The sequence below is a fragment of the Pinus tabuliformis genome, chromosome Q, assembly GCF_031772625.1.
Source record: "Pinus tabuliformis cultivar Carrire ecotype Pingquan chromosome Q, CPIR1, whole genome shotgun sequence".
Lineage (NCBI taxonomy): Eukaryota > Viridiplantae > Streptophyta > Pinopsida > Pinales > Pinaceae > Pinus > Pinus tabuliformis.
Window position 1 is genome coordinate 209,693,841 of NC_142296.1, and position 144,179 is coordinate 209,838,019.

At 39.9% G+C, this 144,179-nt stretch overlaps 1 protein-coding gene across 1 annotated transcript; it reads right to left on the bottom strand.

Moving 5' to 3' along the window:
• Positions 1 to 1,754: 1,754 nt before the first annotated feature.
• On the bottom strand, positions 1,755 to 106,682 carry SMU2 (RED family protein). The gene is made up of 13 exons (XM_089384181.1): positions 106,233 to 106,682; positions 106,035 to 106,112; positions 77,255 to 77,395; positions 77,108 to 77,157; positions 36,294 to 36,408; positions 36,041 to 36,089; positions 35,764 to 35,853; positions 4,155 to 4,220; positions 3,973 to 4,059; positions 3,821 to 3,860; positions 3,352 to 3,722; positions 2,657 to 3,070; positions 1,755 to 2,488 (listed from the first exon to the last, which is right to left on the bottom strand). Exons 1-13 carry the CDS (start codon positions 106,442 to 106,444, stop codon positions 2,210 to 2,212), a joined length of 1,992 nt encoding a protein of 663 aa, XP_089240307.1. The 5' UTR covers positions 106,445 to 106,682; the 3' UTR covers positions 1,755 to 2,209.
• Between the last annotated feature and the right edge of the window lie 37,497 nt (positions 106,683 to 144,179).

Sequence of the window (144,179 nt, forward strand, 5' to 3'; positions counted from 1 at the left end):
ACACCCGATTGGTCCATGAGTTCTATTTAAAGCGCATGGAGGGTCATTGTTCGGGTAATCCGTCTATGAGAGAAAGCTTATGTAAATTTTCATTCTTTGATTAATAAATTGCCTGAAGTGGCCACGTTGGCTCAGGCCGTGGACTGTTTCCCTCTTTGAGGGTTTTAACCACGTCAAAAATACTGGTGTATTGATTTGAGATCTGGTTGTGAGCGGTGTCCTTTTGGTGTTCTTTCTGAGGAACTTACCCTGTAAATTCCTACAGCATCAAAATCAAAACACCATCGTTGAAGGGTTAGGCCTGAATACCCCCATGACCAGTCTTGCGCTAACACCATTTCAACTTCCTTTGAGGAATTCAGGATTGTGCAAAATCAGCCATGAACCAAGACATGGAATTGAGGTGAGAAACCCAAAATAGGAAGCCAACGTTGGTCTATCCAGTGCCCAAGGGAGAGGGGGCTTACCATCTTTTTCCAACAAATCATCCAACCAAAGATCTTTTTTGACAAATGGGGATGTCGGAGAGATGATTATTGTTCCCTTCCACCATTTTTGTTGTCTTAACAAAGTTTTGGAAAATATCTGCGACTAAGGTTAGCTCAAGCAGGAGCAGGGAGAGAAACAAGCTGGGAAAGTGCATAAGGGTCCAAAACTGGTGAATGAATGGAGCCATCTTTCGCTTGGGGGGGAATGAATGTTTCCTTGTGTGAACAAGGTGGCGAGGATGTTTGATCACGAGGAGGGAGGATCGACAATGGAATACTCTTGCTATTAATTTCTTCTTGAGATGTAAAAATGCGTCCACCACGTGGATTTCCTCGCAGAAATACAAAGGCTCCTCGTCCATGACTAGGGAGGAAGGATCTCGAAACAATCGCATGACGAATTATCGCAGGTGCTAAGAATCATGAGATGGAAAGTCGAGAAAAAATTGACATAGGGAAAAAAAGAAGAAAAACTACAAACGGCTGAAAAAAATGACCTTCGACAAACTACAAAACACTAAACCTCAGAAAAAGAAAAGCTCCCCCCACCCAAGAAAGGCCACAAATCCAAGAAATGCTATTGACATACTTATATATGAAATTCAAATCCACATGACAATGACATCCACATATTTATGTCCCTTCACACTCGTCCTCTAGCTGGTTTTTTCCCATATGTTTTGCTTTGGACCATACTAAAACATTATTGACGAAAAAAATATAAGAAGCATTTCACTTATTTTTTTATTTAAACATATTATTCTTTTAATTTTTGTTTGCTAGGTTATGTGAGTCCTGAGATGATTGGCATGCCTAATAAAGGCCACACCAACCCTTATTAGCATGGCTAGAATTTTACTCACAGAGCTTCGAACTGGTAGCCTTTACACCACGGAGTACCTTAACAGAACACCCTGTCACTTTCTGCTCTACATCCCATGGGCTAAACATATTATTTTTATAAACAACTATTTTCTTCCTATTATACATCTTTGAAATACCACATTTGCACCATATACTTAAATCGAAACTGTAGCATGGCACAAAAATCTTAAAAAGAAAAAAATGAATAAGACAAGTCTTTATAAGTTTAATTTTTACCGTGCAACCTTCGGATGAGTCAAACGAGCATATTTGCACTGCATACAAAGCAGAAAAGAAATTTAAGCGATACAAGCAAAATGAAAATAGGAAGAGGAGAACTAACAGAACTAAATTCCGTAAGAGGAATATGCCACAAGCTCGCAATTATGTGCATCAAAGAAGTGGAATAAAAAGGCTTCATTATGTTCTACATGTTATATTTGAAATTCAATCAGAAGCAAACATGCTTCGTGATGTTTTACATGTTATTTGAAATATCAGAAGCAAACAAGCTTCGTGATGTTTTACATGTTATATTTCAAATAGAAGCAAACAAGATATCCTAGAAAAACACACAAGATGCAATAACAACATTCGAATACTATCTTTTTACATACATGTGTCAGAGGCTTCCATGGCACGTTTGTTCTACAAGTTATATTTCAAATAGAAGCAAACAAGATATCCTAGAAAAACATACAAGATACAATAATAACATTCGAATACTATCTTTTTACATATATGTGTCAGAGGCTTCCATGGCACGTTTGTCTTACAATTCCCAGCTAAGAGGGAAGCTTTACATGTAAGCACTCATAAGAACAAATTTTGGCAGAAGCACTGGATGAGAAATTCCCTCATACACGAAGCCGCTTCCCTGGTTGAATTTCATCATCATAATGACCACCTTCATCATAGGCATCTGTCTTCTCCTTTTTCTTTCTATCCAAAATTTTGTTGATTTTATGTAACTCGTTATTTAGCTTCTGGTCTTTATTTTGCTTCCTCGTTTTACGACCATCTTGCATCTTCACCCCAAACTGAAAGGCAGCTTTAGGCATTGCTTCCTTTTGTTCATTATATTTTGCCCATTCTTCTTCCGTCTCAAAGTCCCAACGATGGAGACGGCCCTTGGCCTGCAAAATAGGTTTTGTTGGGCATATCATTCACCGCGTCTTCTTTTGAGAGACCAATTGCAGGCAAAAACTTTATAAAATAGTTTCAAACAAAAGCATCAATTAATAAGAAAAAATTTGATCAAGACTTAATAGTTATCCCTACCAAAACATGGATAAATTTCTTACCCTGCCACCCATATCCATTTTTGTTAGGTCGTCCTCATCATCACTGTCTACAATCTCCCGATTATACTCCTGATAACCTGGATAACACTCAGAGTAACTTTCGGAAATGAAGTTTGGATCCTTTTCCCGAGCATCCTTCTCCCTCAGCTGCTGAAGCCTGTGATTGTCACGTTTGAATACAGACCCAAGACCACGGTCCTTCTCCTCCTGAGTCATAAATCGAGGATCCTTATGTAAAGTTATTCCTGCCTCCACACTATAATCCGGTATCTGACTATGAATATACTGATCAGTATAATTTAATTGTTCTGGAGCCCACTGTCCAGCAACTTGCTCAGGTGGTGGTGGAGGATATTCCTGCCATTCCTGGTAAGCTTCTGGTAATGCTGGTCCTTGAATAGTATCATAACCACCCTGCAAAGAGGTTTAAATAATAAGATTAAGGATTACCAACGGTTGAAAAAGGACTCCAGAAGCACTGAGAAAGAACAATCAACTTAGCCATCTATGAGATTTAAAAAACAATTCATAGCTACATTCAATTTAGCATCCTGCAGATAGAATGACATGCCCAAAATAAGTTAAAATTTTCACATGTAGGGCAGGAAGAATCACTAAGAAAAACAGTATGGTAGTTGAGCACAACATTTCCGATATTTATTTATCATGCATTGAACATTGCTCCATCGACTCACTTGTTGCTGCCAATCCTGACCCGTCATGTCTGTAGGTGGTGCTGGACCATACACGGGATCATTGAAAAATGGTTGGCTCTCCCCGTCCCTGGGTGATTCTTCCATATCTTCTGAGAAGGGACTCTGGCTTTCATTTCTACCACGAACAACGTAATCAGTGCCAACACCTTCAAATATGTCATCTTCCTCATTATGGGCATTCACAGAAAGTTGCTGCTGCTCCTTTGCTTCTGTGTGACCTTTGCGAGGAAGAGGAGGAGGAGGAGGCAGCATTTCTTTATTCAGGTGCCTCTTAGAATGCCCATCTGCAGTATTTGGTTGCTTCTCATAATCATTTCCATCTTCACCGGCCAAGGATTGAAGTGCCTTACCTGCATAAAGTTCATACAAAGAGAAATCATAAATGCATATGAATACAAAGAAAACTCAAAAGAATAGGAGTCAATGACTCCAGTTACAAGAACCTCACTTCTGCCTTCCAGTTTTTCCTTCCTTTTCTTCTTCAAAACCTGCAGAAAAAATGGCATGGACTCAATTTCTAACCTTCTGTATGTTGATAAATTTTATTAGTTCATCACGAATTTGAGATCGAAAGAAGAAAACAACACAGTAGAGCCATACCTTTCCAGAGGAGCCCAAGCGAAGATAAGACATGATCTTAGCAATACGCTCAAGCACGGATGCATCCACTCCAACTGTGACAGATTCCTGCATCAGAAGTCGAATTTAAACTGTTTGCTAAAATAATTGTACAGCAGAAAAGTGAAATCCAAAATTAAATGTAAACAATAGAACTAATCAACCTGTGGAGGTGGGCAATCAGCTTTACTTCTATGCACTGTTGTCGGAATGTCTTGATAAAACTCCTCCTGTAGGTAGCACCATACGTTAATGCAGTTATAGTTAATTTGATTCTTTGAAAAATGAAAATTCAATCAGTCACAAGCAATGCCAATATCACGCCTCATACATATGTGACAAAAATACAATAAATAAAATATTTCCCGATGAGGTTACACTATACTTTAACTTGCATAAGTATCAGATAATGGCAGAACTCAATAAGTTTAAATATAGGAGCACTAGGTACAGCAGGAATACCTAGTACAGTGTAGGAAAATAAAACTAATCACATAATGTTTGTGCAAAGAATTCATAGAGTACAGGATCGGAAGATAAATAAATAACAAAATGGTACTGCAACATAAACATGATAAATAGAGAGAAGGTGGATACTGGATATTTGAAATCACTCTTTAATGGGTAGCTTTATATTATTAAGTATTTAAGCGATGAGAAATCTTCAAGCATGGTTCAAAGAATTAAATGCCAATCCCATACCCTCATACATGCGAGAATTCAATGAAAATGTTGCAATCCTACCAATCCTAAAATCCTGAACACTGATAAGTCTGCTGAATTTTTAGTGCAATATGCAATTCTAGTTTCTCCATATAAGTACAATAAGGTTGTGAATTTTACTTTAAGAATTTAACTGTAACATCATCATTGATTGCCAGTCTTGTTAGAGTTTAGGAGTTTGGTTTTTTGTTTAGGGTTTAGGAGTTAGGTTTTTACAGTGTGACCGGTTTAGGACAAAACTGGCTGGTTTGGATCAGTTTGTACAGGATTGGTAACAAATCGGTACAAATCAATCCACTGATGCAGGTTGGTGGCCAGTTTGACTCCTGCCCTATCCAACTTGTTGGTTTGACCAGTTCCAATTTGAACCGGGCTGGTTTTTAAAACTGTGTCACAAACTTGGGTTGATTTTAGTCCTCCATCAACAAGAGAATCAGGAGATAAGAGCAGCGCTTCCTGGGGTCAAATATGTCACTTTATTGAGATCACATCAGCACTATGAGAAATCAATATCAGAGCTTCTTTCATGCTAAGAAATCTAAATTTAGCCCAATCTAGAAGGGAAGGATGCACTAGCTTGAAGGAAAAAAAAGGAAGGCTAAGGTAACTGAGGTCTCCAAATCAGGTTCAAAACTGGAGTTCAATGCTAAGTTTTGAGTCATTTTTATTATACCATGTTTAGCCTTGACTGCTGCACTTCAAGTAGGGCAGATATGACACTTGCATAAAGACAAAAATATAGTGCTTTCCAGTGTTCCACAGCGATGTGTCCCCCAGGGTGGGGTGCATGCACCTCACGCCTCCCATGCACCTGGGACGGGGGAACGCCTGGGGAAACATTTCCCCACGTCCCCCTTTTATGGAGATGCAGGGGAAATGTTTGCCCAGTGTGGGTGACACGTTTCAGATCACTGTTTGGACAGCAAATTAAATCTGTGGAGAGGTCAACTTCGGACCTGTAATTCAGCCCTGTAACTGTGAGCTCGGATATGTTCAGAATTTTGAATTATCCTCAGATTAGAAGCAGATCCTCCCTCGGTGAAGTAAGGCCTTGAATTTATAAACCAGATTTCCTCTTGTAGAAGTACAGATCTCAGATTAGTAGCAGATTTGAAGACACCACTGAGAAGCAGTTCTTGAACATTTAAAGAGGTGTTGAAGACATTGTGTTTTGAGAATAGCTGAACTTGGTGAAATTGTCGAGTAGTCTATTTAAATGAACCTTGAAGGACTTAAAGACATTTGTTAATCAGAAGAGATCCTGTGGTATTCCTTGGGGGAGTTCTTGGGGCAGTTTATTGTAGAAACCTTGTTGAAGCATTCATGTTGAACCAGTATTGAAGAATCCTTGAAGTGTCGAAGACTTGTTTGAAGATAAATCTTGAAGGAGATTTGGAGTTGTCTTGAGATATCCTTCAGCATACTTTGGAGCTGACATTGAAGATCCCTTCAAGGGAATTGGAAGCATAATAGAAGCTGATCTAGGAATCTTGTAGATGTTGAAGAGAAGTTGGGGCTGATCTTGGGCATACCTTAGAGTCATCTAGAAGCCTATCTCGAACTGTTGATTTGGGGTAGCATCGGATGTGCTCTAGCCACGAAAATTGGTGGAGAGGCTACAACACATGAGATCTCCAATACCCAGAAATGGTTTGGGCAGATTCTAAACAGTTTGGGAGATATTAAAATAATTAATATTTTTAATGGAGTCCCTAAGTCTAAACTTAGGGAAAATAAAATATTAATGTGAATTAATATAAAATTGAGTTAGAATGGTCAAAAAGTCATGGATCAACCCAGATATAATCTTAGTTGTTGATTAGGGACTTAATCTTGGCCGTTGAATTGTCAACGAGAAAAGTATAAGAGGTGGCTTGAGGGTCACTTGGAGAACACACTAAGTTGATCAAAAATTCGATTTTCTGGGGCAAGGCTTGCTGAGGAAATCGAAGGAGTGATCAGAGTTGCAATTGAGGGGTAGTGAATACAGAAGCAGAGAGGTAGAGAGGGTATCGGGAGCATTAGTGCAGACGCCAGGAGAGAGGAACGCAGAGCCAGCTAGAGGCCACACAGAGCCAGTCAGGGCCCACACAGAGGTAGCCAGGAGTTGCGCAATGCCAGAGAGAGACAGCGTGGGTAACACCGAGGCTCTAGAGGCTGACGCATGGCGAGTTGGGGTGACGCTGGGCCAGAGAGGCTGATGCAGTCCCTAGAGGCAGACACTAGAGATTTACGTGGGGCAGATTGAAGCCAAGATCTGTGGCATTGTTCATCCAGGTTTTAGTCGGAATATCTGTCTCCTACTGAGAGGTACTACTGCCGAGATCATTCTCTGTTGGGTGAGCCGGTTTGGCACCCAAATTGTATTCTGAAACTGCTTAATAACAAAACCTTCAGATAGTTGCATTGGTTTTCCTGCATTGGGTTTTTCCAGGGACATTGGTCCAAAAACAATGGTGTCATTTGTGTGCTTGTTTTTCCTTCAGTTGATGATCCATAATCTAAGTTGCACCAAACGGGGAAACGGGTACGAGTTTCCAAAATGGGCACGGGTACGAAACATGACCCCCCCCCCAAATTTTGGAAACGGGGAAACGCATATATATATATATATATATATATATATTAGGACATTTAAGAAATATGTGCAATCATAAAGCATATATGATACATTCTAATTTATTACATTATAATTAAATTGTCAATTGTCAATGCATAAACTATAAGTCTCTAAATTTACATAACATTTACTCATGAATGATCACGTAATGAAAATAGCAATATCCAAAATCAGCCACGAGAAATTTCGAATTTCTTGTCCCGTGATCTTGATTAAATACAAGTTCCATACCCTAGTATCCTACATGCTCTTGATTATTGGGAGTCTGCCTTGCACAGAGGGCTTGGTTCTCTTGATTAAATACAAGTTCCATACCCTAGTACATGACAAAAGCCAATGGAAACATTGCAATCTCCCCAATCCTGAAATCCTGAAAAACAGATAAGTCTGTTGGATTTTGAGTGAGATCTAAAATTCTACTTTCTCCATATGAAATCCAATGAGGGCAAAACCACTCTCAAACATCCTAAATCATTTCATGGTAATGTTAAAAATTTAAGTAAAATGATGAAAATGAAAAATAAATGAGAATGTCACTTTTACTTTAAGAATTTAACATTACCATGAACTACATATCAACACTAGGGCCATAGGCTTGAACATTAGGCTAACCCACTCAAAAAAATCCTCTTTTTTGTAACTCGAGAGGCATCCAAAAGATATTTTAGTTGCCCAATAAAAAAAGAGAAGCGAAAAAATAAAAATAAAAATACAAGAAAAAGTCAAATTACAAGAGGAAACTCCATCAAACGGCCTGGAAACGCGTTTCCAGCCTTACTGGCCACATTTCCTCCTCAAGAAACGGGCCAGTATGTCCGGAAACGTGTTTCCAGGCCGTACGGTACGAGTTTCCTCGTTTCCGTTTCATTTCCGGCTGGAAACGGACCCTTCTCCAACGTTTCCTACAACTTAGTTTGTAATGTGTTGAGCATGTACTTGTAGTTATTTTCAGTATTTACATGGTAAATAACTTGTTAATTAAACAGAACAAGTAGGCAGAAATAAATCAGAAAGTACATGACGGATTTCCAACAGTTAAACTTAGAAATTATAACATGGTATTAGAGCGTGGTTGCAGATCATAGGAGAACTGAGGCCATCAGTCGAGCAGAGTAGCAGCAGCAGAAACAGTTGTCCCGAGTGACAGAAATTGTTCCTAGCAGCAAGGAAGGGGTGACGCAGTGCCTGCGTCATCAAGTTTGAGCCGAGATGAGGATCAACGTAGTGGCAGAAGGGAGCAAAGCTGACCTACACAGTGCCCGATCATCTTTCTCAGTCAGGAAGGATTGACGCCCATGGCCACAAGGTGCGGATTTTGCTGGTGTCAAGATTGCACAGAGCCTAGAAGCTCTAACCTTCAGTTTGCTGAGAAAAAGGAGGTTGGGGTAAGTTGCAGAGTTAAGCTGGTGGGGTATTGTGGTCAAAACAATACCTAACAGGGCAAGACCAAGGAGGAGGGAGTTGTTGCAGAGGATTTCTAGCCAAGAAATCTGGATCAGTGGTGTAGCTGCACTAACGATCGAAGTGGGGGCATCTCGACATTGTCAGAGGGGTTTCCAGGAGGGAATCGAGGTTCAGAGGGAGTCACACCAAGAACTTCCAAGAGGGAAGTAGAGGAGCAGCGAAATCATAGTGAATGGGGTAAGAGACCAGGACAAACTGGACGGAGCCTCAAACTTCGTAGTCTGGAACGCCATAATCTTGTCCGTTCTAGACAGAAATCGTCTCAAGCACTTTGCCATGAAGACGATAGCGATCCCAGTTGACCCAGCTGAGAACGATAAGTACGAGGAGGCAATGGCGAGGGCCAAGAGGGTCAAGGACCATGTAGTACCACATATTGCCAAAAATGACATGACAAATGCGATGTGGGAAGCCCTGACAAAATTGTATCAGCGTACTTCCGTGCAGAGGAAGATGCTCCTAGCAAATCAGTACGGTCATACCAGATGCAAAAGGGAGAACAGATTGACACCTTCCTCGGTCGATTGAAGGAGATCCAAGATCATCTGATTTCCATAGGGACCATGTCGGATCAAGAATTGATGGTGAGGACAGCCCTGAACACAGTCTCAGAAGACTGGAAGGTGTTTGTCCAGAGCATACTAGGCAGGTCGACCCTTCAGATTGGGAGGAACTGTGGGCGACTCTTCGTCAAAAAGAGATCAGAACGCTGACCAAGGCGGGAAGCAATGGCAAAGGGGTCAGAATCAAGGAGGAAGAGGAGGATGTTGCCCTAGCGTCCGAGGGAACGCAGGAGAAACGAAAGGACCTCTCCAAGGTCAAATGCTTCCATTGTGGGGAACTGGGTCACTATGCGAGCCAGTGTTCGAGGAAGAAGAGCAAGGGAGAGGCTTCCAAGACCAAGGTTGTGCCAGCAAGGGCGGAGAAGGAAGTGGAGACAGATGACGACTGTGCCATGAGTGCTCACACGCCACTTGAGAGGAAGTGGGGAGACATCGAGCTGTAGTTAGACGGACTACAGGCGATGAGGGGCAGGATCCTTGAGATACCCAACGTCTTGGATTATACCTTGCTACGGGAGCCCCAAAGAGGAGTAGCAATATTGGCGGATGTCAATAGAGACAGAAGCAGATGGAGCAACAGAGGGAGCTACAGTGCAGGATTCCCATGACAACGTGAGGCAGCAGTGCGAGATGCATGGAGTCGTTGTAGCAGCGCAGAGGTCAGAGAAGGGGCACTTGTCAACGACAGAGGGAGTTTTAGCATTATGGGTGTCTCCGGCCTGACAGAGATGTTAGAGTTGGGAGATCAGTTACTTACTTCTCAGTAACTGAGTTGCAGTGCAACAGTTAGCAGTGGCAGTGCTATCGGCAGCACGATGCAGCATGAAGAGAGGGGCTGTCGTACGGATGCAGCAGTGGCAATGGCAAAGCCATGGGCAGCAGTACATGATGCAATAGTGCACAGGATGTGGGGCAACAAGCCTAGTATCAACACAATGACCGATGTCAGATGATCAGGGTGATACTCAGTGAGGAGTATTACTAGAGCACGGTCCTCGCTAAGAGAAACTGTTGATTTGGGGTAGCATTAGATGTGCTCTAGCCACGAAAATTGGTGGAGAGGCTAAAGCACATGAGATCTCCAATACCCAGAAATGGTTTGGGCAGATTCTAAACAGTTTGGGAGATAGTAAAATAATTAATATTTTTAATGGAGTCCCTAAGTCTAAACTTAGGGAAAATAAAATATTAATGTGAATTAATATAAAACTGAGTTAGAATGGTCCAAAAGTCATGGATCAACCCAGATATAATCTTAGTTGTTGATTAGGGACTTAATCTCGGCCGTTGAATTGTCAACGAGAAAAGTATAAGAGGTGGCTTGAGGATCACTTGGAGAACACATCGAGTTGATCAAGAATTCGATTTTCTGGGGCAGGGCTTGCTGAGGAAATTGAAGGACTGATCAGAGTTGCAATTGAGGGGTAGTGAATATAGAAGCAGAGAGGCAGAGAGGGTACCGGGAGCATTAGTGCAGAAGCCGGGAGGGAGGAACGCTAGAGGCCACACAGAGCCAGTGAGGGCCCACGCAGAGGCAGCCAAGAGCTGCGCAGTGCCAAAGAGAGCCAATGTGGGTGACATCGAGGCTCTAGAGGCTGACGCATGGCGAGTTGGGGTGACGCTAGGCCAGAGAGGCTGACGCAGTCCACAGAGGCAGACGTTAGAGATTTACGTGGGGCAGATTGGAGCTAAGATTTGTGGCATTGTTCATCCGGGTTTTAGCCGAAATATCTGTCTCTGACTGAGAGGTACTACTGTCGAGATCATTCTCTGTTGGGTGAGCCGGTTTGGCACTTAGATTGTATTCTGAAACTGCTTAATAATAAAACCCTCAGATAGCTGCATCGGTTTTCTAGCATTGGGTTTTTCCGGGGACATTGGTCCAAAAAAATGGTCTCATTTGTGTGCTTGTTTTTCCTTCAGCTGATGATTTGTAATGTGTTGAGCATGTACTTGTAGTTATTTTTAGTATTTACATGGTAAATAACTTGTTAATTAAACAGAACAAGTAGGCAGAAATAAATCAGAAAGTACATGACGGATTTCTTACAATTAGACTTAGAAATTCCAACATGGTATCAGAGCGAGGTTGCAGATCACAAGAGAACTGAGGGCATCAGCCAAGCAAAGTAGCAGCAGCAGAAACAGTTGTCCCGAGTGACAGACGTTGTTCCTAGCAGCAAGGAAGGGGTGACGCAGTGCCTGCGTCATCAAGTTTGAGCCGAGAGGAGGATTAGCGTAGTGGCAGAAGCTAGCAGACCTGACCTACGCAGTGCCCGGTCATCTTTCTCAGTCAGGAAGGATTGACGACCGTAGCCAGGAGGTGCGGATTTTGCTGGTGCCAGGATTGCGCAGAGCCTAGAAGCTCTAACCTTCAGTTTGCTGAGAAATACGAGGTTGTGGGTAAGTTGCGGAGTGAAGCTGGGGGGGTACTGTGGTCAGAACATTACCTAACAGGGCAAGACCAAGGAGGAGGGAGTTGTTGCAGAGGATTTCTAGCCAAGAAATCCGGATCAGTGGTGCAGCTGCAGTAACAATCGAAGTGGGGGCATCTCGACATTGTCAGAGGGGTTTCTAGGAGGGAATTGAGGCTCAAAGGGAGTCACACCAAGAACTTCCAAGAGGGAAGTAGAGGAGCAGCGAAATGGCAGTGAATGGGGTAAGAGACCAGGACAGACTGGACGGAGCCTCAAACTTCGTAGTCTGGAAGGCCATAATCTTGTCCGTTCTAGACAGAAATCGTCTCAAGCACTTCGCCATGAAGACGATAGAGATCCCAGTTGACCCAGCTGAGAACAATAAGTACAAGGAGGCAATGGCGAGGGCCAAGAGCATCATCCTTCACAGGGTCAAGGACCATGTAGTACCACATATTGTCAAAAAGGACATGACAAATGCGATGTGGGAAGCCCTGACAAAATTGTATCAGCATACTTCCGTGCAAAGGAAGATGCTCCTAGAAAATCAACTACGATCATACCAGATGCAGAAGGGAGAACAGATCGACACCTTCCTCGGTTGATTGAAGGAGATCTAAGATCAACTGATTTCCATAGGGGCCACGCCAGATCAAGAATTGATGGTGAGGGCAGCCCTAAACGCAGTCTCAGAAGACTGGGAGGTGTTTGTCCAGAGCATACTGGGCAGGTCGACCCTTCCAGATTGGGAGGAACTGTGGACGACTCTTTGTCAAGAAGAGATCAGAAGGCTGACCAAAGCGGGAAGCAATGACAAGGGGGTCAGAATCAAGGAGGAAGAGGAGCATGCTGCCCTAGCATCCGAGGGAAAGTAGGAGAAACGAAAGGACCTCTCCAAGGTCAAATGCTTCCACTGTGGGGAACTGGGTCACTATGCGAGCCAGTGTTCGAGGAAAAAGAGCAAGGGAGAGGCTTCCGAGACCAAGGTTGTGCCAGCAATGGGCGGAGAAGGAAGTGGAGACAGATGATGACTGTGCCATGAGTGCTCACACGCCACTTGAGAGGAAGTGGGTAGACATCGAGCTGTAGTTAGATGGACTACAGGGGATGAGGGGCAGGATCCTCGAGGTACCCAGCCTCTTGGATTATACCTTGCTACGACAACCCTGAAGAGGAGTAGCAGTATTGGAAGATGTCAATAGAGACAAAAGCGATGGAGCGACAGAGGGAGCTACAGTGCAGGATTCCCATGACAACGTAAGGCAGCAGTGTGAGATGCATGGAGTTGTTGTAGCAGCACAGAGGTCAAAGAAGGGGCACTTGTCAACGATAGAGGGAGTTTTAGCATTATGGGTGTCTCCAGCCTGACAGAGATGTTAGAGTTGGGAGATCAGTTACTTACTTCTCAGTAACTGAGTTGCAGTGCAACAGCAATGGCAGTGCTATGGGCAGCACGATGCAGCATGAAGAGAGGAGTTGTCGTACGGATACAGCAATGGCAGTGGCAGGGCCATGGGCAGCAGTACATGATGCAACAGTGCACAGGATGTTGGGCAGCAAGCCTAGTATCAGCACAAGGACCGATGTCGGATGATCAGGGTGATGCTCAATGAGGAGTATTACTAGAGCACGGTCCTTGCTAAGAGGAAGTGTTGATTTGGGGTAGCATCAGATGTGCTCTGGCCACGAAAATTGGGGGACAAGCTAAAGCACATGAGATCTCCAATACCCAGAAATGGTTTCGACAGATTCTAAACGGTTTGGGAGATATTAAAATAATTAATATTTTTAATGGAGTCCCTAAGTCTAAACTTAGGGAAAATAAAATATTAATGTGAATTATATAAAACTAAGTTAGAATGGTCCAAAAGTCATGGATCAAGCCAGATCAATCTTAGTTGATGATTAGGGACTTAATCCCGGCCGTTGAATTGTCAACGAGAAAAGTATAAGAAGAGGCTTGTGGGTCACTTGGAGAACACATCGAGTTGATCAAGAATTCGATTTTCTGGGGCAAGGCTTGCTGAGGAAATCGAAGGAGTGATTAGAGTTGCAATTTTGGGGCAGTGAATACAGAGGCAGAGAGGGTACTGGGAGAATCAGGGCAAAAGTGAGAGAGAGGGACGCAGAGCCAGCTAGAGGCCACGCAGAACCAGTCAGGGCCCATGCAGAGGCAGCGAGGAGCTGTGCAGTACCAAAGAGAGCCAGTGTGGGTGACGCAGAGGCTCTAGAGGCTGACGCAGTGCCTCCAGAGGTTGGCGCAGGGCGAGTTGGGGTGACACTGGGCCAGAGAGGCTGACGCAATCCCTAGAGGCAGACGCTGGAGATTTACGTGGGGTAGATTGGAGTTGAGAGCTATGGGATTGTTCATCTAGGTTTTAGCCAGAATATCTATCTCCGATTGAGAGGTACTACTGCAGAGATCATTCTCTATTGGGTGAGTCGGTTTGGCACCCAGATTGTATTCTGAAACTGCTTAATAATAAAACCCTCAGATCGCTGCACCGATTTTCCCGCATTGGGTTTTTTGGGGGACATTGGTCCAAAAACAACAGTGTCACTTGTGTGCTTGTTTTTCCTTCAGTTGATGATCTGTAATTTGTTCAGCATATACTTATATTTATTTTCAGTATTTACATGGTAAATAACTTGTTAATTAAACATAACAAGTAGGCAGAAATAAATCAAAAAGTACATGAAGGATTTCTAATAGTTAGACTTAGAAATTCCAACACGAACCTCTGACTTCAGATCATAAATATAATGAACAAAACTTGAACCTATGACTTCAAATCACAAGAATAGTGAGCAGATCTCGAATCATTGATTTCAAATCATAAATGTAACAAGCAAATCTACAGATCTCAGATCACTTAACATAGGAGAGCAGATGAGTAAGGTATGTGTGTTCGACTTGCATCCCAGGGAGAGTGAATTATCCTCTCAATATAGCCATCATGTGATATGAATGAGTGAGTTTCTAGGCAAGCCAACTAGACATCATGTGATCTGAATGAGAGAGTTTCAAGGCAAGCCAACTAGCCATCATGTGAGTTTCTAGGCAAGTCAACTTGATCATCTAGAAGAGCCAGCCTAGCACTTGTGGAGCCACTTGAAATTATAAATAAAAATAACAATTTTGTTTTTCTCAAATACAATGAAAATAAATAATTTTATGAAGACCGACCATAGCTACAATTTCAACATAAAAAACCTATCAAACTCCACAATGTTGGTTTATTGCTTCAGTCATTCGAGTAATTCTCCCAAGTAATTCAACCTTATTAATTCCTAGATCTACTCTTTGAATTTGCAAAAGAATATTTTCCTTAATGAAATTTCTAATTTTTTTAGAGGTCAAAGTGTTAGCACACTCTAAAATAGAGACTAATGCTCAAAGTAGTTAGTGCAATCTAGAATAGAGATTACCATGAGCATCATTTCATTTATATGTTACACATATACATAGGTTGTAGACTATTCACTAGGTCAATGCTCACTGCGATAGACTACCATGCACTAGTGACAGGGTTGAGTCCATGGTTTGAGACTTAAATCCTACCTGCTTGGGAGACTGGAGTACTTTGGAGTCTATCCAAATAAAATCTAGTAAATGCACTTTGAATGTTTGAAGACAAACATGCATCGCAACATCAAGTTTAGTGACTGGTCTTGTCACTTAGTTTACCATTGTGAGTTGTGACTCATGAGAGCTTTAGCTTAGAGGGGAGGAAATGTTGACAACCATTGAGCCAGTATTAGAATCAAGCTTGCAACTCTAGCATTGCAAGGCTTCAACTTAGATGACAGACTTTGTTGTAGGCTCAGGCTTTTTGCTTCAGCAATATGAGGGTTGGCCTAGGACAACAAATTCTCGAAGAAGAAACAATGAAGGTGGCACAACTTGCAAGGAATGAATGGAACCAATCCATAAAAAGTGGAGATAAGGAACACAGAGGAATGAATGGAATGCATTGTTGCAAGTTTCGGTTAGGTTTTAGAATTTTATTTTATTATTTTATTTATTTTATTTTTTTTTTTATTTTAAAACTCAAAAAAGGCAAACCCAAATGAACATAAGGAAAATATAAACAAATTTAAATGTCTTTTTTGGCAATTAAATTCAAAATTGAATTCCCAAAAAAATTAGCAAACTTTAACAAACTTGTTCAAATTCATTTGAAGTTAGGTGAATTTTGACATTATTGTTGAAATTCACCAAACCCAGTGACTTAGCCCACATAGCACATCCACTCATAAAATTATTATTAATGTAGCCATGAAGCCATAATTGGTGGGGCAACTTGCTTAAGAAGACTCTAGAATACAATCTTTAATGATTTTGAGTTGGCGATGCAATGGCATTGTTTAAAGTTTTTCACTAATTCTAGGCATCAATGTGGTTGACTGAAATGTCAAGTTCGGATGATGCCAAAGAGATAATACCTCATAACCACGTACTAGACCACAAAACCTTCACATTGTTCCACAAAGAGTATATGCCACAGTTACATGTCTAGATCAAGGTTGCGGGGGGGTTGGGGGGGGGGGTCTCAAATCCGCTCCCAAAGTGTGCTCCCTAAAAATAATTTCACTCACTAGATATTTTTGCAATTTTTTTTCAAAGAAGCCTGAATTTTTTAGTGGGACAACATAATGATCAAACCTATGTCCCTAGTATTGATATGCAATTCATCGTAATGTTAAATTCTTAAAGTAAAAGTGACATTCTCCTTTATCTCTCATTTCATCCTTTTACTTAAATTTTTAACATTAACATGAAATGACTCGGGATGTTTGAGAGTGGTTCTGACCTCATTAGATTTCATATGGAGAGTAAAATTTTAAATCTCACTAAAAATCCAACAAACTTATCAGTTTTTCAGGATTGGGGGGATTGCAATGTTTCCATTGAATTTTGTCATGTACAAGGGTATGGAAATCATATTGATCAAGAACACCAATCCTTCAATGTACTTTGATGTTAGTGACATTGGTTGTCAAACTCCTCTATCATGACCTTAATAAAAATGTACCCATCACTCAAAAAAATCTTGACTTGACATGCTATGTTTTTTTCTACTTGTGTTAATGCTTAGAGGGTGATATCAATAAACAAAGATCCCAAGATATGCAATGATTTTGATAATATGTAGGCATTGTTGTCGCATGATTTTTTTGGATGCTAGAGGCCATCTAGAGCCTATTTGTTGATGTATTTTCAGTTCAAAGATGGATTGCACTCGATGCTATTTAGGTTATAAGCATCGTTACATGCTATATAAATGAAAACTTGTAAATTGTGGACCTGTGGTTGATGAAGATTGTAACTACTAGATGATTGATGTTATATGGTTTAATCCACGTTTTTATGCTTTTTATAACTAATTCATCTTTCTACATGCTTTTGTTGACATATATGCATCAAAATAGATAAAAATATATTATATAAAATTCACTCCCGACCCAAGCGCTTTTGAAAATGTCGCTCCTCACTCCCGCTCCCAAGCAACCTTGGTCTAGATCTCGACCTCTTTGATTGCTAGAGTGAGCAAGTATCTTCCTCTGATTTTGATCCTTATGATCCTTGTCTTCTTCGCATCAAAACAAAGATATAATGTGTGTTCCAAATCTGCCTTTCGGAGGAGAGCGAATAGGCTCAATTTATAGTGTTTCGTCCACGTGAAAGGGTGTGCCTCATGCACAAGCTGACTTGTCACTTGGAGGGCCAACTTGGTCACTTGTGGTGGCAAAATACAAACTCAAAACTTTATTTTTCCCACTCTTGATGAACCTTATAATATTTTTCTTTTTAATACAAAATAAATATTTTCCTTTTCTTGCAAGCATGAAGAACATGCCTCAGATAAATTTTCTTGTACAAATATAATTCATAATTCACAATTACAAATACAAGTGAGATATTATGAATACCGACCATAGCTACAAAATTTAACACTCCCTGTTAGCTAGGGAGGTATTCATAATGACTATCTAGATGTTCTCTCTATACGTGATCTCTCTAAGAAAAGGTTCAATTCATTGATAACATCATCATCTAGGCCAAAACTCAACACCCTTCACATACATTGGCATCATCATCAATATGTACCACAAGCAATGGTACTCACTCAACTAGTCATCATTAGCTGGTGGGTGCCTCACCTCATGGTACTCTGACTAGTTCAGGGTTTCCATCACTCATGGTCAAACCCTAGGGAAACCCATGTCCCAAATCCAAAAGGCCTCTCTTTAGGCCATGATGTTGAAGAAGCATCCACTAAATTGCGTGTTTGGGCCTTTGGGACCATTTCTCTCGGACCATTCTCTCAAGAATGTTCGTCTCTCACCAACAATCTGAGCCATGCCACTATTGTCCACCCATCAACAATCCGAGCCATGCTCCCGTTGTCATCGACAGTCTAAGCCATGCCCTTGTTGATGTCATATCAAGTGATCCCTCTCACTAATAGAGGGGTTCTCCACAAGTCCAAGCTGGTCCCTGAAGTATACAAACTTCGCCCGAGATAGAGGCTTTGTAAGAATGTCAATTCTTTGCTCATTAGTGGAGATATATTGGAGCTTCACTTCTCCCTTTTCCACCATATCACAAATGAAGTGGTACTTAATATCAATATGCTTCGACCTGTCATGAAACAACTTCAAACAACTTTGATTGTCACAAAACAACGCGATTGGTTCCAACACCTGGTCGAACAATCCAGAGAGTAGCTTATGAAGCCATACTCCCTCATAACATGTGAAACAAGCTGCAATATACTCTGATTCTGCAGTATTGAGTGGAATAGAGGTCTCCTTCTTGCTCATCCAGAGTATCATAGCAGAACCAAAACTGAAACATATACTAGAAGTACTCTTCCTGTCATCCACACTCCCTACCTAGTCAGAGTTTGTATATCCCTGCAGTTGTACATCACCATTCGAAGCACATCTCAAACAATAGTCAGCAGTACCACGCAAATATCTCAATATATGCTTTGCTGCAATCCAATGCTCATGCCTCGGTTCCATCTAAAACTTGGTCAAGGTGTTCACCGCAAAGCAAATATTTGACTTGGTATTTACCAAATACATCAATGATCCAATCAACTTCTAATAAATGGACGAATCCACTAAGTAAGACTCAAAATCTCTCAACTTTCTTAGGTTCGTCACCATAGGAGTTGCCATAGACTTGCATTCCATCATGCCAAACTTCTGAAGGATCTTGATGACATATTTTCCTTGCCCAAGAAGGATTTCACTAGATTCTTGATAGACTTCCGGTCCCAAATAGTAATGAATCAAGCCAAGATCCTTCATGTCAGATTCAGAGACCAACTCCCTCTTACACTGAACAATAAGATGCTCTACACTTGTCATGAACAAATCATCAACATATACCACCAACATCACGAAGTCACTCTTCACGACCTTGATATAAAGATTTGGATCAACAACATTCTTCGAGAAACCAAGTCTTGTCATATATCCATCAATTCTAGAATACCAAGCTCTTAGACCTTGCTTGAGTACACACAAGGCCTCCTTTAATCTGCACACGTGAGATTCTCTATCCTGAACCTCAAAACATTGAGGTTGCTCTAGGTACACCTCTTCCTCAATCACACCATTGAGAAAGCGGTCTTCACATCCATTTGATGTAGCTTCCATCCCATAGACAAAGCAAGAGAGATAAGAGATCTAATCGTGGTGTACCTGGAAACTAGTGGAAGTCTTCATCATAGTCTTCTCCCTCTTCCTGAGAGAAACCTCTAGCCACGAATCTTGCCTTGTATTTTTCAATGCACCTGTCAGTTGCATGCTTGATTTTATAAATCCACTTTGAGGTTACCACAGATTTTCCTTTAGGTCCTAGAACAATTTCCCAAACATCATTCTTCATAATAGATTAGTATTCTTCCATCATTGTATCCTTCCACACTTGTTGAGTAGCTGCTTTCTTGAAGTTGGAAGGTTCTGAGTCAATCATATTAGTCATTAAAGTTGCATAACCAAAATACCTCTTGGGTCTCTTGGATTCCCTGAAGGTGCCTCATGGAGCTGCATGCCCTTCTGTACCCTGTAAGTATATTTGAGCCAAGCTGGTGTTTTTCTATTTTCTGAAACAATCACAGGATCCACAAGTTCACAAGGCCCTTTTGGCATTTCTTCATGGTCTTCAAAATGACTTGAGGATGTGGGAGGACTTGTAACCTCTTCTTTGGGAGCCACATGCTTCTTCTCTTCAACTTCAGTGTCTGAGTGTTCTTTTGTAGATTTCCAATAAGCTACATCTTCATCAAAATCATGTCTCTGCTTACTTCAACATGTCGTTGTCTTGGAATATCGATTCTTTAGGCTTTTGATGAATCATTGTAGCCAACAAATGTCCCCTTCTTACCAGAAGGCTCTAACTTATTTCTCTTATCCTTGGGTACATGTATGAACACTGGACAACCAAAGATTCTCATGTGATCAACCTATGGTTTTTGACCTGTGAATGCTTCTTCAGTTGTCTTATCTTCCAGAAGTAAATGAGGACTTCTATTTAGAATGTATACGACTGTCCTGGCAGCTTCTCGCCACAAGAACATTGGTGCATCTTGATCATGTATCATAGCCTTTATAGAATCTTCAATAGATTTGTTCTTTCATTCATCTACTCCATTTTGTTGAGGATTATAGGGAACTATCTGTTAGGAAATCATAAAGGCAGAAGAATTTCTTTATTTTGATAATTACTTGTGATATTTATTTATGTTCTTTTAGCTCTTCTTCAATTTCTTTGTGTCTTCTTTTATCTTCTTATCATCAAGCAACTACCAAAACATAAACATGAAGATCAAGGACACAGGATGTAGGCTCTCAGCCACAGCAAAACCCCTCCTCTTAGGAAAAACCCAAAAATTATCTTCTCTTCTATGGAACCAAATCAAATGAGACAACCAAGACCTTTTGACCAAGATAAAGACCTCCAATCCACCAAGCCAGCCTCCCAAGATGATTAGCCAAACTCCAAAATTCAACTCAAGTCAATCTACGTCAATATTGCAACAAACTAATATTTTGGTCCTCCTGTAATAAGAATTTCAACCCTACTACAGACTTGCAACTTCGGCCTTCATGAAACACCTGAAATTTCACACGTGTGGGAATAAACAAGAGAAAAACGAGCTCCTTACCTTCGCTGGGGTTCATTTCCTTCTTCGCTAGGGATTCTTCTCCTTCTCCAAGCCTTTGACACCTCTTTTCTTGCATTCACACTCTTCTATTGCAGATCAAACTTCTTGAGTGAATGCTCCAATAGGTCGATTTGCACTGATATTTATAGTGGTTGTCGCTCCCTTAATGAGGCTGACTTGATGAAGGGCAAGGTGACTTGGTGGAGGAGAGTTTACATGACCAATTACATAAAAATAAATTTTCTTTTTTGACATAAGAAGCCCAAGAAGGGTCTATTACAAAATGATAAGGACAATGACACATGACACAAATCTTAGAAGCACTGAATGGGTGCTTTGACCTAAATACAAGATAAACAAAACATGAAACCATGCTCATAAATAATTTTTCTATTACAAATAATTTTCTTTTTTCTTTTCTTTTGACAAAATCATGACTCTACAATTATGAACACTGATACTCTCAACACTCCCTCCCTCTTAACTAGGGAAGTATTCATAATTGTTTAAGAAGTACAAGGTTGACCTCAATTTGAAATGTTTTAATAATAGTACAACAACATACACTGTTATGAATATAATTTATATAAAAAATACAATAAATATAAATAATAAAAATCATAGTAATGGTTATTAAATAGTCATTAGTTAAATAATAAGGCATGTCTAAAAAGACATGACCATTCATGAAAGGGTATCTGCCTAGGTATATAAGGAGGGCCTCAACATGTGTATTTTACATATTTAAAGCACAAACAATTCTGAGTTTTGTTGCTTCAGTGGTATTAGAGCCCTTCGAGCCTTAAGACATTATTTGTTGCACAAATCTACCATTAAGTTTAGGTCCTGAAATCATGGAATTAAGTGAATATCATAAATCTAAACTGTTGAATGAGATTGGAGAAGCATTACAACAACTAAAACAAATAAAAAGATCATTTGCAAAATCAACAAAATATCTTGAAGCATATGCAACATGTCTAACAAAAGAGAACATTGACATGAAAGAGACTAATGATAAAGAATGCTCTAACCAAGAAAATGATGTTGAACATGTTGAATCAAGATCTCAAGATGACATGAATGAGGTTGATGATCCAAGTGGGTATATGAAAACTAAAGAAGAAGAAGACCACTCAAACTCTGAATCCAATTGGGAATATGAAGAAAAAGAAGAAGAAAATGCTTTTGATGAAGAAACTAATATGGATATGGAAAATTTTGAAGATGATGACGTGAAATTCGGTGTATGGAGACTGGAGTCTCAATTAGGGTAGGCAATGATGGAAGCCCATAAAAAAGAGGCCAAAATAATAGCACATCACACATGTCCCCCCAAAACCCTAGCAGAAAAACTTCAAAACAATGATATTCAATGGTCCGCCAGGGTGACTAAATTTTTTTAACATGGTTATATTGTGGAAATGGCAAGAATCTAAAGAAAGAGTGGAATAAGTTTACATCCAACTTCCAAGGGTTGCTCTTCTCCAGTGCCAGAATAGAGCGCAACTTGTTTTTAAAACTTTTCAATTCAAATTCTATTTAGAATTTCCAGTTACCAACAAACGAGGATGATCCCATCAATCATACTAATAGTTGTATTGGAAACAAAGGTTTTGGAGCAATGATTGAACATGAAAATGAAAGCAACGTTGAGAGGCCATCAAGTTTACCATCACTAGTAACATTAAAGAGAAAGAGAAGCACGAATGTGTAATATTCCTAATGGAAGATTTGCAGTGATAATAAAGACATGTAATAAAATTCACAATAAAATTTTACTCAGTAATGAACACACGAACAAAAATTTCTCATCAAACACCCAACTGGCTAATTTTTCATTAAACAAATATGTTGGAGTACAATGGAAGTTGGATGAGATGCACCTGGGCTTGCACAAGGCAAGCTACAAGCTGATCAATACAAAAGTGTCCAACTACAGTGAATTCACTGCTCCCCAGAGAACTACGTTGTCCCCTCAAATCTGCACTGTTGGCTGACTTCAAGCTCTCTGATTTAACCCCTCAAAACAACCTAGAAATTTCTGCAATTTTGGGGATGTACTCTCCAAAACCCAAAAAAACCCAGAAAGGGTTTTCCTTGGTTTTGACCTGCCAGTTTTGACCCCTTGGAGATTGTTCCTCCTCCAATACTAGAAATCGATGCCTGTGACTGGAACTGTTGTAACTTGTTGCCAAAATGTCAGGAAACCTCCCAAATCAGCCTCCCAACCAATGTTACTTCGAAGCGGAAGCGAAAGCAGGGAGCGGGAGCGAAAGCAGGGAGCAGGAGCGACATTTTCAGAAGCTCCCGGTTTGGGAGCGAATCCCAGAGCGTTTTTTTTTATATATATATATATATTCTATATTTTGATACATAGATGTCAACAAAAACATGTAGAATAGTGAATTAGATATAAATAAATAAATAAACAAATAAAAAATAAAACAAAAAAACAAAAACAAAAAAAACAAACAAACAAACAAAACAAAAAACAAAAAACAAAAACAAAAAACAAAACAAAACAAAAAACATAGATTGAACCATATAACAACAATCATCTAGAAGTTATAATCTCCACCAACCACGTCCACAAGTTAGTAACATAGTAACATACAACATATTGAGTCTCATGATTCATCAATCTTAGAGTTTGAAGCTAAGTGTAACCATTACAACAAATAATATCTAACATGAAATGAAATGTTATAAAATGAAATGAAATGAAACAACTTTCGACTTTCATGAAGCATCATATTCATAATTCATTACTAATGAGTTATAATTGCCAACTTCAAACTTAAATTGTCATATATTGTTTAAAAAATATCATAATAAATATGAAAGAGTCAATAGTTATAAAAACTACTAGAAACTAGAAAAGAGAAGAGAATCTATTATCTATTTCTTATGCTTGGCCTCTTGCCACCACGAGAAATGTCTAATTTTTTAGTCTTGTTGGAAAATCAGGATCTTTGTCATTAATATCACCCTCTAAGCATTAATATCCAGAGGTATCTTTGTCATTACCTCTGTATCTATATAGGGATCTTTGTCATTAATATCACCCTCTAAGCATTAACATAAGATAGAAAAAGCATAGCATGTCAAGTCACGATTTTGTTTGAGTGATGCGTACATTTTTAGGAGGGTCATGATAGAGGAGTTCGACAACCAATGTCAGTAACATCAAGGTACACAGAGGGATTGGTGCTCTTGATTAAATACGAGTTCCATACCCTAGAACATGACAAAATTCAATAGAAACATTGCAATCCCCCAATCCTGAAATCCTGAAAAACTTATAAGTCTGCTGGATTTTGAATGAAATCTAAAATTCTACTTTCTCCATATGAAATCCAATGAGGCCGAAACCACTCTCAAACATCCTGAGTCATTTCATGGTAATGTTAAAAATTTAAGTAAAAGGATGAAAATGAAGATTAAGGAGAATGTCACTTTTACTTTAAGAATTTAACATTACCATGAACAGCATATCAATACTAGGGACATATACTTGATCATTAAGCTGCCCCACTCAAAAATTATTTGTTTCTTTCAAAAAAATTGCATTTCGAACATTACTACAAAAAAAAATTGCAAAAAATGCAAAACGCTCCCGAAAAGGCAGGGAACGAAAAATTTTGTAGGGAGCGCGCTCCCGAAATTGCTCCCTCGGGAGCGCACTCCCAACCCACTCCCGAGTCACTCCCGCCCGGAGCGCGGATTGGGAGCGAGATCCGGGGGGGCACTCCCCCGCAACACTGCTCCTAACAAATTCCCCACAACCCAACTCCCCAATCCTCCTATTAAGCTTCCCTCCAAGTGACCCCCACTAGTGACTGCGCAGTCCTGGGTGAGGATGACGCAATCCCTTCGACCAACAGCTCGACCTGAGTATTTGGCTTGCCTTCCTGCTGTAATTTCTCCTTTCTGAAGTGGAAACTCGATGAGAATACCTCCAACAATCTTCACATCCGAATTCTCCAGCTCTACTGCTCCACCCAACATGCAGTCTCTCCCACTGTGTCCCTACTGCTCCCAAAACTGCGTCCTTGCTGACCAAGGCAGCATACTCCTTTGCTTGGTGATATTTCTCTCTATCTCCAATGGCAAAGAAAGCCCTCCTAGGGTGAAAATCAAAATCCACCGAAGAGAGGGATGAGCTTCACTCCTTGGGAAGCTCTTGTGCTGAACAACACTTGTAGCTTAGCTAAACAACCAAAGCAACAATGAATTCTCAAATCATCAAAAGGCCCCAAATGTTGCTCACTTCCTTCTATTTATGCTTGCTCCCTTGGGCCCCACGTGGGTCCCATCAAATATTTTGATCCTCGACTTACGAAAATCGAGTTGCCTCCAAGGGTTGCGTATTTTGGGTGGGTGAGTGGCCCCTACAATCCACTACAAATCACATTGACCCCCTTTCTCCCAAGTTCTTCCACCAAAAATGCATTAAGCCAAAAATAACAAAATTGTCAAAAATGGTTTCTCCCCTCCTTGGGAAAACAATTAGGAACAGGTATTACAGTCCTCCCCTCCCAGATGTTGCTTGTCCCCAAGCAACTGCAAAACTGGATGCTGCAAGATTTTTTCACTCTCCCATGTGGCATCCTCTCCTGGCAGATCCTTCCATTTGACTAGGTACTCCTTGATCACCCTATTTCTCAACCTCCTCTCCCGGGTCTCCAATATGATCTCAGGTGTCAAAACTAAGTGCCCCTCATCATCCAAGGGAGGCAACTCAACTGCTGTTGTAATATGCTGCTCCAATGCCTTTTTTAGGCATGAGACATGGAACACATTGTGAATCAACTCTCCTTAGGTGGCTCTAACTCGTAGGCCACCTCTCCCACCTTCTGTACCACCTTATCCAACCCATAAAACCGTGGGCAAAGCTTCTCTGCTCCCTTCTGCTTGAGCGAAGATTGCATGTATGGCTGCAAGTGTAGGTAGACCATGTCCCCTACCTCAAAGTGTCTCTCCACCCTGTGTTTATCAGCATATACCTTTTGTTGATTCTGGGCCACCTGTAAGTTGTTCTTGAGAGCTCGGAGAATCTCCTGGCTCTCTTGAACCCAATCCTTTGCCCTTGGGGCCCTGCTATCTCCAAACACCATGTCAGAAAAAGAAAGTGCATCATACCCATAAAGTGCTTGGAAAGGAGTCATACCGATGGACATGTGATAAGTCGTGTTGTAGCAGAACTCCCCGAGGTGTAGCCACTTGACCCACGCTCTCTGTTGTCCAGTCACATAGTTGCGCAGGTACCCTTCCAGCCATTTGTTCACAATCTCTGTCTGCCCATCAGTTTGGGGATGATAGTTGGTGTTGGGTGTAAGTTTTGTACCCACTAGCCAGAACAACTCCTGCCAAAAATCCCCCATAAATCTATTGTCCCTGTCACTCACAATGGTCTTGGGGAGACCATGCAACCGAAAAAACTCCCAAAAGAATAACTCGGCCACCTGGCAAACTGAAGATCTCAATGAAATAGCAAAGAAGTGGGTGAACTTGGTCAGTCTATCAACCACCACATAGATGCAGTCTCACCCTTGCGCTGTCGGAAATCTGGTTATGAAATCCATGGATACACTCTCCCACTTCCACTCCGGAATGGGGAGCGGTTGTAGCAAATCGGCCGGGTGACCAACTCCACCTTGTTTTTTTGGCATTCCACGTACTCCCTCACGTGTTTCAGCACATCTCCTTTAAGTCCCCACCAAGAGAACCTCTCCTTGATGGCACGGTATGTCTTGAGGAAACCTGTGTACCCTGCTAGTGGAGAATCATGGGTTGCCTGCATGATCCTCTCCTTTAGCCGAGATCCTGTCACTAAATAGATTCGGTCCTTGTAGTAAATCACATCGTCCATCACCCGGAATCAATCATCTCAGTGCATGCCATCCAAAATGTCGCAAGCCTACATATCCTTGGAGTACTCAACCAATAGTTGAGCCTTCCAATCTTGTGTGACATCCATCAAAGACAGCGCTACTGGTCTCCTAGAGAGGGCATCTGCTACCACGTTGTGTTTGCCCTTCACATACTCTATCTCAAAGTCGTAATCTTAGAGCTTACTCACCCATTTCTGCGGCCTCTCCTCTAAGGACTGTTGCTCAAGGAGGAAGCGAAGACTGTTGTGATTTGTCTTCACTTTGAATTGGTTGCCCACTAAATACTATCTGGATTTGGCTAGTGCCTGCATCACTGCCAACATATCCTTGTCGTACACAAAGTACAATCGCTCGTAAGGCTGCAATTTCCTGCTCTCAAACGCAATAGGATGGCCCCTCGTGTCAAAATGGCCCCAACACCTTCACCGGACGCATCGCACTCTAGCACAAATGGCCGCGTGAAATCCGGCAAGGCTAAGACCAGACAGTTGCTCATGACGCTCTTGAGGCGCGTGAAGGCCTCCTCTACCATCTGCATCCACTCATAAGCTCCCCTCTTCATCAAATCTGTAAGAGGTGCTGTGAGTTGTGAGAATCCCCTCACAAATCTCCTGTAATAAGTACAAATGCCCAAGAAACCCCTCATCTCCATCACATTCCTGGGTGTGGGCCAATCCAAAATTGCCCGAATTTTCTCTTAATGCACCTTCACTTTATCCTCCCCAATCACATGCCCTAGGTACAACATCTCTATTAGCCCAAACTCACATTTGGACAACTTCACATACAACTGTTGCTCCTCAAGTATGTGAAGCACCTCCTCCAAATGTTGAAGATGCTTCTCCCATGTTTTGTTGTAAATGAGTATGTCATCAAAGAAAACTAGGACAAAGCTTCTTAGCTATCTACGGAACACGTGATTCATACAGGACTGGAATGTGGCTAGAGCATTGGTTAGCCCAAAGGGCATCACCAAGAACTCAAAGTGTCCATAATGGCAGCGAAAAGCAATCTTTCGAATATCTTTCTCCCTCATGTGAATATGGTGGTATCCCGAACGCAGATCTATCTTAGAGAAGTATTTAGCTCCCATAAGCTCGTCCATCAACTCATATATGCATGGAATGGGGTATCCATTCTTCAAGGTCTTCTTATTGAGAGCTCGGTAGTTTATGCACATGCGCAACGTCCCATATTTCTTCTTCACTAGCACCACGGAAGAAGCAAATGGGCTCGAACTAGGCTTGATGTGTCCCAATCTCAACAACTCCTGAATGACCCACTCTATCTCATCCTTATAGGCCTTCGAGTGCCTATAAGGGATGGTGATGATTGCATTCACCCCCTCCTCCAACTCAATGGTGTGCTCAAATCAACGGTCTGGCGGTTTACTTGGTGGAACATCCTCGAAAACCCCCTGGTGCTTCTCCAACAAGGCTAGTATGTCTGGATGTATACCCTGCATCTTTGTACCCGACTCAAAAATCAGTAGCTCAATTGCCCACTCCACATCTCCATGTCACAGATTTGCCTCCATCTGGTGGGTTGAAAGTTGAAACTGTCTGAGGGAGATAAGAGTGCATTCCCTCGGCATTACCGGCATCTCATTTGGACCCATGAACTCCATCTCCAGCTTCTGCCAATCAGTAGTGACCTTCCCCAATGCATACAACCACTGGACACCCAACACCACATTGGTGTTTGGGACATCAACCACGAAGAAATGGTCAGTGAGTGAGTAGTTCCCCATCTTCAAGGTCAACCCGGGTACATACTTAGTACACTGCATGGTCCGGTCTCCGGGTACCAAAACTGAGAACCCCTCAAATGTAGTTGTTTAGATGCCCCTACACTCCACCATCTGGGCATCAATGAAATTGTGGGTGGCCCCATTGTCAACCAAGACTGACACATGCTGTCCCTGTATAGTCCCCCTGATCCTGAGTGTCAAATACTTCAGCACACCCTGAAGTGAAGCAAGGACTCCCCCGGTTGGGGCAAACGACCCTCCTCTAGGTGGTGGTGGTGGTGGTGGCCCTCTTAATGATGGTCCTCCCTCATCTCCCGACTTTTCTACTGCCTCGGCCTCCTCCTCCTCAAACTCGCTATCTGAGAACACCTTGATGTGTGCCTCAGTGCCCAAGACTCCTGGCACGAGAAACACAACCTCCTCCTCCTGAGGTCCCTCTGGGTGCCATCATCCAACTGGCTACGTCCTCCATCTCTCTGTCATGGCCTCGCATATTTGTTCCCCTGTGGGGTTGTGGGTCTTGTGGGAACCAAGGCCCGGTTCTTCGGCACTACATCGATCATGTCTCGAGTCCTAGAAATAACATCCTGTAGTGATGTGGGCTTATAAGCCCTCACCCATCCACGCAAAGGCTCAACAAGCGCCTCTACAAACAACATGATCAGTCGTGCCTCCGAAATATCTATCGCCGTCACTGCAAGTCTCTAGAACTCCGTGATGTAGGCCTCTGCACTGCTGGTCTGTCTAAGGTGGGCCAGCTCTCAAAAGTGTAGCTCTGGATCCTTCCTCTCAAACCTCTCCAACAATCTCCTGGTGAACTCTGTATAAGTGGTGATGTGAAGGTGCCCCAACATGATCAGCCCATGATACCACCACTCCTAGGCATCCCCTTCCAAGTGAAGGGTGGCGAAATGTATGGCATCAACTTCCCTCATGGGATTCAAGTGAAAATATGTATCAAGTTTTTGGATCCATGCCCTAGCTGAGCTCTTCGCTGACCCATCGAAATTTGGGTGTAATCTTCCTCGATAGCTTCTGCACATCTTTGTTGGATGCTCCTCCCCTATAGTGGCCTCCAACCCCAGTAGTGCGCCTCTCCTTGAGGTGGATGTACTCTCCAAAGGACATCACCCTCTTGATCCAGCCATCCAACCCCTCATACTCATCAATGCTTGATGCAACAAAATGTACCAAGTCTACAATCGGGCCTGACTCTCTCTCTGGCTCAGCCTCCTCCATGAAATGAGGCATTGTGGGGCGGTCAGCTTGCCCATATTGTCGGGTGTGTGGAGGCTGATAGGTACGACTGCCTCCTCCCACTCTGGAACCCTCATCACCTTGAGGTTCTCCCTCTAGTCTTCCACCCATTTGCAGGCCCATCACCTGCTGCATCATGTCCATCATCAGCTTCCCTTGCCTCATCATTTGTTGGTTTGTCCTTAGCAGCTCTTCTAAGACCTAGTCTGTGTTCCTCTGCATGCGTTGCTCATTCTCTTCTTGGTTCTCCATCCTGCCTCTGATATTTTCCACTTCAGTGTCTGAAAATGGGTCTAGCCCCTCTTCTCTACCTCGACCCCTGCCTCTGCCTCTACTACAGCCTCTCTAGAAAACCATTTCTTGGTATCTCGATGGCATCACCCACTCTTGTTCCCCACCCTGGCCAAGAACATGCTCTGATACCACTGTAATATTCCTAATGGAAGATTTGCAGTGATAACAAAGACATGTAATAAAATTCACAATAAAATTTTACTCGGTAATGAACACATGAACAAAAGTTTCTCATCAAACACCCAATTGGCTCATTTTTCATTAAACAAATATGTTGGAGTACAATAGAAGTTGGGTGAGGTGCACCTGGGCTTGCACAAGGCAAGCTACAAGCCTCAGGTGATCAATACAAAAGTTCCCAGCAGCTGTGATTTCGCTGCGCCCTAGAGAACTGCGTTGTCCCCTCAAATTTGCACTGTTGGCTAACTTCAAGCTTTGATTTACCCCCTCAAAACAACCCATAAATTTCTTCAATTTTGGGGATGTACTCGTCTCCAAAACCCAGAAAGGGTTTTCTCTGGTTTTGACTTGCCAATTTCGACCCCTTGGAGATTGGCCCTCCTCCAATACTAGAAATTGATGCTTGAAACTGGAACTACTATAACTCGCTGCCAAAATGTCAGAAAACCTCCCAAATCAACCTCCCAACAAATTCCCCACAACCCAACTCCCTAATCGTCTTGTTAAGCTTCCCTCCAAGTGACGCCCACTAGTGGCTGCACAATCCTAGGTGACGATGACGCAATCCCTTTGACCAACAGCTCAACCTGAGTATTTGGCTTGCCTTCCTGCTGTAATTCCTCCTTTTTGAAGTGGAAACTCGATGAGAATACCTCCAACAACCTTCACATCCGAATTCCCCAGCTCTACTGCTCCAACCAACACGCAGTCTCTCCCACTGCATCCCTACTACTCCCAAAACTGCGTCCTTGGTGGCCAAGGCATCGTATTCCTCTACCGGGTGATATTTCTCTCTGTCTCCAATGGCAAAGAAAGCCCTCCTAGGGTGGCACTCAAAGTCCACCGAAGAGAGGGATGAGCTTCACTCCTTGGGAAGCTCTTGTGCTGAACAAGACTTGTATGATAGCTAAAAAGCAAAAGCAACAATGAATTCTCAAATCCTTAAAGGCCCTAAATGTTGCTCACTTCCTTTTATTTATGCTTGCTCACTTGGGCCCCACGTGGGTCCCATCAAATATTTCAATCTCCCACTTAGGAAAATCAAGTTGCCTCCAAGGGGTACGTATTTTGGGAGGGTGAGTGGTCACCACAATCCACTAAAAAGCACATCGTCACCCTTTCTCCCAAGTTCTTCCACCAAAAATGCATTAAGCCAAAAATAACAAAATTACCAAAAATGGTTTCTCCCCTCCTTGGGAAAACAATTAGCAAGTGACATTACATAATGAAGCAGAGGTTTGTTATGATGCATCTAAATACCATGATGATGATGGTGATCTTGAAATATCTGAAGAATATTACACGATCAGGCTTGAAAACCATGCAATGATGTACTAGTACAAGAGAGTTAGGCTGGGAGAAGTCACTTCTTCAAGAAGTCTGCCCGTAGGTGATGCTTCCCATGAACTGAGGATTATTTGCAATCATGATGTTGCTATTGATTTCATTCCAGATAAATTTCCTTTATCAACAACTGGAATCCATAGTGCGTCGAATCAACCTATTTAAAATCCTGCAATTTATGGCCAATTGACACCATCGCAGAACTTAGAATGCTTTTCCAATGCTCAAACAAATAATTCCCATCCCTCTGCGATTTCCTATAAGCAACTTTTCCATTGCCATACATACTCCCAACTGCTAAATTATCACACAGTACACACCCTCTCACCGTGCCCAGTCCTTGCCTCATCCCCGTCTCTCCTTCCCCGACCGTGTCTATTGTTTCTGCCAGACAATCCGTGCAGTCAATATTCTGCCCACTCGTCTTCCTTCCGTCCCTGACCACCATGTTGCTGCTGCAGCATATCCTTCGGCCACCGCAGTCAACATTTCCGCTGCAACCCAATCCAATATTTTTGTCACCAATCAATACTCCTTCAACCCCGAGCCACCGATTCAACCGTCGAATGTGGCAACTCCTACTCCCCCAACCGGTTCTCTTCACGCTTCCCAAGGGTCAATGCCACCTCCCCTATCCCCTTTTAACCGTCGCAACCTTGCCCACGTTCCGTCGTTCGACATCACTTATCGTTGCCCAAGTCATAACATATATATTATATAGTTATATTTAGTTATATAAACTGAGTAATTTATATATTAAAAAGATTATAAATTAATTAATAAATTATATAAATAGTTAATTAAAAGAATTAATTATTTATATAAAAATTGATTAAAAGGGGAATTATTATTAAAATATATCCATATATATATATAATTCAATTAAAATAAATTATTATTATTTAATATATATATATAGTATTATTATTATTTAATCCAAAAAAAAATTGAAGGAGAAATGGAAAATCCCTGATCCTATGATAGTACTTTCGATGAATTACACATGCCGAAATGACGTAGATGAATGAAGAAATTAATAGCGGATTAAGATTTGAGGACAAAGCTTTTTGAAGAAAGGGGCAATGTTATGAATAAAAATACAATAAATAAAAATAATAAAAATCATAGTAATGGTTATTAAATAGTCATTAGTTAAATAGAAAGGCATGTATAAAAACACATGACCATTCATGAAAGGGTACCTGCCTAGGTATATTAGCAAGCCCTCATTGTAACATTCAACCACTCTTGTACATTTCATCTTATTAATAAAAATATTACTACAATACATTGTGTATTTTAAATATTTAAAACACATGACCATTCATGAAAGGGTACCTGCCTAGGTATATTAGCAAGCCCTCATTGTAACATTCAACCACTCTTGTACATTTCATCTTATTAATAAAAATATTACTACAATACATTGTGTATTTTAAATATTTAAAGCACAAACAATTCTGAGTTTTGTCGCTTCATACACAATGCTAGGGATACCCTTACTGCCAAGGTGTCCTTCCAACATGGACTAAGGTGTCATCAAGGCAACTGCCTCTATAGGTACCATCGGACTATATCCCTAGTATCAATCCAATAGGATATAGATACCATCTAGGCCTCCATGCTCCAACACCAACCCTCACAGGGATCCAGGTATCAACACTAAACCGAAGCTCCACAAGACCAAGATACCCTCCCACACCGGGATCCAGACATCAGAACATGAGATCTCAATATTAACTAGGCCAAGATGCACTCCCAAGTACCATCGTTTGGGCAGTTTTATGGTACTCATCTCTCGCTCTCAACCAAATTAGAGATATCCACCAGCGCAAGCATGCTTCTAAAATAGATAAACTTCTTGTTGGGAATAGATTTTGTCAACACATCAGCTACTTGCTCATCTGTCGGAACGTACTATAGCTTCACGACCCTAATCACTTTCAATATATTGTTTCTTATTATTGATATGCTAGCACAATTTCCAGGGTCTTTAACCATTCTGATCATAGTATTCAAACAAATCTTGACGGGAGCTTTCTTCTCCAATCTTCTTCAGCAGTACCAAACTCAGCTTCAGCACTTCTTCAAAACATCCAAGCTTGTTCACGACACATCAATATCATCTACCATCAGTGCTCCCCTTTCTCCGATCTCAATCATCCTCATGGCCTTCCCAAAAATTCCAAAGCATACTTTCTCTGTGAGATGAAAATCGTGTTTTGTCATTACCAAACTTTCAATACCCAAACAATAACGTAACAATCCCGAGTCACTTTCCCAAAAAAAATCCAAAGCATACTTTGTCTGTGAGATGAAAATCGTGTTTAGCCACTACCAAACTTTCAATGCCCAAACAATAATGTAACAATCCCAAATCACTCATATCAAATGATTTGCAAAGACTATATTTTTTTCAATTAAGTCATTACTGCTAGTTGTAATTGTCGAGTCATTGACATATACAACCATGATGAAAAATTCTTCACCTCCTTCGCTAAACAAGTTAGGACTAGAATCAATTCTGATTTAAGATACTTATTGATCTTTTCATACCATGTTTGAGGGTCTTGTTTTAGTCCATACAAAACGTTCATCAACTTACTAATTTTTTCTTTATTTCAATTGCAAATCCTTCAAACTGCTCCATGTACACTTTTTCCTGTAAGTCCCCTTTTAGGAATGCACTTTTAACATCCATTTGGTGTACTTGCCATCCAAACTATGCTACAAGAGCTAGCATTTTGAATGTGATTAATTTTGTAGTAGGAGCTAATGTTTCCTCATAATTGATATATTTCTTTTGTGCACATCCTTCTGCAACTAACTTGGCTTTATATTTATCAATTGAACCATCCAATTTGAATTGTTGCGCCATTGTACGCTTTAAGTAGCCTTTAACTGGTCAAGCCATCATTCATACAAATTAGCTGCTCAAGTTTTCGCACAAGAAAGAATTTTAATTAACAATCAGCCACTATTATATGAATACAGGCTACACAGATTCAATTCAAACTCTAATCACTGGTTAGCCACTGTTGAAAGGATACACACTGTACAGATTCAATTCAGGCTTATATCGTAAAATTTCACTGGATGATGCATCCATTACATGATTTGAACCTGGTCTCTCTTCTCGTCTGTCTCCAAGGATGTGTAAAACCTTGTCTTGGCACAGATCTTTGAGGTTACCCTAGGCCACAATCACAGTGGCCCTGATACCATATTAAAATTTAACCTATGTTATGGAGAATATACATTAGACAAGCAAGAGAGCTTGAATGATAGCAATGTATTATATAAATGTGTGTAAGATTACATGAGGTGGTGTTGTACATATAGCAATGTTCCGTTATTCCTGTTAGGAACCGTTCACCTAATTACATAATTACATTTCTACTTATGACTTATTTCTAATTACATTTCTACTTATGACTACTATTCCATATATTAATGGAATCAAAATTAAATACCATACCAAAGAGAGAGAGCTAAAAGTGAGGGAAGTCATCATTGAGGTGACAGTGGATGGCCTTCTAAGTTGTCCTAGGTTTTGTACTTGGACGATTTAGATTTATCTTGTGTGCAAATCCAGAAGATAACATGAATGATAATTTAAACACTAAAGCTTTGTTAATGCAAATCAGATAAGTGCACTTTTGTAGTGGAGGTCATTTCCTACACACTTTATGATTTGCCGGTTAAGACAGTATTTGGGATGAAAGATGTGAGTTTTTTCCTTCCAGTTTAAATACCAGTGAACTGAGTATGATAGTCCAAGGTCAGCAATGAAAGGCCATCTTTCAATTGAAATCACTTCCATCCAGCTCTTGTACTCCAATATTTCAAAAAGCATTATGCCCATCTTGAGTACAAACCAAATATCAGAACAAGCAATATCTTCAAATTTTCTCCACAGTAATAGTAGAACAGGTGTCACACTTCCTGGAAATTCGTTAGCATGCCCAATGGAAATTCAAATTGGTGGATATTTAGCAAGCAAAAATTTTGAATGTCTGCAGAGCAGCCATTTCATTAAAATTCTATCCTTCAAAAAGTAAATTATCAGCAAGCCTTACAATGTTGTAGACAAAAGCTGTTCGGCCTGGAAGAAACATTTCATTAGTCTTGTTCATGCTCTGAGGCTTTATCATCCATTGATAAATCAGCTGCCAAAAGCATAATTTCATTGACATAAGTGAATATATAATCTGATTATAATAACAGAAGAGTTTAGTAACTGCTTCTACGAAATAGTAAACCAGTCTGTTTTTTCAAGTCAATAGAACCCATTGTATCATGATACCTAGTCTAATAGACAATCTAAATTATTCATTTATAGAAATTGCAGTGCACCTTTGCTGTAGCAGTGCGGAATGATACTGGTTGGTCTTCCTTCTGTACTCTGTTAAAAAATATACAGGAAATAAGGAAATAAAAGTATAAAGTGAAACAGCACCATTGCCTAACCCTTGAAACAAACAGTATTCTGCATGCCGATCATCCCTTTTCAATCAAATCCTGAACTTAAGTAACTGGCAAAAAGATTCAGATGAAAACTATATTTCCCAGCTAGTTAGCATGTATTTAATTCTTATATTTTTGTTACCTTGACTTCCCATCTGCAATATCCTCATTCTCTGGTTTTTTGTCAATCTCACTCCTCACTTTGTGCAGCAATGCATAATCTAAACCTTTCACCAGATGTGTATGTTCAACATCACCTGCAAACAAACAGTTGACATCAGTTTCCAGTGTGCAAAGCATATAGCATGCCCAATTATAATATTAAAACAGATGTAAGTCAAACATTGATTTCCAAAACATGGAAAATGCCAAATAAAACTCAACATTAGAGGCTAAAAGAAATGCCCCAGCACAGACAAGAAAGCTGGATGTTAGTTCCAAAGCAACTATCTTGTGAACTGTTCATTTGTAGTAGAGAAGTAAGGGCTCTGCTTGCCTAGGTGCTACAGCTAGCAGAGGGACCCACAAGATGGTCACATTAGCAGAATATAAATTTATTTAACTATTTCCTAAAGTTGGACTTAGGAAAAATTTAAAAATCCTAAGTTAACTTATGATTTAATCTCAGCCCTTCATCAAGATCTAATCTCAGCTGTGGAGAGTGAAGATGGGGCTTAGGTTGAAATTATAAGAGGAGATGAGCGATTGAGTGGCCAGTCAGTTGAGCACAAGAAGTGTGTCAGATCAGCGAAGGGAGAGACTAGGGTTTCAGCAGATCGCAGAGCTTCATAGACTAATAAGGAGATCAAGTGAGGGTCGAGCTGCTCTTACAGCCTCAGCGCAGTTATTCCACTCGCACTTGTGCACAGAAAGAGAGATCTTCAACTCACACGTGTGCACAGATAGGTAGATATGCACGGCCATTTGGCAGATCAAGTGCGCAGTAGGGAGATCAATTTATCTTGGAAGCAAATCAGTTGTTTTCCTGTGGTGAAAGGGAAGTTTTCCCTTGCTGTAAATTTTCTGAAGATTACCCTTTTGCTGAAGATAATAAAAGACACACAAAGTTTGCAGGTTTTCCCTGAAGTTGGGGTTTCCTAGGTATATCTTGTGTTCTATGTGTTGAATGTGTTTGTCTTCTGATTTATTATTAATTTCCGGTTGTGCATGCTAAGTTAGAAAACTCAGTGTATTTGCAATTTAAGTTTCCAGAACAACTGTTGTTTGTATTTCTGGTTTTACACTTAGAAAATTGCAAATCAGTTACTAGGTTTTAAGGAAATCTAACATGGTATCAAAGCATAGCCTCTAATTGAAGACCAAACACAATTTCAATCTTCAGGAGCAGGTGGTGCAATTTAGAGGGAGTGAGTTCACCAAGTCAATTTGACCGCTAGGGTTTCTGGGCAGTGTGATTTGGCAGTATGACATATCAGGGTCTCATATTTGAGGACAGATTGGACAGTGCGTCCAAATTCTGTTCATGGTGTGAGAGGATAGCAGTGGTGCTGGAGGAGCAAGGGGTATGGGAGTTTGTTGATAATGTCCCAACTGCACCCATTGACCCTCAACAGTTGGCTCAACATAACAAGAAAGATGCCAAGGCAAGAAGAATCATCTCGGAGGGAGTCAAAGACCACATTATTCCTCGCCTAACAGGGAAGAAGACAGCCAAATCCATGTGGGCAGCCATCATTGGTCTTTATCAGGCTTCGAGTGAGGCCAAGAAGTTGGTATTGAAGGACAAGCTCAGGAACATTAAAATGTCCAAGTCAGATTTTGTGGCGTCTTACCTCACCAAATTTCCCCAAGGGAAGAATTGGCTGGTGTGGGTGAGACAATTCCAAATAGGGATCTAATGAATTTTGCCCTGTCAGGTTTCACCAAATCTTGGCAAGCCTTCACGGATGGGATTTGTGCCAGAAAAAAGCTTGCAGATTCTGTGTCCAAGAAAAGATCCACAGACAAGTTCAATTTGGGTCTCATGTTAACAATGAGGAAGATGAAGAAAAGGTTTCCCTAGCCAACAAAGGGGACAATTCAAAGGGAAAAAGAGCAATGGTGGTGGAGAGTTGAGCTCCAAGGGCGAGAAGAAGAAAAAGGATCTCAGCAAGATCAAGTGCTTTTCGTGCCACCAGTTTGGGCATTATGCTACTAAATGCCCTAACAAGAAGAAAGGGTCCAAGAAGAACCAAGTAGCAACCTCTGCAAAGAGATATGAGTTCTCTTCTCATTTTGAGAAGGAATTTTCACCCATTACTTGCACGGCAAGCTCGGTGGCTACTAGTTTATGGTATGTGGACAACAGTGCATCCTATCATATGATGGAAAACAAATAGTAGTTTAGCAAACTATCAGAAAAGGACATGCAGTTAAATATTGAGATGGGAGATGATGGGAAGTACCGGGTTGAGAGCATTGGTACAGTTCGATTTTAGATGGAGTCTGGAAACCCTCTACCTCTCAGAGGCATACTTTACGTACCTAGGCTCAAGAAGAACCTTGTTTTAGTTTCAGCATTGGAGGATAAGGGGTAAGAGGTGACCTTCAGACAAGGTAGGGGTTTTATAAAACCTTTGGACTCCAAAGTGGCTAAGCATATTGGGGTTAGGTACAAGAGCCTGTATAGATTGTAGTTTGAGACAACTGCAGCATTAACCAGCAGAGGTAGACGTGACTCAAACAAGGAGATCATGGACTACACCATCTAATCCTCAACAGAATGGGGTGGTAGAGCGCAAGAACAGGGCCATAGTTGGAGCAGCCAAAAGCAATGTTGCATGACCATGGGCTTCCCAAGTTTCTTTTTGCTAAGGCATGCAATATAGCAGCTTTCTTGCAGAACCGGAGCCCACACAGAGTGTTGAGGCGAGTTACACCAGAGGAGGCTTTTACCAGGAAGAAACCGAATGTCACATTTTCGAATATTTGGTAGCCTAGTGTACTACCATGTACCATAGGAGAAAAGAAAGAAGTTGGAGCCCAAAACAAACATGGGAATCTTCGAGGGCTATAGCAAGACATCCAAAGCATAAAGGGTGAATATACCAGCACTCAAGAAAACAATCATCAATAGAGATGTGAAGTTTGAGGAGGAAAGGGCTTTCAAAAGTCCTTAGAGCATGAGTTGACTACAATGCAGGAGGAGGAGGAGGAGGCTTGGCCAGCACCTCAGACTACAACTAAGCGTGATGATGGGCTAGCCGAGCAGCATAAGGACGAGAAGGACACGCAATTGGAGGAGAGAAAGTAGAGCCCATTAAAGCCGTGACTCCCAACACAAGGAGAAGGAGAGCAAGATGGGCAAATGAATTGATCCAAGAGGCATAAGAGCAAGTTGGTACTCCTAGTACAACAGTTCGACAAAGCAAACAACCATAGAGGTACACAAGGCATATGACACTTATGACCGAGTTGTTGGATACTGAGCCTTCCAACTACCAAGAGGTAGCCACTCAGCAGGTGTGGAGAGATGCCAAGGTGGAGTATGCCTCCATCATGAAGAATGATGTCTGGGAAGTGATACCGAGACCAGAGGGTGAATCCGTGGTGGGATCTCGTTGCGTCTATAAGATTAAGCATGGGGCTGATGGGAGCATCGAGAAATATATGTCAAGATTTGTGGCAAAATGGTTCTCAAAAGTAGAATGGATCAACTATGACAAGACCTTTGCCCCAATGGCTAGGTATTCGTCTATCAAGGCAATTGCAACTATTGCAACTCAAACGGGGTGGAGGATCCACTAGATGGATGTTAAAACATCGCTCCTCAATGGGGTTGTTGAGGAAGAGATTTATATTGAGCAGTTAGAGGGATATGAGACATGCAATAGGGATACTCACGTTTGGAGACTCAAGAGAGCCTTGTATGGGCTAAAACAAGCTCCAAGGGCATGGTATGCTCGGATTGGCAGTTATCTTCAGGGATTGGGCTTAACCAAGAGTGAAGCAAACCCCAACCTTTACTACATTGTTGTTGAAGGTGAGCCACTCAATGTTACTTGGGAGTGGGAGCGAAAGCGGGGAGCGGGAGCGAAAACGGGTGCGGGAGCGACATTTTCAAAAGCAACCGGTTTGGGAGCGAATCCCGAAGTGCTTTTTATATAATATATATATTTTTTATATTTTTATATTTTGATACATATATGTCAACAAAAACATGTAGAATGATGAATTAGATATAAAAAACAAAAAAAAACATAGATTGAACCATATAACAACAATCATCTAGAAGTTATAATCTTCATCAACCATGTCCACAAGTTAGTAACATACAACATATTGAGTCATGATTCATCAATCTTAAAGTTTCAAGCTTTCAAAATTCAATATATAACATTTATCATCATTGATCACCAAAATTGTACTTGTAAGCTAAGTGTAACCATTACAACAAATAATATCTAACATGAAATGAAATGTTATAAAATGAAATGAAACAACTTTCAACTTTCATGAAGCATCATATTCATAATTCATTACTACTGAGTTATAGTTGCCAACTTCAAACTTAAATTGTCATAAATTGTTTAAAAAAATATCATAATAAATATGAAAGAGTCAATAGTTATAAAAACTACTAGAAACTAGAAAAGACAAGTAAATCTATTATCTATTGCTTATGCTTGGGCCTCTTGCCACAACGAGAAATGTCTAATTTTTTAGTCTTGTTGGAAAATCAGGATCTTTATCATTAATATCACCCTCTAAGCATTAATATCCAGAGGTATCTTTGTCAGTACCTTTGTATCTGCATAGGGATCTTTGTCATTAATATCACCCTCTAAGCATTAACATAAGATAGAAAAAGCATAGCATGTCAAGTCAAGATTTTGTTTGAGTGATGCGTACATTTTTAGGAGGGTCATGATAGAGGAGTTCGACAACCAATGTCACTAACATCAAGGTACATAGAGGGATTGGTGCTCTTGATTAAATACAAGTTCCATACCCTAATACATGACAAAATTCAATGGAAACAATGCAATCCTGAAATCCTGAAAAACTGATAAGTCTGCTAGATTTTGAATGAAATCTAAAATTCTACTTTTTGCATATGAAATCCAATGAGGTTGAAACCACTCTCAAACATCCTGAGTCATTTCATGGTAATGTTAAAAATTTAAGTAAAAGGATGAAAATGAAGATTACTTTAAGAATTTAACATTACCATGAATCGCATATCAATACTAGGGCCATAGTCTTGATCATTAAGTTGCCCCAATAAACACTTATTTGTTTCTTTGAAAAACAATTGCATTTGAAACATCATTGCAAAAACAAAATTGCAAAAAAGGCAAAACGCTCCCAAAAAGGCAGGGAGCAATTTTTTTTTAGGGAGCGCACTCCCGAGTCGATCCCGCCCGGAGCACGGATTGGGAGCGAGATCAAGGGGGGGAGGCGCTCCCCCGCAACTATGGAGCCACTTATTCAGGTGTTATATGTGGACAATCCGATTTTGATAAGCACAGATAAGTTCATCTAAGAGTGCAAGAGAGATCTTCTAGGCGAGTTTGAGATGAAGGATATGGGGTTGATACACTATTTCCTTGGACTTGAGATTTGGCAAGGTAATGGGGAGATCCCTGGGGCATGGCAAGTACACCTTGAAGATTCTGAAGAGATTTAACATGTAGGATTGCAAACCCATGACCACGCCTCTAGTCACAGATTGGAGGAAGGTGGATACATCCAAATTAGAGCGAGTAGATCCCTCACTTTACCGATAGTTGATTGGGTCACTAATGTATTTGGTGAACACATGGCCAGATTTGTGTTTTGCAGTAAACTCTTTGAAGCAGTTCATGGTAGAGCCTACCGGAGCGCATTGAGTTGTTGCCAAGTATGTATTGAGATATCTCAGGGGTGGCAGTAGAGTACGGATTGTGGTATAGACAAGTTGATCAAGTGAAGCTTGACAGCATCATTGATGCGAATTCGAAAGGGGGCTTCACAGACAAGAAGAGCACATCAAGATGCACATTTAGTGTTGGATAAGCAACTGTTTCTTGGTTTACACGAAAGAAAATATCAGTTGCATTATGCTCAATTGAGGTCGAGTACATGGCTATCAGTTTGGAAGGGTGCGAAGCTTTTTGGTTGAGGAAGCTTCTCGTGGGCTTGTTGGGCCAGAGTTGGAGCCCACTATGATCCATTGTGACAACCAAAACTACATCAAGCTCTCTAAAAATCCATTGTTTCATCATCACTCAAAGCACATCAACATACGTTATCATCAAATCAGGGATATTGTTAAGAGAGGTATAGTTACATTCCAAAACGTGTTGAAATTTGTAACTAGGTTCGGTCGTCATAAATATGAAATGTACTCTTGATTCTTGTATATTGTATGAAGAACAAAAAAAAAAAATATTATTGTTATTTTTGAAGCATGCGTTTCATGCTCAAGGTCTTTTATTTAGAGGTCAAACACCCATTGTGTGCTTCTAGGGTTTGTCTTAGTGTCAAGAAGTTAATAGAGTCATTGTCATATGAAGAAGACCCCATTGGGCACATTGTAACACGACAAAAGAAAAAATTTTGTATTTAAAAGTGTCAAAATACCCTCCAAGACCAAGTTGGACTGGCAGCTAAGAAATCGGCCTCATTAGGGCATGTTGTCCTCCTTGGAAGCCTATATAGAGGGAACTCGACCTCCTATGGACACACACTCACTTCTCATCATCTACACGAAGGAGAAGCAGAAGAAAGGCTAGCGAAGAAGGATAGAAGGACGACGGACGAATTGTTTGGGTTATTTCTCCCTCTCTCTCTCTCACGTGTGAAAGGAAGGCTAGGGTTTTGTAGCTATAAGATCGAACTTGAGGAAATTGCAGAAAGAAGGTTGAAGGAAGGACTATTAGGTCACCTACAAGCCCTAGAAGAAGGAGGAACTCAAGCGAAGGTCAAAGGAAGCCTTGAAAGCCCTGAAATTGCTCACACATGTGGAAGCAGTAACTATTGCAAGGGCCAAAAATTTCAAACCTGCAATGGAGGCCAAAATTTTGTAGCTGGGGGTTGAAATTGTGCAGATGGAAGAGATTTGACTGGGTTTTGTTGGAAATGTGCTCTGATACCAATTGTTGGAAACCTTTCAGCACTACTAAGAGGGGGGTGAATCAGTAGTGTGATCTATATACGATTTTTGCCTTTTATTAACTTCACTTATTGAATCACACATACATGCACCAACAACTCATTAGATTATCCATGCATATAACATATAAGCAACTAAATCATAAACCATGTGAGCAACATAAACAATAATCAACACATCAAAAGCACATCCACACAAGTGACACAAGATTTCTAGAGGAAACCCTTTTGAGAGAAAAACCACCCTTATTGTTGTTGCTCTGCTTTGAATTTCTATTAGTCAAGCAATTGATCTTTTACATGGTTGGCTGACTACCATCAATATGGATACTCAACCTCAAATACAAAATGCCAACACTGATCGGCTAGGAGACTTGATACTACTGATTAACTCGAAAGACTTTGTTCTCTATGGATCTCTACGGACTACCATCCATTGAAGGCCACTACAATCAGTCAATCCTCGCCCAACTACCATTGAAGTATCCAACCACCATTGGATTGAGAAACGTGTTCCTTTCATTGAAGCTTTGCCCTCATTGCTCCTCTCTCATGAAGTCATTTCTCCTCTCCACTATGCAGACCTCCTTTCATCTATTTTCAAACTGGATCCCAAGACACTATGCTCAACAAGAAATTATTTTTGCATACTTGCTCTCAGCAGCAAGATCTCATCATCAAATAGAAGATAAACAAGTGCACAAAATATGTGCTCTCCAATAGAAAATTGTGGCCACACAAATCTGATATCAAACCCTCACATCAGAATGTAACTGTTGCATACTACAATTAGCAACATACAACACTAAGGCTATGCACCAAAAGTAATAGCATCTCCTACAAAAACAAGTGTGAGAGTCTCCACAAAAAATCTATCCAGCAGCATACAACACTCTCCAATCAATCTCTACTCCAACAGCTCCAAATCTGATCTATATTGAATCATGCTTCAAATTTGCACATTATTCAGTCACTGACACTCATGGACTGAAGCATCCAGGCTCTACTCAAGGTCTGAAGCATAAACTCCTTTGATACCTTCTCACTCTCATACATACATCCTCAACTCAATCAACTCACAATCAACCATCACATAGCTCCAAGATCAAGTATATAAAACATGTAGGGTGAAATTGAGCTTGGGGCTAGGATCAAAGGTGCACAAATTGGACCAAATCAATCCACTAAGGTCACTACTAGTGCACTAAATGCATTCACATCATGAGAGGACCTTTTCAAACCATTTCGACCTTTTTCACTTTTTTTGGAAGCCTCTAGGAATTTCCAAGCTAATTTCCTTCCGAACAGTGCGAGGAATGTGGAGAAAATCTCGTGAAAACCCTTGATCGCTCCCTTGACACTGTCTGAACTTTACTGGGGCTATAACCGCTCCCACGGGTTGGCTTCCATGCAACTGGAGCATCCCAACCGCTCACATAGGCCTTTGTGCATGCAATTGGGGCTTAGGCTCAGTAAAAACATTAGTTCTTCAGCTCCGGACCTCTGCCATCAGTTGCATCCTCTTCCTCTGTACTTGTACATGCCTCCAGACCTCTAACATGGCCTCTAGCACCTCTGCAAAAGGATCAAACAAGCCTCCAAAGTGTCACTAGAAGTTGACCTAGAAGGGCCATCAAACAAGGTTGGCAAGTGTGCCAACAAGTCCTCCAATCTCCATCAAACCTCTAAACAAGCTGCAACACATCTGAACTTTGAAGCACCTTCATAGCACCATGATCAAGCCATCACATCACTAAAACAAGTCTCCTCATAGGCATAGGCATCAAGACCTAATGAAGACTTAGTTGACAACTCAACTAGTGTGCCATGAACCATCTCCATCACATGGATCTCTGATCATCACCTGTAGTAGCCTCCTCTACCTGTAGCAGCATCAACAAACCATCATGACATGTCCATCAATGCACATGCCAACACATGCCAACTCCTCCAAGACCATCATGCTACCATCAAGCTCCATCAATGCCAACACATACCGACACACACCATGGTCCATCAATCTACATCATCATGAGGTTGACATAAGTGCATGACCTCTAGAGTTGACATCAATGCCAACACAACCATCTCATTGTCAATACATCATGCCAACCAATAGGACCACCAAGTCAACATCCATCACACATGCATATGACAAGTATGACCATGACCATGACCTTCTTGACATCAATGCCATTGCCAACACAACAACGCCATGACCTTCTTGACATCAATGCCATTGCCAACACAACAACGCCAGCAGGTTTGAATTCGACAAAGGAAGCACACCATCAAGAAAGTCTGACTTGGTCTTGGAATGGTATTGGTCTTGGTCTAGAGGTATTGGAATTCGTCATTTGAAGAATCTATAAGAAGATATTTGTGGGTTTTCCTCTCAAGTGGAGACGTTTTGGCCTTGGTTTGAAGCCTACATCCTGTGTTCTTGTGTATTGATCTTCTTGTTTTGGTAGTTGTTTGATGATAAGAACAACATAATAATAAAAGGAGAAGCTAATAATCAAGAAAAATAAAAATACATCACAAGCAGTGATCAAGTTTGACTATTTAAGAGAAAACATCCTAGTTGAAGCCATTTAGATTTCTCAACATGGTATCAGAGCTAAGGTTGGGCATGATGAAGATCACTACATCCTTGAAGAAATCATTGAAGCAATGTTTTATGGTGGCAAGTCATCCCAAGCAAGGTGTCAAGGCATTATGAAATCTCCTATTATCCATCAATAATAATATGACCAAGACTTCTACAAAGGACAAAGAGTTATTCTCAGCGCTTACAGGTACGTTTGAAGATAAAAATATATGGGTAATCAGCAGTGGAACATCTAGACATATGGCAGGTGAGCACAAACAACTAAAGACCTTATCAAGAGAAAAATATTCCTACTCGGTTGAACTTAGTGACAAGAAGAGCTATCTTGTAAGAGGAATTGGATCAACAACATTTTATTCGTACTAGGTTGGCAAAATAATTTACTTTCTATTTCATGTCTAGACGATAAGGGAGATAGAGTCGCTTTCATAGATGGAAAGGTTATCATATGGGATAAAGACTCTAGCATCAACAATGCAAAAGTCATCGGGATTCGTGAAGGAAAACTCAACAAGTTGTTGACACCTCTCTCTCAAGCATTGGTTAACATTGAAGTAAGTCCATGTGAACTTTGGCATCGAAGGTTTGGACACCTTCACTACAAAACCTTACCAACTCTAAATTCAATGGTGAATGACATCCTTGAACTTAAGGAGGATCATGAAGGAGTATGCAAGGGATGTGCATTACATAAAAGAATTTAAAAAACCATTTGGAAGCAACGCTTCAAGATCAAAAGAAACCGTGGATCTCATTCACTTTGATGTTTGTGGTCCTGTGTCTACAAAGTCTCTTGGAGGTCATCTATATTATGTGACGTTTATTGATGACCACTCAAGAAAAACTTGGATTTATTCGCTAAAGTCTAAGGATGAAGTCATCAAAAAATTTCAAGAATTCAATGCTAAAGTAGAGAATCTTACAGAAAGGAGGATAAAGGTACTAAGATCTGACAACGAAAGAGCATACACATCAAAGGAACTCATAGCTTTCTATAAGGAGGATGGAATTAAGAGGGAGTTGATAATCCCATATAATCCAAAACAAAATGGAGTTGTTGAACGAAAGAATCACTCAATTGAGGAAAGTGTTAGAGCCATGTTACATGATCAAGACTTGCCTAAATTTCTATGGGGTGAAGCAACAAAAACTATTGTCTACATTCAAAATTGAAGTCCTCACAAATCACTAGACAACATGACTCCTGAAGAAGCATTCACTGGGAAGAAACCAAGTGTAGACCATCTCTGAATATTTGGTTGTCCTATCTACATTCACATTCTGAAAGATAAGAGAAAGAAGTTAGATCCTACAAGCATGAAGGGAATATTTGTTGGCTATAGTAACACTTCAAAGGCATATAGGATCTACATAAAGGAAGGGCATTGAATAGAAGTAAGCCGAGATGTGATCTTTGATGAAAGTATTGCATTCAAGAAATCAAAGGACCTCCCAATTGACTCTGATGATGAAGAACTTCCAATATTTGAAGAAGAATGCACTAGGGAGGAAGAGGATTCAAATCATGAAGAAGAAGGTCCCAGTGAACCTGTGCAACAAGTCATCATCCTTGAAAGCAGAAAGAGACCTAATTGGTTGAAGTCTACTCTTCTAGATGCAGAAGGACATGGAGCAGCCAAGGGTACGTTCAAGGAAAGTAAGAAGCCCAAAAGATATTCAGGGTATGCAGCCTATATGACAAAGTTAATCGAAGCAGAACCATCCACCTTTGAAGATGTTGTCAAACATCAAGAATGGAAAGATGTTATGAATGAAGAATATCAATCAATAATGAAGAATGGAGTTTGGGAAATCGTTCCTAGGCTTGAAGACAAATCTATGGTAACTTCCAAGTGGCTCTACAAGATCAAACATGCAATAGATGGAAATACTGACAATTATAAGGTAATATTTGTGGCTAGGGGTTTCTCCCAACAAGAAGGCATCGATTATGAAGAGACATTTGCACCTACAACTAGGTCCACGATCGTTGGTCTCTTTGGCAACATCGATGGGATGGAACATCCATCAAATGGATGTCAAGACAACATTCCTGAATGGCATTATCGATAAAGAAGTCTATATAGAACAACCCTTGGGATTTGAAGTGAATGATAAAGAGACTCATGTCTACAGGCTGAAGAAGACACTTTATGGCCTTAAGCAAACACCAAGGGCTTGGTATGCAAGGATGGACACATATCTACAAAGATTGGGCTTCTCAAAGAGTTCTGTTGATCCAAATCTCTATATCAAGGTTGTGAAGGATGAGCCCGTAATCATTCTTCTATATGTGGATGATCTTCTCATGACAGGTGTGGAAGGTTGTATTCAAGAGTGCAAAAAGCAATTGGCAGTAAAATTCGATATGAAGGATCTAGGGTTGATGCACTATTATTTGGGGTTGGAAGTTTGGCAAGGACCTGATGAGATATATCTAGGTCAAGGAAAATATGTGATCGAGATGCTGAAAAGGTTTGACATGATGGATTGCAAACCTATGACAACCCCTATGATCACAAATTTGAAGAGGCTAAGAAGTTTTGATTCAAGCCATGTGGATCTAACTAGGTATAGACAATTGGTTGGCTCTCTGATGTATTTAGTAAATACTCGACCAGACATTTGTTTTGCAATGAATATTCTCAGTCAGTTCCAGGTAGAGCCCAAGCATGACCATTGGATAGCAACCAAGCATATACTGAGATATCTATGAGGAACAATCCACTATTGCCTAAAGTATGATCAAAAGAATGATGTCCACTTGATTGGATATACAGATTCTGACTGGGGAGGTAGTGAGATGGATGGGAGAAGCACTACTGGAGGATGTTTTAGTTTGAAATCCTCCATGATATCTTGATGAATAGAAAGCAAAAATCGATTGCTTTGAGTAGTGTCGAGGCTGAATACATTGCAGCTTGTGAAGTAAGTAGGGAAGTTGTATAGTTGAGGAAGTTGTTGTCCAATTTGTTTGAAGGACTGATGTACCCTATAATGATACATTGTGACAACACCAACTGCATAAGGTTGTTTGAAGACCTAGTGTTCCATGGAAAGACAAAGCACATAAATAACAAGTATCACTACATACGAAAGTTGGTGCAAGATGGAGTGTTGCAGCTACAGTATATCTCCACCGATGAGTAGAAAGCTGACATTTTGACAAAATCTCTTCCTAATAAGAAGCTTCTGTGTCTAAGAGACAAGCTTGGATTGGTTGATATATCCTCCCCAGTTAAGAGGGAGAGATAGACACACCATTCTTGTCTTCACTTCGTGAAGAAAGAATGGAGAATTGGGTAAGCATCTGGTTTCCAATACTCCTTAAGGATGGGGTGGGGCATCCAAGAGGTAAGAGTAGTCGAAGAGGAAATTCCTTGAAGATGTGTTATACCAAGATAGGAATTGTCCTAAAAGGACATACCCTGTGAACACCTGGGTGGGGTATGTGCCTTGAGAGACAATGATGATGGTGTTTATCAATCATTGGTCTTGCCAGCATTGTGGAAGCAATGACTGTTGCAGGGGTTGAAAATTTCAGACCTGCAGTGGAGGCCGAGATTCTGTAGCTGTGGGTCGAAATTGTGCTGCGCAAAGAGATTTGACTGGGTTTGACTTGGACAAAGGAAGCACACCATCAAGAAGGTCTGACTTGGTCTTGGAAGGGTATTGATCTTGGTCTAGAGGTCTTGGAATTCATCATTTGAAGAATCTATAAGAAGAGAAAATATTTGTGAGTTTTCCTCTCAAGTGGAGAGGTTTTGGCCCTAGCTTGCAGCCTACATCCCGTGTTCTTGCGTATTGTTGATCTTCTTGTTTTGGTATCTGTTTGATGATAAGAACAACATAATAATAAAAGAAGATGCTAATAATCAAGAAAAATAAAAATACATCACAAGCAGTTATCAAGTTTAAGAGAAATCATCCTAGTTGAAGCCCTTTAGATTTCTCAACAGTATGTACCAACAAAGGAGCAGACACCAAACATTCTAAACAAGGCTTTGTCAGGGAGCAGATTTGTTTACCTCAGAGAGAAATTGGGTGTAGTGCAGAGCACCTTCCTCTATAAGAGGGAGTGTTGATTGGAATAGAGAAGGGTTATGCTTGCCTAGGTGCTAAGGCTAGCAGAAGGACCCACAAGACAACCATTTTAGCCGAATATTAATTTATTTAACTATTTCCTAAAGCTGGACTTAGGAAATTTTTAAAAATCCCAAGTTAATTTATGATTTAATTTCAACCCTTCATCAAGATATAATCTCAGCCATTGAGAGTGAAGGAGGGGCTTAGGTCGAAATTATAAGAGGAGATAGAGCAAGTGCCTAGTCAGTTGAGTACAAGTACTGTGTCAGATCAACGAAGGGAGAGACTAGGGTTTCAGCAAATCGCAAAGCTTCAGCGACTAGGAAAGAGGTCGAGTGAGGGTCGAGTTGCTCTTACAACTTCAACACATTTATTCCACTCGCATGTGTGCGTAGGAAGAGAGATCCGCAGCTCACAATGTGCACAGATAGGCAGATTTGCACAGCCATTTGGCAGATCAAGTGGGTAGTAGGGAGATCAATTTATCTTGAAAGTCGATCAGTTGTTTTCCTGTGGTGAAAAGGAAGTTTTCCCTTGCTGTAAATTTTCTGAAGATTACCCTTTTTCTGAAGATAATAAAAGACACACAAAGTTTGCATGTTTTCCTCAGAGTTGGGGTTTCCTAGGTATATCTTGTATTTTGTGTTGAATGTGTTTGTCTTCTGATTTATTATTAATTTTCTCTATGCATGCTAAGTGAGAAAACTCAGTGTATCTGCAATTTATGTTTCTGGAACAGATGTTATTTGTATTTCTGATGTTACACTTAGAAAATTGCAAATCAGTTACTGGTTTTAAGGAAATCTAACATGAAATTGTAAACAGGTATAAATGAACGGGAAAAATAGCATAACAGCCAAGTATCCAAGAGTAAGAGCTAAGTATAAAAACATTTGGCATCTCTACAAAGTGTGAATTCAAATCGTAGTTGTTGTGCACTCAAGGGGCATGGCCAGATATGCAATCACAGCTAAAGAGCATAAGCTAAGGCATTAACCTGCTTGCATCATATTTTTGCATTTAGAAGCTCAGGTGTAAAATCATAGGTTTAAACCCATCAGGAGACAACACAAAATTATAGTCCTCTAGAATTTTTCCCTTGATTATAAGGACTGGCAGATTCAATGTCCATTAAGTTGGCGTGGGTTTCAAAGTTTTTGAATTTTACAATTTAGGTAGTGAAACAGAGTTTCTGAGTTAACAATGCTTTCTTGCATTCAAAAATAGAAAACAATGGGTAACCAAGATAGATTTATGTTTCAAATTTATAAGATGGGATGTCTTCATGTCAGAGAGGTTAGAAGATCATTTATATGCCCAGAATCTCGTTCAATCCACAGCGACAGAAGCTACAGCAATTCATCAACAAAATCCACAGAGATTTGCCCAATAAAAACCAGAGATAGATTTGAAGACTATTAAGGATGCATCAGTCTTTGAATCTTTGATCCAAAAATGCCAACAGAATGTGATCTTCAGGCCGCCTTGTTCAAACCTTAGCTTTGATACCATGTTGAGAAAATCAATAGGCAGGTAAAAGTGAAGATTTCTCTTACTTGATAATTACCTGAGAAATTATTGTCGGCTTATTATTATTATATTTGTATTCTTCTTTTCATCAAGCAATTACCAAAATGCAAAAATACGAGGATCACAGAGAACAAAAGACACAAGATATAGACTCCAAGCCAGGGCAAAAACCCCACAAGGGGAAAAACCCAGAAAATCTCCTCTTCTTATAGAACCAGATCAAAGTGAGAAATCTAAAACCCAAAAATCCAACCTCCAAAAAGCCATGTCAAGCCCTCCAAACCCATTACTTCAAGGAACTTGCATCATCTTCCACAGAAAAATTTTGCATCATTTCATATCATCTCCACAAACAAAAATTGCATTACTTTGTTGTTATATAGCCTCATGAACTCACACTCCTTCACAGGAAAATAGCCTCTAAATTTCGCATCTCTCTATCTCAGAATCCATCACAGAAAGAGCACTGAATTGCTTGACATTTGGTGGAGGACGCATGCCAATATATAGTTGTTCTCATATGCAAAAAGACACATCCTTTCAATGAGCCGACTTGACATCTAGGAGGGCCAACTTGGCTTCTTGAGGTGAATTTACCCAAATTACATTTTCAAAAATTCTTTTTCCTTTTTCTTTACAAGAAGTCCAAATAGGACTTTGACTCAACAAATCCTAGAAGCATGAAGAACATGCTTAACTAATGAAATAATAGCAAAAATTATTTTTCTTCTTGTTTTTTACATAAAATACATAATGTTACAAGTACAATGACAATTATGAAGACCGAACCTAGTTACATTTTCCAACAACAATGTTGCAAGATTCTCCCCCCACCACCACCAAGATCTAGAGGCCGATTTGCATCCTGGATGGATCCACCACTGATCCTTAGGTGGAATCCAAATCCAAAAATGGAATCTACGGTTTGGCCTTTTTTTCATGGTTCCTGGAAAAATGGAACCACGGTAGCCCGATCCACAATTCCGAAACAAATCGGCTGCGGATCCGAGAGAAAAGTGGATGGTTCCACGAACTTGTTTTTTTTTGGACTTCGATTTTCAAACTGTTATGTGAGGAATTATGCTTGCGGAACACACCCAAGGTGCCCCCTTGATGCTCCCTAATAGTAATGTTAAATTCTTAAAGTAAAAGTGGCATTCTCTTTTATCTTTCATTTTCATCCTTTGTAACTTGTCCAAGACCAACATAAATCCATCTTAACTACGGATCTACCAAGCGACAACAAGGATCAAATCTCTTAAAATGCAAATCCCTTTTTGAGTGCACCTCAAGAGATTTGATCCCTCCAAGTCCTTGATAGATGCGGAGTTAAGAGGGATCTATCCTAGTTTTGAGAAACACACTAATAAAATGTTTTAGCTATAAGAATTTTTTATGATTCATACTCTCCACATTACAATGTTAATACATGTCGCTCGTATTTCAAGGTAGAAAACTCTCTCTCTCTCTCTCTATATATATATATATATATAGATATATATAGACACAAACACACACACATTGAATTAAATTTATTATTAATATTTTCTAAAACTTTAGAAGTATGTCTATCTATTTGCCTATATGTATCTATACATTGAATTATGTTGATTTTTAATGTACTTTGGACAAGTGGTTTCCCATGGGTTTGTTGAAATTTGGTACCGGAGGACAGGTGGTTCCCTAAGGCTTTGATCTTTGGCCTAGGGAAAAGTGTCCAAAAGAATTTAATTTTTCTCCTAAAGTAACTTTATAATTTTTATAAAGTTAAATCTAATTTGAAAGTGACTTTAAGTGATAAAGTTACTAAGTCTAATTTTAAAGTGACTTTATAAAGTCAATGAAAAATTAGAAAGGAAAAGTGACTTTGGAAATAAATGACTAAGTGGGTCTTTATTAAAGTGGGGTGAATTAAAAAATAGAAAGTGAGATTTAAATGAGCATTTAATCTCAGCCATTGATCTAAATCTATTTCAGCCATTGGATTTAGGGATCACCCAAAAGTCATTTAGGGTTGGGTTAAGGGAGGAAAAGGAGAAAGAGATCATTCATTCTTTCATGAGCAGATTGGGAGAAGGAGAGCAAGAGAGCAAGGGAGATTTCTGGACAAAGAGGAGAAAGAGGCAGCAGTTTGGCACACACACCAAGGCAGCATTTCAGCAAATCTGAACAGCATAAAGAACAAGCAGAAAAAGGCAGATTTAGTGAGCAAAACAGTGAAAAAAATTATTTTTCAGCACGAATATCGAGGAGGCGATTTTCTGCACTTTTCCCGAGGGCTGTCCGTACAAGTCCGTACGGCCGTCCGTACAGTCCGTACAGTCCGTACGGTCCGTACATTTGTACGTCCGTACAGTCCGTACATCCGTACGGTCCGTACAGCTCTTCCAGCAGTTTTCAGGTTGTCGTTTGGGCTGAAAACAGATAAGTTTTGCTTGCTGGAAAAATTTCTGTTTTGCTGAAATATTTTCTCTGTAAAAGGCATTTTCCAGAAATAAAGAAGAGCTCTCAAACTGGTTTTCCCCAAGAGTTGTAGGGGGTTTTTCCAGGGTCAAGTTGACCAAAAATCACTGAGTTTAAATGTGTTTTTATGGCTGTTTTAATTGCTGATTTTTTATTTCTGCAATTTCCAGCACTCTGAAAAATTTCCAGAATTTGTGTTTTCAGCAATATTTATTTTTCAGTCTGTTAAATGTATGGCTATGGGAATGGGCATTTAACTATATGGGAGAAATAAGGTGAAACTGAAAACCGGGGTGGGAAACAGAAAATTTTACATGGTATCAGAGCTTGAGCGCTGAAGGGCAGTCTGGGACAGCAAAAGGAAAAAAAATACAGCTGCTGATTTTTTCACTCAGAAAATTCCAGCAAGCTGATTTTTCATAAACAGCAGTTTTATCTTTACCACAGCAGTGCTATTTTTCAGTTTTAGGACAGCAAGATGTCATTGGGATTGAGGGTGGAGGATAGGTTGGATGGGCATACAAATTACAGCGTTTGGAAGGAGAGAATGCAGAGTATCTTTGAGGAGGCAGAAGTCTGGGATATCATGGTGCATACAGCACAGCACCCTGTTGTTGTGCCTACTGATGCTACTCAGTTGGCAGCTTATAATAGAAAGAACAACAAGGGTGAGAGGCTGATTCTAGACGGAATCAAAGACCATTGCATTCCTCATGTGAGAGGAAAGAGCAATGCCCATGAGATGTGGACAGCATTGTCCAATCTCTACCAGAGTACCAATGAGAACCGGAAGATGGTCCTGAAGGAGAAGCTGAAGAACATTAAGATGGGGAATGATAGTGCAGCTGGATATCTCACAAAGATTACCAATGTGAGAGATGAGTTGGCAGCGATTGGAGAGGCCATTCCATCCACTGAGTTGGTGCGTATTGCAGTGAATGGCCTCCCCCGTTCATGGTTGAACTTTGCTGATGGGGTTTGTGCACGTGAGACCCTTCCCACATGGGAGAGGTTTTGGGATGATTGTATACAGACAGAGATCAGGAAAGGACAGCTTGGGGCAGCCAAGCCAGTTGAGCAGGATGAGGACGTAGCACTGGTGGCAGGAGGCAAGAAAGGCAAAGGGAAGAAGCAGGCTTCCACAAGCGGTGGTGGAGGCAAAGGCAAAGGTAAAGGTAAACAGGGTAACTCACAAAAGGACTATTCCAAAGTGAAGTGTTGGAATTGTCAGAAGATGGGACACTATGCAGTTGTGTGTCCGGAGAAGAAGAAGAAGAAGGGGAAGACCCAGGATGTGGCAGCGTCAGCTGAGATTGAGGACTTTGCAGGTCGTTTTGACCGGGAGTTTGCGTTCACTACATGTGAGTCCTCTAGTGCAGGATCACCTGCCACACAGGTTCAGAGGGAGCATGCTTTTCCCTCGATTAGCGGAGCATCTACAGGTATCTGGTATGTGGACAGTGGGGCTTCACGTCACATGACAGGAGTCCGGGAGTACTTCTCAGAGCTTTCAGAGAGTGGCACTGATATTGAGGTAGTACTCGGTGATGACAGAGTTGTTAGAGCAGTCGGGGTGGGGACAGTGACATTTCAGAGGGAGTCCAAACCTCCCTTGAAGGTGTCAGAGGTTCTTTATGTGCCAGGGATGAGGAAGAACCTCATATCCGTCTCAGCGTTGGAGGACAGAGGATATGAGGTACTGTTCAGGGAAGGACAGGTGTTGATGTATCCCAGGGGCTCTCCAGCTGATTCAGCTAGAGTGATAGGTGTACGCCATGCAAAGGTGTACAAGTTTGCATTCCAGCCCCCTTTGGCATTGAGCTGTAGTACCGACAGCAGAGCTAGCAGTTCTGAGCTATGTGAGATTTGGCACCGCAGGATGGGGCACATGTCTCATGGAGCCTTGAGGACATTGCGGGAGATCACTACAGGTGTGCCAGATTTCAGTACTGATCACCATGATACTTGCAGAGGTTGTGCGATGGGCAAGTTTGCCAAATCCCCTTTTCCCAGCAGTGACAGCAGAGCGACGGGGATACTTGATTTGATTCATTCCGATGTGAGCGGTCGGATGTCTCATGTTTCCTTGAGTGGATATGAGTACTATGTCTTATTCATTGATGATCACTCCAGGAGGACCTGGATTTATTTCTTGAAGACCAAGAGTGAGGTCTTCAAGCGGTTTCAGGAGTTCAGAGCTCTTGTGGAGACTCAGACAGGTCGAAAGATCAAGTCCCTGAGGTCGGACAATGGAGGAGAGTACACCCTTGGAGAGTTTGTTGACTATTGTGCAGAGGCAGGCATTAGGAGGGAGTTCATTGTTCCTTACAACCCCCAGCAGAACGGGGTTGCGGAGAGGAAGAACAGATCCATCATAGGGGCTGCCAAAGCCATGTTATATGATCAGGGGTTGCCATTGTTCTTGTGGGCAGAGGCCTGCAACACAGCTGTTTACTTGCAGAACAGGAGTCCGCATCGTGCCTTGGGGCACATGACTCCGGAGGAGGCTTTCTTTGGGAAGAAGCCTGATCTTGGTCATCTTCATATCCTTGGATGCATTACATACTCCTATATACCCAAGGAGGAGAGGACCAAACTAGAGCCCACCGCAGAGAAGGGTATCTTTGTGGGCTACAGTGAGACCTCAAAGGCCTTTCGGATTTACATTCCTGCACAGAGGAAAGTTGTTGTCAGACGGGATGTGAAGTTCGAGGAGGACAGGGCCTTTAGGAGGTCACGGGAGTTAGAGTATCTGGATCAGCCAGACCCTCAGCAGCAGTTGAGTCAGTCGCAGGGATCCAGTGGGCAGGGATCAGGAGGATCCGGAGGTACATCTATGAGGATGTCAGGTCCATCAGTGAGCAGTGGCTCGCCGAGCCAGAGGGGTGGTGCTCCGGGCAGCATACAGAGCAGTTCACTAGGGAGTCCACTGATGGACAGTTCACACGGTACCTCAGCTTCTACAGGTTCAGGTGCAGGCAGGAGGACAGCAGACAGACAGTCAGGAGTTCAGGCTACTGATGGGGATGAGGAGGAGGAGTTTCATTCTCCTATGGGAGAAGCATGCTCAGGGAAGAGGAAGCCCAAGTGGCTTCAGGACACCTTGAGAGATGCCACATCTGTTGCTGAGCCGAAGAGGCCGGTCAGAGAGAGTAGACCACCTGAGAGATTTTGTAGCTATATGGCGATGGTTACCAGCATCCTTGACTCTGAGCCTTCTAGCTATGAGGAGGCAGCTAGCCAGCAGGTCTGGAGAGAGGCCATGCAGGAGGAGTATTCTTCTATCATGAAGAATGATGTTTGGGAGGTGGTGCCGAGGCCTGAGGGCAAATCCGTGGTTACTTCCAGATGGCTTTACAAGGTAAAGCATGCTGCAGATGGCAGCATTGAGAAATTCAAAGCAAGGTTTGTGGCTAGAGGGTTCTCACAGGTAGAGGGAGTTGATTATGAGGAGACCTTCGCTCCCGTGGCTCGATATACTTCGATCCGCTCCATTATATCGATAGCAGCAGAGATGGGTTGGAAGATCCACCAGATGGATGTGAAGACCGCATTTCTCAATGGCTTCATACAGGAGGAGGTGTACATTGAGCAGCCACAGGGCTTTGAGGTGCATGGGAAGGAGTCCCATGTGTGCAGATTGAAGAAGGCCCTTTATGGCCTGAAGCAAGCTCCCAGAGCTTGGTACTCCAGGATAGATGCATACTTGCAGGGGATGGGCTTCACAAAGAGTGAGGCAGATCCGAACCTTTACTTTATTGTGATTGGTGAGGAGCCTCTCATTCTGGTGCTGTATGTGGATGACTTGATCATTACAGGTGCAGAGAGACTCATAGAGCACTGCAAGAGAGATCTTGCAGCGGAGTTTGAGATGAAGGACATCGGCTTGATGCATTACTTTTTGGGTTTGGAGGTGTGGCAGGAGGAGGGGCATTTCTTCCTGGGGCAGGGGAAGTATATTGTGGACATCCTTAGCAGACTCCACATGGAGGATTGTAGACCCATGTCGACACCGATGATCACCAACTGGAAGAAGCTTCATGCTTCGGATTCCGAGTTGGTGGATCCCACATTGTACAGGCAGCTGATTGGTTCCTTGATGTATTTGGTCAACACCAGACCAGATATCTGTTTTGCAGTCAACACGATGAGTCAGTTTATGTGTGAGCCTAGGAAGGTTCACTGGGTGGCTGCAAAACACATTTTGCGGTACTTGCAGGGGACAGTGGATTATGGTCTGGACTACAGGCAGGGAGATGGAGTGAGATTGGCAGGATACACTGATTCTGATTGGGCAGGTTGTGCTTCTGATAGGAAGAGCACTTCAGGGTGTTGTTTTGGGTTGGGTTCAGCAGTAGTGTCATGGTTCAGCCGGAAGCAGCAGTCAGTAGCACTGAGTTCAGCGGAAGCAGAGTATATGGCAGCCAGTCTAGCTAGTTGTGAGGCCATCTGGCTTCGCAAGATGTTGTTTGGCTTATTTGGTCAGCCGTTGAGACCTTCAGTGATTTACTGTGATAATCAGAGTTGCATTAAACTCACGGAGAATCCAGTATTTCATGACAGGTCAAAGCATATCGGGATCAGATATCATTTCATCAGAGACCATGTTCAGAAGGGAGCTGTAAAGCTTGAGTATCTTTCCACTGATGAGCAGGTTGCAGATATTCTTACCAAAGCCTTACCACGGGGCAAGCATGTCTACTTCAGAGACAAGATGGGTGTGGTGAGGAACACCTTCCTCGGTAAGAGGGAGTGTTGAAATTTGGTACCGGAGGACAGGTGGTTCCCTAAGGCTTTGATCTTTGGCCTAGGGAAAAGTGTCCAAAAGAATTTAATTTTTCTCCTAAAGTAACTTTATAATTTTTATAAAGTTAAATCTAATTTGAAAGTGACTTTAAGTGATAAAGTTACTAAGTCTAATTTTAAAGTGACTTTATAAAGTCAATGAAAAATTAGAAAGGAAAAGTGACTTTGGAAATAAATGACTAAGTGGGTCTTTATTAAAGTGGGGTGAATTAAAAAATAGAAAGTGAGATTTAAATGAGCATTTAATCTCAGCCATTGATCTAAATCTATTTCAGCCATTGGATTTAGGGATCACCCAAAAGTCATTTAGGGTTGGGTTAAGGGAGGAAAAGGAGAAAGAGATCATTCATTCTTTCATGAGCAGATTGGGAGAAGGAGAGCAAGAGAGCAAGGGAGATTTCTGGACAAGGAGGAGAAAGAGGCAGCAGTTTGGCACACACACCAAGGCAGCATTTCAGCAAATCTGAACAGCATAAAGAACAAGCAGAAAAAGGCAGATTTAGTGAGCAAAACAATGAAAAAAATTATTTTTCAGCACGAATATCGAGGAGGCGATTTTCTGCACTTTTCCCGAGGGTTGTCCGTACAAGTCCGTACGGCCGTCCGTACAGTCCGTACAGTCCGTACGGTCCGTACATCCGTACGTCCGTACAGTCTGTACATCCGTACGGTCCGTACAGCTCTTCCAGCAGTTTTCAGGTTGTCGTTTGGGCTGAAAACAGATAAGTTTTGCTTGCTGGAAAAATTTCTGTTTTGCTGATTTTTTTGCTGAAATATTTTCTCTGTAAAAGGCATTTTCCAGAAATAAAGAAGAGCTCTCAAACTGGTTTTCCCCAAGAGTTGTAGGGGGTTTTTCCAGGGTCAAGTTGACCAAAAATCACTGAGTTTAAATGTGTTTTTATGGCTGTTTTAATTGCTGATTTTTTATTTCTGCAATTTCCAGCACTCTGAAAAATTTCCAGAATTTGTGTTTTCAGCAATATTTATTTTTCAGTCTGTTAAATGTATGGCTATGGGAATGGGCATTTAACTATATGGGAGAAATAAGGTGAAACTGAAAACCGGGGTGGGAAACAGAAAATTTTACAGGGTTAGTTTCTACCAAGGGAAAAGTGTCCAAAATAATTATTTTCCCAAGTGTGACTTTATAAAGTGAAAGTGACTTTATAAGTGGTAAGGTCAATGTTAAATTATAAAATGAAAAGTGACTTTAGACATAAAGTACAATGTGGGTACTTTATTTAATGGGTGAGTTCAAAAATAGAAAGTGAGAATTAAGTGCACATTTATTCTCATCCCTTGATCTAAATGAATCTGAGCCATTAGATCTTAGGGTTGCCCAAAAGTCATTTAAGGAAACAAAAGGGGGAAAAGAAAAGAGAGACTGCATTCATTTTTCATGGGCAGATTAGAGAAAGGAGGCTAAGAGCTGGAGAAAAGTTCTGAAGGAGAAATTTGTTGCAGCAAGCTGAAGGAGTGATTTCTGGGCAAAGATGGGCATGGAAATCGAGGCATAAAGATAGTATAAGGTACAGTACTAACAACATTGAATGTTGTGAGCTGCACGCCGTTCAAGATAAGTTTTGAGAAAAAAATGCACAATTCATACAACGATATGGAAATCAATACAATCAGTACGGAATTTGTATAGTATAGTATGTACAGTCGTATTCGTGCAGTACATATTTTCAGCGTCAAGTGGGCACAAAAATCGAGGCAAAGTGGGCACAATTTTCAAGGAGTTTTGGCCTGAAGAGATAAGTTGTATTTTGTTCTTTTGTTTTGTTTGCAAATGTATTTTTACTAAACTTGAAAGATAAATAAATTTGAAGAGCTCTCTAACAGGTTTTCCCCAAAGAAGATTGAAGGGATTTTGCCTGAGTCTAAGTTGACCAAAAATCTGTGTGTATTTTTATGTGTGTTGTTGATTTGTTTATGTCCATATTTATTTTCAGCATGTGTTGACAATCCCATGTGTTTTAATTTGAAAATTTTATTTCCAAAATTCTATATGTTGAATGTATGTTTATGGGAAAGGGCATTTAATTGAATGGGAGTGATTAGGTGAAATTAAAACCGGGTTGGGATTGCAGGAAACTTTTTTTAGTCATCAAATTTCAACAAATTGCTTTTGTTATTAATTTATTTTTTAAATGTTACATGTCAACTCCATATTAAACATTGATGGAACTTCAAATTTGCCTGATACTTTGAATGAGAAAACACCTATATATAGAATAAGAATTCTCTCTCTATATATGTGTGTGTGATGTTAACATCTTTTACTCAACATACAAGAAAAAAATTAATTTAAATTATTTTATTTTTCTCTATATAAAGTTGATAAAAATTATCTTATTTAATATGTACTTGAAATATTTTATTTATAGCTTACACTAAAAAAAATTCTATTATTACTATATTTTTGTTTTAAATATTACGTGTCAACTAAATATAGAATGAATTACAGATTATGTAATATAAATAATATTATTTTTACATGCTATTTGCGAATTCCATATTAAGCAGTGAAGATATTACATATTCACCTCATACCAAAAAGTAAATTAAATTTTTTTTTCAATTACTTTATCCATCTATAAAGTTGATGTAAAATTAAGTATGGCCGACATTGATTTCTATTAGTATTACTATCTTTATTATTTGTTGACGTAAGTATTATTTTATTATTCTTAAATGTAACATTATGGGACTAGGTTGTAGAGCACCTCTTAGCACAAAAATCAAAATTATAATATAACAAATTGAGTTGAATCAATTCATTATTTTTATTACTTTTAAGTTTTTACCTTTTATTACCTTTTTAATTTAGCCGACATTATGTTCTATTATAATTATTTTTTAATCTAATGCTTCATTTTACGAACACTACAACATATCTTCCACATTAAGCCGAAATTTAAATGTTTACACTCATTTACAACCACTACAACATCTCCCCCATATTGAGCCAACATTTAAATGTTTACACTCATTTACGGACACTACAACATCTCCCCCATAATGGGTTGTAGAGCTCCTCTCGAGGCAACAAAACTATGCTAGCCTAGCTCCTTGTATATCCAAAATAAAATCATTTTTGAATCAGTTTATGTTGCCCCATTTATTACGAAATCCAAGGGAGGTTCTACAGTCTCCCAAGTGAGTCACATAACTTCCTCACCTGTTTTTTCCAGACACCCAAACTAGAGATACCTAGGCTTGTTTATTAGAAACGCCATCAACCTGGGATCCAAATCTCAACAGCATTCCCTGGAGCTGGACACCACCAGGACTATCGCATTCTCCTTCCTAATGCTCCCATCTCACAAGAGCAACAAGAGGCAAGGATATAGTAGTTTCATTTTTGAGTCCATATCCATGAAATCTCAAGGGTTTGTATGCCCTCAACCAAGGAGACACTCCACTTCTCCATGATCCTTACAAAGGCACCATCTCAAATCACAAGGTAGTTCACACCACACCAACAGGCAGATAGGAGTCAGGACCCTAATACCCCCTTCTATTGTACCCTCCTACAAGGCATTATTACTAAGGATTTGGGTGCTTAACAATTTTTGCAAATTTATATTTGTAATATGGACATACTCTTATTCTTGTACATCTTTCCTTCCAGCTTTGTTATTATGCATTTATATTTGGGTCATATACAGTAGATTTCTTGTTTTCTTTTCTTTTTTTGCTTTCTTAGGAGTGGCTTATGCGGTCCTACATTGTATCAACATTGATGTACTTCGCAGTCCCATTGACATAATTTTTCGGTATGTTGAACATTAATAAAATTATCTTTTCTAACTTGAATGAATACCACAAATGAATTGACGCGCATTTTATAAATATTATTTATCCACTATCTGAGAGGGGTATGGTGCTAGCCCCAATAAGGTTGACTAGGTCAGCCTTAGCCTAAAATAGCCAATGAATACAATATAATAAAGTGTTACACAATGGTACGCCCTTGGGCATAATAGCAATAATGTCTACACGTGGGCCTGAGTGTAATTAAACCCATAAGTTTAACTTCTCGACTTAAGTTGTGTTGATTTTTTGTAACATCGAGAGGTATTCCCGCATGCCAAGAAACCTACTAAGTCAACTAAAGAAAATTATACAAAATGAAAATTTAAATTATTAATTTTGGGGGTTCATGTAGGCTCCAAATTATAAAGTCGGCCTCACAAGTTAAGAAGTGTGACTTTTGGTCCAAAGTCACCCCATCTAACTAATATAAATACAAGTTGACCTCCTCCACTTTGACCAATTCGATCAACACAAAAATCTTCTGTTCTGATCCATACATGTGAAGGAAGAAGTACATCTGAAGTTTGACCAAGTTTTGAAGCTGTCGTTGACCATCGTTGACCTGCTCTCTTGACCTAATCTGATCAGCACTGTTTGACCAAGAATCAGGTTACTGTTTGACCAAGATTTTGACCAAGTTTAACCGTTGAAAAGAGGCTGTTTTGACTGCAGGAATTTCAGACTTTGACCACAGTTGACCGCAGGTCCAAACCCACCTCAGGCCAAATTTCTGACTGTTTACCAGCATTGACTTTTGATCATTTTTGGAGGTTTTACCAGCCTTGACTAGCTGGTATTTGACCAGCCTTGACTAACTGGTATTTGACCAGGTTTAACTGGTATCTTGGACTCGGAATTTGGCACGGATTTCTAAATCATTTTTGGAATGGTAAATATTGGTGAAGATTAGAACAATTTCTCTTTAGAAGAAAACTTTGCTGGGTTTTTCTCAAGGTTGGGTTTTCCCAGGGTAAATTTGTTGTCTCTATTGTGCTTGGCTGTCTCTTTTGATCCTATTGTTTTTCACTGCATTACTGTTGAGATTTTCTGTGTATAATTGCTTAATGATATAAGTGGCATAAGATAATCTGATTGGAAATCATTTGGAAGTAATTATCAAATCAGAAGATCAGTTTCTATTATATACTATTGTAGAAAATTCAACAAGTTGAACAGGGGACCACCCAAAATACACCACAGCACAATATAGCCCCCTTAATGCTGAACAGTCACTACATTGCTCCAGCAAGAATTTAGCGGGATCTTTATTAGGCTTTAGCATCAACCATGCTGCAGAGGTTCAGCAAAGAATGAATATCAATGACTTGGGAAACAAGGGACCAAGATGGAGGGGACTTTGGCTACAGTTCTGATGGACCTGAAAGGAAATCAACAGCATCCATAAGTGTAATAATGACCCACTTAGGCAAAGACAATGATTTAGTCGAAAGGAGAGTAGCTTCCATGTCGAATATGTAGTTGTAGCACATTCTCCTTCCTTTATCTAATGGAAAACTAATGTCTATTTTTAGCACCATGCGACTTTGGGGAACTGCTGTTTTTAGCAATCAGCATTGGAGTGGTTGAATAGTGAAACAGAGAACATATCCTTGTTCCTTGGAGGCACACAAATCAGATGAGCCTATTTGTGACAGCATGTGAGAGGGTGCTCTTTTTAACAATGTCTACTTTAGAAATGCTAATTATTGTAAGTTTTCCTATGCACAATAATTTGCACGCGGGTGTTGGATGGGAAAATCACTGTTTATAGTAAGTTCTATTTGTGACAGATATATCAGTGGGCAGAGGATACGTCTATATTTGGTCATGGTGGTGAGGCTTCCTGTCCTCAGTTTCCTACATTTTTGGAGGTCACTGCTATTTTTAAAAGTAACTATTTTCTTGGAGTGTGGTATAAAGGGCATGGTCATATTCATCCTTATACATTAGTTTGCAGTTGTCTTCTTGAGTAGTTGTTTCTTTTGAATTCTCAATTCATCTTGGAGGCTATTTTTAGCATGTAACATGTGGCAAAGGTATGTGGTGACACATGGCATCTTGTGATGATTACATGTGACTGGTTTGATGACTAGATAAATCTATTGGTCTATTCATTGAAGGTGAGGATTCCACCATGTGGCAGCCGTATTTTTATCAAGAATTCCAAGGATGGTGAGTTGTCATGAAGAGAAACATTGTGCGCAGAGAAGGAACTTTATCCACCTAAGTGAGGCACTCCAAGTTGATAGCATCTAGGAGATATCTTCGGCATCAATGAGATAACCTTATCCATGCTCTTGAGCACTCTTTTGAAGATATTTTGAGAAAAGTGTGGATAACTGTAGCAGCAGACAGGTGCTTCTGCATTGGCTAAGTGTCAAGCATGCAGAAGTCATCCAAAGCCTCCTTAGGATACTTAATTTATTGAGTAAGTTGCTTTTGAAATTTAGCCTAAATCTAACTTAGGAAAAGCACATAATGGCTATTGAGCAAAAGAAACTAAGGAAAATTAAATTATTTACTTTTCCTCCCAACCATTATTGATCTCAAGTGGGTTAGGATTTAATCCTAGCAAGTTTCAGCTTCAAAGAGGCCACACAAGCAAAGAGTTTGCATAGGGGAGCCACACGTGTGACGGAAAGGAGAGATTCAGGCTGCACGTGCGAGGGTCACAGCAGGCAGGCCATGCGTGTGATGGCTGGGAGAGTGTGAGGCCGCACGTGTAAGTGAGTACCAGCTTTTAGAGCGCTGCACAAGTGGAGAGAGGCCAGCAAATGTGCAGATCAGGTTTTCTCAGGAGCTGATAAGCCAGTTTCTAAATTGCTGTAAATTTTCCAGTGTTTTCTCTGTGGGCCATTTTCTCAGTTAGAAAACCCTCATTTTTCAAATAATAAAACTGAAGAGTAAATGGAGGGTTGATTGCTGTGTGAAATATTTTCTCTGTGTGCGCTTCAGCTATTTAATTTTCTGTTAAAAATCCCAAAGTGGTTTACATTCAATAAGTGCAGAAATATTTTCTGGGTATAAAAAATTGCTACGTATTGAAACCAGATCTGGAATTACAAAATCAACAAAAAATAATACCATATAATTTACTATTTTGGGACCATTAATGAACCAGAGAAGTGCACCTCACTGGCGATCGGTTTAGTTCGCCTTTGTCCCATGCATCATGCAGTACACTTTAGTGCTATTCATGGAAAGAGGAGACGACACTACTTTAAGAGATTCCTGTTTGACTCCTACTTGACCGATGCATGTATAAAAGGAGGTTATTCTGAGATGTCCAATTCAGTTCAGTATTATCTTTTCCATTCTAGTTCAGTTAAACTTCAGCCACTTCAGTTCAATTCAGTGATATACAAAGAAAGAGGAAGGTGCTCTATCTATGGGCTCATCTGAGTTGCTTTATGTGATGTCTCTTTTCAATCCATAGAAGCATGAAAGGGATGGAATCATAGCCTAACTGGATCCCTTGAGCTATTGACAGAAAATAAAGGGGTCACCAGAATAAGATGAATAATATTTAAATAAAGGTGGTAAAAGTCACTTTAGGAAAAATAAAGTGACCCATGGTTTTTGTTTACCACCCATGGTTTTCGAAGGAGAAAAATATTATTAAAAGGAGAAGAAGGCTCAAGGAAAGGCATGAGAAGAATTATTAGTGAATTTTCAGAGAGCTCAAGTAGTTTATTGTGAAAGGGAGAAACCCTTGTTCCTTCTCGGTTTCAGTGCTGAGATATACCTAGCTAGTGGCGATCGGTTTCGGTGGTTGTAAAGGCACCCTAGCTGATCATTTATTTTTCAAGAGATCAACTCTAGGAGGAGGAGGATGCATTTCCATTAGGAAGAGATCAACTTATTGCCTATCCTAGAAGCCAAGTTTGTGATATTTGTAAAGCCGAGTTACACATTTGCTGAAGACAAATTCATGGTGCTTCAGGGGGGTGAGTTGATTGAATTTACAGTGGAAAATAATCATACCCTTCAGGACTGAATTATTGTTGCATTTGCCGGAATTATTGAGGATCAATTTGCAGGTTGAATAGCTAAGCAAATTGCTGTCGAACGAGTTGTTGGTAAATTAATTGCCATTCCTGGAGGCCAAGCCAGCAAACTTCTTGGAGGCCGAATTGCCTTTCTCACTAGAGCCGCATTATTTATCAGCTGAGAATCAAATTGCCCAGTTGTCAGAGATCAAAATAGTGTCCTCAAAGGATGGCCGAATTGATTTCAAATTGTGGGTTGAGTTTCTCTTTCAGGGAGGGTCGCGTACCAGTTTCTTTTAAGGGTTAAATCACCCCATCAAGGAGGGCTGAAATTGCCTGTAGCTAGGGGCCGAAATATTCAGTTGATAAGCCGAATTGTCAAGGAGATCAGGTGCCAGCCTTTCAAAAGTTAATTTCCCAGAGTTTACTTCAAAAAATTTATGTAAATTTCCTCTGAAGAATTTGATAAATAAAATATTGTCGGAGCTGCAGCATTCATTTAACTTATGGGTTTTACATTATTTAATTTGTTGGTAATTTCTATGGTGTGAATTTGTGTCTTTGGAATGGAAATCCATGCATAATTTTCTGAAGTAAATTCCCTAATATCTTAACGAAAATAATACCAAGGGATATTACAAATGGTATCAGAACTGAGCATCCTGTCAGCCTGAAAGGGTTACCACAGTTGATGATTCTAGGGGATCGATGGTATATAACTTACAGAAAGAAAAAGAAGGAAAAGGAGAATCCTCACTTAGAGTGAGAGGAAGGAAAAATTGGGGATTGCGAGGAACAACCTTCGGAAAGCTTCAGACAGATGTTGAATGATTTAGCCAAAGGCCAACAGGAGATATTCCAAGAGATATTGTTAATTTTAGATAACAATTGTATGTTCTATGCTTAGCACAATTTACTTCAATGTTCTTTAGTAGCCCAATAACAAAATCCAATTATTTCCAGCAGCAACCACATCAACCATTAATCACATTGACAGTGAATGCAGATAAAACATAAAAACAAATGCAGAAGACAAGCCAAGACAAGAGGACACCAGATTTGGCGGATGCCAAGGAAAAACCCCAATGTGGGGAAAACCATTTGATCAAATCTTCCTATTATTATTCAATAGTTCAGGAGAGAGAGAGAGTACAAAAGTCAAATAGACTAGCCCAATGCAAAGTCAAATCAGCCCTGTCAAATTCTGTAGTCAACTGGAGTCAAACTTCAGCCCTAACAAAAAAGTCAACACTGGTCAAAACAACAGTCAAAACACCTCCTTTGAAGCTCAATCAAAGGCAATCCAATTCGGCCTCCAGCAAAGGTCAAAGTCAACCCAAAACAGTCCCAACAACTCTAGTCAAACTCGGTCAAACAGAAGTCAACCTTGTGACCAAACAGGCCTGCGATCAACGCAGGTCAAGCAGTCCCAAATTCCTCAATTTCTGTGCCAGATAATGCAGCCCACAGAAACCGAAATTCTGCCCTCAAACCACAGTCAAATTTGGTCAAAACAGCCTTGTTCAACGCTGGTCAAACAGTTTGAAATTCGGTTTTGTTTTAGCCCAGAAATTTTGTCCTCCTAGCCGCACGTGTGTGAGAGAGAGAGATGATGCCCAAGCTGTACGAACCAATCTGATGAAGAGAGAGAAGAATGTGTGAGTGAATGATGTCCAAATGAGGTGTGAGGTCTCTTCTATTTATACACTTTGTTGTGGGTGAAGAGACACATCCATTGGGCTTCTTGAGCCTACATTAAGCTGAGGCCGACCTGAACAATTTGCACATGTGAGGGAATAAATTCAAAATCACACTTCTGCTTGTTCGAATGAGATGATCTTTATATCAATCTTGGACCTCTCGAAAAGAGGAATCCAATGCAATCTAATCTCCATCAAATGAGTTGTCCCAAGATGGAATTTGGCCCTAGTTGCTAATTTTAACAGATATCCAGTGGATGGCACAAGATGACCCAAGTGTTAGCCAGAGGAAAAAACAAGGTGGCCCAGATGATAAACAAAGGACAGAACAAGGTGGCCCAAAGGATAACCAAAGGACAGCATGAGATGGCCCAGACCCTGGAAGATGTTGCTCAATCAATGGCCAACCTTTATGGAAGTCAACCCAATAATGAGGCAAAAGATTCATACAGAAATTACAGCTTGTTCGGAGGAGATGATAATTACCACGCTAAAGCTGGTAATTCCTCCAATCCAATTCCACTGCTTAAAAAAGCTTCGTCAAGGCCACTAATGCTCAGATTCTTGGAGGAACCCGCAAAGGCGAGATGAAAATTTCTTGGACTACATGAGGGAGTACCAGGCAATGGGAGCAGAGTTCTAGGCCCAAATGTCACTCCAGGATTATTGCGCTATCAAGCATAGGAGTAAATCAAGAGATCACAACAAGTGGTGGATGAACAATGATGTGCCAAAGAAGGCAAGGAAAATAAATATACCAACTTTCAGTGGGACTTCTGGTGGCACAGCTAGAGCATGGGTACAGAAGTTGGATACATATTTCCAGCTTAATCCCATGAGGGAGTCAGAGGCAATCCAGTATGCCACACTACATTTGGAGGGTAAAGCACATTAATAGTGGGGTATCAGTGATCACGACTTGTCCACACTCGAGCACGCCAACATCACCTCCTATTTGGAGTTTATTGATAGATTAATCCAAAGATTTGATAAGAAGAATCCAGAGTTGCATTTCATAGATCTAGCACAACTTAAGCAGACAAGAAGCCTAGGCAGCGACTCATGAAGTTCCAAAGATTAGCAGTGATGGTCCCAAATATATCCCAAGATCGGTTGGTGATGTTATTCTTGGAGGACCTAAGCGATCCATTGCACAATTGGGTGAAGGATTTTAAGCCTAATACACTTCAAGACACTATTGCCAAAACCAAGGATATGGAAGATGCAATGCCCAAGAAGGCACCAGCTAAATTCATTCCCCCACAGAAGAATAAGGAGAAAAAGCCCTAGCAAGGGAAGAATCAGGTGGAAGAAACCAGAGACGAATTAAGAAGAAAAAAAGCTTTGTTACAACTGCAAAGAACCTTGGGTCCTAGGAGACAGATGCATGGCCAAAGCAAAGGTTCACTACATAGAGGTGATGTTGGACAATGAACAGGAGGAAGAACAAGTAACAACACAAGAGCATGAGCTAGGCAACAACAATCGTGATGAAGAGCCACTAAAAAGAAAATTTATTGGGGCTACTATAGCCAAGCTCTCATGTGTCCCCAAATACAACACCTTTAGAGTAAGGGGAGTCATACAAGGGCAACAGTTTATGGTCCTCATCGATGGAGGATCCACTCATAATTTTATAGATGCATCCTTGGTCGCTAGGAGGCATTTGGCTACAAAAGAGTTCAAGGGTTTTGATGTAGAAGTGGCTGGAGGACGAAGGATGGATTGTTTGAGAATGTTCCTCGAAAGGAAGTTGAAGATGGGAAATTACACCCTAGTGGATGATTTCTATGTGGTAGAGCTTGTTGATACAAACATGGTGCTAGGGGTATAATGGCTCATTTCCATAGGGAGGCATTGGAATGATTATCGTACCATGGAAATGGAATGGGTCACACCAGAAGGACAAAAGGACACCAAAATGACCACTAATGCTCCAAAGGTAGTCACAACTAAGAAGATGGAAGCTATCTTTTCCCATGGAGACCTAGCATGGGTAGCGCAGTGCATGATAATGTAGCAAAAGACAACAAATGGGGATCAGGATTACTCAACAGATATCCAGGCCTTCTTGAATAAACAACAGAGGATTTTCGAAGTTATTCCTCCCGGCAGACCACCAAACAGGGGTTTTGAGCACACTACAGAAGTAGAGGAGGGGTCCAAGCACTCCAAGAGATAAAAGGAGGAGATTGAGAAGACCATTAAGGAACTATTGGATATGGGACACATAAGGGCAAGCACAAGTCCATTCGCATCCTCTGCAGTATTAGTTAATAGGAAAGATGGCACGATAAGGATGTGCATCGACTATAGAGCCCTCAACAAGAAGACGATTAAAAACAAGTACCCAATACCAAGGATTGATGAGCTCTTGGATGAACTACATGGAGCAGTGTACTTCTCCAAAATCGATTTGAAGTCGGGTTATCATCATATCAGGGTTCGAGAGCAGGACATACAGAAGACAACTTTCCAATGCCACTATGGACATTATGAATTTCTCATCATGCCATTTGGGCTAACGAATGCACTAGCTACCTTCCAATCATGTATAAATCATATATTCAAGAGGCAATTGCGAAAGTTTTTGCTAGTTTTCTTTGATGATCTTCTCATTTATAGCAAGACCTGGGAGGAGCACTTGAGGCACTTGGACGAGGTGTTGAGCATATTGGAGGAGCAATAATTCTTTGCCAAGGAGTCCAAAGGCGAATTTAGAATGACGAAGATTTTATATCTTGGGCACATCATTAGCGTAGGAGGAGTGCAAATACACCAGGAGAAGGTTTGAGATATCATCGAGTGGCCAACACCCAAGAAGCTCATGAAATTGAGAGGATTCATGGGGATATGCAATTATTATCATCAATTCGTTATGGGTTATTCTCATATGGTGGCACCCCTGACAGATTTGACGAAAAAAGGGGTTTCTATATGGACAAAAGAAGCGCAACGCACTTTTGAAATGTGTAAGGAGGTAATGAGTTCTTGTTCCATTCTCGCACTTCCAAATTTCTCATGACCTTTTGTTTTAGAGTGTGACGCCTCAGGGGAAGGCATAGGAGCAGTATTGATGCAGGATGGGCATCCAATCGCTTTCAAAAGGTATAGGAGCAATGTTGATGCTGGAGAGGCTCTCCTCCATATATGACAAGGAGACGTTGGTCATAATGCATGCATTCGCAAAGTTCAAACAGTACGTGATGGGAGGAAGATTCGTGGTCAAAATAGATCGGAATAGCATGAGATACTTTCTAGAGCAAAAAGATCTCAATGAGAGGCAACAAAAATGGGTTAGCAGAAATTAGAATTCAAGCCTATGATTTTCACATCGAGTATGTGAAGGGGAAGAGAATGTGGTGGTTGATGCTCTCCCTAGATGTCGATAGCTTACTCTCTCATGGAGATCAGTGGTGATTGAAGGGCACTCCTATTAGTGCAATACTCATAGAATAAGTTTACATGTAAGTTGATGGATGGAATAATAGAGGATGACAAGTACAGGGTCGTCAACAACATTATCTATTACAAAGGAAGGATATTCTTGGTCCCTGAGTCACAACTCAAGGAGAGGATCATGAGGGCCATGCATGACTCACCCCTAGCCAGACACTAAGGGTTCTTGAAAACATACAGAAATTTGTGTGTAGAGGCCTCAAGGGGGATGTTTAGAGACATGTAGTTGAATGCACCATCTACCAGTAGCATAAAACAAAGAAGACACATCCAGTGGGAGCACTACAACCACTACCGATCCCAGATCAAAAATGGGGGAGCATTTCTATCGATTTCATCACAGCGCTTCTGCAGGTACAAGGGAAGGATTGCCTCTTCAAGATGGTAGATAGATTAACAAAAAATTTCCCGTTTCATGGAGATATCCTCCGACTACTCAGCAACATAGCTGGCAAAGACATTCTTTCAGTAGGTGTTCAAATTGCGTGGGGTCCACAAGCACATTGTTAGTGACAGAGATAGCAGATTCCTCAATGCATTTTGGCAGGAGCTATTTAGATTAGCCAACATGGAGCTAACCACAAGCACCAATTATCACTCGCAGACAAATGGCTAGATAGAAAAGGTCAACAAGTGGGTGGAAGGATACTTAAGGAACTATGTGGCAGGGCAACAGAAGACTTGGATCAGGTGGTTGCACTTGGGTGAATATTGTTATAACACCACCTACCACATGTCTATCGGGATGACTCCTTTCAAGGCACTATATGGGTATGATGCTCCCACATTCTTAGAGATGGCACTAGGAGACAACAGGGCACCAATGGCCAAGGATTGGTTGCAGGAGAGTCAAGATATTCTTAGAATCCTCAAGGAGAACCTACAAGTAGCCCAAAATCAGCAAAAGATGTATGCAAATCACCATAGGGTGGAGCGCAGTTTCTAGGAGGGGGATCTTGTTTTCCTAAGACTTCAACCATATAGGTAATCATCCTTGAAGAAAAGTGGTTCGAAAAGTGGTTCTGAGAAATTGAAACCACAATTCTATGGGCCTTACAAGGTGATTAGGAAGATTGGGGAGGTTGCTTATGAATTAGAATTGTCAGAAGACAGCAAGATCCACAATGTTTTCCATGTATCTTGCCTTAAAAAGGTACTTGGACAACAAATTAAGGCAACAGTGAAGCTTCCACCACTAGACGAGGAAGGACAATTGGTCCTCATTCCAAATGAGGTCATGGACAGTAGGAAGAAGAAGTTGAGTAGAGTCATCCGAGAGTATTTAATTCGATGAAAGGGTTTGCTAGTAGAAGATGCTACATAAGAAGGTGAGTAGGTGTTGTAGGTGCTTGAGGACAAGCAAACTCAGGAAGGGTGAACAGTGACGTCCCTTTTTGATCCATAAAAACATGAAAGACATGGAGTCATAACCTAACTGGATCCCATGGGATATTGATAGAAAATAAAGGGGTCACCAAAATAAAATAAATATTATTTAAATAAATGTGGTAAAAATCACTTCAGGAAAAATAAAGTGACCCATGGTTTTTGTTTACCAGCCATGGCTTTTGGAGGAGGAAATTATTATTAAAAATAGAAGAAGGCTCAAGGCAAGGCATGTGAAGAACTATTAGTGAATTGTCAAAGAACTCGAGTAGCTTATTGTGAAAAGGAGAAACCCTCGTTACTTCCCAATTTCAGTGTTGAGATATACACCCTAGCTCATTGCAATCAATTTCGGTGGTTGTAAAGCCACCCTAGCTAATCATTCCTTTTGCAGGAGATCAACTCTACAAGGAGGACACATTTCCATCAGGAAGAGACCAATTTATTGCATATCCTGGAAGCCGCGTTTGTGGTATTTTCAGGGATGAGTTACACATTTGCTGAAGACAAATTCGTGGTGCTTCAGGGGGTGAGTTGCTTGAATTTACAGCAGAAGATAATCATATCCTTCAGGGCCGAATTTTCCAGAATTATTAGGATCAATTTGCAGGGTGAATAGCTGAGCAAATTGTTGTGGAACGAGTTGCTGACAAATTAATTGTCAATCCTGGAGACCAAGCCAGCAAACTTCTTCGAGGCCAAAATGCCTTTCTCACTAGGGCTGCATTATTTATCAACTGAGAATCAAATTGCCCAGTTGTCAGGGATTGAAATAGTGTCTTCAAAGGAGGGCCAAGTTGATTTAAAATTGCAGGCAAAGTTGCTCTTTCAAGGAGGGCCGCATGCCAGTTGCTTTAAAGGGCCAAATCACCCCATCAAGGAGGGTTGACATTGACTATAGCTGGGGGCCGAAATATTCAGTTGATAGGACGAATTGTCAAGTACATCAAGTGCCATCATTTCAAAAGTTAATTTCCCAGGTTTTACTTCAAAGTTTATGTAAATTTTCTCCTAAGAATTCCATAAATAAAATATTGCCAGAACTGCAGCATTCATTTAATTTCTGGGTTTTACATTATTTAATTTGCTGGTAATTTCCATGGTGTGAATTTGTGAAATTTTTATGGTGTCTTTGGAATGGAAATTCATGGCATAATTTTCTGAAGTAAATTCCCTAATATCTTAGCAAAAATAATACCAAGGGATATTACACTTTATCTATTTGACATGCATTTCTCCAGTGGACAGCTGGGCACATCACTTGAGCTCTATCCTAGACAGTTTCTTTTGGTTTATTCCAGGTAAGTCAACCATATTCTCCAACTTGACTGAACACACCCTATCCATGGGCTTTGCATGCATCACTTGCGGGACGGTCAAGGAGGACATGCTCCAATCTTTCATCTCCTGATCCAAGTCAACTAGGCTGCACCACTCGGGGTGAGAAGGTCTATTTAATGGAGTTAATGTTGGGAGAAGGTTTCGATAAATTTCTATCTTGTATCTTTTCCTCCATCTTTCCATTTCTCTCCTCCACTACTCCTTTGCACGTGAAATTATTAGTTTGGAACAGTGCACATATGCTGAATTGGTCTGTGATTGATTGCTGCTACATGGATGAATTCTCTAGCAGCAATTAAATTTGTTCTTGGAGAACATTGTGCATGCCCTTTCATGGAGCTGATTTGCCTTGATAGTAATTAATTTGACATTGCTTTTGCATCTTATTTCCAATTGCTAATGAAAACAAGTCCTTTTGACAGTGAACTAATACTTATATCTGCTGGGAAATCTAGTTTGTGTTTTACTTCAGATTGTTTCAAAGTTAGATGCAAGTGTATTTTCAGACAGATAAGATTTGAACACAGTTGTTCGTCTTGCTGATTTTCTTTCTTGACTCAATTTCTATTAAGGCACCTGGTCTGATTGTACCTGCTAAGTTTTAAAAGCTTAATCATTCTTTAGTATATATAAAGATAAAATCTGTAGTGTATAGAGCACTGGCTGTAAAGATCTGCAATACCCACAAGCAGAACTGCAGTCCTTTCAACTGATTCTGGAGGTCCATGTCAAGTTTCAAGCTTTGGAGGCATAAAAATCAGCAAGAACAAGTCATATCTGAATTGTTTTGACTGAAGAATTGTGATTTCCAGATCTGATTTCGTAAAGGGAAAACCCCATGGAGTTGGCATGAGCCAATCAAAAGTGACTGTGATTAGGCAACAGCATATATTCCTTGTGAGTTGCAAGTTATCCAGATAAATTGGATCACTTTTATCCAAGGGATTTTCAGGGGATTCACAATCACTCACAACTTCCTCCACAAGAACTAGCATAACAACTCAATTATTTTCCTTACCCAGTCAAACATTTCCAAATCAGGATTGCTAATGAGGAAAACATATCTTCTGGAAGAAAAGACCACATTGTCTACTTAGTCATGGGGCATATGAGCTAGCAACAAATATGTTGGCAATAACCATGGGGGGAGTAGATGCGGTCTTCGGAATACAATGGCTCCTAACATTAGACACTTTTGCTATGAACCTGTGAAAGAGCAACGAATATGCTTCGATACCCATGGGGGAAATGCTTGCGGTCTTGGGAGTACAATCGCTCAAAATATTGGGCACTTTTGCTATGAATATGTGCAGACTCTTCATTTAATTCAAGTCAGCTGAGAAGCACAACCAATTCAATGGGATCAGCACCCACAAATCACTAGCACCCACTAAATCAAAAAATTACAAAAGGGACAGAAGTGGCACCACTACTATTGCAAGGTGCTATGCTATTCACACAAACGAAGAACCTAACTATGAGGAACCAAAGGTACAAGATGCCATTCAATGACATCATGAAGTATTTGATGAACCAAAAGAGTTTCCACCCAATAAAGAAGTGGATCACCCCATAGACCTCATTTCCCACAGCAATCCACCAAATATCAAAACCTACAGGTACCCTTACCAATGGAAGACAAAAATTGAAAGGCTAATTAGCACATGTTAAATGAAAGAACGATATATGCTGGAACCCTTACTCGGCACGTGTGATCTTGGTCAAGAAAAAGAATGGATATGTATTATGAACCACCAAGCACTAAGGTCTATTTTCTAAACAGCTGCAGAGTTCAAGCAATTTCAGATTTTGAACCAACTGGGGAAGTGACAAATACATAAAGTTACCCACCACTTCCAAGATTCACAAAGTTTCCCATGTTTCCTGTCTAAAGAAGGTAGTAAGTCGGTCAGAATATCAACATGCAAACAAAGCTACCTGAGTTTCATAAAGAGTGTTGAATGTCAATGTAACCAGAAAGAATTCTGGACATTTGCAAAAAGCATTTTCAATCCAAGTAGGTCAAGGAATACCTCATCAAATGGAAGTGTTATCCAAGTCCACCAAAAATTTGAGTGCAAAGACTTTTTGAAGAGTATGCTTTGTACCTTACCATGGCCTAAGGTATTAAGAAAGGCTGACTCTTTCTATGTATCCTAATGAGGTGATAATGGTAGTTGTCTCTTGATTAGGTGGTTGTCCTAATTAGGTACTCGTGTCTATATTATGTGATAAGAGCCCTATTTATGTGATAATGTTAGGTATATAATAATTATGTTATAATACCTATGACATTAATTATGGCAGAATGTTGGTAAGGCTCATAAGCCTATAAATAAAGGGAGAAACTCCAACATAAAGCATCCATGCAGATGTTGTGGCACTTGGCATTGTATCAGAGATTACCCTCTCTTGAATAGGGTTTGGGATTCTAATACAATATTCCCTCCATCGTGTGTTCTACTGATTCTCCATCATATCTTGATATTGCATTTTGACATTTGCTTTTGGAGGGCCAAGTGGTCAACCTGGCACCAAGGTTCCTCACAGCCTTCCTGTCTCTCTTTGAGACTGCAAAAGATATAAGCTAAACTAAAGTATAAAAACATATAAACTTTATGACTAACATGAGACAACATAATAAAAAAAGAAAAATAAGCTTACTAACCTCCAAGATATTTGCTGTTCTCAATAGATATCCTATGTGCATCAGCTATCCTGTATAAATAAAAAAACAAAAGCATTGATAAGTATGATACGCTTTTTACGGTAGCAAACCCTCAAAGTACCTTCAAGGATAATAACAGAGCATTACCTTAAATCAACAGTCCCAGGTGGTGCAACAGCATGAAGAGAACCCATATCTGTGGGCTCATAGTCTGGGTTCTGATCTTCCCGCCTTTCCTTGGCACGATCTCGGTACCTTGGCAGATCTGGCTCTTCTTGTTTTTCTTCCCTGTTAGGAAAACACAAAAAAAAATGATTCCCCTGAAATAATGTAGTTTACACAAATAAAATTAAAGACCCAACAAGAAGATACTTTTAATTTTTTTCACATTATTGATGATGAAAACTTGTAATAGTAGAAAATAATGCAATTTATAAAACTCAAGCAAAAACAATACAAAGCTGCACGATTTTGAATGATGGGCGAGGAAACAAATTAAAGCTTTTAAGATAAAACAAAAGAAAATAACAATAAAAATTACAAGTGTAAGTTGTAACTCCTGTTGACTTTAGAGAAATCTATTTGGTACCCAATGGAAAACTGTACACTGAAATAGAAAAATTCCGCAAACACTCTCATCACTTCAGAAAACAAAATATTAAATGTAAGATGTAAACTGTGCATTTAGCCTCAAAATGTTAGAATTCATAAAAGTTAAAAATTGAAATTAATCAACCTTCATTAAAGTTGAAGGAGAAATGCTTAGAATAAATAAATTCTGCACAGCACCCATACCCTCTCCTCACCTCCAACTCCTATAATATGGTGACTCTTGTAGGTTGTGCTTGATCCCTCCTATGTTTATAAAATGTCCCTAAACCAAGGTTGCACAGAGCAGGAGTAGGGAGCATCATTTTCCAAAAATCCTTAGGAGTGTGTGTGTGTTTGTGTGTCTATTACATTTGTATTCAAGAAAAAACATCCAAAATGCCAAATTAGTTGCAGAATATATGAAAACATGCATATTTGTACATCAATGAAGATAGAAATGGCATTCATAGTACATTAGTGATTAATTATTTGAGCATCAACCATCTAGATTCTAGCAAGTACAAACAAACAAACAAATTTTTAAGCCACATGAAAGAATGTAGACCATTAACTTATGGAATGAAATAGGTAACTCTAACAACTATCAACAATAAGATGAGCAAATAATTATGTTTACAAAATAGACCATCTGCACATTAAGTATGAAGACTGAAAGGTCCAGTCGCTCTGAACAATGAACTAAGCTAGTTGTTAAACATCTCTCTATAGAAGAAGTGTTCACCAACTGTGAAAGCACCCATGTCGCCACATATTGTTGCAATTTTTTTCATATATAGAGCAAGGGTGCTGCATATAAGAAAATAGTACCAAGTGCAATCAATCTCTGAACCAATAATACATCAACAAAGATGTACTATATGGCCTCTAGATTCCAAGAAAAATCATGCTACAACAAATACCTATGTATCATCAAAATCATTGCCTATATTGGGATTCTAATTGTCAATATCACCCTCTAAATATTAAAATAAGATAGAAAAAGATTAACATGTCAAATCGAGATTTTGCTTGAGTGATGGGTATATTTTTACTAGGGTTATGACAGAAGAGTACAACAATCGATGCCACCAACATCAAAGTACATAGAGGGCTTGGTGCTCTTGATTAAATGCTAGTTCCAAACCCCCATACATAACAGAATCCAATGGAAACATTGCAACCCCCAATCTTGATATCCTGAAAATTGTTAAGAAAGCTGAATTTTCAGTGCAATCTAAAATTCTACTTTCTCCATATGAAATCCAATGAGGTTGGAACCACTCTCAAACATCCTGAAACAATTAACGGTAGACAGAGGATTGCTTCTGAACAGAAGAAACAGGGAGGGTCTGTTGGGTCCCTATAATACTAGTGATTACCCCATTACTATTGTAGTTATACCCCTTATTTATATTGTTGTGCCCCTATTACCCCCATATTGTTATTTATGTGCCCCATAGAATCCCTCTATTGTTATTTTTGTGGCTTTATATTATTATTGTTAGGTCGGCTGGATTATATTGTGACTCCTTAGACTCCTATATATAGAAAGGAGGTTTTGTCATTTGAATCATCCAAGAATTGTTCATTTATGTAATGTAAAGGAGGTTGCCCCCTCGAAGAGGCTGAATTCTAAGGCGTTGATCTATCTTTTCTATCTTTTCTTGAGCTGGTTTCATAACATTTGGTATCAGAGCTTTGGATTCTAGGGTTTCGCTGCTCCAAACAGGTCATCGTGGAATTTTCGCTATAACTTTTTTTCTGTGACGTTTCAGAAGTCGCAAAAAAAACCCATTTGAGAAGAAATCGCGCTGAACCTTGGGTCCGAATTTCAGAGCTTTTCACGCGATATTTGCGGAGATATGATCTGAGGAAGTTGGTCTTTTTGCAGACTCCTGAATTACATTCAAAACAGGTGACCTGGGGAAAATCGTCATAACTTTCTCTCTGGGGATCGGATTGAAATTTCGTAAGAAGGTACAGAAAGAGGACGGACTGTAGTTTCTTGTATGTGAGTTTCAGATCCAAAGGTTGAAACAGTGACTCGTGGCACGTCGTACAAGTTCGCTCTACTGAACTAGTCTAAAAGCAAGTCACTGTGGGAGATTTCACATAACTCTTCCTTGGAGAATCCAATTTGGGTCAGACTTGTGGCATTGGAAAGAGGACACAGAGGGCTACTACAGATCACAAATTCAGAACTAGATGATTGGAAAGTACAGAGATACATCAGAGGCAATATCGAGCTCCTACAAAGTGAAAAAAGGTGTGTAGATTTTCTTAAATTTTTGCTTAAGCTTGGTTTGAAAATTTATTTTGAAGGAATTCAAAGGGCATAGTAGAGCATTATTATCGGTAACTGATGCCCCGAGGAAAGAAAATGCAAACACCTAGTAAGGAACCTGAAAGCTCTAGCATGACTCATGAAGAAGAGGAAGAAATGCTACATGATATATCAAAATTACAAGACCAAGTGCAACAACTGTCCCTTGCACAAAAAGGAACAGAATCTAAGATGGATGGTTTAAAGAAAGATGTAGAAGCTAAGATGGATTGTTTAAAGAAAGGCGTAGAAGCTAAGATGATTGACGTGGAAGCTAAGATGGATGATTTGAAGATAGATTTGAAGACAGACATGGATGAATTGAAGATAAATATGAATAAGTTGCTACAAGAAATGGTCACTAATGGTGAAAGGGTAGTAAAGGAAACTCATGATGAGAACAAAAGAAATGTTAATCATGATTCCATAGATGCTAATGTTGGATTGAAGAATCACCATATTCCAAAAATCGATATGAGGAAGTTTGATGGCAAGGATCCCGCCACATGGATATTACAGATGGAGCAATTCTTCGATCTCAATAATGTGCAAAACGCACAAAAGGTACGTATGGCAACTGTATATTTGGAACCAAATCAGTTTGTATGGTATCAATGGCTTTGTTCTCGTAAACAATTTATCACTTGGGCAATTTTTACGGAAGAATTGATAGCACATTATGAGGATACAAAAAGCAACACTTTTTTTAGCCAATTGATAAGTCTCAAACAAAAGGGTTCAATAATGGAGCACATTGAGGAGTTCCAAAAATTGAACATAAGGGTAAAAGATATTCCAGAGGAGCATAGGATTGATGTGTTCATAGGGTCTTTAAAGGATAATATCCAACATGATGTTCGCCTTTGGGAACCTGATTCATTAGAGAAGGCATTCAGGTTAGCAAGAAAAATGGAAAGCAAAATTATGGCAACTAGGAAGCATACCACTCACAACTATAAAGACGGAAGTGTTGTTGCCCCTAGTCTTCCACAACCTACAAGGTTGACACCACAACAATTGGAAGAAAAAAGAGCAAAAGGGCTTTGTTACAATTGTGATAGCAAATACACAAAAGGTCATAAGTGTGCTGAGAAGAAATTATTCTACATAGATTGTGAAGAGGAAGAAGAAAAGGAGCAAGAAAGGTCAAAAGAAGAGGATATACTCCAGGAACAAAGCCTAGATGAAGAACAAATAAATCCGACCATATCTTGTAATGCATTGGCGGGAATTACCACTCCTCAAACCATCAAGATAGAAGGACAAATCAAGAAGAAAAAGGTAATAGTGTTGATTGATTCAGGAAGCACCCACAATTTTATTCATTGTAGGGTAGCAAAAGAATTGAATTGCTTCCTATATCCAGCACCAGAGTGTCAAGTGATGATTGCAAATGGAGGAACAATAAATTGCTCTGGAAAGTGCCATAATATCAAGCTATCCATGGGAGAATATGTATTGACTAGCCCAATGCTTTCCATTCCAATGGGAGGTGCTGATGTTGTACTAGGAGTCCAATGGCTACAATCCTTGGGTACAATAGCTTTTAATTTTCAAGAACTTTTCATCAAATTTTCTACGGAAGGAAAGGAAGTTGAATTAAGGGGTATTGCAGGGAAACCAGGAAAGATAATCAGCTCTAATGGCATGACAAAGCTTCTAAAAAAGGAGCAAAGAGGTGTAATTGCACAATTATGTTCGCTAGATGTTTCCACATTGGAATCATCTATTTCTCCAGATCTCCAAAAAGTCCTGGACAATCATTCCAAGGTATTTGAGACTCCCAAAGGTCTCCCACCTATGCGTGATCATGATCATGCTATTCATCTGATTCCAGGAAGTGTTCCTCCAAACATCAGGCCGTACAGATATCCCTATGTCCAAAAAAGTGAAATTGAACGTATGGTTGCAGAAATGCTAGAGGCTGGTATAATTCAACCGAGTCAAAGTTCTTTCTCAGCTCCAGTAGTATTGGTGCACAAGAAGGATGGATCATGGCGCATGTGTCCGGATTATAGGGAGCTCAACAAGCTCACTATTAAAGATAAGTTCCCCATTCCTGTCATTGATGAATTACTGGATGAATTGCATGGATCAATTTACTTCACCAAGTTGGATCTTCGTTCGGGATATCATCAAATCAGAATGAAGATTGAAGACATTCCGAAAACGGCATTTAGAACTCATGAGGGTCATTATGAATTTTTGGTCATGCCTTTTGGCCTTACCAATGCACCTTCAACATTTCAAGGTTTGATGAATTCAATTTTCAAACCATTCCTTAGAAAATTTGTGTTAGTATTTTTTGATGATATACTAATCTACAGCAAGTCTTGGAAGGATCATGTTGAACATGTTGACAAGGTGCTACAACTATTGGAGGAGAAACAATTATATGCAAAAAGATCCAAATGTTTCTTTGGAGTCCAGGAGGTGGAATATTTGGGTCATATTGTATCTCATGAAGGAGTTAAGGTAGACCCTAGCAAAATTAAAGCCATTAAGGAATGGAAAATCCCCACATCCATAAAGCATCTGCGAGGATTTCTTGGGTTGACAGGGTATTATCGCAAGTTTGTTAAGAATTATGGGAGAATAGCAGCACCTCTAACAACATTATTGAAGAAAGATTCATTTTCATGGACTCCGGAAGCAACAAAGGCCTTTGAACATCTTAAAGAGGCAATGTGCCAAGCACCGGTCTTAGCTACACCGGACTTCACAAAAACCTTTATTGTGGAATGTGATGCTTCAGGAAATGGAATTGGTGCTGTTCTAATGCAAGATGAAAGACCCATTGCTTTTGAAAGTCGTCCAATCAAGGGAAAGTTTTTAAGCAAAGCTATTTATGAGAAGGAAATGTTGGCAATACTCCATGCACTTAAGAAATGGCGACCCTACCTAATGGGAAGACACTTCAAGGTAAAAACGGATCATGATAGCCTTAAATACTTTTTAGAACAAAGATTATCCTCTGAAGAGCAACAAAAGTGGGTCACAAAGATGTTGGGTTATGACTTTGAAATCATCTACAAAAAAGGGAAGCAAAATGTGGTGGCAGATGCACTCTCAAGAAAGGATGAGGATGTGGAAGCATTGTTGTGTGCCATTTCTATTATCCAACCAGATTGGATAAACGAAGCAAGGGAGGAATGGAAGAATGACGAAGAAGTGTGGGCACTTATTCGAAAGCTACAACAAGATTCCAGTACTTCTGATACATTTAGCTGGCAAAATGATTCGTTATGGTACAAAGATCGCTTATACCTCTGTAAGAATTCCCAGCTAAAACAAAAGATTCTTATGGAATTGCACACTTCTCCCTTAGGAGGGCACTCAGGATTTTTAAAAACTTACCACAGGGTTAAGAAGGAATTTTTTTGGGATGGCCTTAAATCAGATATTCAAAAGTTTGTGGCGGAATGTTTGGTTTGCCAACAAAATAAAGTTGAAACAATTAAGACACCGGGTCTATTACAACCTTTATCCATTCCAAGCCAACGTTGGGAGGAGGTTTCAATGGATTTTATCACAGGTTTACCCAAGTCTGAGGGAAAGAGTGTCATCATGGTGGTAGTTGACAGACTTACCAAGTATGCACACTTTTGTGCATTATCACATCCATTTAAAGCCAGTACAGTTTCTACTGCATTTATGGAAACAGTTCAAAAGCTACATGGAAACCCAAAGATTATTGTAAGTGACAGAGATCCCATTTTCACTGGAAATTTTTGGACAGAATTATTTTCTTGTCTTGGTACTCAGTTAGCTCATAGCTCATCTTATCATCCTCAATCTGATGGGCAAACTGAGATAGTAAACAAATGTTTGGAAGGATATCTTCGTTGCTTTGTATCTGATAAACAGACACAATGGGTCAAATGGTTGCCTCTGGCTGAATGGTGGTATAACACTTCCTTCCATACAGCAACAAAAATGACCCCATTTATGGCACTTTATGGGTATCAACCACCATCCATCACATCATATTTAAGAGAAAATTCTAAGGTTCAGGCAGTGGAACATCACATCGAACATCAACAACAAGTCCTCCAACTCTTAAAGGATAACCTCGTGTTGGCACAAAATAGAATGAAACAACAGGCAGATCAACATCGCAGTGAAAGAAGTTTTGATGTAGGTGATTGGGTATTCCTACGGCTACAACCATATAAGCAAATGTCCCTAAAGCAAGCTAAGAAGGATAATAAATTATCACCAAAGTATTATGGTCCGTACAAGGTGTTGCAAAAGATTGGTACTATGGCATACAAATTGGAGCTTCCTGCAGCTTCTCGATTGCACCCAGTTTTCCATGTTTCATGTTTAAAGAAGGTTATAGGCGACAAGCTCCCAATTCAAACAATATTGCCAGAACTTGACGAGGAAGGAAAAATTATATTGGAACCGGAAGCAGTCACAGAAACAAGAACTCGACAGCTACGAAATCGATCAATTTCAGAGTATCTTATCAAGTGGAAGAACTTATCCGCTGAAGATTCCACATGGGAGGATGAGAATTTTATGCAGAAGTATCCAGAACTACTCAAGCGTTGAGGACAACACTTTTTTGAAGGAGAGGGGCATGTTGGGTCCCTATAATACTAGTGATTACCCCATTACTATTGTAGTTATACCCCTTATTTATATTGTTGTGCCCCTATTACCCCCATATTGTTATTTATGTGCCCCATAGAATCCCTCTATTGTTATTTTTGTGGCTTTATATTATTATTGTTAGGTCGGCTGGATTATATTGTGACTCCTTAGACTCCTATATATAGAAAGGAGGTTTTGTCATTTGAATCATCCAAGAATTATTCATTTATGTAATGTAAAGGAGGTTGCCCCCTCGAAGAGGCTGAATTCTAAGGCGTTGATCTATCTTTTCTATCTTTTCTTGAGCTGGTTTCATAACAGAGTCCCATCAGACAGCGAATGTTGCAGAACATTCCGAGCAGAAGGAATCTGCCGTTTACACCTTTATGGCTAAAAGGTCCTCAGATCATGCCCCGTCTTTTGCCTGGTACATTGACTCTGGTGCATCACGTCATTTCTCTCACAGGCGTGACTGGTTTACTGACTTCTCATCTTTCAGTGATTCCGTGGTATTCGGTGGAGGTGAGGAGTACACAGTGGTTGGCAGAGGTACAATTCAAATCCAGTCTAGTGGGCGCGCACTCTTCCTGAATGTGTACTATGTTCCTGTTATGGAAATTAATTTGCTGTCTGTCAGCCAAATTTTGAGGAACCCTCCTCAGCTCGATCTGGTGTTCAGTGTGCACAAGTGCTCCATTATTGACAGGGAAACTCGTCTTACGGTCGCTGTTGGCCTAGAGGATCATGGTCTATACAGGCTTCTTGACACTAGTGATTCTCCAGAAGTGGCTCTAGCAGCTTCTGGCTGGTTTCAAGACTGCTCATAGGTTTCAAAGGTTCTAAGGTAAGGGGGGTGGAACCTAATAATCCTAAAGGTCGAATTCCTGAAGTCAGGTGAAGAAGCCTAAACCTAAGCGTGTGTTTCTCCCATCAGCACTCTGTGGCATCAGCGATATGGGCATCTAAACATTCAGTATCTCTCTCAGCTATCTCCGGAAGGACTTGTGTCAGGGTTACCTGATATTCAGACTCAGCAGTTGGGAGTGTGCGACACCTGTCAAGCTGGCAAGCAACATCGGTCTTCATTCAAGGATGGAGAATCTTGGCACGCATCTAAGGTACTCTAGTTAATTCATGTTGATATTTGTGGTCCTATGAATACATCTTCAGTTACTGGTTGCAAATATGTTTTACTTCCTGTAGATGATTTCAGTAGAAAGATGTGGGTGCACTTTCTAAAACATAAATCTGATGTATTTAGTATCTTTTAGAAGTTTAAATCCTTAGTTGAAAAACAGTCTGGCTATAATATCATAACTCTTAGGACAGATAACGGAGGGGAATTTTGTTCTTCTGCTTTCTCCAACTTCTGTGATACCCATGGCATCAAACGCCAGTTAACTACCCCCTACACTCCTCAGCAGAACAATGTTGTTAAACGTCGCAACCGTACGATTGTTGAAATGGCTCGTTCCATGTTACAACACAGGAGTGTTCTAAACAAATTTTGGGCTAAAGCAATGTTTACTGTTGTCTATCTTCTTAACCAATCACCTACTCAGGCTGTTAAGGGGAAGACTCCAGAAGAGGTTTGGTCTGGCCGTAAGCCTAAGATCAATCACCTCAAAGTGTTTGGCTCGGTTGCATATGTTTGGATTCCAGCTGCTAAGCGCTCTAAGTTGGATTCCAAAAGCCAGAAACTCATGATGACAGGGTACAGTGATCACCACAAGGCCTATAGGCTGATAGATTTAGACACTGATCGTCTTATCTTCAGTCGGGACGTAGTATTTGATGAAGACAGAGGGTTCTTTCAGTCCCCTCCTTCTGAGCAATGTTCTGAGGATCAGCCTCCCAGTGTTCTTCTTCCGTTAGGTCCACCTGATGGGAGGGATGATGCAGCATCGGTATTTGATGATGCACTACTTGAGCTTCCTCCGGAAAATAATCCTCCTCTTGCTGCTCCTGTTGTTCTTAAGCCTCCTCCACCTGCTCCAGATATTGGTTCTTCTACTCTCCAGCGTAAATGGTGGGCTAAAACTATTGGTGATGTTGAAATTTGGTACCGGAGGACATGTGGTTCCCTTAGGCTTGGATCTTTGGCCTAGGGAAAAGTGTCCAAAAGAATTTAATTTTTCTCCTAAAGTAACTTTATAATTTTTATAAAGTTAAATCTAATTTAAAAGTGACTTTGAGTGATAAAGTTATTAAGTCTAATTTTAAAGTGACTTTTATAAAGTCAATGAAAAATTAGAAAGAAAAAGTGACTTTGGAAATAAATGACTAACTGGGTCTTTATTAAAGTGGGGTGAATTAAAAAATAAAAAGTGAGATTTAAATGAGCATTTAATCTCAGCCTTAGATCTCAATCTATTTCAGCCATTGGATTTAGGGATCACCCAAAAGTCACTTGGGGTTAGATTAAAGGAGGAAAATGAAGAAAAGGTCATTCATTCTTTCATGAGCAGATTGGAAGAAGGAGAGCAAGAGAGCAAGATAGATTTCTGAGCAGGGAGGAGAAGGAGACAGCAGCTTGGCACACATTCCAAAGCAGCAATTGAGCAGATTTGTACAGCTGGTTCAGCACACAGTGAAAGGCAAATTTTGGCACGATTTTCGAGGAGTGGTTTGCACAAAAATCGAGGAGCAGTTTGCTGATTTTTTCTGCACTCAAAACAAAGGTCGTACAGCGCATTTATTGCAAGTCGTACAATGCATTTATTGCAGTCTGTACAACGCATTTAATGCTGGTCGTACAGCAGCATTTAATGCTGATAGTGGGCACAAAAATCGAGTAGGTCGTACAGCATTTATTGCTGTCCTGTATGCTGTAATTTCCAGTTTGCTGTGAGGCATGGTAAAAGAGATAAGTTGTAAATTTGCTAGCTGATTTTTTTGCTGAATATTTCTCACTGTGAAAAGGCATTTTCAGAAATAAAGAAGAGCTCTCAAACTGGTTTTCCCCAAAAGTTGTAGGGAGTTTTTTCAGGGTCACATTGACCAAAAATCTCAGTGTTTACATGTGTTTTAATGGCTGTTTATTACTGCTGATTTTTATTTCTGCAATTTCCAACATTCTGTAAAATTTCCAGAATTTGTGTTTTCAGCAATATTTATTTTTTAAGCTTGTTAAATGTATGGTTATGGGAAAGGGCATTTAACTACATGGGAGAAATAAGGTGAAACTGAAAACCGGGGTGGGAAAACAGAAATTTCTACATGGTATCAATGCTTGAGTGCTGAAGGGCAGTTTGGGACAGCAAAAGGAAAAATTACAACTGCTAATTTTTCACTCAGAAAATTCCAGCAAGCTGATTTTTTCATAAACAACAGTTTTATCTTTACTACAGCAGTGCTGTTTTCAGTTTTAGGACAGCCGGATGTCATTGGGATTGAGGGTGGAGGATAGGCTGAATAGGCATACAAATTACAGCGTTTGGAAGGAGAGAATGCAGAGTATATTTGAGGAGGCAGAAGTCTGGGATATCATGGTGCATACCACACAGAACCCTGTTGTTGTGCCTACTGATGCTACTCAGTTGACAGCTTATAATAAAAAGAACAACAAGAGTAAGAGGCTGATTCTAGACGGAATCAAAGACCACTGCATTCCTCATGTGAAAAGAAAGAGCAATGCCCGTGAGATGTGGACAGCATTGTCCAATCTCTACCAGAGTACCAATGAGAACCGGAAGATGGTCCTGAAGAAGAAGCTGAAGAACATTAAGATGGGTAATGATAGTGCAGCTGGATATCTCACAAAAATTACTAATGTGAGAGATGAGTTGGCAGCGATTGGAGAGGCCATTCCACCCACTGAGTTGGTGCGGATTGCAGTGAATGGCCTCCCCCGTTCATGGTTGAACTTTGCTGATGGGGTTTGTGCACGTGATACCCTTCCCACATGGGAGAGGTTTTGGGATGATTGCATTCAGACAGAGATCAGGAAAGGTCAGCTTGGGGCAGCCAAGCCAGTTGAGCAGGATGAGGATGTCGCACTGGTGGCAGGAGGCAAGAAAGGCAAAGGGAAGAAGCAAGCTTCCACAAGCAGTGGTGGGGGCAAAGGTAAAGGTAAAGGTAAACAGGGGAACACACAGAAGGACTATTCCAAGGTGAAGTGTTGGAATTGTCAAAAGATGGGACACTATGCAGTTGTGTGTCCGGAGAAGAAGAAGAAGAAGGAGAAAAACCAGGACGTGGCAGCTTTAGCAGAGATTGAGGACTTTGCAGGTAGTTTTGACCGGGAGTTTGCATTCACTACGTGTGAGTCCTCTAGTGCAGGATCACCTGCCACACAGATTCAGAGGGAGCATGCTTTTCCCTCGATTAGCGGAGCATCTTCAGGTATCTGGTATGTGGACAGTGGGGCTTCACGTCACATGACAGGAGTCCGTGAGTACTTCTCAGAGCTTTCAAAGAGTGGCACTGATATAGAGGTAGTACTCGGTGATGACAGAGTTGTTAGAGCAGTCGGGGTGGGGACACTGACATTTCAGAGGGAGTCCAAACCTCCCTTGAAAGTGTCAGATGTTCTTTATGTGCCAGGGATGAGGAAGAACCCCATATCTGTCTCAGCTTTGGAGGACAGAGGATATGAGGTATTGTTCAGGGGAGGACAGGTGTTGATGTATCCCAGGGGCACTCCAGCTGATTCAGCTAGAGTGATAGGTGTACGCCATGCAAAGGTGTACAAGTTTGCATTCCAGCCCCTTTTGGCATTGAGTAGTAGTACCGGCAGCAGAGCTAGCAGTTCTGAGCTGTGTGAGATTTGGCACCGCAGGATGGGACATATGTATCATGGAACCTTGAGGACATGCGGGAGATCACTACAGGTGTGCCAGATTTCAGTACTGATCACTTTGATACTTGCAGAGGTTGTGCGAAGGGCAAGTTTGCCAAATCCCCTTTTCCCAGCAGTGACAGCAGAGCGACTGGGATACTTGATTTGATTCATTCCTATGTGAGGGGTCGGATGTCTCATGTTTCCTTGAGTGGATATGAGTACTATGTTTTATTCATTGATGATCACTCCAGGAGGACCTTGGATTTATTTTTTGAAGACCAAGAGTGAGGTCTTCAAGCGGTTTCAGGAGTTCAGAGCTCTTGTGGAGACGCAGACAGGTCGAAAGATCAAGTCCCTGAGGTCAGACAATGGAGGAGAGTACACCCTTGGAGAGTTTGTTGACTATTGTGCGGAGGCAGGCATTAGGAGGGAGTTCACTGTTCCTTACAACCCCCAGCAGAACGGGGTTGCGGAGAGGAAGAACAGATCCATCATAGAGGCTGCCAAAGCCATGTTACATGATCAGGGGTTGCCATTGTTCTTGTGGGCAGAGGCCTGCAACACAGCTGTTTACTTGCAGAACAGGAGTCCGCATCGTGCCTTGGGGCACATGACTCCGGAGGAGGCTTTCTCTGGGAAGAAGCCTGATATTGGTCATCTTCATATCTTTGGATGCATTACATACTCCTATATACCCAAGGAGAAGAGGACCAAACTAGAGCCCACCGCAGAGAAGAAACCTTTGTGGGCTACAGTGAGACCTCAAAGGCCTTTCGGATTTATATTCCTGGACAGAGGAGAGTTGTTGTCAGACGGGATGTGAAGTTCGAGGAGGACAGGACCTTTAGGAGGTCACGGGAATTAGAGTATCTGGATCAGCCAGACCCTCAGCAGCAGGTGAGTCAGTCGCAGAGATCCAATGGGCAGGGATCAGGAGGATCCGGAGGTACATCTATGAGGATGTCAGGTCCGTCAGTGAGCAGTGGCTCGCCGAGCCAGAGGGGTGGTGCTCCGGGCAGCATGCAGAGCAGTTCACAAAGCAGTTCACTAGGGAGTCCACTGATGGACAGTTCACACGGTACCTTAGCTTCTACAGGTTCAGGTGCAGGCAGGAGGACAGCAGACAGACAGTCAGGAGTTCAGGCTACTGATGGTGATAAGGAGGAGGAGTTTCATTCTCCTATGGGAGAAGCATGCTCAGGGAAGAGAAAGCCCAAGTGGCTTCAGGACACCTTGAGAGATGCCACATCTGTTGCTGAGCCGAAGAGGCCAGTCAGAGAGAGTAGACCACCTGAGAGGTTTTGTAGCTATATGGCGATGGTTACTAGTATCCTTGACTCTGAGCCTTCTAGCTATGAGGAGGCAGCTAGCCAGCAGGTCTGGAGAGAGGCCATGCAGGAGGAGTATTCTTCTATCATAAAGAATGATGTTTGGGAGGTGGTGCCGAGGCCTGAGGGCAAACCCGTGGTTACTTCCAGATGGCTTTACAAGGTAAAGCATGCTGCAGATGGTAGCATTAAGAAATTCAAAGCGAGGTTTGTGGCTAGAGGATTCTCCCAGGTAGAGGGAGTTGATTATGAGGAGACCTTCGCTCCCGTGGCTCGATATACTTCGATCCGCTCCATTATATCAATAGCAGCAGAGATGGGTTGGAAAATCCACCAGATGGATGTGAAGACCGCATATCTCAATGGCTTCATACAGGAGGAGGTGTATATTGAGCAGCCACAGGGCTTTGAGGTGCATGGGAAGGAGTCCCATGTGTGCAGACTGAAAAAGGCCCTTTATGGCCTGAAGCAAGCTCCCAGAGCTTGGTACTCTAGGATAGATACATATTTGCAGGGGATGGGTTTCACAAAGAGTGAGGCAGATCCGAACCTTTACTTTATTGTGATTGGTGAGGAGCCTCTCATTCTGGTGCTGTATGTGGATGACTTGGTCATTACAAGTGCAAAGAGACTCATAGAGCACTGCAAGAGAGATCTTGCGACGGAGTTTGAGATGAAGGACATCGGCTTGATGCATTACTTTTTGGGCTTGGAGGTGTGGCAGGAGGAGGGGCATTTCTTCCTGGGGCAGGGGAAGTATATTGTGGACATCCTTAGCAGATTCCACATGGAGGATTGTAGACCCATGTCAACACCGATGATCACCAACTGGAAGAAGCTTCATGCTTCGGATTCCGAGTTGGTGGATCCCACATTGTACAGGCAGCTGATTGGTTCCTTGATGTATTTGGTCAACACTAGACCAGATACTTGTTTTGCAGTCAACACGATGAGTCAGTTTATGTGTGAGCCTAGGAAGGTTCACTGGGTGGCTACAAAACACATTTTGCGGTACTTGCAGGGGACAGTGGATTATGGTCTGGACTACAGGCAGGGAGATGGAGTGAGATTGGCAGGATACACTGATTCTGATTGGGCAGGTTGTGCTTCTGATAGGAAGAGCACTTCATGGTGCTGTTTTGGCTTATTCGGTCAGCCGTTGAGACCTTCAATAAATAGTTGCATTAAACTCACGGAGAATCCAGTATTTCATGACAGGTCAAAGCATATCGGATCAGATATCATTTCATCAGAGACTATGTTCAGAAGGGAGTTGTGAAGCTTGAATATATTTCCACGGATGAGCAGGTTGCAGATATTCTTAGCAAAGCCTTACCACGGGGCAAGCATGTCTACTTCAGAGACAAGATGGGTGTGGTGAGGAACACCTTCCTCGGTAAGAGGGAGTGTTGAAATTTGGTACCGGAGGACAGGTGGTTCCCTTAGGCTTTGATCTTTGGCATAGGGAAAAGTGTCCAAAAGAATTTAATTTTTTTCCTAAAGTAACTTTATAGTTTTTATAAAGTTAAATCTAATTTAAAAGTGACTTTAAGTGATAAAGTTATTAAGTCTAATTTTAAAGTGACTTTTATAAAGTCAATGAAAAATTAGAAAGAAAAAGTGACTTTGGAAATAAATGACTAAGTGGGTCTTTATTAAAGTGGGGTGAATTAAAAAATAAAAAGTGAGATTTAAATGAGCATTTAATCTCAGCCTTAGATCTCAATCTATTTCAGCAATTGGATTTAGGGATCACCCAAAAGTCACTTGGGGTTAGATTAAAGGAGGAAAAGGTCATTCATTCTTTCATGAGTAGATTGGGAGAAGGAGAGCAAGAGAGCAAGAGAGATTTCTGAGCAGGGAGGAGAAGGAGACAGCAGTTTGGCACACATTCCAAGGCAGCAGTTGAGCAGATTTGTACAGCTGGTTCAGCACACAGTGAATGACAGATTTTGGCATGATTTTCGAGGAGTGGTTTGCACAAAAATCGAGGAGCAGTTTGCTGATTTTTCTACACACAAAACGAGGGCCGTACAGTGCATTTATTGCAGGCCGTACAGCACATTTATTGCAGTCCGTACAGCGCATTTAATGCTGGTCGTACAACAGCATTTAATGCTAAAAGTGGGCACGAAAATCGAGGCCGTACAGCATTTATTGCTGTCCTGTTTGCTGTAATTTCCAATTCGCTGTGAGGCATGGGAAAAGAGATAAGTTGTAAATTTGCTTGCTGATTTTTTTGCTGAATATTTCTCACTGTGAAAAAGGCATTTTCAGAAATAAAGAAGAGCTCTCAAACTGGTTTTCCCCAAGAGTTGTAGGGGGTTTTTCCAGGGTCACATTGACCAAAAATCTCAGTGTTTAAATGTGTTTTAATGGCTGTTTATTACTGCTGATTTTTATTTCTGCAATTTCCAGCATTCTGTAAAATTTCCAGAATTTGTGTTTTCAGCAATATTTATTTTTTCAGCTTGTTAAATGTATGGTTATGGGAAAGGGCATTTAACTACATGGGAGAAATAAGGTGAAACTGAAAACCGGGGTGGGAAAACAGAAATTTCTACAGGTGATCTCCCAGATAATGAGCTCCTTGAAGGTAGAACTTCCAGAAATAAGAGCAAACAACAGCCTACAGTAAATTTTGCTCTTATGGCTAACTTACACAGTGTTTTTGAGCCTCAAACCTATTCACAGGCTAAGGGTATACCTAAGTGGGAACAGGCTCTGGAAGCTGAATTCCAGAGTCTTCAAAAGAATCACACTTGACCCTTTCTAATCTTCATGCAGAGAAGAAGCCCATTAGTTGCAAATGGGTGTATAAAGTAAAATACAAAGTTGACGGAACTCTCGACAAGTATAAGCCTCGTCTTGTTGCTCGAGGGTTTTCACAGAAGGCATAGACTATGAGGAGACCTTTGCTCCTACAGCCAAGATGAGTACCATACGGCTTGTCCTTGCCTTAGCAACTCAGTTCAGTTGGAAAGTCCATCAGATGGATGTAAAGAATGCTTTTCTGAATGGTGACTTACAGGAAGAAATCTACATGACGCAGCCTCCAGGATTCAAGGTTGCTGGTCAAGAACAAAAATTCTGTAGATTAGTCAAAGCACTCTATGGTCTGAAACAAGCCCCTCGGGCTTGGTACATGAAAATTGATAAGTACCTAAGATATCATGGTTTTCAACGAAATCCATCTGATGCAAACTTGTATATCAAACATACTGGTGATGATATCTTGTTTGTGGTTGTCTATGTGGATGACCTTATCCATCACTGACAGTTCAGCACATTTGATCCATGGATCAAACAGGATTTGTGCGGCACTTTTGATATCACAGATTTGGGACTTCTTCATTACTGTTTGGGGGTTGAAGTCTGGCAAGCTGAGAACAACATCTTTCTCTCTCAGTCCAAGTATACCAGAAATCTTGTGGACACGTTCAGAATGCAAGATTGCAAACCTGCCACGACTCCTATGGAACCAGGGCTCAAACTTTCAGCTCAGTCATCCTCACCACTTGTGGATGAAACTTTATTCAAGCAATTAGTGGGCAGCCTCATCTACCTTACTGTCACTAGACCTGACATCAGTTTTGCAGTGAACTACATTTCACGCTTCATGTCAACTCCTAACGCTGATCATTGGATAGCAGCGAAGCGTGTGCTACGTTATGTGCGTGGCACTCCTAATTATGGACTTCTCTACACTCGGAGTTCCGATCCTACACTCAGTGGTTACATAGATTCTGACTAGGCCAGTTCAGTTGATGACCGTAAATCTACAGCTGGGTATGTGTTTAGTCTGGGATCCGGTGTTGTCACCTGGACTAGTAAGAAGCAGCAGGCAGTGGCTCTCTCCTCGACAAAAGCAGAGTATCGAGGAGCAGTTAAGGCATCTTGTGAGGTTGTTTGGCTTCGACGTATGCTTGCGGATATGCATGTTTCCCAGGCAGGTCCTACTCCCTTGTTCTGTGATAATCAGGGAGTGCTCAAACTTGCCAAGAATCCGGTCTTCCATGAACGAACAAAGCATGTGGAAACCCATTGTCACTACACTCGACAGCTTGTTGAAGACGAATCCGTTCAGTTGTTGTATGTTCCTACCACGGAGCAGCCAGCAGACATCTTCACCAAGCCCCTTGGTCCTGACAAGTTTGTAAAATTCAGAGGGTCTATAGGTGTTGTAAATAGATTGAGCATTAAGGGGGGGTATTAGAATAATACTATTTTAGTATTTTAATGCTCATTTATGTAAGATAAGATCGTCTGTGATCTTATTAGCAGTTTCTTACTAGAAACTTGTTGTTTCTATTCCTTAGTAGAAACTTGTTATTTCTGTAAATACTCTTGTATTATTTATTGAGCTTCATTGCTCATTGAAAATCAATTCAATTCATTCATTGATTAGATAGAGCGTAATTATTCCAACTGAGAGGGGTCCTTCTGAGGTCAATTTTGGACAGTTCGAAGCTTTTCAAAACTGAGCGGGCTTTTCATGAGGCGGGTTCTGGACAGAGTGAAATCCTTCCTACAGTCAACCTCTATGGATGGCATTTATAATAAGCCAAGAGTATTATGGACTCGACATTCAAGTTTGAAATCCGAGAGTATTATGGGCTCGACATTCAAGTTTGAAATCCGAGAGTATTATGGACTCGACATTCAAGTTTGAAATCATTCTTGAAGCCAGGGTTAGGGCAAAGAATCCATTTTGAGTATGAAACAAAGCTATCTAAAAGTAGACCAAGCACGAACTAGGGTTGGGCATAGTTATGAAACAGGCCAAAATCTACTAAGTCAAGATCAGAGCCAAACCATCCTTCAAATTTTCTTGAGACAACACATATGGCATTACGGGTAGCCCTGTAGCTAAAAGGGAGATCAATCCGAAGTTAATTTACCAGGTCAAATTAGAGTATCAAAGCTAGGGTCATTAGATTCGTTACAGAGAACTGATATTTGTTCGTGTTGTATTTTGAATTACTTAGAATTATCTGAAACTGTTCTGGAAGGATCGTTTTACCTGTACGATTAAATTTGGGTTACATATTTACTGTTGAAATATTGAATGAGTAGCTTTGTGCTCTATGATTGGTTACATTACTGAAAGTGCGAGAATGGTTTATTGAAGAATATTTTTTATGTTGGATAAGTTAATTCTTTGTTTTGAATAAAAAGAATTTTTATTGAAACCTATCAAATGAAGGAAAATCTAGGGCAAAAATTTCCCTTGCACATTACAGTCCACAGGTGAATCTTGATTTTTGGAGGTGAATCGAGCAACACTCAACCCAACATGTGGGAATGCCATGGAAAAATTGACATAGCTTTAGGTTCTGTCTTTTAGGTTTTTTGCATTTTTTGCCACTTCTTTAAACCCTGAGCCTACTTTGAGCACTCACTATAATCAAATTATAGACAAGCCTCTAGACTAAAGATTCTAATCCTACAACGGTTGTGGAAATCCCATTCGGATGGAAAAAAGGAATATGCTTGCTCCTATGCCAATAGATTTCGGAATTAACCTTGTATTGGCATATGAAACATGGTCTCATGCTCAAACTGTTTCCATGGTGGGCATTGGAGATCATATCTAGGCCATGGCAATTCGCATGAAGTGAAAATACACAAATAATATAGTGTGTATCAAGTGCCAATATATGATGCCTACAAGTTGAATTCAACTTTCCAAGTCATCATATATCTTGTACTACAACTACATTGATGCTATTATCTTGTTTCATCAATTCGAGAATAACACCATGAATGAATGATTTAACACTCGCAACTAAAACATAATTTTCCATGAAAAAGACATGATATTTCACAGGTGCAATTTTTGCTAGCTTTTAGGGTTACTTTATGTACACTATTGTAAGGAAATTTTTGCCCTAGGTTTTCCTTTAGTAACTAGGGTTTCAAAAAATTATCCTTTGAACAAACAATTCAATTCAACACAAATAATATAATTTTTAATAACAATTCTGACTTTCAATATGAAATACACCCAACAATATAATCCAATAGTTCCCTCAACCAGTACAATAAATGTAGTTCCAAAACAAATGCTAGTAAATCCAACAATACAACAAAGATCTGAGTTTACATGCAAACTAGCAAAACACTACACAAGTTCAAATGCCCTAGTTGCCTTAGGCCTGTACTTCTTTCTACCTATGACCACTCAACAAAATCGGGTTTGTTGCATATCAAAACCCTTACACATCCTTAGAACCCCATTTCGACTCAGTTACAAGACTCGCATTCCATTCCAATGTTGAGAAATCTAGGGCGGCTAGGTTAGGGAAAATTCAATTTGATTTCTCTTAACTTTGATAGTTGCTTGTGACATTACTTTAGTTTCTTTTTCTCCTTGTTATTATTATGTTATTTTATTATCAAACAGCTACCAAAAATGAAGATCACCAATGACAAATGGACACTAGATGTAGGCACTCAGTCAAGGCAAAATCCCTATGAGGGGAAAACCCAATCAAAGTCTTTCCTTAGTAGAATCAGATCAAGTTGAGACAATCCTAGACACTTGACCTAGACCCCTCTCCATCCATCAAGTCAACCTTTCACGAGATAAAACATCTTCTGGTTCATTTCTCTGACCTTATCAAAACTCTGGTCCTGTACTAAACTTTGGTCCTGCAGTTATACTTGATTTGGGTCCCTGCAATCATACTAGACTTCAGTTCCTGCAAACATGCTAGACTTCAGTGTAAAAATCTTAACTTACAGCCCAAAGATTATCAATACCAAATATTTCTATGATCTTTGTTTAAGATGACATACCTTGATTAACAGCGGAAGAAGTAATGGCTGCCATCTTCTGTCTTCTGTCTTCTGTCTTCTTCTCAGAATTCGGTTTCTCTCCTCTTGCCCTCACTTTCTTTATGTGCTTCTTGATGGAGAAGAATGCAACTCTTGTGTGGGAGAGAGAGGACCCAATCCTTTATATTTTTAACTTTAAATCTGGTACGTCCATCATATACCAATTCAACGCTTTAATGCTTTAATCCTTTAATGCTTTAATGCTTTTAATTATGGAATGACTTAATTAGTTGGGTCACATTAAGATTTAGAAACTTCCATTTAATTTCTAACATTCTCCCACTTGACCCGACTATTCATAATATTAAGCGTTGAACATCATACTATGATAAATTGCTGAGAGTTATGGCGGTTGTGCACTATTAATTCAATGCATTCCCTTCCATATACTACAATACCAGCAATCCATCAATTCATACTCATAATTTATATAAAACAGCATAATGGTCCACATAATGTCTTATATCATAATGATTAAACATAATATCTTTATAAGACTCTTTCTTGTTTAAAATTACATAAAACAAGAGACACATAATTGTATATCAGAAACACATAAAAGAGCTCAGAATGTCACACATCAATTATTACAAATACAACCAAGACCCATTCTTTGAACATGTTCCTTAAATTGTCTTGGTTGTAACCCTTTCGTCAAAGGGTCTGCAATCATAAGTTCTGTCCTGATGTGCATGATTGACACTCTTTGTTTCTGAACCTCATCTTTCACAACAAGATACTTCAGTTCTATATGTTTGGCACCTTTAGAGTACTTGTCGTTCTTTGAGAAAAATACTGCTGCAGAGTTATCACAATAAATTTTCAGCGGCTTGCTAATGGTGTCGACAACCGCAAGTCCTGAAATAAAGTTCCGCAACCATAATCCATGAATTGTGGCTTCAAAACATGCCACAAATTCTGCCTCCATAGTGGATGAAGCAACGATAGTCTGTTTCGCACTTTTCCATGATATGGCACCTTGAACAAACATAAACAGGTAACCAAAAGTCGATTTTCTAGTATCGATGCATCCAGCAAAATCTGAATCGCTATATCCAATCACTTCCGATTCATTGGATGAGCATGTAATCTTTCGTTGAGAGAAATTCCTTAGTCTCACGCAATATACTTAAATTATTTGCAGCAAGCAAGACGTCATCAACATAAAGGACCAGATAAATAATCTTGCTCCCACTGATCTTTCGGTATATACAGTGATCAACCGTATTTTCCTTAAAACCAAAAGATGTAATAATGGTATTGAACTTAATATACCACTGCCGGGATGCTTGTTTAAGCCCATATATTGACTTCTTAAGTTTACACACCAATTGTTCTTTAATTTCTACAGAAAAACCCTCAGGTTGATCCATATAAACATCCTCATCAAGATCTCCATTCAGAAAAGCTGTTTTCACATCCATTTGATGCAACTCCAAATCATAATGAGCTACTAATGTCATTATTATTCTTAGTGAGTCCTTTTTCGAAACAAGAGAAAATGTCTCCTTGTAATCAATACCATCTTTCTGAGTGTAACCCTTAGCAACAAGTCTAGCTTTATACCGTTCGATATTACCACTAGAGTCGTGTTTGGTTTTAAAAACCCATTTGCTTCCGACTCTTTTACAGCCATGTGGTAACTTCATTCTGTTGCATGGATTTCAGTTCTTCTTTCATGGCATTAATCCATTCCTTTGACTCTTTACTTTCTACAGCATGTGAAAACGAAACTGGATTCTTATTGATTCCAATATCATAATCTGATTCTTGCATATAAACCACATAATCATTAGAAATAGCTGACCTACGATTTCTTTGAGGTCTTCTTAATGCTACTTGTTGTGGTTCATGCATATCAGCATTATGTAAGTCATTTCCTTCAGGAAGTACTTCTTCATTTATATGTTGTTCATTATCATCATGCTGTTATACAACAGCTGGAACAACATTTGGAGTACTAGTAGATGGAGGAACTATTCTAGGTAATGTAACATTTACCCTTGTTTCTTTATTTCTACTATTTCTCTTCTAGTACTCCCACTGACTTCACCATTCTCAATGAATCTTGCATTACCAGTTTCTAATTGCCTCTCAACTTCATTTACAAACGTCTCAAGGACATTCACAGATTGAGATTTTTCATGAAGCAAATAACCATAACGGGAAAATCGTCAATAAAAGTGATGAAATACTTTTTTCCATTAAAGGCTGGAGTGTCCATAGGTCCGCAAATATCAGTGTGTATTAGTTCAAGAAGTTGGTTGCTTCTAGTGGCTCCTTTCTTATTATGTTATTATGTTTGGTTTGTTTACCTTTAATACAATCCACACATAATTCTAGATCACTAAAGTCCAAATTTGACAAAATTTCATTACTTACTAATCTCATCATTCTTTCTTTGGATATATGACCTAGTCGTTTATGCCACAAGAAAGCAGAATTTTCATTCAACATGCTACGTTTTCATCCAACATTATTTACTACATTCAACAAGGAATTCGCATAAGTGTCATTCAGTTTCAATTTATATAAACCATCAATTAGAATACCAGAACCAACATTATCAGCATTCTTATATAAATCAAAACAACCAGATCCATTCATACATCTAAAACCATAAATATCCAATTTACTTGCGGAAATAAGGTTTCTAGATAATGAAGGTACATAAAGGGTACTGTTTAAGTTTAATACATATCCACTTTCTAGAATTAGACGATAAGTCTCTTTTTACAGATACGACATTGAACACTCTTTAGTTCCTTCTTTTCCTCATCCTGCCCATTCTTAGCAGGTGCCTTTTTCTTCTTGAAATGACTTGATTTTCCTTTCTTTTCTTTACCAGCTTTATTACTCACAAAACTTACTGAGTGATTCACTTGATTTTTCAAACGTCCTTCTTCCTGAACAAGACTACTGGCCAATTCATTAACATTCCACTTATCCTTTATAGTGTTATAGTTAATCTGAAAAGGTCCATATTCAGAAGGTAGCGAGTTCAGGATGAACTGGACAAGAAAAGAATCCTCTACTGTAAGTCCCAGGGAGTTTAACCTTGCTGCAATATTAGTCATCTCTATAATGTGCTCTTGCATAGTTCGCGACCCATCAAACTTCATGGTCGTGAGTTCTGCCATAAGAGTACCAGCGAGTGACTTATCAGCTGAACGAAAACGCTCTTCCACAGACTGCATATATTCCTTAGCGCTTTCTGTTTGTGGAATTGTTGACTTGATGTTGTTAGCAACAGTCATCTTAATAAACATAACGCTCAATCTGTTACTGCGTTCCCATGCTTTATGGTGTGATTTTTCTGCCTCAGTACTATCTCTTGTAAGAGCAGCAGGCTTATCCACAAGGAGTGCCAAGTCAAGATCCTGAATACCTAAATGGAAATTGACTTGTTCTTTCCATTCAGAAAAATTAACACCAGTGAACAATGTAACAGATGAAGCATGTGTATTCATGGTAACTCCTGCAAATTAAAAATGAAATCACTATAAGCTCATAACTAACGCGATTCAGATGTAGACATAATAGTACAATATAGCACTCCTTTGGGTAGATACTATCTTATACTTAACATAATTAAATACCAAAACATAAGCAGGTAATAAATATATTCAATCAAATAGAACTGACATCTTTGGATGATCAATATTTATTTAATCAAAATATCTATTAAACCTCATCATGTCAACTAGTTATAGAACAAGACTTTCCTTTGGGTAAGTTCTCAGGTTCTATCATTAGTGACGCCAGTTTTAATTGGTATTTTTATAACTGGCAATTTCTATCAATAATCATTATGTCACTTATGCACTAAATGATTATTCTGATTTTGACCACTTTGGTGATTAACAAAATCATAAATCTCATGTGCATAAATAATTTATAATACATACTTTATGCAAAACAATCAGTCACAGAACAATTACTTTTTGCCCAACTGCTCTTGCCAAAAAAACATTAAATGTTTTCATCTCATTCGTGACTGAGACAAACGGTGAAATATCTTCATCTTTGTTTAAGGAGACGGTCCAGTCCGTGTGAGCAGCCGCGTTGAGAACCCACTTCTCTTTAATAGTGGCTCAATCCCACGGGTTAGTGCAATAGTAAGCGGCTGAAAACGTTGGACGCCTCCATCACTAAAATTGGCCAGCACATAATAACATAAAATTCGAAGAGCACGGCTTCACTTGCAATAAAAGGGTGGCTTCATGTGAATTTGTCAGCCATGAATACAAGTCACGATATCATCAAAATATTATATGCATATCTCCAGATATGTGCCATCTTTAAGCACATGGGTAAACACTTAATTGACTTAATACATCAAACAATCCGAACTTGATTAACAGCGAACACACAATGATATGGTGAATAAATAAATTGTGAGATTCATATATGCAGAAATTCTATATCACAAGGATCCCAAATTTTATTAAGCCTTATGGATCCATCATTTTATGGCATCTTTAGGTGACCTGGACGGGCCTATTCATCATTCAATAAGGTCCAGGTACAAAGCATCTTGCAAAACACTTGCCATTCAAGTATAACGGGGCCAAAGAAAAGCTAGTAGTGACGGTTGATAATTAATCAAAAGCATTTGTGGATTTCATCGTTTGCGCTGGAATTTATGTCTACCACGAGCACATAGAAACCAATCAACTTCACTAAAGCTAGGCCAGAGGATGCGTTAATAGCTTCGGAATCGGTTCCGGATCTTCCAATAAGGTTGTTAGAGCAAATAGCTCCCAATAGAAATTAAATCGGCCATTTCCTCGAGTAATAGAGGACTTGCTTTTTGCAAACGGCCACAATCAATTCGTTAAATCTGGTTTGCAAGACCAATGATGGTTCCAAGAAATTTGTTTTCGTCCACAAAGATAATGAAGGTGAAATTTCCATGATTGTGGAAACCCATGATATAGTAAATTTGGATCTTGAATCGGGGATTTGTTGAAAGAAAAATATCGGGAGGACTTAAAACTACACAGAGAGAATCAGAAGACAATTTTGTTTCGTGATCATTTCATGAAACCCCCACAATTTCCCGAAGGCTCAATCACATGAATAAAGCACAGAACAGATCAATTGCAATCATAGGAAATATTCAGTTATTGATTGGCTCCGATACCAAATGTAAAAATCTTAACTTACAGCCCAAAGATTATCAATACCAAATATTTCTATGATCTTTGTTTAAGATGACATACCTTGATTAACAGCGGAAGAAGTAATGGCTGCCATCTTCTGTCTTCTGTCTTCTGTCTTCTTCTCAGAATTCGGTTTCTCTCCTCTTGCCCTCACTTTCTTTATGTGCTTCTTGATGGAGAAGAATGCAACTCTTGTGTGGGAGAGAGAGGACCCAATCCTTTATATTTTTAACTTTAAATCTGGTACGTCCATCATATACCAATTCAACGCTTTAATGCTTTAATCCTTTAATGCTTTAATGCTTTAATGCTTTTAATTATGGAATGACTTAATTAGTTGGGTCACATTAAGATTTAGAAACTTCCATTTAATTTCTAACATTCAGTTCCTGTACTCATGCTATAATGCTTTAATGCTTTTAATTATGGAATGACTTAATTAGTTGGGTCACATTAAGATTTAGAAACTTCCATTTAATTTCTAACATTCAGTTCCTGTACTCATACTAGACTTCAGTTCCTGCACTTAGACTAGACTTTGGTTCTTGCAATCATGCTAGACTTTGATTCCTGCACTTAGACTAGACTTCGGTCCATCTTCCTTCATCCCTTTTCATAGGTAGCTCTTCCTTATTGCCTCTACGAACTTCTTGTCTCAACAGAATTGCAAATCAAATAGATTGATGGTTATTCTTCAAGGTTGAATGCTCTTTTATATATATAGTCTTCACAAGGTGGACGTGTCCCTTCATGAGGCCGACTAGACAGCTGCTTGAGGCCGACTTTAAGTGCTTGAGGCCGACTTGATGGTGGAGGAGTTTTTATGACTAAAATACATGAAATAAATTTCTTTCTTTGATATAATGAACCCAAGAAGGGTCTAGATAATGATAATAACTCAAGACATGAACCTAGAAGCCTACAATGGAGGCTTTGACCTATTGACCAATGACCCAAGCATGAAACCCATGCTTTAATAAGTCAATCTTTTACAATAAAAATTTTCTTTTTCTTTCTTTTGAAAAATTCAATTATGAAGACCGATACTAGTTACATTCTTCAACATCCAGGACTTTGGATTTGCGGAATTTGCTTCAAAAAGCCTTTCGTTTTATATCACAAGGGCAGCAAATGGTAAATCTATTCTCAAAAAATGTTTGGTTTGCTATAGAAACCCATGAACCGATTCCAAAAGGTCTCGCTCTGTCTCAGAAAACTCAGATTCCAGCCTTAGGTGTCTCAGACCCTACCTCAAATGTGGGATTCGGTGCTTAAGAGGTCTTGGTTGCAACATGAGAGTTTTGGCCTGTTGACAAAAGTCTAGATTTACAAGGATTCACTCTCAAGAAGTTCATTGTCCAAGACTATAATTTATCCACGGAACTTCGCTCTTATCAACCACAGCGAATGTGCCCTGCTTCAAGCAAATCTCCACAGAGATTTGACCACCAGTACTATGATTTGTCCATAAATTAGCTTCTGAAGAATTCGTCCAACCTTACAGACTTGCCTTGAGATATCTTGTTGTTCCTTGGATGATGAGTTTCCTTCTGGCCAGAACAAGTAGAAGAAAAACAAAATAAAAAACTAACTAGGGTGGAAACTTTCACCACCAAAATTAGTAGAAATGAAGGGGTCTTAAAACCCTCAAAGCACCAGCTCAAGAAATCATAGATGATTTGATCCACAATTGATGATGCCTCATTTGATCTCAACCCTCTTCTATTTATAAATTTTCCATGGGCTCCAAAATGTGAGGGGTTGTGTGTGCAACCCCTAATTTAGCCCCAACCAACCCAATTTTTGCCCAATGTTGCCCCAACATAGGAAAAATTGGGTTTTTACCCATTTAACAAGACTATAGCCTACGGGGTCGGATAGGCTTTTTCATCCTCCATTAGCCATTAAATTGGAGAAGACATTGCACTTTAGAAGTGTTTACACCATGCTTGGGGATGTTTTTTGTGATGTGGGGCATGGTGTATGGATGACCCTTGATTGTTTCGTGATGGATATGCACATGTAGAGGTGGCTTACTCTTGGATTGTCGAACCTTGATTGATCCTGATTCGGCATTCTAGAGAAGGGTGTTGAGTAGATCCGATTCACTCCTGTAAATCTGCTGAAATTAAAGTGATCTCTGATCTGGTTTATGCTTAGAAAAGTGTGCCCTAAGGGCTGGAGCTTATTGCCATAAGTTTGGTATCTTTTCTCCCGAGCAGCATAGAGTGTTGGATGTTGGGTTGAAGTAGATGGAATACTGTCCCCCGTTTGCTGCTGTGAATTAATATTACGAATCAGCCCTAAGGTTGAAGTTCACAAATATATACCATTTCCAATGATTCAAGTAGTATGAAGATATCTCCTAGTTCGTAGTGATGATGTCTCCATCAGAGAAAGCTATCACTCCTTTCAGTTATATTCTAAAATGAATTCCACCAGGGCTTGTTTTACTCGACGGAGTACTCACAAATAGAATCGTCTCACCTACCGACAAGCTGAGTCAACATTTTTGTGCAGAGTGCACTGGAAGCAGGTTCTTTGGTCAAACTCGGCCAGTAATTGTTGAATTTGCCAAGTTTATGCTCTGGTCATTTAGTAGGCTGAGTTATTGCTGGGCCACTGAGTTGATCCTCCATTTTGGGACTCCCGAGTTTTTCCCGAGGCCGAGAAGGAGTACCAATCCAGTAAAACTTGTCACTGTTGTTTCCACCTCTGATGAAAATATGATTTGTGAGTAAAGTATGTTGAACGGAGTCAATTGGGTTTATTAAGGATGGTTAGAGGAAAGATTGGCATCTTTTCCACGCATGTTGAATTCCTAAAAGTGACATGTTGAGTTCATATAAAGTAATATTGTTGTAATAGCTGAGCCCTGAAAATATCTCACTGATGCAGGAGCATATTCTCTCAAATCAACCTTGATTTTCTAGCCGTCACTCACCCTTGCCTACACTTGCTTACAGGGTGAAGTGCGTGGTTGCATGGTATGTTGAACGAAGAGGTTTGTCCCAAATCACTTATATAATCAGCCCTGTATATTGCATCGCTCCATAGTTATGGATTGTAACGCCAGGGTCAAAAGTAATATTATGAGTGATAAAAAACTGCATATTTTATCATCTCTAAAGTAATGTCATTTTACGTTGCCAGAGTCACAATAAACTTTCCGACAGCAAAAATGTTCACTTGCTTCATATTAAGTGTTTGAAGTTCAACTAATTTGCTCCAAATATTCAAATTTATTATTTCATTCAATTAATAAAATCACGCCGAAATGGGAAAATAAGGAACCTACTCTTTAGGTTTGGGTTTGTTTCTTCGATTGGCCGCCCTATCGCCCTCTCCATCCTCATCTTCCACCCGTTTAGTCCGTCTGCGAAATTCCGATTTACAACATGAAATTTCCAAATAAAGAAACAAGAAAAAAAAAGATAAAAAACAGATAAAGTATTGCATTGAAAATAATAATGATTATGACTGCGCGTATTCATACCCTCGAGGGCGTTCTTTGGAATTCTCCTCGGCACGTCGAGGGGTTTCCATGACCATTCGCCTGAAATCGGCATTAGAAAGGTTTCCGAAGGCATGGCTGGCGCTGTTGCTGCTCTGGTCTCTCTTGTCCCTATCCTTGTCTTTGGGAGGAGGCCTCGGCGGAGGAGGAAGGGGATTCGAAATCGGTACCTGATCTTCCACTGCCATTCCCATTCCACTGCTCAAAGTTTGCCCTGCGAACCACTATACTTCTGAATACAATATACTACCTATCGACAAACTTTTAGATCATTCGAAGAAAAAAGTGAAGACACTATTGTCGTGTAAATGTCACAAGTGGGGAGAGAATACTACCTACAAAACTTTCAGATCATTCGAAGAAATAGAAATAAGACACTCTAGTGTGGAGTTAATGTCACAAGCAAGTGGGGAGAGAATGGGTTGGGTTATGCCAAAATCCCCACCAAAGTTCAAAGTCGGGGGCTTATGCTCCGAGTATACATAAATTAAATATTGGCTATGTTGGGCTACGGGAGGAGGCAAGTCATGGTTACCAATGGTTTTCCTTAGCTTATAGTTGAAGGGTGAACAACGAGTTCGACAAGGTCCCACGAGGGAGGGGAGACTTGGCCCTTTTCGAAATTATTAATATTAATTTAGGATTTTGTTTATCCATTTCTATGGATCTAAGTATTTGATTGCATGTGTGCTTTCATTACTTTTAGATTTATCAACTTGTCTTATGTGGATGCCACTTGTAAGAAAAGTTAAATGAAAGGAAGACTCGTGAGAAGACATGCCAAGTGGGTCTAAAGACACTTTGCTTATAGTGTGGGGACTTTATACTAATAATCCAAATGTTGCATATTCAATTGCATTTTATGAGATAATATTAAATCTATATGAACAAGTTAGTATGAATGAGTGCAACACCATAACAAAGAGAACAAATTAGAAGCTACATTAAAGTTAAATAAGAAATGATTTCTTTGTTTTCATTTTATAAGTGATCTGGATTTAAACAAGAACGCAACAAATTATGAATATAATTATAAATACAGAGATGCAGCAGAAATAATATTTTATTTCATTAATGTAAAATATTGAAATATGCTTACAAACAAAAATGGAAATAAACTAGTTCGGGCGATGGTAGCTTATCTATGAGGAGAGATGTGGTGGCTACATGCCTCTGAACTGTCTTACAATGAGGCTCGAAAGCCTATTTATTGTTGAGAAACAATGGAAAACCCTAAACATCCAAAAACCTAACCCTAGGAGATGAAACGCCAAACTACGGGCTCCGTTTTGGGTAAATTGGTACATCAACTTCCCGGGATTGTAACTTTCGCATACACTCTCCGTTTGATGCGCACAATACCTTGTTAGAAATATCTATCCAAGGACTACAACTTTGGGATGAGCAACATCGGTTCATGGACTCATGTTGCTCCCAGTTTTCCCAAAAAAAAACGTTGTTTAGGGCCTCAAAACGGCTCCGGAAGTTCAGGACCCAAAAAAATTGCTAAAAATAGTAAATTGTGCTACAATTAAGGAAACTGAAAGAAACAATGGTGGGGGTCCAAGTGAAATTGGCGGGTGGTCACTAATATCCACCTGGATCATTCCTCTCCCCTTAGGAAGCAATTGTCTCCATTGCGTTGAATTCTTCCATGAGATGAGAAAACTTCTACTGAACTTGGTCCCTAGTGAGCCACTTGCCCTGGTGAAGGAGTTGGTCTGCTTTAACAACTCGATATAATTGGATTTTCTGCTGGTGAGTGTGCTTGATCTGCGTGTCCATAATCTGATCAGTTGCAGTTTTTTTTTGCAATATGGATTTAACTCTATTGGTGTGAGTTGTTCTGCAATGTCAGATGTGTCTAGTAATGGTGGAAAGTATGGCCCAAGGCAGTCCACATTGAATATTGGGTGGAAGCCATGCAATGGGGGAATGTTGAGCTTAAATGCATTGTCTCCCACAGCCTTGGTAATGGTGTAAGGGCCATATCGGAGTGGTATGAGTTTCTGATAAGCTCCAGTAAGGTGTTCCTTTTGTAAATGCAACCAAACTTTGTCGCCCACTTGAAACTTGTGTGGCACCCGATGTTGATCATGTCGCTGCTTGTACTTGGCATTTGATTTCTCCAAAATGTCGTGGACCTGCTGGCAGATATGTTGGATGTGCTTAATGAAGTTGTTTGTCTTATCTGTTTCGGACTAGACATGAGCCAAATCTGCTTGAGTAGCTGCAAATGGCATTGCCACATCAATGGGACATAGTGGTTGGAATCCCAAGCCCACCTGAAAAGGGTTGTGGCCAGTCGAGCTGTGGAGAACCTGGTTATAGTTGTGTTGAACATAGGGGAGGCTCTCATCCCATGTGCATGGATGCTTTGAGTTGTACATGCACAGAATGTGTACGATCATCATGTTGACAACCTCTGTTTGGCCATCAGTTTGGGGATGGAAGGTTGTGGACTTAGTGAGTTTGGTGCCCAGCATCGACCAGAGACTGGACCAAAATGTATTGAGGAACATGTTGTCCTGATCTGAGATGATAAACTGTGGGATCCCAAACTGTACCCATAGTCGTTTAAAGAAGAGATTAGTAGTGGCTTCTGCTATGATATTCTTCTTGCAAGCCGCCATAATGGCCATCTTTGAGAACTTATCGACGACCTCAAAACACACAGTCGTTTCCATGCTTAGTAGAAAGAAGGCCCGACATGTAATCCATGGAGATGGATTCCCAAGGTCAACTAGGGGTAAGAAGCGGAGTATAGAGGCATTGCTTCTTGATGGTCGGTTTGGCAATGGCGTAGGCAGTGCAGGATCTGATGTACTTCCTGACATCCTGTCGAAGATTCGGCCAATAGGAATACTTCTGCAGTACTGCCACCAATTTGGAGAGGTTCATTTAATAGTATTTCCCTGTAAAGGGCAAGAAAATATTTCATTTGCGTTGAATCATCCATAGATAGATTCCCGTGATAATTTCGCAGTATTGTCCACTCATGTTACACCAAAGACTCGAAAAGGAAAATATGTTCCTTAGTGACGTCATCCTCACCTTCCTCCGGCTTATCACCGGCAGCCTGTTCAGGGTTCCAAACTAAATGTTGGCAACTAAACACAAGGGTTGCGCTCGTTATGGGTTTTCTCAACCCCGAAATGCCCAGCAGCCCGATTGTAGTGTGCTTCCCAAATCATCTTGGCACACTCGCTTGAAGGAACACAAAGGTGACCCAGGTGGCATAACAAGGCATCCTTGAGGTGAAAATCTAGAACATGTTGACCCTCCAAGAGTGTCTGGTATGTGTGGCCAAACTTTGGGTCGCTTTTGTAGAGAAGTAGCCAATCATAAGTCTCGTGCCCACAAGAGTTGAGCACGGTGGTTAACGCCATGATCGGTGATCGACTGAGGCAATCTGCAACATTATTAGTGTTGCCCTTCTTGTACCTAATATTCAAATGAAATTGTTGCAAGTATGTGGACCACTTCTGATGGCGATCATTTTGCAACTTCCCTTAGGTCTGTATGAATTGTGGGGGCCGGTGGTCTGTGTTGATGATCGTTTCCTTCCCCAAAATGTAATGCTTCCATTGTCGGTAGGCCTGCACAATGGACTGCATCTCTTTGTCATAAGTGGGATACTTTCAGACTGTGTCTGAAAGTGTCTCACTGTGATATGCCACTGGATGCTCATGTTGAGTAAGGACTGCCCCAATAGCATATCAGAGGCATCTGTCTCGATCTCAAATAGTTGTTGCAAGTTTGGTAATATGAGCACTAATGCTGAGCAGAGGCTATGTTTCAACTCTATGAATGCCTTCTGTTGAGATTTAGACCAAAAGAATTTTGTTTTCGCTCCTCCCTCGGTGACTTGACACAAGGGCCAAGTGATATGAGAAAATCCCAACACGAACTTGCGGTAGAAGTTGGAAAGACTCGGAAAACTACGGAGCTCTGTCAAAGTGGTTGGAGATGGCCAATCCTGAATGAATTGGATCTTGGCTGGATCCACATGTACCCCCTGTTCATCAATAATGTATCCCAGATACTGAACTTGGGTCATGCCAAAAGTGCATTTCTCCAAATTGGCACATAACTTGTGTTGTTGCAGTGTTTGGAGAACCTATCGGATGTGGTGGAGGTGCTCTTCCCAACTTTGGCTAAAGATCAGGATGGCATCCAAGTATATCACTACAAATGAGTTGGTGAATGGCCGCAAGATATCATCCATTAGCCTCATGAAGGTTGCAAGAGCATTCATCAACCCGAAAGGCATAACCAACCATTCGAAAAGGCCCTCCTCAGCTTTGAAGGCAGTCTTCCACACATCGGAGGGTTCGATTGGTACCTAGTGATATCCTGACTTCAAATCGATCTTGCTGAAATATTTTGCCCCCTTCAGTTGGTCTAGAAGGTCATCAATCCGTGGGATTAGGTACCTATTCCGAACAGTGATCTTGTTCAATGCTCTATAGTCAATACAGAGTCTCCAATTCCCATCCTTCTTCTGTACCAACACGATCGAGCTCCCACAAGGCGATGAACTCGGTCGGATGTGACTTTTCTCAGCAGCTCCTGAACCTGCCTCCTGATTTCATCGTTCTCCAAAATTGAGCACCGATAGATTGGTCCATTAGGTAGTGGCACACCTCGGGTTAGATCGATGGAGTCCTTGACCTGACAGTGCAGAGGAACCCTTACGAGGGAGGTGAATATGTCCTCGTACTCCTCCATGACCTTGTCCATCTGTAATTGTAGTGCAGAGTGGCCCTGCCTAGAGGTCATGGCCACTGTCTTCTTCTTTCCTTGAGGGCATATCATCAAGAAAACAAATTTCCCGGTTTTGGAAATGAGCTTACTGCATTGCTTTGCAGTAACCAAAGAGATGGCGGTAGGCGATGCTACCTCCGGTATCATGTACAACTTATTTCCCAAAGTAACAATAACAGCACGAGGCCTTGACTCATACACAGCATGGCGCTTCCACAAGTATGGTTGGCCTAATAATACATCAAAAACATCAAGGTGAGAAACGTCACACAATACCTCATTTGTGAAGGGCTTGATGTTGTACAGAAGGCGACACTGCTGGATCACGCGAAGATCATGTCCTTGGTGAAGCATCCCGATGGTGTACGATTGTGGATGTGTTGTGGTTGTAAGCCTAGCCGCTTCACGACCTATGCCGAAATGAGGTTCTTTTGGCTCCCATTATCAACAATGAACTGTAGCGGAAGCCCTTTACCCACATCTAGGAATGGAAGAGGCGCTCCTCCTCCTCTAGATCTTCAGGTTCCTCCTTTTGGATATTCGTGGTGGCAACGGTGGCGTTGGGCTCTGCATCGATAATCTACTTCCCTTTGTCATTCCCCTTATCGGATTCTGACTCAAAATCGGAACATGCATCTGATTCCAAAGACTTTAGCTCGACCACCAGTGACTGCTTGGCCCAACACTCACTTGTGTTGTGAGTGGAGCTCTTATGGAACTCACACCACTTTCCTGCGTCCTTCTTTAGCTTCGTGGTGTTGTTCTTTGTTTGTGGCTTTGGCAGGTTTTCCTAGGCCACCCTGCCTTGGCTTTATCCTTTTTTCAGCGGTTTGGGGGCGCCTTTCCCTTGCTTCGGATTTACAGATCCAAAGTCTCGCTTTTTCTGTTTAAACTTATGCTCGATCTTGACAGTGTAACGGTACGCTGTGCCGAGCGAGGAGATGTCCAGGAACTCCATCTTGTCATGGATGTACCTATGTAGGCAGTCGTGGTATTTGAGTATCAAATGCAGCTCAGAATCCTTGATACCCAACTTTGTGCGAAGGGTATGAAAAATATTGGTAAACTCCAGCACGTCTTGGTCCCTTCCCTGCCACAACGTGGTCCACTTTATGTATTTATCCTCATAGCTTCTGACAAGGTAGTACTGCTCCTTGATGGCATTCCGGAATGAATTCCAAGTGGGTGCGGCTGAAAACAATGAGGTCGTACTTTCATCCTTCTGCTCGTAGTAGGTTTCCCACCAGTCCTTGACGTGTGGGGTGGCTTTGAGAAGAGCGAAAGTAATCTTTTCCCAGCCGAAAAATCATGAATAGAAAAATACCCTTCTAGCATATTTAACCATTTATCTACAACATTTGCATCTATCTGACCCTCAAATATGGGTATGTCAAAGTTAACTTGTACCTTAAAAGGTGTGGCACTTCCAGAGTAGCTGCTGGAAGTAGATGTGTTGCCCCTGGACAGTCACTGAAGGATCTGGGCAAAGTTGTCCATCATTGCATTCCTTTGTCACTCAAAGGCCTCTCCGAGCAAGATTTTGATAGGATCTCCTACCCCCTCGTCTTTCTTTTTATCCGCCATGGGAGGCCATCGGGATTTGCAAGGTTGATCTTGCAAAGGTTTAAGCCCTAACTCCCTATATCCCAACCTCGTTGGGGACATGCAAAGAAAAACAGAGAAAGAGCAGACCCCTCTGATACCATTAATTAGGATTTAAACAGGAACGCAACAAATTATAGAGATAACCATAAATGCAGAGATGCATTAGAAATAATACTTCATTTCATTAATGTAAAATACTGAAATATGCTTACAAACAGAAATGGAAATAAACTAGCTCGGGCGATGGTAGCTTATCTATGAGGAGCGATGTGGCGGCTAATGTCTCTGAACTGTTTTACAATCAGGCTTGAAGGCCTAATTATTGTTGAGAAATAATGGAAAATCCTAAACATCCAAAAACATAACCCTAGGAGATGAAGCACCAAACTATGGGCCCTGTTTTGGGTAAATTGGTACATAAACTTCCCGAGGTTGTAACTTTGGCATACACTCTACGATTGACACGCACAATACCTCATTAAAAATATCTATCCGAGGACTACAACTTTAGGATGAGAAACATCGGTCCATGGACGATGTTACTCCTAGTTTTCCCAAAAAATGTCGTTGAGGACCTCAAAACAGCTGCAGAAGTTCAGGACTTGAAAAATTGCTAAAAATAGTAAATTGTGCTACAATTAAGGAAACTAAAAAACTGAAAGAAACAATGGAGGGGGTCCAAGTGGAATTGGCGGGTGGCCACCAATATCCACCTTGATCAATAAGGGCACTTCAACTTTGAAAAGCATTTAAGTAGCCTAAAACTCAATGACCTAAGAAAGACAATCACCTAGTAAGGCAACTCATTATGATAAAGAGGCTGATAAAACTATTAACACATAGCTTCTACACAAGCCCACCCATTCTTAGCCCATTGGTAAAGCCAAAAGATAGCCTTCAGGTTTCAACATGTGGCCACATTATGAACACCATGATTTTTGCACCCCATTTTAGTCATTACTTTGTTAATGGGGAGACCCTTATCACCAAACTCTGAGAAAAGAATGACATTTAAGGTTTAATTACAAATTCCAAATATTTTCTAGGTGAAACAACCAAGTTTGTTGCCTTGGTCCTCAATGCCAAATTTTATTATGACAACCTTCAAGGCAGGGCTTGGGATAAAGTCATTTGTATTTATTGGTCAACTTGCAATGCGTGAAAGTTGTGGCCTTGCCCCATTTCCAATCATTCAAGTAGGCACATGGCATTGAGAGGCCGGGTAGTTTGGGATCAAACCCTCAATGTAATTCAATATAACCGTGTCAATGATTTAAAGCTTAAACTTATACTTTAGGTCGCGTCATGGCACCCAATCCTTAGAAGCATTGTTGAATGAATCAATAGGACATTAAATGCCTCCGCCAAAAAAGATTTGAGGTTGAGAACCATGAGGATTTGACCAAAGGTTTCCCTTCAAACAAAATTAGTAAGGACAACCATCAAATTTGCTCATTAAATGACAACACAGTCATGATAGAAGGATCCTTGCATTCTAAGAAATAATTGAGAGCCTCCTAAGGCTTCCAAATACTTTGTAGAACATGTGTTCCAACAACTTTAACCTTTGAGTGGATTAGCAATGTGGTTTGAAAGAAGAGGCCTTACAAAGTTTTTTTTTTTCTTTTTTGGCCTCGGGGAAACCCTTTCTTATTGTGATGTCTAGGAAGGATTTAACGGACTTCTTAGCCTTCAATAACACAAATCACCCATTTAGTGTAGAGTGTGTGTGCTTGCATTCTAATATTGATAATCCCCAAGCCACCCCATTTCCAAAGGAGAATGGGAAAGAGTCTATTTGGCTCTACATAAGTCAATACTTTTTCTTAGTTGGTCATATGCTGCCTTAGAAGGGACCCACGAGAAGAGTAATGGACATGAGTGGGTGCCAACACCTTAGTGCATATCTGAACTTAATGACTAAGGAAAGAGGCTCAGTAACCTAGTTGTTAGTTTTCCACTCCATCCTTTGCATAATTATCTATTAGTGATCTTAGGGGGGTGCCCAAGAGCTTTAAAAGTTCCCCTAGTTGAATCCAAGACTAGATAAGAGAGCTGAGACCCTCAAGCAATGATATTTGAATATTTATATAACATTACGTCTTGACTATTTCAAGATCCCTAAACTTGGCAATACACTTGATAAACCCTTGGTTGATACCTACACCCAAAGAGCAATGGTAGGAGGCTTACTTGTACACCAAGTAGATTCATATAACTTACTAGATAAACCATTAAATCCAAGGGCTTTGTCATCCACCATTGCATAGACGACCATAGCTAGCTCATTAAAGGTTGTGGCTAAGTAATTGGCCCATAATTGTTTATTTAAGAGCTTGCAAGGCACAATTTCGAGACACTTTAGAAGGCCCTTTCATATGAGAGGCTTGGGATTGGAATAATGGTCAACAAATTCATGCTCAAGCCTTTGTCGTTCTTTAAGTCAAGGATGGATTCCCCAACCTCCCCAGTGGTTGAGGATTTCAAAAAGGATTTAGTGGGTCTATCATTAGATCTAAACCAATACAATCCAGCACATAGTTGGGTGTCTCTCTTCTAATTGACAACTTTTACCCATAAGAGATGGGGAAGCTTGGTAACCTAAGTTTACTCATCTTCGCCATAAGGGGCCCATTGTAGATTCTCCATAAGAACTTCTAACTCTTTACCCACCTCATAATTGTAGTTATGATGAATTTTGGAAATTCTCCAATCACAACCTCTCAAACATGCCACAATTGTGGAGATAACGTCCTTCGAACTCCTATTCCAACCCTTCCACGTGAACAAGGGATGAGGTTCCATACTATGTGAATGCAAACGATGCAACTAAAGTTTTGAGATGGAAGGTGTTGGGTCTTGAAAATGTCATTCATCTCCATTACACTTTCACTATTATGTCCATTATATCACCTCCATTTCACTACTATGTCACCACATTCATCCCACTTTTATTATCATTAGACCACATTTATGTTTTTCCAAACTTTATTAGTTCTTAGCCTTTTTAAGTGAATTTGTGGTTAAAAATTAGAAAATAATGTGCATATGCTTATACCTAACAAGTGGGTTGAGAATGTTCACATGTGTAGGTCAAAAGGAGGCTTCTAGAAGAACTTTATGTCACACCCTAAGGCCAAATTCGAATTTGAGTAGAGAGAATCATGAGATCATGAGGATATGTGTCACATCTCCTAATTGTATTAAAACTCTAAAAAGACATGTGTCTTATCAGTTCCTATTTTGATTAGGACTCTAGAGGTAGAGGGAGAGATTCATGGACTCTCATTAATGAAATGGCTTCTCATCTTTTTGTATAAATAGGAGATCTCTCTCCTTCATTTGTTAGCTTAGCTTGGCTTTTTAGTTCTTTAGCTTGGAGTTTGTAGTTCTTCCTTGATGGCTTTGGAAAGCTTTGGAGAGTTTTGTTGTACTTTGTAATTTTGAAGAATTTGAATAAAGCTTTGATGTTCTCAACATGGAAGGAGATGTGAAGTAGATGTCATGGAGCACATTAGAATGTAAGGTAGAGTAGATTTTGCTTTGTAGTTTTGCTTTGATTTCATTCAAGTATGTCATTTTATTGCTTTCAAGTTTGATAGTTTAGATTTTCCATTCATGCAAGTGTGTTCAACCAGTTGATTGTAGATTAGTTTTTCTTTACATGTTCTTGTATTTGCTTATTAGTTTTTGCTCGAGCTTTTTAATGTAGTTTTTGTATCAAGTAGTGATATGGGATTTGCTTCTCTGTTGAACTTTAGCTTTTAAATTTTAGTTGTTATGCTTTGATTTTAGTGAGATTTGTTTGCTGCTATTAACTAGTTTAGATATCAAGTTCTTCATGTTATTTGACGTTATCTCCTGTGCCATGGCTCATCCCGAGAAGTTAATTAGCGAGCTATCGGATTATAAGTGAAGTAATTTGATTTTGCTTTCATTAATCTGCAAGTAGGTAATTTAGATATCAATTATTCATGTTATTTGACGTTATCTCCGGTGCCATGGCTTAACCCGAGAAGTTAATTGGTGAGCTATCAGATTATAAGTGAAGTAATTTGATTTTGCTTTCATTAGTCTGCAATTTTTGGTTTTGAGTGCAGTAGTTTAGATTTTATTTCTGTAATTAGATGGATAGCAGAGACAGTAACCTCATGATCAGTACTTCATCTTTAGCTTGATTTATGTAGCTGCATGTTTACACTTTTGTTCAAGTTCTGATTTTATAGATAGCATGTTTTGACATCTTTGAAGTGCCAAGTTTGGAAATTATCATAAGAAGCATAAACCTTGTCTTCAACTATACATCCACACTTGATCTTTAAAAGTATTCTTAAATCTTTAAACTAGGATTTCCATTGCATTAGAATACTTTAGGAGACCAACAAAAACAAAACCCCAAAAAAACATAAACTATAAAACAACGAAGTAAGAAAAAGGGTTAACTAAGCACATATGGTGCACCACACTTCATTAGTTTACGATACCCGGATTGATAATTTATGTAGAGCAATTTAATACATTAAATTGACTAGACATTTTGGCGCCGTTGCCGGGGAAGTGTAATTAGGAGACCTTATTTCTTACATCTAAAAAAAAATAAAATTCTTGAGTATGCTCTCCTCCTGCACTTTGTGTAATCTGGAGAATCAGAAAAAGGATTGTCATGTAAAAAAAAAGGGGGACAAAATAAACTTCATCATTTCATTTGATTCAATAAAAAACAAAACAAAAAAATGAAACCCAACTGCTTTGATAGGTTCAGTTGTCTAAGATTGACTAGTTATGGTTTATAGTGGTCCCCAAAACACTGTGTCCTGTTTTAATAAGATTTTGCAACTTAGCTTCGGAATGCAGCCTGATTCTGCAGCTAATTGTGAAATTCGCAACTAATTCCAAGGTTTAGTAGGTTACAGGCATCCAATGAAGAAACCGACCACATGGGCATCTCCGGAATTGTCCTGACATGGATCCTATCCTAGTCACCCAGCCCAGATTGATAAAAAATCAGCTTAAGACCTCAGTCAAAGTCCTGTTTTTAGCATGTTTACCTTGAAGTCTTTGCCTGCATAAAATTGAAAATCATTAATCATTTTTATAAAATTTCACAATTTCAGAGAAGAAGAAAAAAAGGGGAAACAAGCAATGGCTATCCCCAATTCTAGTTTCCACTGTGGCCTCAATAGAAAATCTGCATTCCTGTTTGAAGCTTTGGCCTTGAAACAAACTTACAAGAACATTCAAGGGAAAAAAAAAGGGTGCAAATTCAACAGATAGAATTGCTTGGACTGTTGTAAAGAAAAATAAGATGAGGCCAATTGAAATAAAGAAAAAACTCTTGTATGGCTTTCAAAATAGTGTTTGCAGTTTCCTTGGGTTGGTGTTATGAATCGCTCTCAAGCAGATATCAACAAAAGTGTTGAAATGGTTGTTGCAAGACGAAGAGAGCTGGAATATTTTTCAAATAATCCAGACTATAAACGTATAGCACACAGAATGGGATTAGAACATCTTGCGAAGATGCTTTCAAAGCATCTTGAAACTGTAATTAAGTTACCATCCCAAGCCTTCAGTCATTTACCAACAAAACTATTGCTGATATTGAAACAGAGTTGAGTCGACTTGGAAAACCGATTGCTTATGATGCTGGAGGACAATTGTATGCCATTTTGGAGATTTTTTTGACTGGTTCATACGCTGAGAATACATCTGAAAACAATTTTTCTCTCAGAAATTCATTTCACAGCTGAATGCAGCAACTTAGGAAAAACGCAAAACACTGAAAAACATCAAACTTCAACTGCACGATATGGCCAAACAGAGATGAATTTGGGAAAAATAAAACATGGGTTTTTTCGACAATAGGGTCAATTAGATAACCCAGAAACCATTTTAAGGAATTTGAAGCGGTTTGGGAGATTTCCTCGGTTCTTTGAAGCCCATTTTTGCTTGTCGTGTGAAGAAAAACGGATTTGAATTAATGAACAGGCTGTTGATTTAACACGGCCTAAGGGAAATTCGGTTTGAAGATTAATTATGACTGCTTCTTTAACTCATACTTCACTATTACTTCAGATTAACACCTGTTTAACAGCAAGACGTATCGACTACGACTCTTCCAAACTGATTTGTTTTAACGGCTGATTACATTACGTATCCAAAAATCACACGACTCTTTTCATTGAATTATTTCCATGTTGTAGAGATTGGATCAGGTCCGGCTATGTTATTCCATTTTTAACTCAGACTCCACCACGTCTCCCACCATGCCTCACGCCTTCCATTTTTAACTCATACTTCGTGGATGTCGTGGTCTATTTGGTTGAATCTCTTGCAGCTATATCTCTGTATATGGATGAGTTTGCGAGTGTTGGAAACTGTAGAAGAGCTGATTTCCTTGGAGCATTTCAAAATTATTCCCGTTGTATGGAGGAGCTGATTTCCATGACTATCATCATCGATTGAAGCCTGGGAATTGCTCATCGACTTTCACTTACATGGACTGGTTATTTGGACTGATAAAGGGTACCTGTGTATCAATTAGTTGAAGGAAGAGAACATCACAGACAGGCCTAGATCACTCTCAGTTAGTTCCAGAAATGAGTTTTGTGCAGAGTTGTGTAGACGAGCAGCTTCCTGGGTAATTGTTAATGCTGATCTCAAACATTTTTTTTTGTTAAGTCAGAAATAATCTCCAGATCCACCCATATGCACTTCTTTGAATTCTATTTCATGTGGTTTGCGGGTTGAGTGAAGTAAACAATGGGATGTAAAGTTTTCAGTGATTGAGACTTCTATTGCAGCAGTAACAGAACTGCCAAAGCATGGAGAAAGGTGGTTCAAAAACATTGCCACACTTGCCACATTGCTGTCAAGTTTGCTGGTTGTCGAATCCTTTGCTGAGTATCCTCCGTTGGGTCGTTTTGCAGTCAGGGATATGCGTCAAATGGTTGCTGTAGGAGTCATCAAAGCTGTTGAAAAAATCATACATTTCCATTACTCTGATATATTTTCATCATTAAAACTGTTTTGCTTCATATACAATTTACAAAGTTTTTATTTTTCAGGCAAGCAGTGAAGAAAATTAAAAAAAATGTAGCAGATCTTGAATAATTGGTCTTGTGCACCAGCTGTGATCTTAGGCTCTCTCTCCCTGGTACTTGGTTGCATAAAATCTCTTTTCCAATAACTTAAATCAGAAAACTGATAGTTGAATGCAGCTCTGTTCCGCAGCTAATTGGCAATTCAGCAGCCATTTTCATACTTCTATAGGTTATAGGTGTCAAGAGACGAAACAAACCACATGGGTAGCTGGGAAAATGTCAGTACATGGATGGTGTCCTATCCATTTGATCCAAATTGATGAAAAAGACCCCAGTCAAAGGGAAGTCAAAGTGTGTGTTATCACTAAGTCGCCACACTAAGTCCCCGCATGCCAAAAAAAAATTAAAAAACGAATCAATGAAATGAATAAGTTATTTGCTCACTTTTCTAAAGGTATTGATTAATTTTGGACTGATAATGAAAGATGAATGGCTAACTTTTTATTCAAGATTTTTAGCTACGGAAACTGTGCACATTTCGCAACTAAAGTCCAATTCTGCAGCTGTTCTCCAATTCCGCAACCGAAAAACCTCATTGTTCAAATCAGCCTAACTTTCTCATACGAAATCAGATTTTGATGATTCGAGTATCATTGGAAAGATCTCAACAAGATCTACACAATGAGAAATCCATCATTAGAGTTTGAAATGGTAAATAATGAAATGAATTGCAAAAAAAAAGCAACATTCAACTTGAGGCACTAATTCCAAAACATGTATAAATTCTTTTGATTTTTCCTTTGAGAACTTGTTTCATTAATACAAATTCTTAGTTTTGTGTGTAAATATTATAACTAGAGAGATTGATCATCTCTCTCCTTTGATAATCTTACATTCCATTGCAGAAAAAGTATTAGTTTTTTTTGCAGGTTCCAGGAGGAAGGACAAATGACTACAAGAGAATGGTGTCTCTCTAAGAGACCAATTTGTTTCATAAGAGGATGATCAACAACAAAGAGGAAATATGCTGATGTAAAATCAGATCCAAACACTTGAAAAACTTTCAGATACTATTGTCTCCATCACATCCATACCTCATAATAAACCATTCACCTCATTTAATTTCATGTTTTCCATTTACATTCACATACATTTTCCATCTCTTTTTGTCCATTCATAACCCACAAATAAAAGCAAGAGGCTCATTCACATGCTTATTGCCCATTGCCATTTCTTCTCTCCATTGCCATCTTCCATTTTCATCTTCCCTTTCTTGTCATTTTCATTTCGCAAATAAGCCCTGCTTTATTGAGTCCATTAATGTCCCTTGTTCATCAGATCTTCTAGGTGACTCGACATCAGCAAAACTATTCGTACCTAGCAAGATGTGTTTGGGCATCTTGACTCTCATTGTCATCAATGGTGAGAGTTCTCGTGTTGACTAGTGGCATCCATTAATGGCCACTAAGTCAAAAATTTCCTGCTATGTTCGACATCAGAACATTTTTTCACATAGTAGGAATTGTGCCAATGAGTTTTGAAGACATGAAGACTATTATTTTCAGTATTTTGGAGCAGATTCAGCAAGTTTTAGTAGAGAAATAAAAAGTCATCTTAACTATTTATCCATGACTCTTCTTGTTCAGCGACTTGAAGAAGAATATGATTAGAATTTTGCAGCCACCACACATACAACTCATCCATTCCAAAGGGTAAGTTAAGGTACGTCATTTTCTAACTTTTGACCATAGAATTCCTTAAAAATCTAGAATGATAATTGTTGGAAAAACATTTTTCTTCCTCATTTCATAAAATTGCCAATACCATCAGTGGGGGGGGGGCAATACATTCATCTTCATATCTTTCCATATCCATATCATATTCAGGAGCCCACATACTTCCAACATATATTAACTATTACATTGTTATTATGAGCATACAATGGCTTTTTAAAAAAGTGCTTGAAGAATAAATTGGATACAAACAAAATCATGGTTGTCACACAAGAACCAACCATCATGCAATCCAATAAAGATATACTGTGCAACAATAATCAAAATATCATTATGCAAAGTTCAAAGATCAAAATAGAATGCAACAACAACAAAAAATGGTTGTAACACAAGAACCAACCATGTTGTAATTCAAGTAAAACACTTTGAAAAAATATGATGTTATCAAATAATATTATGCAAAGTTAAGCCAAAGCTCGAGGGTCAAAAGAGTTAATGTAATATATATTGCATGAGGACATGCAATAGCTTCAGTTGGGGGGTATGTTGAGTCTTGAAAATGTCATTCATCTCCATTACACTTTCACTGTTATGTCCATTATATCACCTCTATTTCACCTCCATTTCACCATATTCATCCTACTTTCATTATCATTGGGCCACATTTATGTTTTTCCAAACTTTATTAATTCTTAGCCTTTTTAAGTGAATTTGTGGTTAAAAATTAGAAAATAATGTGCATATGCTTATACCTAACAAGTGGGTTGAGATTGTTGACATGTGTAGGTCAAAATGAGGCTTGTAGAAGACATTTATGTGGCACCCTAAGGCCAAATTCGAATTTGAGTGGAGAGAATCATAAGATCATGAGGATATGTGTCACATCTTCTAATTGTATTGAAACTCTAAGAAGACATGTGTCTTATCAGTTCCTATTTTGATTAGGACTCTAGAGGTAGAGGGAGAGATTCATAGACTCTCATTAATGAAATGGCTTCTCATCTTTTTGTATAAATAGGAGATCTCTCTCCTTCATTTGTTAGCTTGGCTTGACTTTTTAGTTCTTTAGCTTGGAGTTTGTAGTTCTTCCTTGATAGCTTTGGAAAGCTTTAGAGAGCTTTGTTGTACTTTGTAATTTTGAAGAATTTGAATAAAGCTTTGATGTTCTCAACATGGAAGGATATGTGAAGTAGATGTCATGGAGCACATTAGAATGTAAGGTAGAGTAGATTTTGCTTTGTAGTTTTGCTTTGATTTCATTCAAGTATGTCAATTTATTGCTTTCAAGTTTGATAGTTTAGATTTTCCATTCATGCAATTTTAATTCATGCAAGAGTGTTCAACCGGTTGATTGTAGATTAGTTTTTCTTTACATGTTCTTGTATTTGCTTATTAGTTTTTGCTCGAGCTTTTTAATGTAGTTTTTGCATCAAGTAGTGATATGGGATTTGCTTCTCTGTTGAACTTTAGCTTTTAAATTTTAGTTGTTATGCTTTGATTTTAGTGAGATTTGTTCGCTGCTATTAGCTAGTTTAGATATCAAGTTCTTCATGTTATTTGACGTTATCTCGATGCCATGGCTTAACCCGAGAAGTTAATTGGCGAGCTATCGGATTATAGGTGAAGTAATTTGATTTTGCTTTCATTAATCTGCAAGTAGGTAATTTAGATATCAATTCTTCATGTTATTTGACGTTATCTACGGTGTCGTGGCTTAACTCGAGAAGTTAATTGGCGAGCTATTGGATTATAAGTGAAGTAATTTGATTTTGCTTTCATTAGTCTGCAATTTTTGGTTTTGAGTGCAGTGGTTTAGATTTTATTTCTGTAATTAGATGGACACCAAAGACAATAATCTCATGATCATTACTTCATCTTTAGCTTGATTTATGTGGCTGCATGTTTACACTTTTGTTCAAGTTCTGATTTTATAGATAGCATGTTTTGAGATCTTTGAAGTGCCAAGTTTGGATATTATCATAAGAAGCATAAACCTTGTCTTCAACTATACATCCACACTTGATCTTTAAAAGTATTCTTAAAACTTTAAACTAGGATTTCCATTGCATTAGAATACTTTCAGAGACCAACAAAAACAAAACCCCAAAACAACATAACTATAAAACAACGAAGTAAGAAAAAGGGTTAACTAAGCACATATGGTGCACCACACTTCATCAGTTTACGATACCCGGACTGATAATTTATGTAGAGCAATTTAAGACGTTAAATTGACTAGACAGAAGGCATTGAGGGTGTGGTGAATTTAAGGAATTTAAGTCATTTCAATGCCCTGAGAAATAGAGAATTAAATGGGTTGGTGATAAAAAATAGTAGTTATGCCCACCACGTGAATTTGGTGACCCTTGGATGAGTTAAAGAGGAGTTTTGCTTCAAAACTATAGCCCTATAAAGTCTCTAGTAGAATTTCTAAGTTGGTCATATGCTACCTTAGAAGAGGCCCCACAAGAAGAGTAATAAACATGAATGGGTGCCAACACCTTGGTGCATATTTGAACTTAGCAAGAGAGGCAAGAGGTTTAGTGACCTACTTGTCAATTTTCCACTACATCCTCTAGATGATTACCTCCCAAAGATCTTAGTTGGGTGCCTAAGAACTTTAAAAATTTCCATGCTTGAAGTTAAGACTAGTTAAGAGAGTCAATACACATAGGAAATGGTATTCGAATATGTATATAGCATTGGGTATTGGCCCATTAGACATCATATCCTGAAGCATAGCATAAAATATCTTACCACTCAGTAGCAATTTAACATGTCAATGCTTTAAAGCTTAAACTTATACTTAGGCTGCATCATGGCACCCAATCCTTAGAAGCATTGTTGAATAAATCAATAGGACATTAAATGCCTCCGCAAAAAAAGATTTGAGGTTGAGAACCATGAGGATTTGACCAAGGGTTTCCCTTCAAACAAAATTAGTAAGGACAACCATAAAATTTGCTCATTAAATGACAACACAGTCATGACAGAAGGATCCTTCCATTCTAAGAAATAATTTAGAGCCTCCTAAGGCTTCCAAAAAGTGTTCCAACAACTTTAACCTTTGAGTGGATGAGCAATGTGGTTTGAAAGAAGAGGCCTTACAAAGTTTTTTTTTTTTTTTGGCCTGGAGGAAACCCTTTATTACTGTGATGTCTCGAAAGGATTTAATAGACTTCTTAGCCTTCAATAACACAAATCACCCATTTAGCGTAGAGTGTGTGTGCTTGTAGTCTAATCTTGATAATCCCCAAGCCACCCCATTTCCAAAGGAGAATGGGAAAGAGTCTATTTGGCTATACATAAGTCAATACTTTTTCTTAGTTGGTCATATGTTGCCTTAGAAGGGACCCACGAGAAGAGTAATGGACATGAGTGGGTGTCAACACCTTAGTGCATATCTGAACTTAACGACTAAGGCAAGAGGCTTAGTAACCTAGTTGTCAGTTTTCCACTCCATCCTTTGCATAATTATCTATTAGTGATCTTAGGGGGGTGCCCAAGAGCTTTAAATTTTCCTCTAGTTGAATCAAAGAGCAGCAAAGAGAGTTGAGACCCTCAAGCAATGGTATTTGACTATCTCTATAACATTACGTCTTGACTATCTCAAGATCCCTAAACTTGGGAATACACTTGATAAACCCTTGGTTGATACCTACACCCAAAGAGCAATGGTAGGAGGCTTACTTGTACACCAAGTAGATTCATACAACTTACTAGATAAACCATTAAATACAAGGGCTTTGTCATCCACCATTGCATGGAGGACCATAACTAGCTCATCAAAGGTTGGGGCTAATTAATTGGCCAATCATTGTTTATTTAAAAGTTTTTAAGGTACAATTTCGAGACACTTTATAAGGCCCTTTCATATGAGAGGCCTGAGATTGGAATAATGGTCAATAAATTCATGCTCAAGCCTTTGTTGTTCTTTAAGTCAAGGATGGATTCACCAACCTCCCTAGTGGTTGAGGATTTCAAAAAGGATTTAGTGGGTTTATCATTGGATTTGAAACAATACAATCCAGCACATAGTTGGGTGCCTCTCTTATAATTGACAAATTTTACCCATAAGAGATGCGGAAGCTTAGTAACCTAAGTTTACTCATCTTCGCCATAAGGGGCCTATTGTAGATTCTCCATAGGAACTTCTAGCTCTTTACCCACCTCGTAATTGTAATTATGATGAATTTTGGAAATTCTCCAACCACAACCTCTAAAAGAGGCCACAATTGTGGAGATAACATCCTTCGAACTACTATTCCAACCCAAATTCCACGTGAACAGGGGATGAGGCTCCACACTATGTGAATGCAAGCGATACAACTAAGGTTTTGAGATGGAAGGCATTGAGGATGTGGTGAATTTAAGGAATTTAAGTCATTTCAATGCCCTGAGAAATAGAGAACTAAATGGGTTCGTGATAAATAAAAAAAAAATAGTAGTTATGCCCACCACATGAATTGGGTGACCCTTGAATGAGTTAAAGAGGAGTTTTGCTTCAAAACTATAGCCCTATCAAGTCTTTGGTAGAATTTCTAAGTTGGTCATATGATACCTTAGAAGAGGCCCCACAAAAAGAGTAATAAACATGAATGGGTGCCAACACCTTGGTGCATATTTGAACTTAGCAAGAGAGGCAAGAGGTTTAGTGACCTACTTGTCAATTTTCCACTCCATCCTCTAGATGATTACCTCCCAAAGATCTTAGTTGGGTGCCTAGGAACTTTAAAAATTTCCATGGTTGAAGCTAGGACTAGTTAAGAGAGTTGAGACACATAGGAAATGGTATTCGAATATGTATATAACAATGGGTATTGGCCCATTAGACATCATATCCCGAAGCATAGAATAAAATATCTTACCACTCAGTAGTATTTTACCAAATTTGGTGGTCCTCGACGACGGTCTAGAAGGAATCATATGCATTGACACTGACATGTTAACCCCCTGGGGTTTAAGCAAGGTAACTTTGTATCATCCCCCTGTTTACTCCTACTATTTTAAACATGGTGGTGATGGGCACATCAACGTGGAGAGAACCGCGATTAGTCGAAACCCTAATTAATTATTGATATTAATTATATACAAATTAATTGAATAAACACAACTGAAAGCTGGACCGCCTTACAAATCCTTAGTCTGAGGAGGAAATTGTTGGGTTTCACTTGTTTCCTTAAAAAGCCACATCATTATATACTGATTCAAATATTATACCCTCTACGGCTAGGAAAATCAACCCTAATATTGACTAAGTTATTAATTAATGGAGTTGCATCACTCCTAATTAATAAGATCCCTATAAACATTTTGTGTATCAAGACATGTTTAATGATAGCTTAGTAATTAAAGAACATACAAATTATTAAATCTTAAACGTTCCAATTAATAATTAACAATAATTATAAGTTTATTATAAATAATTGATTTTAAATTATTTTTTAACCATAATTATTTATTAATAAATATTTCTTTATGCCTAAATTAAAAGTCAACCCATTGAACTTTCAAGTATCAATTATTAATTTCCCTTATCACATACAGTAGCACGTAATACAATACCTTAAATGGAATGTTGTTTGTTTTTTTAAGTTTGAGGGACAAAGCATCTGATGAGCACCAATATTGCAACAAGAATGTTGCAACTCCTGGGGCTACCAACTTTACTTTATCAACCTAGGGTTCATACAAACTTGGAGGTGACAATGTTGTATACACAAATAGATTCAATGGATCCACTTTGTGTCACTGCTAAGCTGGCGATAGACCACTAGGGTTTCTCAAACCAACCTTCTATTGATTTAGAAGAAGTTTGATTACCAGTGGAGAAAGGGGAATTTCACTCTAATTGAGAGAATTGAAATATTATCTACTGCAGTAATGAAAGACTTAGATAAATGCTTAAAACACACCACTCATCTAGCTATCTGTTAAGAGATATTGCTTTAGAATAGTTCTAAGCTAACACATGTGGAACCCTAACTATCCTAAGCATGCAATCTGATCTAATCAAACACTTTACTGTTGTGCATATGAATGAACAAAACAACCTTTTCCTTTTGTCCTTTTTGTGAAAACATGAATGCTAATTCTTCTTGACTGTATCGCCGGTGGATTAGGTGTGGAGAGAGGTGGTTGTGAAGGTTCAAATGGCTTGAGAGGCAAGAAGGGGCCTTCGCCTATCTTTCTTGATGCATTTTTCACAAATCGGCCTCAAAACAGGGCACTACAGGTCATCCTATAGGATGTCTACAGGATGTCCTAATGCATTTACAGGATCCCATGTATTCCGACATGATCAGGTCAAATGATAAATGAGTGAGTTAGACAGTGGTATAGGGCTTAGGGAAGGTGAGTGATGGAAGGAATAATGCATGGAAGTGGCTAGGACTTCCTCATAACTCAAACCAAAGTTTGTAGGATGGTTGGATTTGCTCAACAAGCATGGAAAGTTGGTCTTATGAAATGATAAGTCAGTTTATGGACTTAGTGGCTTTTGGCGATTATGGATGGATGAGGTTAGGCTGGGGTTTTTGACATGAGATCTTCCTGCACTCTTGAAACTCCTGCAATACACATATCACTGGCATTTACCCATAAATCATGTCAAAAGAAGAAAGATCTCCAACAACATAAGAAAACAAAATTTCATCATTCATTTACGTAGTTCATGCATGGAAATACTTTGCAGGATATTGTGAAACATCATGACTTCTAATACAAAGCTGGAGATAACAGAAATAACAACTGCAAGCTATCCTTGAAAACTGAAGATGTTGGCCTAATTCGCAGAAAACCCTAAGTTTCATAAGAAATCAGAATTCTATCTTTTTGGGGATGCATGGGAGTTTTTCCTTCAAACCATGGTCCCTAAAGGGAGGAGTAAGGCAAGAACCACCTGTTATTAGCCTTTTTGGTATTCTTTTATCTCTCTAAAGCTACTATTAAAGCTATGCATAAATGGAAGCAAACTAATCAAATTCACTAATACTTTTTTCCAAGGAAAAAATCGGTAACTTTTTATTTAAAAAATGAAAAGTTACACTAGCAGATGCATTGAAGCATTTCCGTAAGATGCCCATTGGGCTCAAGTGCTTTCGCACCTCATGCAACGTTACAGAACTAACTTGCATTAGAAGAAGAAAAAGAGAAAGAGAGAAGAAGGGAGAAAGAGGCAGAAAAACTGGAATCCGATAGTGAGTAAAGGACTCACCCTTCAAGTTTTTCTCCCCTTTCTCTTTTCGACCTTGCGCCAATCTCCTTGAGTGGGCTCAATCGAAGCTATGACTAACTGTGTTTCTGCTTTCTGTGAGGCTGTTTCCTTGTCTCAAATTCACTAATACTTGAAATGAAGCAATGCCAAAATTAATTCAACGAGTAATCTATGAAATAATCTAAGCATACAAGTACAGTAAGAGGAACCTCTGCTGCTAGGGTTGGGCCCTAACCTAAGAGCTTCAGCCCTCTGAGTCAACTCAGTGCTGGATCAAGGAAATGCTCATTTTCATCAACATATAAAAAAATACATAACAATGTTTTGCCACAATCCTTCAACTCGAAAGTGCTTAGTTATCTTGCATAAAAAATCTGAATCCTAATGAGGTTCTAGGCCTCCTTATTTATACAACTGAAGTTTCGAACAAATTCCTTAAAGCTGGGGAGGCTTGGCTTCCAATCTCAAGATGAACTGGTTTTTTAACTATCACTGGCTCGGTTGCCAATGATCTTTATGACTCGGATGCTTGCAACTTCGAGCAAATGTGATTTTATTGAAGGATATTTGAATGAGTGAGGATTTAACGAGGAAGATCCATCTCCTATAATCTCTCCTTCTTGTCTCATTCAAGTCCCTGCACCTTAATTAGCCATAATTGCCATAATTTGCTCCCAAAAACCTGCAATCAATGCACATTAGACCACTAGACATAACATCTTACTTTTACTCATCTCATTAAGCAAAATATAATTAAAACATGTAATGAATTATGAGAAGATTTGACTTTAGTAAGCTTGGAGGTGTATTAAGGTCCATATATTTACCCAATGATGAGCCTCATCATCACCCCCCTACTAAAAGTGTTGCTCATCCTCTAAGCAACTTAATCTATGTCCATGTCCTTCATTGCTCTGGTGGCTTCCCTGACATCCCATGCTTCTATTGTAGTCTCCTCTTCTTGTGAATAAAATCATGCCTTCCTCTCTATCTCTTCCCACTACTTTCTTTCTTTTTCTTCTTTCCTTCCTTCCAACATTCCTAAAAGAAATGGTGGACTAAGCCTCAAGCCAATCCAATTGACTTTGAGTCTTTGGAGAGCCTGCTTATACATGGGGGTTCTATTTAGTGCCTCTCTCATTCTGTCAGGAGAATGATATTCTCTGATTTTTAGGTTGTAAGGCAAGGTGTTCCATCTCCTTTGGCAAGCTTACATGCTTTCATCTCCTAGCAATATGAACATGTCTTCAAAGTGTGTGATTTCTTGTTCTTGTGCAACAAGGTACCTAGGTGCAAGCTTGGGATCATTTGCAATGAGGTTGTGGGTGTTGATGACAACCATTGGGTTAGATTGCTCAGCTCTGATCATAAGGGGTTTTGTCTCTTCTTTTGCCATTACCTTTTTTTATCTCTGTAGCTCTTGCCTCCTCATGATTCATCCATGATGCTAAGGCCATCAATTGCAAGTCTCCTAGTTTTGAATTTGGGTCCCACACATTTAAATCTGTCAAGGCCAAGTTGTGTAGGTAAAACTCATATATTTTTGCTCTATCTTCCAAGGTTCTTTGATCACAAAGATCAATGAATTGTTTATAGTCCTGGAAGGGCATAGTTCCTCTTTGTGCTAGAGTCTTGATTTGGAATTGTAGCCATTGTTCCTTGAGATACAAGGCATAAGACTTGGTTGGCATCCTGCATTGGATTGCCTCCAAGGATAAACTGGCCATAGTTGCCAACTGGCTTTCCCTTTCTTGTAGTTGTCCCCTTAGCCATGCATTCTCTACTTCTAACTGAGATTTCATCATTGCTTCTCTGTCCCTTATGCTGCTCAGTTCTCTGCCCATCTCCTTCAATTTCTCCTCCATGTGGCCTACATCCTCCACCCCTTTTGATTTGGCAATTTTAATCCACCTGTGTGTCCTTGCCCTCTATTTTTAAAGTTCAAAAAATAGGGGAATGGCAAACTTCTGTGGGATTACCCTACCTCCTTCAATGAACCTGTAGTAGGAGTTGAGGTTTAGCTGTGTACTAAGTTCTCTCAGTTCTTGGTCTTCTTTCTTTGTTTCTCATTGAGTAATACCTTCTTGGTCCCTTTTCTGTGTTTCTTGTAGGTTTGACAGAGTTTCCTGTAGGATGGCCTCTGCTTCTTGTAGGTCTGTTTGTGTCTTCTGTAGGAGACCTTTTCCCTTTGATGACACTGACCTTGTGACATGCCTCCTAACACAAGTGATGGGAGATTTGGGAGAGGTTTGTTTTGATGATCCTTCTCCTTGATTTTTCTCTAGATGGGCTACCTTTTCTTGCTGATTTAGTGAATCCTCAATGAAAATTGGAGTTTTGGTGGGGGTTTGAGGTGTCCCTTGTCTAATCCTAGTGCTCTTTCTTCTCCTAAAGTACAATGGTGTTTGTCTTTGCCTCTTCCCCTTTGATTTGATAGGTGTATTTAGGGCAGTAAGAGCAGTTGCTACCTCTTTATCTGTGGCCTATGGAGATACCCTTTGTGATTCTTCTCCTTCTCTGCCTTGAGTTGCAGACTTTGACTCATCCTTTTGTCCCTTTCCTTCTCATTTTCTTCATTATCTCCATCTTCCTCTTCTTCTTCTTCCTATATTTCTTCACTCTGCACATATGTCTCTTCGTTTGTTTCTTCCTCTATCTCTTCTTCATTCTCCTCCTCTATTTCTTCTTCTTTTTCCTCCTTTGTTTCTTCTTCATTTTCACTAGCAATGGGGCTTTTTCCATATTCAGGAGCTTGAATTGCTCCTCATGCCTGCATGTCTCTAAAGGTTGTCCATGTAATAGGGAGTCTTAGGTTTTCTAGAGCATCTTCAAGGATGAGTTTTATCAACCCATGATGGGCTAGTTGTTGATGTTTTCCCTCCTGCACTTTGATGCTCATGTCTACCATTGAATGTAGAAGGAAATAGGGTATACTCAATCTATTTTGAGGAGGTGTGTTCTCTCCAAATCTCAGTTCTTGGAGGAGTATAAAGTGGTACCCATACACCACACTGTATCTCCCTTCACATGATATGTATTTAATGAGGTGGAAATTGACTTCATTCTAACAGTATGGAATGCTTTCCCTTATAACCCCATTTTTGTCCTCCATTGGCTCCTCCCCTTCCAAAAAGAATATTTTCTTTGCAAGGGTGTTGTTAACCTTGTCTTATTTTCTCCATGGTAACGCTAAAGGGAGTGTAGTGATTCTTCTTATAACCTCGGGGGTAATTACTATTGATAAGCCTTTCACCACAACAGTGGCATCTGTCCTAGTGAGGGTATGAGTGAGAGAGAAAATTCTCTGGCCACATCATCATCATATCCTCTCATCCTCTCAAAGAACCCCATCCATTGACGCCTTGTGAAAATTTCTACTACAGGAGGATGCTGGTGGAGTGAATGGGTTTTTTAATTATATATATCTAGACATAGGCTTGTCATCCCCTTGCGCTTGAACTACCTTTCTTGGGATTTTCGAGGCCACTGTAATTCCTATAGGAAACTCCTGTAGAAAACACAGAGCTTGTGTAAGATGAGTTGGAGAGTTTCATAAGTGGAAGATGTTAGGCCCCTATACTACTAGTGTAACCCCTTATTGTTATTAGTACAACCCCCTTATTATATTTTTGTACCCATGTAGTCCCCATATTGTTATTATTGTGCCCCATAGAAGCCCACTATTGTTATTATTGTGCCCTTACATTATTATTGTTATGTTGGCTCTGATTATATTATGACCCCTTAGACTCCTATTTATAGAAAGGATGTCTTATCATTTGTATCATCCAAGAATTGTTCATTTATGTAATGTAAAGGAGGTTTCCCCCTCGAAGAGGCTGAATTCTAAGGCGTTGATCTATCTTTTCTATCTTTTGTGAGCTGGTTTCATAACATTTGGTATCAGAGCTTTGGATTCCAGGGTTTCATTGCTCCAAATAAGTCATCGTGGAATTTTCATATAACTTTTTTTCTACGACGTTTCAGAAGCTAAAAAAAAAACCCAATTGAGATGAAATTGCACTAAACCTCGAGTCCAAATTTCAGAGCTTTTCGCACTATATTTGCGGAGATATGATCTAAGGAAGTTGGTATTTTTGCAGACTCCTGAATTACTTTCCAAATAGGTGACCTGGGGAAAATCGTCATAACTTTCTCTCTGAGCATCAGATTGAAATTTCGTAAGAAGGTACAGAAAGAGGACAGACTGTAGTTTCTTGTATATATTTTTTAGAGCTAAAGGTCAAAATAGTGACACGTGGAACATCATACAAGTTCGCTCTACTAAACTAGTCTATAATCAGGTCACTGTGGGAGATTTGGCATAACTCTGCATTGGAGAATCCAATTTGGATCAGACTAGTGGCATTAGAAAGAGAACGCAAAGGGCTAATACAGGTCGTAATTTCAGAACTTAAAGATCTGAAAGTACAGAGTTACAGTCGTTTCAATATCACGCTCCTACAATCAAGAAAAATCAAGATGAGGAAGTTTGATGGCAAGGATCCGTAAATTGGATACTTCAGATGGAGCAATATTTTGATCTACATGGTGTACCATTGTTACAAAAGGTATGTATTGCATCTTCATATTTAGAACCGGATCAATTTTTATGGTATAAAGGGCTTTGTTCTCGTAAACAACTTCTTACGTGGTCAATTTTCACAGAGGAAATGATAGCACATTATGAGGATACAAAGAGCAACACCTTCTTTAGAGAAACACCACAAAAATTGGAAAGAGTAAAAGGGCTTTGTTACATAGTGGAAAGTAAAATTATGGCAACAAGGAAGTCTACCCCTCATAACTATAAAGATGGAAGTGTTGTTTCTCCTAGCCTTCCATAGCCTACAAGGGTTACACCACAACAATTGAAAGAAAAAAGAGAAAAAGGGCTTTGTTACAATTGTGATAGCAAATGCACTAAAGGTCATAAGTGTGCTGAGAAGAAATTATTTTACATAGAGTATGAAGAGGAGGAAGAAAAGGATCAAGAACCATCAAAAGAAGAGGATATACGCCAGGACCCAACCCCAGAGAAAGAAGAAATGAATCAGACCATATCTTGTAAAGCATTGGCAAGAACTACCACTCAAACTCTCAAGATAGAAGGACATCTCAAGAAGAAAAAGGTGCAAGAAGTGAAAGATCACATTGAGAAAGAAGAAATGAATCCAACCATATCTTGTAATTCATTGGTTGCAATTACCACTCCTCAAACTATCAAGATACAAGGGCATATCAAGAAGAAAAATGTTCAAGAAGTGAAATATCACATCGAGCATCAAGAAATGAATCCGACCATATCTTGTAAAGGATTGGAAGAAATTACCACTGCTCAAACTCTAAATATAGAAGGACATATCAAGAAGAAAAAGGTTCAAGCAGTGAAAGATCACATCGAGCATCAACAACAAGTTCTCCAACTTTTAAAGGATAACACCACTATGGTGCAAAATCGAATGAAACAACAGGTAGATCAACATCGTAGTGAAAAATGTTTTGATGTAGGTGATTGGGTATTTTTACATCTCAAGCAAGCTATTTATGAGAAGGAAATGTTGGCAATACTATATGCACTTAAGAAATGGCGACCTTACCGAATGGGAAGACACTTCAGGGTAAAAATGGATCATGATAGTATTAAATACTTTTTAGAACAAAGATTATCCTCTGAAGAGCAACAAAAATGGGTCACAATGATGTTGGGTTATGACTTTGAAATCATCTACAAAAAAGGGAAGCAAAATGTCATGGCAGATGCACTCTCAAGAAAGGATGAGGATATGGAAGCATTTTTGTGCGCCATTTCTATTATCCAACTAGATTGGATAAACGAAACAAGGGATGAATGGAAGAAGGACGAAGAAGTGTGGCCACTCATTCAAAATTTGCAAAAGATCCCAATTCAAACAATATGGCCAGAACTTGAAGAGGAAGGAAAAAACATATTGGAACCTGGAGCAGTCACAGAAATAAGAACCCGACAGCTACGAAATCGATCAATTTTAGAGTATGTCATCAAGTGGAAGAACTTACCTACTGAAGAGTCCACATGGGAGGACAAGAATTTTATACAGAAGCATCAAGAACTACTCAAGCGTTGAGGACAACACTTTTTGAAGGAGAGGGGCATGTTAGGCCCCTCTACTACTACTGTAACCCCTTATTGTTATTAGTACAAACCCCTTATTATATTGTTATACCCATGTAGTCCCCATATTGTTACTATTGTACCCCATACAAGCCCACTATTGTTATTATTGTGCCCTTACATTATTATTGTTATGTTGGCTCTGATTATATTATGACCCCTTAGACTGCTATATTAGAAAGGAGGTCTTATCATTTGTATCATCCAAGAATTGTTCATTTATGTAATGTAAAGGAGGTTGCCCCCTTGAAGAGGCTGAATTCTAAGGCGCTGATCTATCTTTTCCATCTTTTTGTGAGCTGGTTTCATAACAGAAGAATAGGTGAAAAATGTAAGATGCGAGATGGGTGGATTGAAACATGGCTCTTGTAGGTCGTTCTGTCCCTCTCATGTTGTGCTTATCCTCCTCTTGCTGACCTACAACACAAATTTCCAATTTTTTGTATCTTTTTCTCTTTCTTTCTTTTTGGTAAAACAACTAGTCTGCCTCCAAGGAGGTTTTCATCCTAGTTGCCTGCCTTGGGTGCCTCAAAAGAGTGGGATGGAAGCTGAGAATTGCTCTACCACAAACACTGTCTCGCTGATGTCATTAATGAATTCTTGCTTGGACAAGGGCTTCTTGTATATCTTTAATCTATACTCGTTGACAAGCAAAGGGATAGCCTCTGCACCAATGGTTCTTATATGTACAACACCATTATCATGACACGTTTCTATGACATAAGGCCCTAACCATCTAATCCTTAACTTTCCTTTAAAATCCTTGTACCGGGAATCATACAACAAAGCCCAATCACCTTCTTGAAACTATTTGTCATTTATATTTTTCTCATGCCAAATTTTCCTTTGAACTTGAATCACCTCTGTGTATAGGAGGGTCTGCATCCTAAATTCATCTAACCCATTTAGCTGGAGCAATCTTTCTTGTTGCGCCCTGGTGAGATCTAGATCTAGTTTTGTTACCATTCTTAAGGTGTTGTATTAAAATTCAATGGACAACAAGGCTTTCTTCCCATAGACCAACTCATAAGGAGTAAACCCAGTGGTGGTCTTCCAGGTGGTATTGTAGGCCCAGGTGGCCTCAACTAATCTGTTTTCCCAATCCTTTCTGTTGATGTGAATCACTTTGGTCAGAATGCCTTCCAATGCTCTGTTTGTTATCTCCACTTCCCCTTTAGCCTGTGGGTCGTAAGGAGTGGATGTTCTGTGCTTGATCTTGTGCTGGCTTAACAAATTCTCAATCATGTGAGATGTAAATTGACTACCTTGATCAATGACCAATTCTCTAGGGTACCTAAACTTATAAAACACAGTTTCCCTTAAAAATTCAACCACCTTATCTTTTGTTGTTGCTTTGATGGCCTTGGTTTCAACCCACTTGGTTAAATAGTCAGTGCACACAATGATGTACTTCTTCCATCTAGATGGAGGGTCAATGGTCCCAATGAAACCATGCCCCACTTGTCAAATGGCTCGAAAGTCACTTGAGGTTGCAGAGGCATTTCATCCCTTGAGGTAGGTTTCCCCATCTTTTGGCACCGATCACACTAACTAGTATACCTCCTCACATCTTGGTGAAGAGTGGGCCAATAATAACCAGCTTATAGTGCCTTGAATGTTGTTCTTTTAGCTGCAAAGTGACCTCCACAAGGCCCATCATGACAGGTCAGAAGGAAGTCAAAGACTTCCTCCTCTCTGACACATATTCTCAAAATTTGATCTAGGCCTAGCTTGAAGAGATTTCCCCCAATCCAAGTGAATGGGGCGCTCTTCCTTACGATCTTGCTTTTTTCCTTGGAGGAAAAATTTGGTGGAAACTATGCAGACACCAGGTAATTTTCTATGTCAGCAAACCATGGAGAGAGAAATAAAATGACGAATAAGTGTTCATTTAGTAACTGATCATAAACCATTCCTCCCTCCCCTGCAAGCAAAGTCAATCTGGATAAAAAAATCTGCAACAACATTCTCCTTGCCAAGTTTATGAATAATAGTTAAATCAATTTGTTACAATAAAAGTAACCATCTAATAATCTGGGCATTTACATCAGGTTTATTCATCAAATATTTAATTGTAGCATGGTCAGTATGTACAAATGTTTGGTAACCAATAATGTAATGCCTAAATTTATTCAATGAATGCACAACAACTAGGAGCTCTTTTCAGTCACTATGTAGTTCAGCTTGACTTTTGACAGATTCTTACTGATGAAGTAAATGGCATAATGTAGCTTGTCATCTATCTGGCTCAGAGTTGCTCCTATGGCTTTGTGAGAGGCATCAACATGTATATGGAAAGGAAGAGCCTAATTTGGGCCTCGGAAAATAGGTGTAGCAGTCAACTTGTCCTTTAGGGTGTCCAAGGCTTCTTAACAACTTTCTGACCATAAAAATTCAAAGTCTTTGGCCAATAACCCAAATAAAGGAGAAGATAACTTGCTGAAATATTTTATAAATCTCCTATAGTATCTGGATAAACCTAAAAAGCTTTTGACATCCCTCTATTTTTGTGGAGTCGGGACCCTTTTGATGATGGCTATCTTATTTGGGCCTACCTGCAGTCCTTCCTAGGATATCAAGTGACATAGAACAGTCCATGCAATCATCAAGAACTCACATTTTTGGGACTAAGGGATAAGTTCATTTCAATGCATTTGTTTAGCACCTTACCCAGGTTAGAGAGAGCCTCCTGGAAATCACACCCATAGGGTGTAAAGTCATCCATATAAATTTCTACTGCATCATGGACTAGCTTGACAAAGATATTGAGGATTTCCCTCTGGAAAGTGGCAAGGGCATTGCATAGACCAAAAGGAAGGACCCTATAAGCGAAAGTACCCCAAGGACAGGTGAAGGTGGTTTTATCCTGGTCCTCTGGGCTAATCTGGATTTGATTGTACCCGTTGAACCCATCTAGGAAAGAGAAAAACTTTTTCCCTGCCAGGCTATCTAACACTTGGTCAATGAAAGGTATAGGGAAATGGTCCTTCTTTGTTGCTTTGTTTAACTCTTTATAATCAACACAAATCCTCCACTTCCCATTTTTTTGGGACCAGCACCAAAGGAGACACCCACTAACTGTCCGAGATAGGGTAAATGAATCCTGCATCCAACAGCTTTTGCAATTCTTCTTTGACCATATCCTTGAGAGCTAGATTCATTCTCCTTTGGGGTTTTTGGAATAGTTTGCAACCTTCTTTGATATAAATGTGGTGAGTACACACCGAGGGGTGCACTCCCTTCATCTCCTTGTAATTCTAAGCAAAGGCATCCAAATTCTTCCTTAGCATGTTACATGACTCTTCTTCTTGGTGTACAGAAAGAGAGGGGTTGATTTTCAGAGTTCTTTCAGGGCTAAATTCTATTGTCTTAACACAAGTAGGTTTTGAATCAACTAAGCATAGATCAATCTGATGGTTGCTCTTGGTTTCCTTCACTAATTTCTCTAGAGACAAGGTGCTGGAAATTGGATTTTGGAGGATGTGTTCAATCAAATCATCTTCATCAAGTTGTCCTCCTCCCATGGCAGTTTCTAGGGTATAGAGTTGGGTAGAGTAGACTTCATCTTCTTCCTCGTCTTCTAGCCATAAAGGTAAATCATGTTCTAAAGATGGCTAAGCAGGAGGGTACAAGACTAACTGCTTGGATAGATGCCCATTTTTGATAGTCATGTTTCCAGCCCTGCAACTGATGTAGGCATCGGTAGTGGCTAACCAAGGTCTCCCAAGTATGAGCAGATAACCAATAAACTTGGTCTTAGGTTGGATAACTAGGAAGTCTACAAGGTACTCCCAGGAGTCAATGGAGATCATCACATCCTCAAAAATCCCCTCAGGGGCTACTGTGGATCAGTCTGCAAGCTGCAAGACTATCGTGATCTTTCTTAACGAGCCCTAGAGATTCAGGTTGAGCATGGTGTCCCTAGTCATTACATTAATGGTAGCCCCAAGATCAATCAAGGTATGTGGGACAATGGTGTCATTGGTGTGCACATCTACCACAGGGCTTCCAAGGTCTAAATACTTTGGGCAAATTACTTGCCCCAACATTAAGTCGGACAGCTATCCAATGACATTAATGGTAGGGGTGTCTCTTTTTCGCCTCCCTGGATGTTTGAAACACTTCTCTTTAATCAGTTTCTTGTAAATAGGTACATCCTTAATGGCTTGGAGAAGTGGAATTTCGACACAGAGATTTTTCAATTCTCCTAGAAGTTCATTCTCTTTTGGGGTAAGGTAGACTAATTGAGTTAATCTTTAAGGAAAGGGTGGTGGATTCACTCTAGGCATACTTTCCTCCTCACTCTCCCTAGGTGGAGATGGAGGTTGGTTGTCTGGGAGTACTTTCCTAGACCTCAGGTTGATTTCTTGAATTTCCACAACATAAGTAGGGTAGGATGTCTCTCCACTGTTGACCTTCTGTGCCTATCTATTGTTTAGGCTCTGATTTGGTTGGGCACGCATCTAAGGTTGTTTAGGTGGAGCAAGTTGTAAAATTTGTGGTTGAGTAGGAGGTGAAGGTAATAAATCTAGAGAATTGTTGTATGGAGGCCTCCACCCCTGGGGTGGTGCATTCCACTGAGGCTGTGGAGGAGTATATGGCTGAAATGGCTGGTTGGTCACCTGGGAATGGTACTGAGGTGAAAAAGACCAGGGAGAAGGTGTAGACCAGGAGGGATGAGCAGGGGGGTCCCAAGAGGGAATGGATGTGTTTTGGTTAGGGTTGTAGTATGCATAAGATGACCCGTGCATTCCCTGTTGGTACGGTCGAGGCCCATGAGGCTTTCTTTGATTTATGTAGCAGAGTTGTTTAGTCACCCCTTCAGTTCCCTGATACACAAATTTTAGTCTAGGTAGAGAAGGGCACTTGTCTGTGGAGTGGTTTTCTTCACAGATCGAGCAGATTTCTATCAGGTTTAATGGACATTCATTCCTAGGGTGCCTCCTTATGCATCTAGGGTAGAAGATGGCTAATGCTCTCTTTGCTTCCTACTACTTCTTCTTGATTTGCATAGTGTCCATCTGTAGGGAAAGGTTTTTCAACATTTCACTCTTAAGATCTTCCAACATGTTTCCAATTTCGCCTTTTATAGATGTGTTGGAAGAGGATGAGTTGGCCATTGTCTGACTACCCATGCCTTTTTTCTAGCTGCCCTATAATGGTTCTTAAAGACGGTCTTGATATCTTCATAGGGTAGCTAGTAGATGTCCCCTCCTAATAGCAGGTTTAGGGTATCCAGAATATCTTCCCTGACCACACTAAGTAGGACTAGCTTAAGTGACTCAGGATTAAGTGTGCACCTGGCCCTTTTGTAGCTAAGCTAGAATCTTTCCTCATAATCCTCTAAGGACTCATCATGCCCCAAGGTCATTATAAAAATTTCCTCTTTAGTGTCTTTGGACCTGCAATAGTCCCTATAATTGTTGTTGAAAGTTTGTTGCATATGAGCCCAGGTTGTGATACTATCCCCAGGTAGACCCATGAACCAGCGCAGAGCTGCATCCTTGAGAATGGATGGGAATAATTTCAACTTCTGATCATTAGTGGTGTAATCATAAGTTCTGCATATGACAACGAACTCAAACAAGAAAGTATCTGGATCTTCTTTTCTAAGGTCAGGCCATGGAAGTGAGGAAGAGCAGAGGGGCTTATATTTTTCATCTTAGCATCCCCATTGGTTTCTCTAATGGGAAAAGTACCCTCAATTCTTTCTCTATCTCCTTTGTCATTTCTATTTTTAGCCACTAGGTTAGTTGGAACGTGTCCTTCTTCTTCTTCTTCCCCTTTGGGCTCTTCAAAAATCTCTCATTGTTCGCCTAAGGGGTCCTCCAATTCACAGCCACCGAAGAAGAGGGAAGGTTGGCTGTTTGAAGTGGTGGGGGTATTTGGTAGAAAATTTCCTAAGTTATCCCTATTCGTACGAGGCATGAAAGAAGTGATTTTGTTTTGTTTTGTTTTTCAAGCTTTAAGACTAATTGCATAACTGAAATGACAAATTGAATTGAATTTAACTTATGAATGAACTCACTTGCAGAATGGAAAGGAAAGAAAACCAAATTACAACTACTTTTGCAAAAATGAAGCTAATAGCAGAAAGAAAGAGATAAGAAATGGAAGAAACAAAGAAAGAAGAAATCACATCTACTCAGACACCTCGCTGGCAACGACACCAAAAAGTGATGAGCACTAGTATTGCAGCAAGAATGCTGCAACTCCTAGGGCTACCAACTTTACTTTATCAACCTGGGGTTTGTACAAACTTGGAGGTGATAATGTTGTATACTCAAATAGATGCAATGGATCCAGTTTGTGTCACTGCTGAGCTGGCGATAGACCACTAGGGTTTCTCAAACCAACCTTCTATTGATTTAGAAGAAGTTCGATTACCAAAGAGAAAGGGGAATTTCACCCTAACTGAGAGAATTGAAATATTATCTGCTGCATTAATGAAATATTGAGATAAATGCTTAAAAAACACCACTCATCTAGCTATCTGTTAAGAGATCTTTTTTCATAAGAGTTCTAAGCTAACACATGTGGAACCCTAACTATCCTAAGCATGCAATTTGATATAATCAAACACTTCACTGTTGTGCTTATGAATGAACACAACGACCTTTTCTTTTTGTCCTTTTTGTGAAAACATGAATGCTGATTCTTCTTGATTGTATGGCAAGTGGATTAGGTGTGGAGAGAGGTGGTTGTGAAGGGTCAGATGGCTTTAGAGGCAAGAAAGGGTCTTCTCCTATCTTTCTTGATGCATTTTTTAGAAATCGGCCTCAAAACATGCCACTACAGGTCATCCTAGAGGATGTCTACAAGATGTCCTAATGCACCTATAGGATCCCATGTATTCTTACAGTATTAGGGGGAAAGCAAAAGGAGTGAGTTAGATAGTGGTATAGGGCTTAGGGAAGGTGAGTGATGGAAGGAATAAGGTAAGGAAGTGGCTAGTACTTCCTAAGAACTCAAACCAAAGTTTTTAGGATGGTTGGATTTGCTTAACAAGCATGGCAAGTTGGTCTTATGAAATGTAATTCGGTTTATGGACTTAGTGGGTTTTTGCGATTATGGATGGATGAGGTTAGGCTGGGGCTGTTGACATGAGATCTTCTTGCACTCTTGAAGCTCCTGTAACACACATATCACTAGCATTTACCCATAAATCATGTCAAAACAAGAAAGATCTCCAACAACATAAGAAAACATAATTTCATCATTCATTTGCCTAGTTCATGCATGGAAATACTTTGCAGCCTATTGTGAAACATCATGAAATCTAATACAAAGCTGGAGATAACAAAAATAACAACTGCAAACTATCCTTGAAAACTGAAGATGCTGGCCTAATTAGCAGAAAACCCTAAGTTTCATAAGAAATCAAAATTCTGTCTTTTTGGGGCTGAATGGGAGTTTTTCCTTCAAACCATGGTCCCTGAAGGGAGGAGTGAGGCAAGAACCACCTGTTATCAACCTTTTTGGTATTCCTTTATCTCTCTAAAGCTACTTCTAAAGCTATGCACAAATGGAAGCAAACTAATCAAATTCACTAATACTTGCAATGAAGCAATGCCAAAATTAATTCAATAAGTAATCTATGAAATAACCTAAGCATAAAATTATAGTAAGAGGAACCTCTGTTGTTAGGGTTGGACCCTAACCCAAGAGCTTCAGCCCTCTGAGTCAACTCAGTGCTAGATCAAGGAAATGCTCATTTTCATTAACATATAAAAAAAATACATAACAATGTTTTGCCACAATCCTTCAACTCAAAAGTGCTTAGTTATATTGCATAAAAAAATTGAATCCTATTGAGGCTCTAGGCCTCCTTATTTATACAGCTGAATTTTCCAACAAACTCCTTAAATATAGGGAGGATTGGCTCCCAATCTCAAGACGAATTGGTTCTTTAACTATCATTGACTCGGGTGCCAATGACTTCATGACTCGGCTGCCTGCAACTCCAAGCTAGTGTGATTTGATTGAAGGATATTCGAATGAGTGAGGATTTAATGAAGAAGATCCATCTCCTATAATCTCTCCTTCTTGTCTCATTCGAGTTCTTGCACTTTAATTAGCCATAATTGCCATAATTTTCTCCCAAAAACCTACAATCATTGCACATTAGACCACTAGACATAACATCTTACTTTTACTCATATCATTAAGCAACATATAATTAAAACATGTAAGGAATTATGACAATAGTTGAATTTAATAAGCTTGGAGGTGTGTTATAGGTCCATATATTTACCCAATGATGAGCCTCATCAACATCCATGAGAAGGAATTAGGGTAGTGCCCTCACTTGACCACAAGAGGTAGTGAGGCGATGGGGAAAAATGATATAAATTCATATCACCTCTCATTAGGGAGGATGCCTTTTCCCATTCTAGAGAACTATCCAACACTTGAGAGCCATGTCAGAATTTCCTATCACCACCCCTCTCTTTCTATGCTTCCTTAATCACTTCTGATTTCCTTAGACCTTAGATCCAGCTTGAGGGTGACCAAGTGCAAGAGAATTATGGTGCAACTAATCCATGGTTGGGAGGAGAGTAGAAGTCCCTCCTTCAGTTGCATATTGAAATCATTCAAATAAGTAAAATTGTCCTATGCTCTTCTAATTTTGTAAATGATTGTGTTATAGCTCTATTCCTTTGTTCGAGTTATGTTTTTGTTCCATCCGCTTGAGAGATGAACCTTGGCTAAGATGTGACTGAAATACTGCTTGAATTGGCTTTATGTCTGCATAGTTTCACAAGATTTCATGGTCTGACTCTTGTTTTTATTACACGGAGAAAACATATGTTTTTATGGAATCAAGCTACTACGTTAACACTTTCCTCAAGCTACTAAATAGAAAATGGACAACAAAAATACCTATGAATACTTTTTTGTTGCTATGAAGAATGTTTCGATGCATCGCTCCTCAACCTAGACATTGTTCAACTAATAAATATATGAACCACACAAACCATAGATATATTGTTAAGTAGCTCAAGGGTTTAGTAGATTTCATGTTGATTGGATATGGGCCCTTTAATAGGCTTATTGAATAGTTGGTTGAGGAAAAGATATGCAAGCAATATTTTCTTTATTCTGCCGAACAATGCTTTTAAATTTATTCAAAATATTTTATAAATTTTTGGAAGAACGCCTTATAGATGAATGTCAACATTGTCGATTCCTTTGAACACATGGGTGACAAGGCTATGCTTCAATTGATTCTTACCTCCATTGTTCTAAAGAAAGGTTATTATAGATCTGGTAAGTTTTTAAGATTCAAATTTCAAAGTGGTAACGAACCCTTTTGTAGTGGGATGTGAGCAAACCACTTGAATATGCCAATAGTAGAATAAATAGAGACAGAGACAAAGGTATTGTAAGTAGGAGTAGCAAGTGTGATTACAA

What these genes read in the sequence shown, in the direction of transcription:
- SMU2 (XM_089384181.1), bottom strand. Translation starts at nt 106,444, where the DNA reads ATGGGAATGGCAGTGGAAGATCAGGTACCGATTTCGAATCCCCTTCCT. An exon ending in TCCGCACTGCTACAGCAAAG is followed by an intron (nt 35,854 to 36,040) that starts GTGCACTGCAAT and finishes TGCTTTTGGCAG; the next exon opens with CTGATTTATCAATGGATGAT. An exon ending in GCTTGGGCTCCTCTGGAAAG is followed by an intron (nt 3,861 to 3,972) that starts GTATGGCTCTAC and finishes TTTTTTCTGCAG; the next exon opens with GTTTTGAAGAAGAAAAGGAA.